General features: G+C 51.2%; 6 protein-coding genes, 1 long non-coding RNA gene and 1 pseudogene across 9 annotated transcripts in view; 6 read left to right on the forward strand and 2 right to left on the reverse strand.

The window, feature by feature from the left end:
* Positions 1-2,636, reverse strand: part of Spaca6 (sperm acrosome associated 6) — an 8,632-nt gene extending 5,996 nt beyond the window's left edge. The window contains exons 1-2 of the mRNA XM_076838656.2: positions 2,268-2,636; positions 1,903-1,980 (exon numbers count right to left, since the gene is read on the reverse strand). Of these exons, the coding sequence (XP_076694771.2) occupies positions 1,903-1,980; positions 2,268-2,475 (286 nt within the window). The 5' untranslated portion in view covers positions 2,476-2,636. The remainder of the gene's footprint in view (positions 1-1,902; positions 1,981-2,267) is intronic.
* A 3,848-nt stretch (positions 2,637-6,484) lies between these two features.
* On the forward strand, positions 6,485-16,507 carry LOC143383758 (uncharacterized). 2 transcript variants are annotated; one of them, XR_013089187.2, is made up of 3 exons: positions 6,485-6,690; positions 10,387-10,571; positions 16,244-16,507. It is a non-coding gene; the product is annotated as an uncharacterized LOC143383758 (long non-coding RNA). The 2 variants fall into 2 exon arrangements; XR_013089188.2 differs by lacking the exon at positions 16,244-16,507 and adding an exon at positions 11,694-11,748.
* A 20,337-nt stretch (positions 16,508-36,844) lies between these two features.
* On the forward strand, positions 36,845-40,532 carry LOC143383741 (sialic acid-binding Ig-like lectin 14). The gene is made up of 8 exons (XM_076838639.2): positions 36,845-36,881; positions 36,950-37,333; positions 37,552-37,830; positions 38,140-38,190; positions 39,499-39,759; positions 39,860-39,995; positions 40,127-40,193; positions 40,389-40,532. The coding sequence occupies exons 1-7, from the start codon at positions 36,845-36,847 to the stop codon at positions 40,155-40,157; spliced, it is 1,179 nt and encodes a 392-aa protein (XP_076694754.2). The 3' UTR covers positions 40,158-40,193; positions 40,389-40,532.
* An 11,868-nt stretch (positions 40,533-52,400) lies between these two features.
* LOC143384271 (sialic acid-binding Ig-like lectin 5) lies at positions 52,401-78,773 on the forward strand. Its single transcript, XM_076839315.2, has 11 exons — positions 52,401-52,437; positions 52,506-52,886; positions 53,093-53,371; positions 53,670-53,717; positions 54,309-54,542; positions 54,625-54,909; positions 55,087-55,180; positions 56,524-56,605; positions 64,120-64,304; positions 74,164-74,307; positions 78,365-78,773. Exons 1-11 carry the CDS (start codon positions 52,401-52,403, stop codon positions 78,771-78,773), a joined length of 2,178 nt encoding a protein of 725 aa, XP_076695430.2.
* On the forward strand, positions 78,571-88,079 carry LOC143383740 (beta-1,4-galactosyltransferase 3-like). 2 transcript variants are annotated; one of them, XM_076838637.2, is made up of 9 exons: positions 78,571-78,860; positions 79,607-79,666; positions 83,358-83,490; positions 83,565-83,679; positions 85,147-85,382; positions 86,612-86,799; positions 87,376-87,495; positions 87,643-87,747; positions 87,830-88,079. In XM_076838637.2, the coding sequence occupies exons 2-9, from the start codon at positions 79,662-79,664 to the stop codon at positions 88,011-88,013; spliced, it is 1,086 nt and encodes a 361-aa protein (XP_076694752.2). In that variant the 5' UTR covers positions 78,571-78,860; positions 79,607-79,661; the 3' UTR covers positions 88,014-88,079. The 2 variants fall into 2 exon arrangements, with proteins under 2 accessions (XP_076694752.2, XP_076694753.2); XM_076838638.2 differs by lacking the exon at positions 78,571-78,860 and having other exon boundaries at positions 79,397-79,666.
* A 3,781-nt stretch (positions 88,080-91,860) lies between these two features.
* Positions 91,861-102,828, reverse strand: Znf175 (zinc finger protein 175). The gene is given in 4 exon segments (XM_076838602.2): positions 91,861-94,245; positions 96,894-96,992; positions 97,455-97,581; positions 101,637-102,828. Coding segments are annotated over 4 exon segments (2,163 nt in total). The 5' UTR covers positions 101,709-102,828; the 3' UTR covers positions 91,861-92,380.
* Positions 102,829-110,103: 7,275 nt separating this feature from the next.
* Positions 110,104-115,236, forward strand: LOC143384273 (sialic acid-binding Ig-like lectin 12; annotated as a pseudogene).
* A 20,423-nt stretch (positions 115,237-135,659) lies between these two features.
* On the forward strand, positions 135,660-139,393 carry LOC143384274 (sialic acid-binding Ig-like lectin 9). Its single transcript, XM_077105769.1, has 7 exons — positions 135,660-136,077; positions 136,270-136,542; positions 136,763-136,810; positions 137,698-137,955; positions 138,547-138,643; positions 139,004-139,085; positions 139,249-139,393. Exons 1-7 carry the CDS (start codon positions 135,660-135,662, stop codon positions 139,291-139,293), a joined length of 1,221 nt encoding a protein of 406 aa, XP_076961884.1. The 3' UTR covers positions 139,294-139,393.
* The last annotated feature ends 808 nt before the right edge of the window (positions 139,394-140,201 follow it).

Here is a 140,201-nt window from a genome sequence, read left to right on the forward strand (position 1 = left end):
GCCATTCCACGGCCCACAGCAGGCCTCCTGGGTGAGCCCAAGCCAGAATCCAGAGCACTTGTGAACTTGGTAAAAATGTCTATTCTTGGGTCCTACCTCAGACCTGCTGGTCAGAAACAGAGGGCAGGCCCAGCAACCTGCCTTGTCACAACTCCGAGAGGTTCTGACACCACCTAGTCTCCTGCCACCTCTCCAGGCTCATCTGTACTCCTGACCCACTGGCCCTGTTTTCTCCTCCTGAGACTATTTCTCCAGGTCGTCTGGCTCGCACTCAACCTCATCCTGTCTTTGCTCCACTGGATCCTCTCATCTGCACCCACTCTGACCAACCCATCTTACACAGTCTCTGCATTCCCTTCTCCGATCGCCTCCACAGCACAGATCACCTACTGACATTACTTCATTGACTGTCTGTGCTCTGACCCTCAACAGTAAGCAACCGAGGGCAGGTGGTGTGCAGTTTGGGGTTTGGCTGTGTCCCCAGTGGTATTCCCGGCACATTCAGTAACCACCAGTTGACGTACTGCACCGCCTGCCCCAGCCTCCAGCCTCTCCCCCAGTCTGTCCTCCACAGGGCCCCGGAGGTCCTTGCTACATCAGAGTCGACCCTCTTCACCCGACGTGGCCCTCCCAGGTCCCCAGCTCCCCCAGGGCAGTCTCTGTCTCCTGAGTCCTCTCCTGAACCTGGCATCTGGGTATCTTGCTGCCTCTTGGATGTCCCCCTAAGTCATATGTCCTTCCTAACGGCCCATCACTGTCCCCACCCCAGCTCGTGTTCCCACGCCCCTCATCTCAGGAGTGACCCCAGCCCACCCAGCCATGGAGCGGAACCCCAGGCACTGTCCTCAACTCGGCCTCCTCCTCCCCACACAGCCAGTCCCTTTGGCCCCCTCGGAGTCCCCTTCTGCTCAGGCCTCCTCCCCGCTGGCCTGGCCCTCACCCCAGAGCCACGCACTCCACTCCAGGTGAGTCCCACAAGAGGCCTAGAGAGGTCTCCCGTGTGCCTGGTCTTCATAAAACCTTGGCCGCCCCGTGGAAAGGGCGTTTCTGGGAATCCCGCTCCCGCTCCTTCTGACTCCTGGGCTCCCTTGGTGGGTGGGGAATCCACAGCAGACCCTCTCCAGGCTGCCCCCGGACGCCCCTGGATGGACGGGAACCTCTTTTCGGGCTTCTCTGACATAAAGCTTGGTGTGAACAGAGGTACCCTGGGGACGAGGGTCAAGCCCTGGGCTCCCAGGCCCCAGAGGAGGCAGTTTATCCTGGCAACAGGGCTCTGTGGCCTCCCCAGCACGCCCTCCCTACCAGGCACCACTGTCTGGCACGTTTGGGGAACACGGGCCGTGTGGGCAAGGTGACCAGGTGTGACTGCTGCTAAACTGCCTCTTGGCCACCCTGTTTCCTCAGCAGGCTGTCTCTGCCCAGGACTCTGTGCATTCCTGGGGAGCCGCACGCGTTGCTCCCACCCCAACGCTGGCAGGAGCCATTCTGCATGACCGTCACCTGAATGATCGGCACCGCTGTCCCCACCTGTCTTCCTGCCCCCAATAAGCCTCATACGTCACCGCTGCAGACTTGCTGGATGGGCTGTCAGGACTATATGTCTGTGTGTCCTGTCTCCATGACTACCCTGGGAGGCAGGAGACTGTCCCACTTTACAGATGGGTAAGCGGAGGCCAGGCGAGTGACACAGCAGACCTCGCTGCCCGGGTGATTTCTACACCACTCTTGGGCTCCTTGTCGCCATCTGTGGCCTGGTTTGCACTTGCACTTTTCCCTTTCCCCAAAGAATAACCTAAGCCACTCAAGTTCAGGGCTCACCCCGCCCAGACCACTGCCCAACTCCTGGGGTCCCTCCTGCCCTCTCAGTCTGGGGGCTTCGGGCCAATCCCACAAGACACTCACCCTGGGCGGCCGCCGCTTCCTGGAGGGAATGGGCCATCTGGGTGAAGGCGTCCTGCAGGTGGCTTCTCTCCCAGTAGTCTGAGGGTGGGGGACCCGCGGGGCTGGGAGGCAGCTCCACCAGCACCAGGCCCAGCCTCTGCCTTCTCTGCCCCTCCCCATCACTGCCTCGGTGGCCGTCCTCCTGCCTGCCTCTCCAGGTCTGTGGCCTCCCCTCTCTGAGCAATCCACTCCCTTCTCCTGTGCGGTGGCGGCCCAGGGCGGGCACTTCTCCCTCTGCCTGTGTCTGTCTCTCCCTCTCCCTGCCCTTCTCCCGGCCTCACCAGCCCCTGCTCAGGGCCCTGGTCCAGGCAGGGTGGAGTCCTTACTGATCTCCACGTTGGAGAGGCCCTTAAAGGCAGCCGTGAAGGCCTCCTGGCACTGCTCGACCCGGGGGCCCCGGGCCCACATCTTGCAGAGGCGGAAGCGCTCAGCATAGGATGTGAAGCAGAGGAGACAGGCCCAGGTGGATGCCCGGAGGACCAGCAGGGCCAGCAGGACAGACGGGACAGCGCTCACCAGGGACAGCGGGGCCATCTAGGAGGGTCTCAAGGCCTAGGAGAAGCTGGTGACCTTTGTGAGGTCACTGCAGTGGGGGAGGGGCAGTGGCCTGGGGACAGAGGTTGGGTTTCAGTTGGTGGTCAAATGTCAGGCTCCCAGGAAGGGTTCCGGGGGTCAGCCTGCAGTCCCGAGGTTTGTAGTTGGTCCAGACGCCAGGCTCCCAAGAACCTCACCTGTGACCCTGGACGTCCTCACAGGTTAAAGGGTCTCAGGGACCCAGAGGCTGGCAATGCAGTGTGTGGCGGCCCCCAATAGACCCTAGGATGGGGGTGGGGGAAAGACGAAGACACAGGGACACTGAGTGCCAGAAAGAAGACCTAACAGAGACAGGGACAGATACCAGAGTGTGTGAGAGCCAGAGAGCCAGAGACAACCTGCAGAGAGATGGGGGCACCTCCAGGAACCACACAGGAGTGCAGGACAGGGGGAAGCAAGCCCACCTCCTGGTGGGAGAGACTGGAAGGGCCAGGACAAGGTGTAGGGACATGGACGGAGCAGACAGCCCAGATCCTTCCAAGGTCCCCAGGGCAGTGGTACAGGCCTGGGGTCCCTGCTGCCCCGTCCTGTGCAGGGCGCAGCCTGGGGAAAGCTAGGAGGCCGTATAGTGATCTCCGTGGGTGTCCTCCTCAACTATACAACCTCCTACCTCAGCCCGGGGGGCGCGGTAGGTGGACAGACTGGACAGATGGGCAAGGAGGGACAGGGAGGGTGGGGAGGGCCGGGGAGGTCCCAGCCGCGATGGTGAGCCCCCGACACAGACCCACAGACACGAGCTTGTGTGCGGCGAAGGCCCCGCAAGGTCGGTTCTACGGGTGGGTGCCAGGACCCAGGAGTCCGGGCCCCCGGCCCCCTCCTCCCCAAGAAACCTAGGAGTCTAGGGCCCAACCACCTCCTCCCTCAGACCCAGGGTCCAGGCCCAGCCTCCTCCCTCAGACCCAGGGTCCAGGCCCAGCCTCCTCCCTCAGACCCAGGGTCCAGGTCCAGCCTCCTCCCTCAGACCCAGGGGTCCAGGTCCAGCCTCCTCCCTCAGACCCAGGGGCCTAGGCCCAGCCTCCTCCCTCAGACCCAGGGTCCAGGTCCAGTCTCCTCCCTCAGACCCAGGGGTCCAGACCCAGGCCTCCTCCTTCAGACCCTGGGACCTGGCCACTTCTCTCCAGGGGAGGTTCAACCTGAGAGAAGTGGCCAGGTACCAGTCCCTGGCTTCCCAGGTACCAGTGGGACAGAACTTCACCAGTCTGGGGATTTGGCTGTTGGCCATCTCTGCTCTCTCCCTCCCAGACAGGCTGCCTGGACTCCAGGGCTGGGGAGAGGAAACCTTCAACCTGGGCATTGCATCCCTGACCTCCTCCTCCCCCTGACCTCTTGGCATCCACAGCGATGACAGCATGACCCCAACCCCTGACTCTGCACAGCCCAGTCTTCTCGGCCACCTCCCAGCCCAGGGAAGGAGGTGCTAGCTCTCTCCCATTTTTGCAGGTGAGCGGGAGGAGGCTGAGCCGGAGGGAGGAAGAGACCCCGCCAAGGTCTGCCTGCTGCAGGTGGGAGGGGCCCTGGCAGCCCCCACCCACCCTCCCCACTGGACCTCAGCCCTGGGCCTCGCATCTCCCGGCCCCAGCGGGCCTCGCGGCTCACTCTCCTCAGCCCTGTCCCTCGTCCCGTTCCTCTCCTACCTGCCCCTTCCATCCCCGCCGGCTCAGCTGTGCCTTACCTGGCTCGGGGCTCACCCCTCCGCTGCGGGGCTCCGGGGTCCCGGTCTGCCTCGCCCCTCCGGCCTTCTCCCCTCCCCTCCCCTCCATTCCTTCCCTGCCCCTTCTGCTGTCCTTCATCCTCCCTCCCTCCCCGGCTTTGTCTCCTTCTCCGCGACCCTCGGCGCCTTCCCCACCATTTCGGCCTCCCTCGCGCCCTCTCGCCGGCCTCCTCCCCGGCCCGGCCCTCTCCCCCGTTCTCCTCCCCTCCCCCTCCCCCTCCCCCGTCTCCCCTCTCTTTCTCCTTCCCTCCCTCCCTCCCTCCCTCCCCCTCGCGCTCGGAGCCAGGTCTGGAGCTGGGGGTGGGGTGGGGGTGGGAAGGGGCCCGGGCTGGGGAGCGACCTGCCGAGGAGGGCGGAGGGCGGGAAGGGGCGGAGGAGGAAGGGAGGCGGGGGCGGCCTGCGGTCCGGCTCCTTCCCCCTTCCCTCCTTCCCGGCCTCCCCGACCCTCCGCGGGGGCGAGAGTCAGGCCAAGGTGGGGAGGAAGGGGAAGGGAGGCGCCCCCCCAGCCAACCTGGCCCGCCGCCCGGCCGGCTCCCGGCATGCCCCGGGGCTGCCTGGGGCCTGGGGCGGGGGTGCGGGGAGCCGGGAAGCGCGTCCCAGAGATTCCTGGGACCCGGGCATCGCCCCCACTCCCCGCCGGGCTCCCCCGGGAAACTGAGGCCCGGGGACAAGGGCCAGGGCTCGTTCAAGGTCACCGGGAGAGGCGTAGAGGAGCTCCCTAGGTCCGCAGGCCCGCTCGGGGAAGGGGTCGGCACCGTACCTCCCCCAGGCCTGGGTCCCCCTCCCCCTCTTCGCGGACCCTGGGGAGCCCCCAAGGGTCAGAGAGCAGACCCAAACAGTCTGGCACCATAGCAACCGGATGGCCCCGCCCCCTTAACCCCTGGAGGGCTGGACTCCAGCTGGGGCGAGGGAGGAGGTGGGGACCCCTGGGTTCCGGGGCAGGACCCCCACACCCTGTACCCCAATCCAGGCTGCTAGGACCTGGGGATCTGGACTCCGGGTTCTCGAGGAGGAGGGGCTTGGGGTCCGTTCCTAGGGAGGAGGGGCTGGGGTTCTGAACTAGGGTTTCCAAAGTGGGTGGGGGTGACGGTGTGGACTCCTAGGTCTGGGCGCAGAAGGCGGAGTGGGGGTGGACTCCTGGGTCCTGGGAAGCGTTGGCTAGGGGTTCGGATTCTGGAATTCGGGAAGGGGCAGGGAGGTGGACTCCCAGGTCTGAGGGAGGAGGGGGCTGAGGCCTGGAATCCCGGGTCCCCAAGGGAGCCTGGACGCTGGGCCTCTCCTCCGCCAGACATCCCCTGCCCCCGGCGCTGACCCGGGCCTGTCTGGCAGCCCAGACAACCTCCCCCTCCTCCTCAGCCCCCTCCCACTTGCACGGCTCACCCTTGACCCCTCAAAGCCCCGCAGCCCCATCCCTCCCCCTCCCCCTCCCCTCCAGCCAGACGTTAACCGTTCCGCTGCCGGAGGCACCTCCAACGCCAGACTGTCTTCCTCCACCTCCCCAGAGGTCTCGGCATCGGTCCCTCTGTCCCTTCCATCCTCCGATCCTACCTATCCCAGCCCACCTCTCTCCTCCCTCTTGAATCTAGGAGAGGTTCCCAGCTTTTGCAGCCTCTGGACCCCGGAATTCAGATCCCTAGTCCCCTCTTTCAGTGATTCCCAGCCCCCCAGCCCCAAGAACCCAGAAATCCAGGCCCCGCAGCCTCCTCCCTTGGGGACCCTGGAGTCCGGCCCAAGCCCCATCCCCCTCTGGTTCCGCAGACTCACGGCTCCCGCGGCTCCCGCGTCGGGGGAAGGGGTCTCCTCCACTAGCCCCGGGCCCGGCGGGAGGCCGGCCGCCGCCGAGTCCTCTCCATCCTCTCCCGCCTCCGCCGCCCGCGGCCTCTCCCCTTCCTCCCGCCGCCCCGCCATCCTCCTCCCGGTCCCCGCTCCCTCCGGCCGGCGCCTCCCGGCTCTGCGGTCCGGGGCTCCCCTCCCAGGACCCCGCTGGGCAGCGCGGTTCGGACCAGCCCCCTCCCCGGGGGGCCCCCGCCCGGCCCCTCCCCGCTGCCCAGCCCAGTCCGGCCTGGCTTCCCCCCTGCCCCGGAGCTGGCCCCGGTCCAGGGGAAAAAATTCCATCCAGCCCCGGGGAGGAGGAGCGGGGCGGAGGAGGGAGCGGGGAGGGGAGGCCGGGCCAGGGGAGCATGACGCAGGGAGGAGGGAAGGGACAAAAGAGAGGCCGGGAGGCGGCGGGCGGCCGGCGCGCCCACTGCTCCCTCCCTCCTCCCTGGCCAGTCCCCGTCCTCTCGCGGCGGCTTTCCCTCGGTCCCCTCCGCCTCTCCTCCTTCCCTTCTCCGGCCTCCTCCCTCTTCTGGCCAGCCTCGCTCCTGGCCCTGCGCGGTCTCCCGTGCCTCTCTCTCCGCTCGTGTCATTGTGTCATTCTTTCTCTCCTCCTCGCTCCGGTCTCGGTACGTCTGTCCTTCCACTGCCGGCGTGTCTCCGTCCTCGGCGCTGGGGCTCCGGGTCTTCGCGTCTGACTCTCCCTCTCTGCCGGTCCCCCTCCCGGTGTGTCCCCTGCCCGCTCCCGGGGCTCCCTCCTCCCCTTCTCCGGCCTTCTCCTTCCCCCTCTCCTCTCTCCGACACCTTCCCGGGCAGGGTCTGCAGCTCCCGCTCCCTCTCGGCTCTCCCAGCCTCCCTCCCCTCGCGGAGGTTCGGTACCCCCGCCCCCCACCGGGGACTCTTAGGTGAATCAGACCCAAACGCGCCCTTGCAGCGGGAGCTCACGGTGTGACGGGGGAGACAGACCCAGCCGCAGACAGTCCCATTCCGGGGTGCTGGGGTGTGACCGAGGGCGAGACCCGAGGCTGAGAGAGCCGGGGCGGAAGGAATCCTCGCGGCAGGTCCACCTGGGGGGACCTCCAGAGAAGGCGTGGTTGTGGCGTGACCTCCAAGAACCAGAAGTTAGACCTGAATTGTTGAGAGGGGCAGCCGTAAGGGCGTCCCAGGCCCAGGGCACAGCTTAAGCAAAGGCCCAGAGGCAGGAAACCAAGGTGATTCCGGAGGACAACAAAGCAGTCAAGTCTGACTAGAGCGGTAGGGGCCGGGAGCCAAGGAGCGTAGAAGAAGCTGGGGTGAGTGGGCGGGGCCGTGCTCGGCGCGTCCAAGGCCAGGCTGGGAACTTAGTCTTCCCAGAGTGACAGGAGCCACGGAGGCTTGTGAGCCAGGGGAGGGACGGGGAGAGACGGATGGGGTAGGGCCGGCGGGCAGAGAGGACCCCAGGGACTGGGCACTGCTGGGTGGTGGGTGAGGGTGAGGAGCCAGGGGATGGGAGTTGTTCCCAGCGGGGAACCAGGACCAAGAAGAGGGTGGAGGAGAGAGAAGACGCTGTGGGCAGCTTAGAACCTAGGGGAACGTTCGGGGCTGGGCACATTTAGGGAGGACATTCAAGCAGTGGTAGATTTATGGTTCTAGGGCTTCCTCCCACCGAGCCCCCAGACATCCAGTTCCCTGGAGACAACTTATGCTTACAAATTTCCTGCGCATTTTTTCCAGAGGAATTCTTACACCTTTGCAATTTGTTACACCATCCTCCTCTTTCTTGTCCCCAGATGGAATCACGTTATTCTGCACCTTGCTTTAAAAAATAAAAAAATAAAAAAAACACTATGCCCCAAAGATTCACCCACATCCATGCCATTAGAGCTCCCTCGTTTGTTTAAATGGCTCTATATTCCATTTATTTATCCATAATTCATGCAATCAGTTGAGAGACTGGGAGTTGAAACTAATGAATATTGCCTATTCAAATCTTCTGGTTTGTGTATTTTTTTTTAAATTGATTTCATTCAGTGTTTTTAAGCCTCTGAAACCAGCTATTTGATAAATACCTCCAGGTGTTTTAATTTTTTTTTTATAATTACTACAGTGGTGCCCCCTTATTTAGTTCCATTTTCCAAAGTATCAGGTATCCACAATGAACCATAATTTGAAACATTACACAGAAAATTCCAGAAATAGTTGACAAGTTCTAAATTGTGCGTTAATCCAGGCAGTGTAACAAAATCTTGCACCATCGTTTCCGGAACCTCTGTCATCCTGTGGACAGGTGTATCCCCCTGTGTATGCCACATGCCCATTCAGACTTTCAGTAGCTGTCTCAGATTGAGTTAGAAGATTGCCTTTTGTGATACTTCGGGGTTGTGTTTTACACAAACCTTATTATACTTAATAGTGGTCCCCAAGTACAAGGATAGTGATGCTGGTAATTGTATTACAAATATTGTTATAATTGTTCTATCCTATGATTGTTGTTAAGCTCTTACTGTACCTAATTTGTGAATTAAACTTTATCGTATGTATGCATGTATAGAAAAAAAGAAAACATAGAGCATTTGGTACTATCCAAGGTTTTAGATGTTTACTGGGGGTCTTGGAACATATCATGTTCCCCCCGTGGTAAGGGGGGAATACTTGGATGACAGAAATAATAATGTGAGAAACATACCCTTTATTGAATGACTGCTAGGGGCAGTCCCTACACTAAGTATTTGCTATGCATTACATAATTTTTCACATGGCCACCATGTTATTAGAAACAGTTATTATTTACATATGAGAACAAGGGACTTGAGGTTCTGAATAGTGAGTTGCCCAAACTTACAAAGTCAGTAACAGAGCTGGAGACTTGAACCCAGGCCTCTCTGACTGTAAGCACCATGACATGGGGCGGGAGTTCTTCCTCTGTGAAAATGTGCTACTTCTAGGGGTTGATGCTGTGCACATGTGGACTTGTCATGCCCACAAATTCAAAGGACCCTTTCTCAGACCCTGTACTTTAGTATCTGGAATTCTGTCCCTCTGCACTCACCTTAGATGCCCTGTGGTCAGGTCAGAACAGCAGCTGCACAACCATGCTGACCTTGTCCTGCCCTGATCCTGGTGTGTTGTGATTTCGGTGTCTGGGTCTGTCTCTGGGAATACACTGAGGGCACAGTCTAGATCTGAGTCACCTCTGCGTCTTCAAAATCACCCCACATAGGTGTGGCTCAGAGCAGGGTCTCAGGAAAATGTTAAGTGAATGAATCAGGGGATGGGTTGTGCGGGGATTTGGCTGAAGTCCCTGGGATAAGAGAACATCATTCCCATTATCTCCTGAAACATGAGGCCTCCATTCCTATCAGTTGGTAAGTCATGGAGACTACTTTTGCCACCATTCTCTCATGTACACAGTTCCAAATCCTTCAGCCTCTGAGCCTCAGCTATAACAATTCCCACAAAGACTGAGACACTCCCATGAGCCCTGGGGACTCAGGGACCCCTCATTCCCATCCCTCTGAGACTCGAGGCTGGCACTCCTCGCAGACATTGGCTCACAGGCATACTAGACCTTCTCTGCCTCCCTGCAGCCCTTACACATAGAGACTGCTATTCTCTTGACACCCGAGTGTCACCATTCTTGTTCCTGATTGGAACCATACTCCAGTGGAAATTAGAAAATTTCTGCCCTTCACAAGGCCATCCCCAAATTTCTGAAATGGGAACAGCTAAACAGGAAGACAACCTGAACCTGTTCCAAACTAGGTCTGAGTTTAGGACTCCAACATTGATACCATGAAACAGGAGGCAGTGGGTCATAAAGAACATCAAAGTAACACAGAATCCTCCTCGTAGGAGAGATCAAGTCCAAACCCAGGGTGATCCTCGAGCAGCACATAATCCTTACAGGTGGGGTAATCCTCAGACGGGCAGAACATAAAAACGCAGATGATCCAAAGGCAACAGATGCTTCCATGGCACTACTAAATAATCCGAAATGGTCACTTGCTCCTGTGGACTTGTAGGAATTGGAGATGGAGGCATCATTTTTGTTTTGGTGAATGACAAATCCCATTCCCGTTATCTCTTCTGGTCAAGGAGCCTGGGAGATGGGTATGGTTATTTGGGGAGGGTCTCCCCACAGCCTTCATCTTTGCAATGGGCCATACCAACTAATTTTGAAAGACAGCCCACATTCACATGACTTTTAATCTAGTATATTGTTGTAATTATTCTGTTTTTATTATCGTTGATCTCTTGCGGCGTTCAATTTACAAGTTAAACTTTATAATAACTATGTATAGAGAAAAAAGAGTCTACCTAGGATTCAGGACTATCTGTGGTTTCAGGCATCCACCGTGAGTCTTGCAATGTATTCCCAGTGATGAGGGCGTCGACTGTGTTTGAAGGCACAGAAGAGGCATTGGAAAGAAGACCACGTGAAGATGCAGACTGGAGTGAGGCGTCTACATGCCATGGAGCAGAAAGGATTCCTGCCAGCCTCCTTGATTTCCAAATCCCATCCTCCACAACTGTAAGAGAATAAATTTCCATTGAACAATAACATTAGAAATGAGAACAAGTCATGTTGTTCCTATCTACTGTCAATATATTAATGGTCACTTTCAAATGTAAGCATTCTAATGTAACTTGGAGAAGAAATCATTGTCTGTTCAAGGTCAAATTTTATCATTCAGTTGAAGTGTGTGTGTGTGTGTGTGTGTGTGTGTGTGTGTGTGTAATTACATAATTACAGGAGTAAGAGGCTGAAATAATTAATGATTGTGAAAGCCAGCAGGCTGCAGGTGGTTCTTCAGGAGAATGACTCTGAAGTAGATTAGAGTTCAGCAAATTAATTGGGGGAGCCCTCAGAATTCACTTGTGTAGGGGAGCAAACAGGTGAGCCAAGGAGAGGTTGAACGGTGTGCACTTATAGTAAAGGCCTCAACCAATCCCATAGGGAGCTGGGGAGCTGGATGGCTCCACAGACGCATCCTGAATTGGAACAATATAGCTAGGTAGGCCTTATACTGCTCATTGACCTGTTAAACAAAACTCTTTAGGCCAATTAAACTTAGCAGAGTTAATATGAGCAAAGAATGATTCATGAGTTGGGCAGCTCTCAGAACCAGAAGAGGTTCAAAGAGCTCTGTCCAGCAGTGTTAGCAGAGAAATTTCAAAGCCTGAACACAGAAGCAAAACAGAAATCACTTGATTGGCTACAGCCTAGTTTCTGCCTTGCTTGGGCGTGGTGTGGTTAAACATTTGCATTGATTCAGCAGGTCTGATCAATTATCTGCCCGTGATCCCCTGAAGCCTGGCTGTTTGTTACAGTATTACTACCAAGTTAGTGTTATGGTGAGCGTATCCCCCCAAAACACATGTTTTGCCAGGTTAATCCCCAATGCAACAGAGTTGATAGGTGGGCCTGATGGGAGGTGTTTAGGTCATGAGAGATTCATCCTCATGGATAAATTTATACTGATTATAAAAGGGCTTGGGGTTGTGGCTCAGTGGTAGAGTGCTTGCCTAGCAAGCCTGAGGCTCTGGGTTTGATCCCCAATGCTGCAAACAAAAACTAAATAAACAAAATAAAAGAGCTTGAGGTCACAGGTTCAATTTCCCTTGTCTTTCTTACCCTCTTACCTTCCTCCAGTGATGATGAAGCAAGAAGGCCCTGGCCAGATGTTGGCACCTTGCTATTGGGCTTCCCAGACTCCAGAACTGTGAGAAACAAATTTTTTTTTTTTTAACAAAATAAATGCCCCAGTCAGTGATATTCTGTTTAGGAGCACAAAATGGACTAAGACTGTTAGCTTTTCTCTTGTTTGCATACTAAGTTAGGTGGTTTGTTAGGGAACTCAAAGTGCGCCAGCCTTAGGCTCATGGCCTCCTGCTTGTTTTGACTCAGTAGCCCCATCACTGGATGTGTGCGGACCTGGAAGGGGCTGTGACCTCCGTCAGGCAGCTCCCTTGCTCCGAAGGGGGGTCTTTGTGAGGGAGGACTCAACTGCAGGCTCCCAGTCACCAATACTCCCAGCAACTGCATGGACAGTACTCATGTCCAGAGGGGGCAGTCTACCCTCTATGCCATGTCTTTGACACCCAGGAACAATGAACAACTTCCACATAATGAAACAATTCATGCAATAAAACAGTGGTGTGTGTGTGTGTGTGTGTGTGTAGGTATACACTGATATATCAATATCGATATCGATAATAGTAAGGGTGACTCAATTAGATGCTATAATTCGGAAGAATATTTTCTCTTCTTGGAACCAACATGTGGTTATAAAAACTGTAAATGATAACACAAGGCAGAACAGTAAAGACTAGAGAAGATGGAAACCCAGACCTCGTGTTTGTGCTAGGCAGCCTTTGTACAATGGTTTGGCATTCCGGCTTTCATATTACTAAAGGAAATAATCTTTAATAACTGTATTTAATTATTTAGTCATTTAATTCCTTTTGGGATGTACATCTTTTAAGAAAAGGTGTTATTTGAAAGTTCTTTATGTATCTGAAGATGAATTTTAAAAAGATGGATGACTTTGTTGGCTAAAATTTCTTGAAGTGGAAGTAAAACCCTCTAATATCATGTACAGCAACTTCTATGAAAAAATCATCTTTGATCCAGACATTGTAACGAATACAGAGAGCATAAAAGAAACAGGAAAGTTTGGGGAATGAGGTGCCTCAAACGCATTTTGTTCTCACTAATCAAACTTCAAAACAACAGATTTTTAAAAGAATACTTTTAAAACTACATTCTTTATAGTTTTGAGTCCATTGAAGCTAAAACCTTAAATCAAACTGTCAAGTTTGCTACATACTACTGACCACCATTTTCAGAAGTAGAAGATGAGGAATTTTCAAAATTTGCATGAGCTATGATTCTTAAACATTCTTTCTGGAAAACATGTTTTAAAAAATTATTCTTTCTGGAAAACGTGTTTTGAAAAAGTGTTATTTAAATTATACATAGAATTACTGTATGAACTGCCTCAGGATCTTATATGTGAAACATTTGCGCATTAAACAATGAGGCGCCTTGTTAGTTGATTTACGACTACCTTAACTGTAACTCTGCTTGTTGCTGCGATATTTCTGGGTCTTGCCCATAGTGGACAACACAGCACGTATGAATCATGGATGTACATGGAAAGGAAAATCATCATTGATGATGGAATAAGAAAGAGGCTGAGTGAATTAGAAATTACAAGCATCTTATGATTTGTTCTCTCTTCAGTTGTGTCCAGAAATAGAGGGCAGCATCAGGCAGAAGAATTGCTGGTCATTATCAGAAAGATGGTCACATCACATCTGATTATTCTTCAACCAAAATTGACTTATGACCTACGGGAGACTTGGGCATGGCCTTCCCACAGCATCCGAGCACCATGGCGAAGCAGGTCTTCTATGTTTAAAGAGCTACCCGCACAAAAAGGAGGCAGTATACTCTGCAGAAGAGAATCCCCACGTAGCAGGACTTACCCATGGCCAGAGGTACTTGTGGAAAACATGGTTTCTTTGGCGAACTTCCTGAAGAAGCCTCAGACCGACGTGCTCGGAGAGCGGAAGTACATGATGCATGCTGTAGAAGCTTTGCTATTCTGCTTCCACTAAGGTGCTGAAATAGGCGCGCAGCTCTTGAAAGTTGAGAGAGGGATGGAAACCGAGGCATCATATTCACAATGTTGTCAGCCTTCCAGAACGTTCCCAGTGATCTCCACTTCCTGGTGGTCATTCATTCCTTTAGGCAATCTCCCCAAGTATACACTGGCCCTGCTGACTTGAGTATAACCTGGAACATGGCGAGGGATGGGACGTCATTGCCGAGATTTGTCTTGTTGGCAAACTCTTTGGGCTCCCTGGTTTTTCACATATGAATGATTAATGAAGTACGTGGTTATATTGTGAGCTGCCATTTTGGAAAGGCCTATGTGGCAAGACACCGAGGGAAGCCCTTGGCCAACAGCCAGAAAGCAGCCGAGGTTCTCATTCCAATACCTCATGAGGAAACAAATGGTGCCGCAAACCAGTGTGTGAGCTTGGAAATGGGCCATTCCCCAGTGGCATCTTCAGGGGAGATGGGGACCCCGAGTCAGCACCTTGATGCCTGCCTGGTGAGAAACTGTGAGCAGAGGATCAACCTAAGCTGTGCCCAGATTCCCGACCCACGGAAACTATAGGATGATGAATGTGTGCCGTTGTAAGCTGCTTAATTCTGGGGTGATTTGTTACGTAACAGTGGATAGCTTGTATGATTTTGAGATCTTGAAGGTCAGTTGGATTGTTCTATTGTCCTATTTCTCATCCAAGATTTAAGGACGGATTCTACCCAAGTGATCATGTGATGTGTCAAGTGTGTGCAAAAATCTTAGGGAAAAAAACGAGAGGGCAGGACTTTCTCATTTTTGACAGTGTTGCACCAGGTGAATCAACCCTTCTGCTGAAGACAGAAGGACTAAAAGGGTCTTCACAAAAACCCAAAGAACATTTACATGTTAAGGGAGCCTTTAAGATCATGACAGAGACGCTCCTCTGGGGAGGAATTTCCCAGCTGAGATTTAGAAAGGGAGAACTTGGAGAAGCACACAGGGCACTGGAAGCTGTTCAGACCCAGGAGCATTTGCTTATTCTAACGACAGAAAACGAACTGCAGTCTTCAGCAGTCTCCTGGAAGGTAACAAACTGGCAACATGGCACACGGGAGCCTCCGGAAGAAGGTTCTTCAGTGGCAGAAGGGAAAGGATCCCAGACAGATGGGCTCAGGCAAAGCACCAAGGAAGTGCTAACGCAGCAGTCTGGACCTCCGCAGAAACCAAGGGCACTCCAGGGACTTAAGGGAACATAGATCAAAGAAGGGACTAGAAACCACGTGCAGATGGCATGAAGGGGCCTCTGTGGACAGGCAGTGGTGGGCAGCCATGACCACCTGGACCTGATGGGCAGGGAAGAAGGACGGGACCTGAGGCAGGGAGGAGGGTGGGCACCAGTCCCGCTTGTGGACACAGGACAGCGCAGCTGCGGCCAGGACTGTGGGGAGGGACCCAGGGGGCTAAACACCCTGCCTTTCCAAAAGCCCAGCGCTGCCTCCTGCTAATCCCAGAGGGCAAGGGGAGGCCAAGGACACAGTCCTGAGAGGCCAGCCTTCCTGGGGACACCGAGCAGAGGAGAGTGACTAGCAGACATTGCCATTTAGCACCATCCTTGTCGTTTGTTCAGACAGAGAAGCCCACCTGTCTAGCACACAGGGGCACCGTCCCAGGAGCTCAGCTGTCGAGTGGAGTGAGGCCCCCCCCAGTTACGCTCCTAACTAAGCCACCACTGAGCTTGTCACAGGAGACACTGAGATGAAAATGTCAGGGTGACTCCAAGGACCCAAGTCATCGGTGCTTCCTCTTATCATCCTGCCACAGGGTCCCGTGGGCGTTATCTGGAGATGGAGGTGTGAAGAGATTGCCCAGGGAACACTCTGGGTCCACTTCTAATTCTCCTTCATCCCATGGTGTAGCAGCAACCCAATTTCCTCTTAGTAACCGGACCAGTCACCCTAGCCCAGTAGCGAGGGCCCTCTCTCTGCCTTTGGTCCAGCATCACGACTCGCCCCCATGGCCCAGAGGCTCTCTCTGCTCCCTCTTCAAGGAACCAAGACTGTGTCCTCTGGGACAAGTGTTTCTCCTGCAGGCACTAGGAGCCCAAACCCACCCGCTCCAAGGTTGCAATTCAGGAAGTGTAAACGACTAAGCATGAAATTAGGTGTCTCAAAACACAGGCTGAAAGAAACGTAAAGATCTTAACAAAGTTAAAGCTCTCAATTGGCTCCATTTGCACTTCTAGAATCGGACAACACTTTATTCTTCAAAATAGAACGAGCGATCCAATGAGAGCACAGGAGGCTGGTTTTATAGACGGGAGGGCTGAGGAAAGCAGAGACAGACAAAAAGTGGTTTTGCTGCTTCAAAGTTACTTTCCTCGTAAAGGTTAAAGGAGGGGGCTTCCTGGTGGTGCCAGATAGCGCTGGCTGTTAGGGATTTGGCTATTATCCGTCCCTCCTAATTATTCAGAAGATCAGATCAACAGTTTGGTTTTGGCTTGGCGAAGTGGAACTTTAGCGTGAGTGATGCCATTTTGGTCTGGTCTGCTGGGTCAAGTATGGGGACTGAGCCAGACCAATGGCCTCCTGTACATTTTACTTTGCAGGTGGAATAAGCAAGAAGGGCCAGTCCTGCTTCCACTTCTCAGTCTGGACACTGTGTATTCGGGCTCTGGAAATGCTACAGTGCATTGGAGGTGGTTTAGGGAAAATGCTGTTCTGTGGACCCCACCCTGCCCCTCCCTGGGTCCCCCAGATGGCACCACAGCTGAGCCTCCAGTAAGTCCTTCCCCCATGACATTGACTCATCAGCTTCTGGGTGATGGGACATAATTTCACTTCTCTGTCCTCCACGTTCATTTCTGATTCAGTGTGGGGGACCCGCGGGGCTCCTCCTTCAGCTGCCATCATGGTAAAGATAAGGGACTCTTCCAAGATAGCCATAGAGGCTTTCTGACGACTACCATCTGTGTCTTGAGATGGGAATGCAAGGTCTGAGCTTATCTTTCTTTCTTTCTGTACCAGGGATTGAACTCAGAGGCACTCAACCACTGAGCCACATCCCCAGCCCCTTTATTTTATTTAGACACGGGGGTCTCACTGAGTTGCTTAGTACCTCACTTTTCCTGAGGCTGGCTTTGAACTCACGATCCTCCTGCTTCAGCCTCCAGAGCTGCTGGGATTACAGGTGAGTGCCACCGTGCCAGGCCTTATCTTTCTTTTTATTGGTCTCCAAGTCGGTCAGAGGCATACTGTAGGCCATATGGTCTTCATGGTGGCCTTTGTCACCAAGGTGACTGAGTGTCACTTAATCTCCCACTACCTTGCCCTCTGTCTCATTCCACCACTGGTAACAATCTGAGCACTCCCAACACACTAACAATGACTAGGGGACTAAACCGCAGGGTGGGTATAAAGTAAGAGAAACAGTAATATATCGGAGATGCACAAAAAAATTAAAGTGTTCTAATGTCCTATCTTGGAGAAGTTTAAATAAATTAGCTGCAGATTGTTAAGCGTGTGCATTATAATTTTAGGATAACAAACAAATTTAGAGTACAAAAGTTCTGAACTCTAATAGAAGAGAAATTAAATAGGAAGGAAAAAATTTTAGCCCAGCCACCCAATCCTAGGCTAGAAGAGAGGAGGAAATAAAAAGGGAATCACTGAAAATGGAGTATTTAACCCCAAATATGTTAGTACTTGCATTAAATGTAGCATAAGGGTTCTGTTAAAATCACTTTGCCAGGTTGAACCCCCCTCAAAATCCAAATGTATGCTTTTTACAGGACGCATCTAAAATGTAAAGGTACAGGAATGTTGGACTGAAAAGATAACAGAGTGGCAAGTGGCCACCAGAGGAGCTGAGGGATGTGGTAAGGTCAGCTAAATAGACCCTAAAGAGGGCCGTGTCAGGGCTGGGGGTGTAGGTTGGGGTAGAGGGCTTGCCTGGCATGCAAGCACGAGGCCCTGGGTTCAATTCCCAGCACTTCACAAACAACAAAAAAAAAGTAGTACCACAATGATAAAAATCTCAGCTCAACAGAATATTAAAATACTCAATTGGTACACACTGAATCGCAGCTCCCCACATATATAAAACAAAAGTTGACAGAACTACAAAAAGAAATACAAATCACAGTGGTGAGTTTTTAACATATTTCTCTTTAATGAGTAAATTGAACACAAAAAAAATCAGTGAATATATAGAAAATCTAAACAATATCATTAATAAATTGATGTAAGCAAAAGACAGACATTGTACTCATAACTGTCAGATACATACATTATTTTTAGTCTGTAAATATCCATCATCTTTCATGTGTTATTAAAGTTCATGAGGACTATCATAAACATTGACCAGAGACTGAGCCACAGAGAAAAAAATCTCAACTTCATTCACAAGGTTCCCATCATAGAAAGTGTATTTTATGAACACTTTCCAGTTAGGGTAGAAATTTTAAAAGATGATTGGATCTTGAAGGTTTGGAAACTAACAAATCACTTTAGAAATTATTGGGTCAACTATACAGTCATATTAGAGACTAGAAAATAGGGTATTAATAGCTTAAAATGCTTATTATTGGAAGAGAAACAAGCCAGAATAAATTAGGTATTCTCAAGGGATAAATAAAAATAAAGTAGAAAGAAATAATAAGTAAATAATAAAAATTTTAAAACCCATAAACCAGAATCAACAGAGCTCTTTTCTTTGAAAGAGTAATAAATTGATAAACCTCTAGTGAGTCTAATCTCAATGAAAAGATAGAAGGCACATTTGACTAATGTCACCAACATAAAAGGACATAGCCACGGATATTGCATGCATTGAAAAATAAGAAAATAATGTTTTAAACAATTTTATATAAATGCCTTTGAAATTTAGATTAAATGTATAATTTTTCTAAAATAGATAGACATGAATTTCTAAAGTATTTACGACAACAACCTCAGAAAAATACAGAAAACATGAATAGTTTTATAACTGTGGAGAAGAATCAGGTAAAAAACATCTCACAAGGAAAACTTTAGGTCCCAAGGGTTTAACCAGCAAATGTATCAAAACTCAAGGGAGAAACAAAGAATCCCTTCTTCTCCAAATGCTTTGCTTATTTTTGGAGGCTAATGTAAAATTTATACCAAAATTCAACAAAAGTTAATCAGGCAGATAGTGGTGTGAATAGTAAACCAAAATTAGCAAGTTAAATTGATTTAAGTATCAATAGGTGAATACATCATAGCAGAAAGGTATTTGCTCAGGTGGGTGTGGTGGTAATTTTCATTGGCCTGTAATCCCAGTGGCTCCGGAGGCTGAGGCAGGAGGATTGCAAGTTCAAAGCCAGCCCCAGCAACTTAGTGAGGCCCTAAAGAACTTAGCAAGACTCTATGTCTAAATGTAATATAAAAAAAGGGCTGGAGGAGCGGCTCAGTGGTTAAGGACCCCCGGGTTCAATCCCCAGGTACCAAAAGAAAAATTTTTTTCCTCAGTCTTATCAGGCACACTTCAGGTGCTCAAAAGCAACATGCAGCCAGTGGCCACTGCACTGGACAGCAGAGAGAACATGGCCATCATTGTGAAAAGCACTTACTAGACACACTATACATAAGAATCATGGAGGCATGGATCAAAACAGTAAAACTCACACACAGCCAAAATGGGGAAAAGGCATTCTCTGACAATAGACCAAAGAGAAAATCAAAATCAGTATTGCAGAATACCTAGAAGAAAATGTATCGAGCAACAATAGAATACAGCAATCTCCACTGCTAAAGAAACGTCAGTCATTGGCAGTAGTAGTGAGACCCGGAAGTCTACGGGTGAATCCTCAGAGCCAGGCAGAGTCCCACAGGGGCCATACAGGAAATTAAGGTGCAGTGTAAATAAGAGCCACGAAAAGACGGGCCTGTCAACTTTCACAGACAATATGGTCATCTACCTAAAAAACCCAAGAATTTACAGAAAAATCTTAGAATTCATAACCAAGTTGTTCGAATTAGCAGATACAAGCTCTGCGTACTAATCAGGATCTTCTAATGAATCAACAAGTAGAATTTGATCCCTGTCTCACACCATACACAAAGCCATTCCAGATGGATTCACATGATTTTGAGATGATTTAAATATAAATTGTTTTGCATTGAAATTTTCCATGGTTCATTTTTTAGGTCATTGATTTTCATAAATTAATTTTACATCAACTTGGGGTGATTTGCAAGTCTGGACCTTTGTGTTTGTCACAACTGGGTGAGGGCAAGGGTGCTCCTGGTGTCTATTGCGTGAAGCCAGGGGTGTGCTAGGCATCCTACCATGTACAGGGCATCCCCCTCTCCCCCACAACCAAGTACTGTCCAGTTCCAATGGCAACAATGCTGAATTAAAAACTCTGCTGTAACCTGACACTTGAATGGGTTATTGTGTTGCTTCCAGTCATTTTCCCAGTTAACTTTGAATTTTCTAGGTATATAATCATACCAATTGCACATAATATAAAATTATATACATACTAATTGCATAGAATAATCCTTCCCAGTACTTAGAGTTTTCATTTGGTTGTGTGAGAATGACGTTCACGGTGCACCACTAGACTGTGCTTCCCTGAGGACTCCATCATGGTGAGATTCCTATGTCTCCCCACTGAGGACCCCAGAGCTAGATCTTGCTTTTGCAGGCACCTTGCAGGTGGCATGCAGGTGGTGTGCAGGTGTGTGCCTGAGCTCACCCTGAGGCTTTGCTGTGCTCACTTTGGTGGCCTTGACCCTGAATGAGGCTGTCCCTGGGTCAACTGGGCCGTGGTTCTCCCGTCATTGTTTCCTTAGATTCTGACCCACTTTCTGCACTTGGAACTTCAGCACTTGCCATCTGTCAGATGCCAATGTCCTATGAATGGCTTCTTTTTTTTTGCTTAAGTTAACCCAAATTGGCTTCCTCTGCAACCCAGTAACCCCACTCCCCGCCCTTGGAATGTGAAGTAACGGTTGTGGTATTGGGTGCCCTTCTGCTGTTCCTGACTGTGAGAAGCCATCTCTGCTTCCCATTCATTCCTGAAACAAATGTTGAAATCCACAAGTTCATTCCAGTCCACCAACACAGGGGTCATTCTGGTTTTCTGTCTCTCCATGTGTGTCAATACCTTCTTCAAGAAACTAGTTTCCATTATTGACATATGTTTGCTCATTTCTTTTTCCCCATGGCTGTCACTAGCTGCTGCTCCTCCCTGTGTGGCTGCTGACCTGGTCCTGCGAGGCTCTGCTTCCCCTTGCCTGGACGCCCTTCACCATCCCCAGGAGGCTCCCACACCCCCGCAGGGTCATGCCTGGGTGCACCACACCCAATGCCCTCCCTGCTTGAGTTCTGACGCTCCTCTCTGGCGTTCTTGGATAGAAACCATCACACTCTTTTGGGGACCCCCAACTGCATAGAGCCCACCTTGATCTATAATACCTAGGGCTGTACTGGTTAGGAAAGGTAGAAAAGGGGGGAGAAGGGGCAGGGTGGGGAGGGGAGGGGCGAGGAGGAGCAGGGACAGGAACAGTGTGGCGGTCCTGGATCTACTTTGATGTCAAGCTGAGAGGGTTTCTGAGTGGAAGTGGGGTAAAGAGGAGGAGAAGTGAGCGTGACTTCAAAAGCTTTGGCCTGAGCTTCTGGAAAATGCAGCTAACATTTACTGAGATAGGGGACAGGCTTGGAGTGGAAATCTAGAGCAAGGCTTCCATGTGACGAATTTAAGACACCTATAGGTATTTGGGCAGGCAGTTAAATGGGTGGGTCTGGAACTCTAGAGAAGGAAGCAGGATGAAGAGCCATACTTGGGGATGAGCAAGAGTTGGATAGTGTTACAGTCTTGGGCTGGATGAGATTGCTCTGGGGCTGGGTGGAGATGGCAGAAGCAAGTGGCTCAATCCTAGGGTGGAACAGAGCCAGGTTTACTCAGAAGCATTTAACTTGCTTTCGGTTTTTTGAAACTAGATAGGTAGGTAGGTGCCATCCTAAATTAAGGAGATGATTTTATTTCAGGAGGCTTCTGTTGGGAAAGGTGCCTGAATTTTAGGAGATGCCCCTTCAGCCTCTAGCAAACTCCTGCACAGAGTTTCCTCTGGTCTATGTTTGAAGATCTATTTTAATGGATTTTCTAACATTGAACTATATGAGTAATTCTTGGCATTTGGCCATGGTATGTCAAAAACTTGCTGGAGGTTTTCAGTTGCCACCTGTCAGCTTGGAATTCTCCAGGTGATATTCACAGGGAGAATCATCTGCAATTTTCCCTTCTTCTGTTACCATGTTACATTTTATGTTCTGTGATGCGGGCTCTGTACACATAATTGCAAAGATCTGTAAAACATTTTTTCTCTTTATGTTGAATCACAATGACCTGTTGATATTTTGAAACACTTTAATAAGATTCTGTAAGCATGTATCATTTGCCAGTCTCTTTAACAGGTCCATCTTTTCTTGAGAATATTTTTATAATTTACATGTTCCTGAGGAGTCATGTGTTTATTCCAAGTTTTCCAGTTATAAGCAAAGAAGCGAACGCAAAACTCTCTAATGAACTGGAATCCTTCACAGAGACCACCTTCCTGCTCATCATTTCCATCCTTTGGTGCTCATCCTGTGTGAATCTGGACTCTGAGCTACTGATTTTGGTTTTTGTGCTAAGCATTTCAACTTAGGTCTCTGATTTGATTTGGCTTTTTCACTATGATCGTTTTTCTCCTTTATTGTTGTCTATGGATAGTTTTCTTTTTTATTCTGTCTTATTTTTGTTTTGTTGATCATTTAAAAGTCTCCTTTTTTTTTTTTTTTTTTTTCAAGAGACTGAGTTGCTTAGGACCTTGCTAATTTGCTGAGCCTCCTGCCTCAGCCTCCAGAGCCGCCGGGATTATAGGCGTGGGCCACTGCACCCGGCCTCCTTTTAATTTTTAATGCTCTATTGTTTTTATACTTTATGGTTTGTGGAAAACAGTGCTGGAGCTGGGCGTCTGCAGTGGAGCGCTTGTCTTTTCAAGACTTGCCCAGGAGCTCTGATTCTTGTCCAGCAGGGGGCACACCTGGACTTGGATGGGCTCCCTGCCTCCGCGTGAGCGGCATCCCCTGCTGGGAAATGGAGCTAGACCGTGAATCTCCGACAAGGAGAATTTTTGTTTGATGAGTCAGTGCATCTATTTGCCCAGGTGTAGCAAGATCAAGTGGCTACAGGACAAAGGCAGGCGTAAGTGTGTGCAGTAGCCCTGGGGTAAGCAAAGCAGTAGGGCAGAGGACACCTGAGCTTTCGCTCAGACAGGGGAGGGTGGGCAGGGGGCGGGGCTCAGTCCGGGGACCGGGCACCGGGCGGGGAGTCCCGACTAGAGAGAGCCGGGCCGCTCCTTCAGCTGCAGCGGAACGTCGTCGGGCGGGATCCCAGATCTTCAGATATTTCAAGGGAAGCAAAGCTTTCGGATTATTGGACAAGATCTCCAAATTTTAAACCACAATCAATGAATTTAAAATATCTGGAGAAGCCGCAAGCAAACTGAATGCAACCGTGAACTGGGAGATTTTTGGCGCGTGGCGCGTGGCGCAGGACTCGCTGTACTCACTCAGCCCGGGATTCCAGTTATTCAACACTTGCCCCTAGGGTCAGGAAAAACACAAGGACGTCTGCTGTCCACACTCTGGTCAGTACCGTACAGAAATGGCTAGAGGGCGCAGTGAAGCAGGAAGAGAGTAAAAGGAATGGGGACGGGAAGGGAAGAGACAAAGCGTCATTGTGTTCCCCAAGACCCTGTGTGCGGAGAACCCCAGATACCCTACCGCGCAGGTTATCGGCCTTAGCAAGTGCCTTTAGCAGAGTAGCTGCGTTCAAAGACCAGCGAGAGAAATGATAATAGACAACACAATATACACCATGCTCATAAATCCGAACTTGTGCTGTTTTAATTCTCCAAGACCCTGGCTGTGGAGGTGGGCAGCGCTCAGAGCTTTGTCCTCCCAGACCCAGCCCAGCCGGGCAGGGGGAGGCGGCAGGTGGCGGCCTAGGAGCCCAGGTGTTCTCCATCTCTGTTAGTTCCTGACGTCCGTCCTGTTTTTTCGAGACCATCCCATGCTACTTTTCTGCTCTGGAATGCTACCTACCTCTTTCTTCAGGCCCTTTGACTCCCTGTGAAATCCCACCAGTAGGTACAACTATAATGCATCAGTTGTAAAATGTGTGTGTGTGTGGCAGGGGTGGGGGGGGGTGTGGGGGTGGGGGTGTCCCTGTGAGATTAGGACACCTCTGCATTGTATCCGAATCTGCTTCTGTTGCTTGGTTTGTGTCTTCAGATTACAGAGACGTTTTAAAAGTGGTCCGAATATGGTGGTCCTTTGATTTTCTGGGGGACTGGTTCTGATACCATCGTGGGTACCCAGATCCACAGAGGTTCAAGTCCCTTCTGTGGAGTGGTGTAATATTTGCATATTTGTATAACCTGTGGGCTTCCTCCTGCACGTTCAACTCTCTCTACGTTACTGAGAATACCTAATGCAGTGTCATGCTGTGTATTTGTTATGCTGTGCCATTTAGGTAATAATGATCATAAAACAGAACCTGTCCGTGTTCAGTACAGATGCAATTAAAAAAAATCTGTGTTAGCCATCGGTTGATCTGAGGGTGCAGAACCAGCAGATAAGAAGGACTGTGTACCTAAGAGCAATGACCATTCTGCAGCAGCAGGAAGCCAACCCTCATCTCCAGTAACCAGCGCAGCTGCCAGTCCACTGCCAGAAGTCAGGCTCCGCAGCTGCCAGTCCACTGCCAGCTCCGAGGAGATCAGACCCCTGTCTCCAGCAGCCAGCCCAGGAAGCTCAGCAGGACTTCTGCAATGATTGACCCCAAATGGCCGGGCGTGAATAACTGACAGCTATCAATAATTGACATTATTAATATTAGTAACTGGTAACTTCCTGGATTTTCATCCCTGCTTCCCTCATGGGACCAATCAGAGAAAGTCAAATATGCCCCCTCCCCGGTCCCAGAGGATTCCTTGCTCTGGTTGGCCTGCAGACTGCTGCTACACCAAGGCCTCCGACAGGCGTGCCCGAAGCCCGCCCCTTAGCCACCACAGAGCTCACCCGCTCTTCTGCCTGTGTGGGGCCTCTGCCAAACACAAGTGGTGGTGGCAGCTCCCTCCAGGTAGCCAGCTCGGGTGCCTGTCCTTTGCCTGTCCTCATTGGCCGTTATTTCTACAGTGGGGTATTGGTTTTGGTTTTGTATCCATGGGCTCTGGAGAGGTTCTTGTTAGAAAGCACGAGTGTATGTCAGCATCGTTCCCAGAAGCCCAGGGAGGGCTTGTAAACGCTGAGACTGAAATCAAGCTTGTTGGGGAGGCTTCTGCCCCTTGGGGTGCTGGGCAGAGCAGGTAAAGGGTGTGGGCATGGAGGTTAGGGAAGAGGCTGTCGGGCAGAGGGCTTCGGGGTGCAATCAGGATGGGCACCGCTCCAGCTGTCCTACTGGGGGAGAGAAGCACCAGTGCCCGGATCTGGCTGAAAGTTCTGACGTCCCCAGCTTTGGGAGCAGAGATCCCCAGGCTGGCTGGTCTACCCCCAATCCTTTGCCTGGCCTGTGGGCCCCACGCTCTGCCTTCTTCCATGGGCTTCTTCCTCGGGGGGCCGTGGCCACGTGTTTGGTCTGTGGAGGCTCCGGCTTGCATCTTCCCAGTTCAGGGGTCCTGGGAGGAGGACAGCGGCTGTTTGCTGCAAAAGTCCTGGGACTCGACCCACTGGAGGAAATCGGACTTGGCCCCATCTACGAGCTGGTAAAACCGCCTGCCTGGTTGTGGGGGATGCGTCCTGCCAATTGGCCAGTCACAGACTCCCCAGGAGCAAGGGCGGGACCCACCATGGAACAGTGGTCCTCACCAAAAAGTAAAAATGGGGTCAGAAGGGAACCAGCCCTGAGCAGTCAAAACCAGCAAGTAAGCCATGGAGCCCAGGAGGACAGCCCTGCGGAGTCACTGGGACACTGGGTTTCTCCCAAGCCTGAGAAGCCCAGAAAAGGCAGAAAGGGAGTGAGGATGAGGGGACAAGACTCAGGGAGGCCACTGCAGACCGAGCTGCAGAACTTGCTGTTGTGTCACCACCCAGATGCCCTGGAGGGGGCTGGGCGCCCAGGCTGGCTGCACCCTTCCTCCTCAGTCCTTGACCCTGCTGGCCCAAGGCCTCCAGTCCAGCCTGTGCCCTGCCATGGTCCCATCCTTCCTTGGACACGTGGCAGGGAAGCTCCTCGTGCGGCCGGCAGGTTCCTCTGTCTGCGGCTTCAGTATGCAACTTCCTTCCTGCTCTCGCCATTTCTAAGTTCCCGCTCCTGATGTGCATCAGAGCCTACGTTAGAGAATGAGGTCATCCTGGGGCCAGTGTCAACTCTCTGACCCTGCGGTGCACTGACCTCCCTGTGACTAATGAGGGCAATGGCCAGAGGGAGGGTGGGCAGGATCAGGGAGGGTGGGGTTGGTCCCACAGAGCCCCATTGCCCTACAGTCTGGGGTGTGCAGGAAGGCCTGCGCCACCACAACCCCTGCTCCCCGCCCCTGATCCTCAGGACCACGAGCCCCCAAACTCAGTCTGCCACATCCGAAATCTCCCCAGTTTGCACATGACTTTGGGGCTCCATTCCTGGTATGGTTTGGATGTGAGGTGTCCCTCCAAAAAGCTCCTGTGTTAATGCAGGAATATTCAGGGGTGAGTGGTTGGCCTGAGAGGGCCGCACCCTAATTAGTCCTTCCTAGTTTGGGTGGACTGCCTGTGTGGGGGGTGTGACTGCAGGCTGGCGGGGGTGACTGGGGGAGGAGGTCCCTGGGGGTTGCCCTAGTGTACGGTTGCTCTTCTCACGACCCCTTCCTCTCTCTTTCTCTCTGCTTCCTTGACGCCAGGAGCTGAGCAGCTTCGATCCAACCCCCCTCCCCAAGGATGTTCTGCCTCACCTTGGGCCCAGAGAGAAGGAGTCGGCCTGCTGTGTCTCCCCCGAGCCCTGAAGGTCCCAAGTGGACCCACATCACTGCCCATCCTGGAGGGTGAGTCCCTGCACCTGGTCTGCATAGCGGACAGCAACCCGCCTGCCTTGCTGAGCTGGTCCTGGAAGACCAGAGCCCTGAGTCCCTCCCAGGTCTCAGTGTCTGGGGTCCTGTAGCTACCCCTCCCGGGGGCTGAGGACGAAGGGGAATTTACCTGCCAGGTTCGACACCCGCTGGGCTCCCAGCACCTTTCCCTGAGCCTCTCTGCAGGTCTCAGTGTCTGGGGTCCTGTAGCTACCCCTCCCGGGGGCTGAGGACGAAGGGGAATTTACCTGCCAGGTTCGACACCCGCTGGGCTCCCAGCACCTTTCCCTGAGCCTCTCTGTGCAGAGCAAGTAGCAGGACAGGTGCTGGGGTGGCAGCCTGGCCAGGTGTTTGGGTGGGCGAGGGCTGAGGCCTGGGAACAGAACATTACCCCTCCCCTCTCCCAGGAAACTCCTCTTCCTGCCTGTGTGTTCCTGAGAAGATGGAGGGCTCCTGGCCCCTGGTCCTCACCCTGGTCAGGGGGGCGGTCATGGGGGCTGGCTTCCTCCTCACCTATGGCCTCACCTGGATCTACTACACCAGGTGAGCTGGCCTAGCCCTCTCCAGGGAGCCGGGGAGGGGTCCCAGAGTTCTAGGAGGGCTGAGCTGTCCTGCCACCTGGAGCTAGAATTAAAGTGGCAGGCTCTGATCTGAGGCTCATGTTGGCTCTGCAGGTGTGCAGGTGCCCAGGGGAGCAGAGCCTAGAGGCCTGGCTGAGCCCCCTACCCAAGACAGAGTGAGGTATGGACACCCAGCCCAGATGGACCTCCCTGCCAGCTTCTCTCTGAAGACCCTGGGCTCAACCCTACTGACCACCTCTTTGCCTCCTGCCTGCCCATCTGCCTACCCCACCCATCCCTGCTGGTCTCACTCCACTGCCTGATTGTACCATCCTACCCCTTCTTTCCTGCCTTTCTCTTCCCTCTCCATCCCCAGCCCTGCAGAGGGAGTGAACTTGGCTCCCTGCCCCAAGACCAAGAACCTGCCATCTCAACACTTGAGTCTCTGGCCTCCCAACTTCCCGGTCAGCAGAGACAGGAATACACGTGGCGTCCTGAACCCAGCATTTCTTTTCCAGTTGAAGACCCTACCTCATTATAATTATTGTAAAATATTGTAGCATTTAACTATGAGTACACACTTATTAAACAATGCAACATAAAATTGATTTCACTATTTACAATCTCTGCAGCAGATTCTGAACACAATTATGTCTGAACGTTTCATTCCATTTTATTGGAAGTATTTTAACTAAGGCTTGCCGTGCATTTTCTTCCTTCCTTCCTCTCTTTATTTGTGCTGGGAATGGAACCAGGCGCCCCTACATGCTAAGCCTTGCTTCCCGGAGCTGACCCCGCCCTGTGTGTTCATTTTTTGATGCGTAAGGTCAGTTCAGTAAGACGAAGATCTGAAGAGCACAGTAGGCAGAAGTTCCCATGTGGGCACACCCTTGACTCCACCACCCAGCGCAGCCTGCCCATGTCCAGCCCCCACCCTTCCATGGCTCTCTGGGCCCTTCCAGTGCACCCACTTCCACAGGGGCCACTAATCCCTCTTCCAATCATATACTTCTGTATTGCCAGAGTCTGGGCTTCCTACCCCTGGTGAGATAGCGTGGGGCCTCCCTCCCACCAGTACTAGGACTGAATGAGCGACTCTGCCCAGCCCCAAAACCCCAGGCGATTTTAATACTTTTATTTTGAGACAGGGTCTTGCTAAGTTGCCCTGTCTAGCCTTGAACTTGCGATCCTCCGCCATCCTCGTGGGCCTCCCGAGTCACTGGGATTACAGGCGTGTCCACCCAGTGGGCTCATGTTGACTCTTTTGTCTCAATATGGTTTCTCTGTCTTATCCATGATATGACATATATGGATAGTTCATTTTTGGGTTTTATATTGTTTTTGTATTTAATAGCATATTCCATGTGTGAATGTATCCCTGGTAATTTACTCATTCTAAAGGCTTTTGACATTATTCAGTCATAAAATAAAAAGAAGGGTCAGGAGTGGGATGAGGCAGCCACAGGGGAGGGTGAGGCGGGAGGATGGCAAGTCTGAGGCCAGCCTGGGCAGTTCAGCAAGACGCTGTGTTCAAAATAAAATAAGCAGGGCTGGGGTTGGGGCTCAGTGGCAGTGCACTTGCCTGGCATATGGGATCCACTGGGCTCGATTCTCAGCACCACATATAAATAAATAAAATAAAGGCCCATCGACAACTAAAAATTTTTTAAAAATCATAAAAACAATATAAATAAATAAAATAAGCAAAAAAGCTTGGGATGAGGCTCAGTGATAGAGCACCACAGGGTTCAATCCCCAATATAGGGAGGGAGGGAGGGAGGAGGAAGGAGGAAGGAAGGAGGAAGAAAGAGAAGGAGGGAGGGAGGGAGTGAAGGAGGAAGGGAGGAAGGAGGGAGGGAGGAAGGAGGGAGGGAGGAAGGAGGGAGGGAGAGAGGAAGGAAGGAAGAGAAGGAAGGAAGGAGGAAGAGAAGGAAGGAAGGAGGAAGAGAAGGAGGGAGGGGGGAAGGGAGGAAAGAAGGAAGGGAGGGAGGGAGGAAGGAAGGAGGAAGGAAGGAGGACGAGAAGGAAGGAGGAAGGAAGAAAGGAAGGAAGGAGGGAGGGAGGGAGAGAGGGAGGGAGGAAGGCAGGAAGGAAGGAAGGAGGGAGGGAGGGAGGAAGGAAGGAGGAATGAAGGAGGAAGGAAGGAGGGAGGGAGGGAGGAAGAAAGGAGGGAGGGAGGAAGGAAGGAGGGAGGGAGGGAGGAAGGAAGGAGGGAAGGAAGGGAGGAAAGAGGGAGGGAGGGAGGAAGGAAGGAGGGAGGGAGGAAGGAAGGAGGGAGGGAGGGAGGAAGGAAGGAGGGAAGGAAGGGAGGAAAGAGGGAGGGAGGGAGGAAGGAAGGAGGGAGGGAGGAAGGAAGGAGGGAGGGAGGAAGGAAGGAAGGAGGGAGGGAGGGAGGAAGGAAGGAGGAAGGAGGAAGGAAGAAAGGAAGGAGGAGGGAAGGAAGGAAGGAAGGAGGGAGGGAGGAGGGAGGAGGAAGAGGAGGAAGGCCACCCTGGTGGCCTGGGATAACCTGGGCGGCCCTGGAGGCTCTGTGGGACAAGGCAGACAAAGGAAGGATCCTGCAGGGTCTGTGGAGAGAGGATCTAAAGGAATCAAACTCAGAGGAGGGGAGGGCAGGACAGCGGCCAGGTGGGGCTGGGGAGGGGCAGGGTCAGAGCAGCTGCCCCAAGATCTCCTGGGCGTGTCCCTCACCTTCCAGGTGTCTTCAGCCATGGGCCTGTCCACAGTGTGGGCGTGTCCCTCACGGGGGCGTGTCCCTCACGGGGGCGTGTCCCTCACGGGGGCGTGTCCCTCACGGGGGCGTGTCCCTCACGGGGGCGTGTCCACCGCCTCAGTGCACACTCCTGCTCCTTCCAGGCTCTTCAGAACGCGTCCTGTCCTCCTGCTTTGATTTAAATGTGTTTAGTGATTTCGGACTGGACTTTAAAGGTCAGTACATCGTGTTGCTGCGCTCCAGAGTCAGCCCTGCTCCTCCCCAGTGTCCTTTAGCAATAATTCGGTTCGGGATAAACTGCAGCTGTCCCTTGGCCCCGCTCCCCGCTGGGATCCCGCTGGCTGCCCAGGGTGAGCTCTGCTGCAGGGCCTGGTGCTGGGCCTGGCAGGCATTGTCCCCAGAGGCTGGACTTTCTCCTGTGGCTTCACCTTAGCCTGGCGTCCTCAGTTGCCCTCGGCTCTGCCCCAGCCTCAGGTGAGGAGAAGGCAGGGTTTCTGTGGAGTTTGACCACCCTGCTTTGCACCACAGCTCTGGCCCGCCTCCTGCAGTTTCCTGCTCATTCTTTGGTTGGTCCCTCCGCCCCAACACCAACACTTTGTTTTGTTTTGGTTTTTTGGACTGGGACTGGAACCCAGGGACCTTTAACCACTGAGTCACGTCCCTAAGCCTTTCTATATTTCATTTAGACACAGGGTCTAACTAAGTTGCTTAGGGCCTTGCTAAGTTGCTGAGGCTGCCTTTGAACTTGTGATTCTCCTGCCTCAGCCTCCTGAGCAGCTGAGATTACAGGCCTATGTGTCCTCTAAAATTTATAGGTTAAAACATTTTTAAAAATATTTTTAAAGTTGTCGAGGGACATTTGTTAAATTAATTTATTTATTTATAATCAGTACTGCGACTCAAACCCAGGGCCTCCCACGTGCTGGGCCAGGCCTCTACCACTGAGCTACAACCCCAGCCCCATGTGGGTTGAAATCTGAACCTCCCGGATGAGGTCACTAAAAGGTGGGCCTAAGTCCTGATGCATCTGCCCTCACTAATGGGGTTAATGGCCTTGAGAGAGCCAGGAGGGTGTGTGCCACCCCTTCTTCCTGTGAGGACACAGTGAGGAGATGCCATCTACACAGCAGGCACTGAACCGCCTGGTGCCAGGATCTTGAAGCACACTTCCTGGACACAGAAATGTGAATAATGAATTCCTGGTGTTTATAAATTACCCAGTCTCGAGTATTTTGCTACAGGAGCCCAGTTGGATCAAGACAGTTGTTCTTCTCTTTTATTACTGTTTGTACTATTTTTGTTGGAGGAGGTAGACTGGACCTCAGTGGTGGAAGGAGAGTCCAAGCAAGAGAGAAGCTGTGCTCAGCTCCAGCAGATTCTGGGGGAATAGCTCATCTTCCCATACCATTCCTACAGACTTCACAATATTTACATATTGGAAACCAATTGATAGTTAATAAGTTTAAAACCATGGCATGTGTGATTTTTTAATGGACAGCAATCACTATGAAAATGCTAATCCAAACTACAATGAGCCTGTAATCCCAGAGACTCAGGGAGGCTGACGCAGGAGGATTGCAAGTTTGAGGAGAGCCTCAGCAACTTAGCAAGACCTGCCTCAAAGTTGAAAATAAAAATGACTGGGGTTGTGGTTCAGTGGTAAAGCACCCCTGGGTTCAATCTCCAGGACCAGAAGCAAAAGCAAAAGACAAGAAACAAAACGACAGTGACGTGACACTTCACACCCATTGAAATGGCTACTAGAAAACCAAACCAGAAAATAACAGGTGTTGGTGAGGATGTGGAGAAATTGGAACACTTGTTTGGGAATGTGAAGTGGTCCAGCCACTGTGGAAAATGATACAGCAGCTCCCTGCCCCGCCCCAAATAAATACAGAACTACATGATTCAGCAACTCCACTTCTATTAGATACCCGCCTCTACGTTGAAAGCAGAGGCTCTAACGGGTATTTGTGCACCAATGTTCATAGCAGCATTCTCTATGATGGCCAAAGCATGGAAGCTATCTGAGTGGCCACTAGTGCTTCAAAGAATAAGCTGAAGGTGCACACACAACAGGACCTACTACCAAGCCCTAAAAGCCCCAGTGCAGGCTCCAACATAGATGATTCTGAAGACACCTTGGGAAAGGACCAGTGTCTCCTTCTACTCATAAGGGCTGTGCAGCCAGACCCACAGAGACAGCAGGAAGAAGAGTGGCTGCCAGAGGCCCAGGGGAAGGGAACTGGGTGTTGGTTGATCACAGGTGCAAAGTCACAGTTTGAAAATGAGAAAATTCTAGTTGCCCAGGAAGTGAATGTATTGAATGCCACTGAATAATATACACACAAAAATTGTGAAAAGGGTAAATCTTAGGTTATGTGTATTTCCCCAAGTAAAATATTTTTATAGATACTGTAATTCAAACAAAATAAAAATAGAAGCTAGGTATCCTACCTGATGGAAGCCAGCTTGCAGGAGGGACGTCATAACACCTAGGTTGTCCCTCAGCTCAGCCTGTTCCCTCAACCTCCCCCCCTGCCACTGCTGACCTCCAAGCCTTCATAATTGTCCCCTGATGCATGGACTCCACTGTTATTCTGGAATGCTCCTAGAGGCACCTCCTCACCTGGTTGCCAGGAGTCTAGGACTTTGGGCTGCACTGCCTCTGTCCTCCACAGGGGGGAGCCCTGCAGTTGGCAACACTGCCTTATCCAGCATCCTATCAGTTTCCTCTTCAGCTCATCCTCCCAAATCCTTCACATCCAAAATTACCATTGATGATTGCATCTCATACAAATCTCACGTCAATAAAAATATCATATACCTATGTATGGACTCTCTCAGAGATCAACTCCATCACCATTCTTGCATGTGAAAATGGCTGCTGCTTTGGCCCCAGTTCAGTGATTTGGGTTCCTTTACATTTGATGGGCACTGTCCCCTGAAGCAGGCTAGTCTGGCCTCCTCCCTACCCGGGGCCCAGCTCTCCTGACAGAGGATATGGGGTAATTTCCTTCTCTGCCTCTTTATCTGTGCCTTGTGGTGTCTGGTTGCAACTTCCTCTCCCTCCACCCACTCCATTTTTTTCTCACTCCTAGTGCACAGGACAGGTATGGGCTATGGGCATAAGACTCTTTGAAAGACCTAGACACTCCTGCATGAGGTGTGCCTCTAGTTTTGGGCGGGACTGGGGCTGCAGAAGCTGGGGGTGGGGGTTTGAGGCTGACCCTGCAGGTATCTCTGTCTCTCATCCCCAAGGACAAGCGACCTTATTCTCTATACCTTCTACTCCTGGGGTCCTGGAATCCTGAGATCCCAGACACATGGTTACTGTGTTCCAAGGACCACATACAAACAGGGTGAAACTATAAAATATAAATGTCAAGGTCAATGTCACCTCTTGAGTTTCCTCCAGGACAATAGCTGCTCTCTGAGCACCAGGGAACCCCAATGGGAATCTGTGGAGCTTTATATGAAGAGGGTGTGGTATGCTATACACCGTCAACCTAAGGAATCACTCTGATAGTGAGGGGAGCATCAACTCTCCAAGACGGATAACAGAGGAGGGGACTGGGGTCATGGATGGGGTTAAGATGGGATCCCTGCTCATCATGGCCCTGGAGCTAAATGGAGAGGACCCACCCTGTGTCTAGTCCCAGAGAGATGCTTCTCCTTCCTGTGGAGAACCCGAGACCCACTGCTACTTTATCCAAGTCTCAGCGGTCACCTAGTCTGAAGGTTCCCATCGGGGCCTCCTTTGTAAGCTGGAGTGGCCATGGCGAGAACCATCCTCTGTAGCAAGGCCTGTGGACCTGAATTAGGATGTCCAGCTCCAGGCAGGCAAGATCTCTGAGGTTCTGGGCCAAGGGCAGGTGCAATGTGGGGGTCATAGGATCCCTGTTGACCTCCTGGGCCGGGCCAGTCTGGACCTCAGAGCCTCTGGTGTCCTGCCACATCTCTCTGACCCCCAGTGCAGTTCAACACCAGCCTCTTCAATTTAGCAGACACTGTCTCAAAATAAAAGATAAAGAAGGCAAGGATGTAGCTTAGTTGTAGAGGTGATGTTTCTGCACTGTTGTTTCCAAACCCATTAACATGGCATATTTTCAGTTTCTTTGCACCTTGAATGTCCTTAATACAGGTGATTTATTTCCTCTATAGAGGTGGTGACACCATGGTTTTGTTAGGTAAGCCTCTAAGTGCTTAGATATGTTCTACTTTTATCATAATTTTTGATATGTTAAGTAAATTGAGGCCCAAAATAATCATTTTTTTGCATTTTATTTATTTATTTTACAGTAGAATGCATTTTGACACATTGCACACAAATGCAGCACACCTTCTCATTCCTCTGGATGTCCATGGTGCAGAGCCACCCCAGTAGTGTGATCATACATGTATAGGGGTAGTAATGTCTGTCGCATTCTACTGTCCCTCCCACCCCCACAGTCTAACCCCTCCTCTCATTCCCCTCTGCACAAACCCAAGTTCCTTCCTTCTTCCCTAACCCTCTCCCCACTATGGATCAGCATCCACTCATCAGAGAGAACATTCGCCTTTTGGGTTTGGGGGATTGACTTAGCATGATATTCTCTAATTCCATCCATTTACCTGCAAAGAGGCACAATATAATCTTTTTAAAAAAAATTTGTTTGTAGTTGAGTATCAATGGAGTGCCTTCATTTTTGTTATTGTTGTTGTTGTTTATTGTATGTGCTGCTAAGGATCAAACCAAGGGCCTCACACACACTAGCCAAGCGCTTTGCCACTGAGCTACAGCCCCAGCCCCACAATATAATCTTAAAGATCTCTTTTCTGTTTTTTTGAGAGCCAACAGCAGTTCCTGAGCTGGGCAGCTCCAAAGCAAATGCTTTGGGGACTCCACGGAGGGAATGCAAGGGGCTGGCATCTGGGGGACAGACACAGAAGACAGCAAACGTCCCTGAGGCCACCGTTGTCCAGCTGATTTGTGGATCTATCAAAGGTCCCTTAATGAGTGTTGGCCAGCTCTGACCTTCTTCACAGCAAATAGCTCGGACTCTGCTTTGCAACCCCACATCAAGGGGGGCTCAGGTCAGTGACAGCCAGAGCTGGTTTCACTGGCTCGGGATCCCTCAGACCTGGTCCCCGTTTGTGGTTTCCTCCCACAGACACAACTGCCAACAGCAGCCTTCACAAGATCCCATCTCTGTTATTCCCGTGATACGGAAATACACTTCATTTCTGTAGTTGGACTGATCTCTGGCAGCTTTGCTGACTCCCCTCTTAAGCCCCAAGTTCATCTGTGTGCACTCTGGGGCTTTTCTGTCTGTGCAATCACATCCTTCATGAAGAAGGTCGTCTCCTGTCTTTCTGCATCTTCATGGGTGCCCTATGGTTGTACATAGTGATGGGATTCCTTGTTGTATATCCACTCATGCACACAAAACAACAATAAAATGAGGCCAACAGCACCCCAGCACTTCCCCGTCCCTCCTAACCTCCCCCGCCCCTTGGTCCCTTTCCTCTGCTCATCTCCCTATGGTTTTCATGAGATACACCCCAACTTTCTTTTCCTTTTTCCTCTCTAACTTTCACATATAAGGAAAAACATGTGACCTTGACCTCCTGGGTTTGGCTTACTTTGCTTAACATTAACACCGTCTCTAGTTCCATCCATTTTCCTGCAAATGACATAATTTCACTCTTCTTTATGGCTGACTAGCACTCCACTGTGTGTATATAGCCATATTTTCTTACCATTCACCCATTAATGGACACCTAGGCTGCCTGGCTGGTTCCATAGTGTGGCTTTTGTGACTTGTGCTGCTATAAACATGGGAGTGCATGTATTGCTGTAGTTAAGATGACAAATTCCTCAGGATAAAAACCAAGGAGTGGCCTAGCTGGGTCATATGGTGGGTCCATGCCTAGTCTTTGGAGGAAACTCCATACTGATTTCCACTGAGACAGCAAAAGTCTTCCTTTCATCCACATCCTCTCCAGCATTTATTATTGTTAGAATTCCTGATGACTGCCACTCTGACTGGTGTGTATGAAGTCTCAGTGTGGTTTTCATTTTTTTCTATTCTCAATTCTTATATCTTTTACTTATTTTCATGCCTTATGACCTGATGCTGCTGTTCCATTTGGCGTGATGTTTGCTGAAGACACCTTTTAACTTGTCGGAGGAAATTGCTCTTGTTCCCAGCTGGCTCTAAGTTATCATGAAGGCCTTTGAAATTTCCAGTGTTGATCTTTTTATCTCTTCAGATTTAATGAGCTAAGGGTCATATGAAAACAGAAGCCACACTATGAGAGAGATTGTGTGTCTAGGTGTGTCTGTGTGTGTGTGTGTGTGTGTGTGTGTAAAACTGAAGATTGCCTCCAGGGGCACTTAACCACTGAGACGCAGCCCCAGCCCTTTCTATTTTTTTATTTTGAGGCAGGGAGTCACTAAATTGCTGAGAGTTATATTAAGTTGGTGAAGCTGGCCTTGAACTTGTGACTTGTGATCCTCCTGCCTCAGCCTCCCTCTTCACTGGGATTACAGGAGTGTGCCACTGTGTTCAGCTGTCCTTCCTCTTTCCCATTTGCATCCACCCCTTGATGATCTACTGCTGATTTACACCATTTTGTAAGAGAAGCACTTTCAGCTTCCTGTCTGGACAAGACCTCACCCTCTGGGGACCTCAGCTCATCCCTGAGGCAACTGTCGGCTTGGGGAGGCAGCTGGTTCCCAGCCCCACCTCAGCACCAGCAGCGCAAGGCACTGAGTTCCCCTTTGGAGGGTGACCACAGCTGTCACTCACCACTGGCTTCCTGCCAGGGCTTCCTCTGTCCTGCCCCACCCCAGCTTCAGAGGACCCTGGACTGGCTCCGGCCCTGGCACATGCAGGATGCTGCCCCTGCTGCTGCTGCCCCTGCTCTGGGCAGGTGAGTGGGCTGAGGGAGGGGCGGCCAGGACGGGGGCAGGGCTGAGCTGAGCCTCTGTGTCCCCCCAGGGTCCCTGCAGGAAGATGCGGGGTACAAGCTCCAGCTGCAGGAGGCGGTGACAGTGCAGGCTGGCCTGTGTGCCCTGGTGCCCTGCTCCTTCTCCTACCCCTGGAGTGGGTGGAGCCCCCCCAGCAAGCTCTACATCTACTGGATCCGGGAAGGGGACAGGACATACTATGATGGTCCTGTGGCCACAAACAACCCATACATGGACGTCAGAACAGAATACAGGAATCGATTCCATCTCCCTGGGGACGTCAGGGACAACAACTGCTCTCTGCTCATCAGAGACGCCAAGAAGAAGGACACAGGAAGCTACTTCCTGATGGCAGATACAGGACGGAGTACAAGATATATTTACAGAAATAAGAAACTGACTCTGCAGGTGACAGGTAGGCGGGGCCCAGGATGGTACCCAGGTAGTGAAGACCCCTGGATTAGAACAGGGTCAGGACTTTAGAGCTGTCCCTGCTCTGGTCTTGGGGCCAGGGTGCTCAGAGGTGGTACGGGACCCAGGGCCAGCTGGGACCCTGAGGCTCCAGTCACTCTCAGCGTCCCCCTGGGTGTCCCCTCTCTCTGGGGCCCAGGCATCTCGCTCTCTGCTCCTCAGCCCTCACAGAGAAGCCCGTCATCCACTCTCTGGAGCCTCTGGAGTCCGGCCGCCCCACAAACCTGAGCTGCCACCTGCCAGGGTCCTGTGAAGGGGGAAGGCCTCTCCAATTCTCCTGGACAGGGGCGGTCACTAGCTCCATGGCCCCCGGGGCCCTCCAGGCCTCAGTGCTCAGCCTCACCCCACGGCCCCAGGACCACGACACCAACCTCACCTGTCAGGTGAAACTGCAAGGATCTGCGGTGACCACGGAGAGAACCGTCCAGCTCAATGTGTCCTGTGAGTGCAGGAGGCCAGCGGGGTCCCCAGGGCATTGTGAGCAGGGTGTGCGTGTGAGTGTGTGTGTGTGTGAGTGTGTGTGTGTGTGTGTGTGTGTGAGTGTGTGTGTGTGTGTGTGTGTGTGTGTGTAGGAATGTAGAAGGATAAAGTCAGACAACTTTTTTGTGGAACTGAGCACTTGGAGTCCAGGTGGGGGGGTCAGAGGGACAGCACCCCCCTATCCCAGTGTCCATGGCCCCCTTGGGCACCTCCGTGGCCCACGCCCTTCCCGCTGCTCACTCTGAAGCAGGACCATGTCTTTCCTCCCAGATGCCCCTCAGAACCTCAGTGTCCGCATCCTCTTTGGAAACGGCACAGGTAGGAAAGCGCTGCCCCTCCTGGGCGGGGCTGGGAGGTCTCTGCAAGCCCAGGGCTCAAATCCCAGGGACGGGAACCTCCCTCCTGGGCCCTAGCGGGGGCCACCCCACACCCTCAGCAAGGTCTCCCATGGACACGCCCAGCAACGCATTTGGGAGTCCCTTTTCTCTTCTTTTCCATTTTATTCCTGATTGTGATAAAAAAAATGTACAAATCACCCTCCTGGCCACTTCTGTGAGTTGGCCTGGGCAGTGCAGCGGTCCATTCACAGGGTCATGCAATGAGTCTGCAGAGCCTTCCCCTTGCAGAACTGAGCCCTGAACAGACCCCTTCCCGCCACTGTGGCCTCTGCTCTCTGCCCCAGGCTGGTGCTGCGCCCTGCTCCGGCAGTCCTGTCCACCCCCTCTGATGCGCGGCACCTTTCCTCTTATTGGCTCCTCCGTCCCCAGGGCCTCAGTGCCCCTCTCCCCACTGCTCTGCCGGGACCTCTGTTTCTCTCTTTCTCTTTCTGGGTGATCTCATCTCTCCTCCCACCCTGCCCTGATGCCCCCCCCCCCCGCTCTCTGGCCAGCTCCTTCCCTGGTCCACGAGCTGCACACTTAGCTGACTCCAGTGGGTGCCTCCCCAGCACCCCTTCCCTTATCCAAGGGGTTATCTGCACATGCACCAAGTAAGTGCCTTTCCCCCAGCTGTGACCCTGCATCAGTGAGTTCAAGACCTTTCCTTCTGAAGTCACTCTCCTCCTCTCCTTCCCCTTGGCCAGATGCAGCCCAAGTCTTGTCCTCAAACCTAGACTCTACCTTCAGCCTCTTCCCAGCCTCCCTACCTCCTGTCCAACCTCTCCCATCCAGGCCCTGCCTGGTCCCTGCAGGATCTTCTGGTCCCAGTGCTGCTCCTGTCCTTTGCCTGTTCACAGCTCCCTTCAGCTCTGCAGAACCTCAGCACAAAGCCCGCGGCCTGCAGCCTGGCACAGAAGGCTCCAAAGTCCTGACCCTGCTGTGTCCCAGCCTTAGTGCTGCTTTGGGCAGCTGGTTCTCACCGCTTGGTTGCAGATGTGTACAGCTTCCTGGACCTCAGAGCTGGGTCAATTGCTGGCCCATGGCTCTCTGAGTCACCTCTCCCTGTTACTATGAGAGCCATCCTCCTCCATCCCGGCTCCGCCCACCTGTCCTTCTGACCACCTGGCCTGACCCCAGGCACCTCTATGAGGGATCCCTTCCTTGCCACATGGTCTTGTCTTTCTGCCTCTGCTCAGTGGGAGGAAGGAGGGAGCAATGGATCCGTCAGCTCCCTGCCTGCTGTGTCTCCCCCCAGCCCTGAAGGTCCCAAGTGGACCCACATCACTGCCCATCCTGGAGGGTGAGTCCCTGCACCTGGTCTGCATAGCGGACAGCAACCCGCCTGCCTTGCTGAGCTGGTCCTGCAAGACCAGAGCCCTAAGTCCCTCCCAGGTCTCAGTGTCTGGGGTCCTGGAGCTGCCCCTCCCGGGGGCTGAGGACGAAGGGGAATTTACCTGCCAGGTTCGACACCCGCTGGGCTCCCAGCACCTTTCCCTGAGCCTCTCTGTGCAGAGTGAGTAGCAGGGCAGGTGCTGGGGTGGCAGCCTGGCCAGGTGTTTGGGTGGGCGAGGGCTGAGGCCTGGGGACAGAATATTACCCCTCCCCTCTCCCAGGAAACTCCTCTTCCTGCCTGTGTGTTCCTGAGAAGCTGGAGTGCTCCTGGCCCCTGGTCCTCACCCTGGTCAGGGGGGCGGTCATGGGGGCTGGCTTCCTCCTCACCTATGGCCTCACCTGGATCTACTACACCAGGTGAGCTGGCCTAGCCCTCTCCAGGGAGCCGGGGAGGGGTCCCAGAGTTCTAGGAGGGCTGAGCTGTCCTGCCACCTGGAGCTAGAATTAAAGTGGCAGGCTCTGATCTGAGGCTCATGTTGGCTCTGCAGGTGTGCAGGTGCCCAGGGGAGCAGAGCCTAGAGGCCTGGCTGAGCCCCCTACCCAAGACAGAGTGAGGTATGGACACCCAGCCCAGATGGACCTCCCTGCCAGCTTCTCTCTGAAGACCCTGGGCTCAACCCTACTGACCACCTCTTTGCCTCCTGCCTGCCCATCTGCCTACCCCACCCATCCCTGCTGGTCTCACTCCACTGCCTGATTGTACCATCCTACCCCTTCTTTCCTGCCTTTCTCTTCCCTCTCCATCCCCAGCCCTGCAGAGGGAGTGAACTTGGCTCCCTGCCCCAAGACCAAGAACCTGCCATCTCAACACTTGAGTCTCTGGCCTCCCAACTTCCCGGTCAGCAGAGACAGGAATACACGTGGCGTCCTGAACCCAGCATTTCTTTTCCAGTTGAAGACCCTACCTCATTATAATTATTGTAAAATATTGTAGCATTTAACTATGAGTACACACTTATTAAACAATGCAACATAAAATCGATTTCCCTATTTACAATCTCTGCAGCAGTTTCTGGAACACAATTATGTCTGAACGTTTCATTCCATTTTGTGGGACGTATTTTAACTAAGGCTTGCTGTGCCTTTTCTTCCTTCCTTCCTCTCTTTATTTGTGCTGGGAATGGAACCAGGCGCCCCTACATGCTAAGCCTTGCTTCCCGGAGCTGACCCCGCCCTGCGTGTTCATTTTTTGATACATAAGGTCAGTTGAGTAAGACAAAGATCTGAAGAGCACCGTAGGCAGAAGTTCCCATGTGGGCACACCCTGACTCCACCACCCGGCGCAGCCTGCCCATGTCCAGCCCCCACCCTTCCATGGCTCTCTGGGCCCCTCCAGTGCACCCACTTCCACAGGGGCCACCAATTCCTCTTCCAACCATATACTTCTGTATTGCCAGAGTCTGGGCTTCCTACCCTTGGTGTCAAACTCCAAGTGTGCTTTAGCGTGGGACCTCCCTCCCACCAGTACTAGGACTGAATGAGCGACTCTGCCCAGCCCCAAAGCCCCAGGTGATTTTAATACTTTTATTTTGAGACGGGGTCTTGCTAAGTTGTCCTGTCTAGCCTTGAATTTGCGATCCTCCTGTCCCGGGCCTCCTGAGTCACTGGGATTACAGGCGTGTCCACCCAGCGGGCTCATGTTGACTCTTTTGTCTCAATATGCTTTCTCTGTCTTATCCATGATATGACGTATATGGATAGTTCATTTTGGGGTTTTATATTGTTTTTGTATTTAATAGCGTATTCCATGTGTGAATGTATCCCTGGTAATTTACTCATTCTAAAGGCTTTTGACATTATTCAGTCATAAAATAAAAAGGGTCAGGAGTGGGATGAGGCAGCCACAGGGGAGGGTGAGGCGGGAGGATGGCAAGTCGGAGGCCAGCCTGGGCAGTTCAGCAAGACGCTGTGTTCAAAATAAAATAAGCAGGGCTGGGGCTGGGGCTCAGTGGCAGCGCACTTGCCTGGCATATGGGAGCCACTGGGTTTGATTCTCAGCACCACATATAAATAAATAAAATAAAGGCCCATCGACAACTAAAAATATTTTTAAAAATCATTAAAACAATATAAATAAATAAAATAAGCAAAAAGGTTTGGGATGTGGCTCAGTGATAGAGCACCACAGGGTTCAATCCCCAATATAGGGAGGGAGGGAGGGAGGAGGAAGGAGGAAGGAGGGAAGGAAGGAGGAAGGAGGAAGGATAGAAGGAGAAAGAGAGGAAGGAAGGAAGGAAGGAGGAAGGAAGGAAGGAGGAAGGAAGGAAGGAAAGAGGAAGAGAAGGGAGGAAGGAAAGAGGAAGGAAGGAAAAAAGAAGGAAGGAAGAAGGAAGGAAGGAAAGAGGAAGAGAAGAAAGGAAGGAGGGAGGAAGGAGGAAGAGCAGGAAGAAAGGAGGGAAGGAAGGAAGGAAGAGAAGAAAGGAAGGAAGGAGGAAGGGAGGAAGGAGGAAAGAAGGAAGGAAGGAGGAAGAGAAGGAAGGAAGGAGGAAGAGAAGGAAGGAAGGAAAGAGGAAGGAGGAGGAAGAGAAGGAAGGAAAAAGGAAAGGAAAAAAGGAGGAAAGAAGGAGGAAAGAAGGAATGAAGGAGGAAGAGAAGGAAGGAAGGAGGAAGAGAAGGAAGGAGGAAAGAAGGAAGGAAGGAGGAAAGTAGGAAGGAAGGAGGAAGAGAAGGAAGGAAGCAAAGAGGAAGGAAGGAGGAAGAGAAAGAAGGAAAGAGGAAGGAAGGGGGGAAGAGAAGGAAGAAGGAAGGAAGGAGGAAGGAGAAAGAGAAGGAAGGAAGGAAGGAGGAAAAGAAGGGAGGAAGGGAGAAGGAAGGAGGGAGGGAGGGAGGGAGGAGGAATGAAGGAAGGAGGGAGGGTGCAAAAAAGGGAGGGAGAAAGAGAGGGAGGGAGGAAGGGAGGGAGGAAGGGAGGAGGAAGGAGGGGAGGAAGGAGGGAAGGAGGGAGGGAGGGAGGACGGAGGAGGAAGAGGAGGAAGGCCACCCTGGTGGCCCTGGGTAACCTGGGCGGCCCTGGAGGTGCTGTGCCACAAGGCAGACAAAGGAAGGATCCTGTGGAGAGAGGATCTAAAGGAATCAAAGTCAGAGGAGGGGAGGGCGGGACAGCGGCCAGGTGGGGCTCAGGGGCAGGGTCAGAGCAGCTGCCCCAAGTCCTCCTGGGAGTGTCCCTCACCTTCCAGGGGTCTTTGACGGTGGGCGTGTCCCTCACGGGGGCGTGTCCACCGCCACAGTGCAGGGTCCTGCTCCTTCCCTGCTCCTCAGAACGCATCCTGTCCTCCTGCTTTGATTTAAATGTGTTTAGTGATTTCGGACTGGACTTTAAAGGTCAGTACATCGTGTTGCCGCGCTCCAGAGTCAGCCCTGCTCCTCCCCAGTGTCCTTTAGCAATAATTCGGTTCGGGATAAACTGCAGCTGTCCCTTGGCCCCGCTCCCCGCTGGGATCCCGCTGGCTGCCCAGGGTGAGCTCTGCTGCAGGGCCTGGTGCTGGGCCTGGCAGGCATTGTCCCCAGAGGCTGGACTTTCTCCTGTGGCTTCACCTTAGCCTGGCGTCCTCAGTTGCCCTCGGCTCTGCCCCAGCCTCAGGTGAGGAGAAGGCAGGGTTTCTGTGGAGTTTGACCACCCTGCTTTGCACCACAGCTCTGGCCCGCCTCCTGCAGTTTCCTGCTCATTCTTTGGTTGGTCCCTCCGCCCCAACACCAACACTTTGTTTTGTTTTGGTTTTTTGGACTGGGACTGGAACCCAGGGACCTTTAACCACTGAGTCACGTCCCTAAGCCTTTCTATATTTCATTTAGACACAGGGTCTAACTAAGTTGCTTAGGGCCTTGCTAAGTTGCTGAGGCTGCCTTTGAACTTGTGATTCTCCTGCCTCAGCCTCCTGAGCAGCTGAGATTACAGGCCTATGTGTCCTCTAAAATTTATAGGTTAAAACATTTTTAAAAATATTTTTAAAGTTGTCGAGGGACATTTGTTAAATTAATTTATTTATTTATAATCAGTACTGCGACTCAAACCCAGGGCCTCCCACGTGCTGGGCCAGGCCTCTACCACTGAGCTACAACCCCAGCCCCATGTGGGTTGAAATCTGAACCTCCCGGATGAGGTCACTAAAAGGTGGGCCTAAGTCCTGATGCATCTGCCCTCACTAATGGGGTTAATGGCCTTGAGAGAGCCAGGAGGGTGTGTGCCACCCCTTCTTCCTGTGAGGACACAGTGAGGAGATGCCATCTACACAGCAGGCACTGAACCGCCTGGTGCCAGGATCTTGAAGCACACTTCCTGGACACAGAAATGTGAATAATGAATTCCTGGTGTTTATAAATTACCCAGTCTCGAGTATTTTGCTACAGGAGCCCAGTTGGATCAAGACAGTTGTTCTTCTCTTTTATTACTGTTTGTACTATTTTTGTTGGAGGAGGTAGACTGGACCTCAGTGGTGGAAGGAGAGTCCAAGCAAGAGAGAAGCTGTGCTCAGCTCCAGCAGATTCTGGGGGAATAGCTCATCTTCCCATACCATTCCTACAGACTTCACAATATTTACATATTGGAAACCAATTGATAGTTAATAAGTTTAAAACCATGGCATGTGTGATTTTTTAATGGACAGCAATCACTATGAAAATGCTAATCCAAACTACAATGAGCCTGTAATCCCAGAGACTCAGGGAGGCTGACGCAGGAGGATTGCAAGTTTGAGGAGAGCCTCAGCAACTTAGCAAGACCTGTCTCAAAGTTGAAAATAAAAATGACTGGGGTTGTGGTTCAGTGGTAAAGCACCCCTGGGTTCAATCACCAGGACCAGAAGCAAAAGCAAAAGACAAGAAACAAAACGACAGTGACGTGACACTTCACACCCATTGAAATGGCTACTAGAAAACCAAACCAGAAAATAACAGGTGTTGGTGAGGATGTGGAGAAATTGGAACACTTGTTTGGGAATGTGAAGTGGTCCAGCCACTGTGGAAAATGATACAGCAGCTCCCTGCCCCGCCCCAAATAAATACAGAACTACATGATTCAGCAACTCCACTTCCAGTAGATACCCGCCTCCACGTTGAAAGCAGAGGCTCTAACGGGTATTTGTGCACCAATGTTCTTAGCAGCATTCTCTATGATGGCCAAAGCATGGAAGCTATCTGAGTGGCCACTAGTGCTTCAAAGAATAAGCTGAAGGTGCACACACAACAGGACCTACTACCAAGCCCTAAAAGTCCCAGTGCAGGCTCCAACATAGATGATTCTGAAGACACCTTGGGAAAGGACCAGTGTCTCCTTCTACTCATAAGGGCTGTGCAGCCAGACCCACAGAGACAGCAGGAAGAAGAGTGGCTGCCAGAGGCCCAGGGGAAGGGAACTGGGTGTTGGTTGATCACAGGTGCAAAGTCACAGTTTGAAAATGAGAAAATTCTAGTTGCCCAGGAAGTGAATGTATTGAATGCCACTGAATAATATACACACAAAAATTGTGAAAAGGGTAAATCTTAGGTTATGTGTATTTCCCCAAGTAAAATATTTTTATAGATACTGTAATTCAAACAAAATAAAAATAGAAGCTAGGTATCCTACCTGATGGAAGCCAGCTTGCAGGAGGGACGTCATAACACCTAGGTTGTCCCTCAGCTCAGCCTGTTCCCTCAACCTCCCCCCCTGCCACTGCTGACCTCCAAGCCTTCATAATTGTCCCCTGCTGCATGGACTCCACTGTTATTCTGGAATGCTCCTAGAGGCACCTCCTCATCTGGTTGCCAGGAGTCTAGGACTTTGGGCTGCACTGCCTCTGTCCTCCACAGGGGGGAGCCCTGCAGTTGGCAACACTGCCTTATCCAGCATCCTATCAGTTTCCTCTTCAGCTCATCCTCCCAAATCCTTCACATCCAAAATTACCATTGATGATTGCATCTCATACGAATCTCACGTCAATAAAAATATCAAACACCTATGTATGGACTCTCTCAGAGATCAACTCCATCACCATTCTTGCATGTGAAAATGGCTGCTGCTTTGGCCCCAGTTCAGTGATTTGGGTTCCTTTACATTTGATGGGCACTGTCCCCTGAAGCAGGCTAGTCTGGCCTCCTCCCCACCGGGGCCCAGCTCTCCTGACAGAGGATATGGGGTAATTTCCTTCTCTGCCTCTTTATCTGTGCCTTGTGGTGTCTGGTTGCAACTTCCTCTCCCTTCACCCACTCCATTTTTTTCTCACTCCTAGTGCACAGGACAGGTATGGACCTATGGGCATAAGACTCTTTGAAAGACCTAGACACTCCTGCATGAGGTGTGCCTCTAGTTTTGGGTGGGACTGAGGCTGCAGAAGCTGGGGGTGGGGGTTTGAGGCTGACCCTGCAGGTATCTCTGTCTCTCATCCCCAAGGACAAGCGACCTTATTCTCTATACCTTCTACTCCTGGGGTCCTGGAATCCTGAGATCCCAGACACATGGTTACTGTGTTCCAAGGACCACATACAAACAGGGTGAAACTATAAAATATAAATGTCAAGGTCAATGTCACCTCTTGAGTTTCCTCCAGGACAATAGCTGCTCTCTGAGCACCAGGGAACCCCAATGGGAATCTGTGGAGCTCTATATGAAGAGGGTGTGGTATGCTATACACCGTCAACCTAAGGAATCACTCTGATAGTGAGGGGAGCATCAACTCTCCAAGACGGATAACAGAGGAGGGGACTGGGGTCATGGATGGGGTTAAGATGGGATCCCTGCTCATCATGGCCCTGGAGCTAAATGGAGAGGACCCACCCTGTGTCTAGTCCCAGAGAGATGCTTCTCCTTCCTGTGGAGAACCCGAGACCCACTGCTACTTTATCCAAGTCTCAGCGGTCACCTAGTCTGAAGGTTCCCATCGGGGCCTCCTTTGTAAGCTGGAGTGGCCATGGCGAGAACCATCTTCTGTAGCACGGCCTGTGGACCTGAATTAGGATGTCCAGCTCCAGGCAGGCAAGATCTCTGAGGTTCTGGGCCAAGGGCAGGTGCAATGTGGGGGTCATAGGATCCCTGTTGACCTCCTGGGCCGGGCCAGTCTGGACCTCAGGCCTCTGGTGTCCTGCCACATCTCTCTGACCCCCAGTGCAGTTCAACACCAGCCTCTGCAACTTAGCAGACACTGTCTCAAAATAAAAGATAAAGAAGGCAAGGATGTAGCTTAGTTGTAGAGCACCCCTGGATTCTGGCCCCAGCATGCATGTATGTATGTATGTATGAATGAACCAACAAATACCTCGTAGGTCAGGAAGCCACTCAAGGACTTGACTATTTATGTCCTGTCATGAACAGAATGTATTTTTTTGAACCCATGCAAATACTCACGTTGCCATAAAAATAAGAATATTTCATACGAGTTTCCAAATTCTGGAAAGGAGAATAAAATAAATATACCATTTTTGTTTATAAAAGCACATTTTATCAAATTGTCAAAATTATAGACAGCTTAGGAGAAGAGAGGAAAGGTCTCCTTAAGACTGAAAAATGAGACAGAAAACAATCAACCGCATTTCAAACAAAATGTCCTAAAAGTTATAGTTTTCCTCATCTTCAAGTCCCATGTCACCACCTTTTGCTTCCCCTGATCTTGGGTTGGCTATTTCAGAATCCGTCAGTTTCCCATGGGAGTTCTGGAAATTTTTACCCAGTCAGAAATCTGTATTTATCAGAGCATTTTCATCAATATTTTGCAAATAGTCATTATGTGTTGAATATCCAAACATTGAATTGTATCACATAAGTGTCTTGTAGATTGTAGCAGCTTTCAGAAACTTGCAGGAAGGAAAGGGCATACAGCAATTGAGGTAACAGTTAGATTGATGGCTGATGACATTGCAACAGGAGATTTCAGATTTCTAGGAATTTCAAACAATTGCCGGAAGCATCTGCAGGTAGAATGACATCCCATATAAGTAACACTCGGGTAGAAATGTACCTCGTGGTGCAGGGCTTAGTGCGAGACCCACCATCAGTAGCAGAGGACTCAGGAGGGCTAGCACCAGGATATGCCAGCGCCTCTCATTCACATCAAACAAACTAATGAGGTTAACATGCCTCTTCATTAAGAGAAAAAAATAATCTTTTGAGATAAGCCAAGGACCTTGCTGAAAATTCACCAAGTTAACTTGAGACCCAAAAGACCAAATTTAGAATAAATTAGCATCTCAGGCTGCTACAAAACCATAGTAGTCACAGTGTGTAAAGGCAGATGCAGAACACCACATAGCTGTAATTTTAAAAAGAAAGAAGGAAAACAAAACAAAACAAATTATTTTCCCAGGCATGGTAGCACATGCCTGTAATCCCAGCAACTCACCAGGCTGAGGCGGGAGGATAAGTTTGAGGCCAGCCTCAGCAACTTAGTGAGACCTTGTCTGAAAATAAAAAATATAAAGGGCTGTGGATGAGACTCAGGGGTCGCGTGTCCTTGGGTTCAATCTCCAATATAAAAAAAAAAAAAAAAATTAAAAAGAAAGAAAGAAAACAAACCCCAGAACAACAACCAGAGAGAGGCCAATACTACAAACAAACAAACAAACAAGTGAACAAAAACAAACAAGCACAAATCCCAACTATGAAAGAAAAGAACCAACAGAGGGAAAAAAATTCTAAACTCGCCTCAGTGCATTGTTAAGTTTATCTTTGAAAACAAAAATGACTTGTGAGTATGGTTGATCTGATCTTCGCCTTGACACATGGATTCCTCTCTCCCAGGCTGCCCACGGCTCTCTGATCCGTTCCCTTTTTCCCCTCATCCTTTTCTTCTTTCCATGTGGAATGGTCCTCTTATGTTAACATGAAACTGTTCTTTTTCTAAGTGCAGATCCACAACCTCAGTGGTTTCTCTTGTTAAAACCATATTCCAACTTCTTGAGTTTTTCAGATCTTGTAATTAATTTATAAAGATCCGTGCATTTCGACCCCCAGAGTGCTCGGGCTCATGTTGGGGACACAGTACAAGCAGGGGAGGTGGGGAGCTCCCTCCGCCCTGCTGTCTGTGGCTGTTCCGCTGCACAGCTGTTTCCTGCCCTCTGTTTCTAGCAGTTTGGGTTGCATGTGTCGATCAGAACTTGTAACTAGTGGGAGTCGATGCTGGTGTGCTATGGCTGTCCCCCCTGGAACTCCTGTGGAAGTGGAACCCCACTGTGGGATAGGAAGAGGTGGGGCGGGCCCTTGAAGGGTGCTGCGGGCTCTGTCCTCCCTGTGGATTCCCGAGCTGGTGGATGGACAGGTTATCTGGAGATGGGTCTGCTGTAACAGCCAGCTTGGGTCCTGTCTCTCGCCTGATGCCACTGCCACTTCAAGACTCTGGCAACAAGAAGGCCACCACACAGACGCGGCCCCTTCCCCATGAAGCAGAACCATGAGCCCAGCCAACCTCTCTTCTTCATAGCTCGCCCAGTCCCCGGCACTGTGCTGTTAGCACCAGAAAACGGACTACGACAGTTAGGACGTACATGCTGCTGGGGAAACAGAATGACTTCACCTAGCCATGCATTTTGGATACACTGTGACACATCTGTCAGTGAATGTCCTGAATCCTACATTGTCACTTTCATACTTAACACTGACTTTGAGCTGGTTGTCTCTGGTCCTCCCAATTTCCCTTTTCTGCATCCAGATCTCTACTCTATTTTCTGTCCTTCTCTATCATCTCTGCTGAGGTGTGTGATGGTTCCTGTGGCTAAGGTATCTATCCAAGTTCTCTGTTCTGTGTCCTATTGGTCAATTCCTGTGTCAATACAACACCGTCACAGCTTTTATAATGTAAGATATAGTGATATCTTGTGCAGCTACTCACTGTTCTTCATAATTCCTTGGCATATTGGGAAATTTCTACTTCAACATAAAGTTTACAATACAGTCATGAGTTCCCCCCAAGTCCTCGAAGGGCGTCATGACATAATGTGGTGATTCTCGTGATTGATCTGGGTGAGGTGATGTTTCTGCAATGTTGTTTCCAAACCCATTAATGTGGCATATTTTCAGTTTCTTTGCACCTTGAATGTCCTTAATACAGGTGCTCTATTTCCTCTATAGAGGTGGTGACACCATGGTTTTGTTAGGTAAGCCTCTAAGTGCTTAGATATGTTCTAGTTTTATCATAATTTTTGATATGTTAAGTAAATTGAAGCCCAAAATAATCATTTTTTTGCATTTTATTTATTTATTTTACAATAGAATGCATTTTGACACATTGCACACAAATGCAGCACACCTTCTCATTCCTCTGGCTGTCCATGGTGCGGAGCCACCCCAGTAGTGTGATCATAATGTATGGGGTAATAATGTCTGTCTCATTCTACTGTCCTTCCCATCCCCACAGCCCCTCCCCTCCCCTCACTCCCCTCTGCACAAACCCAAGCTACTTCCTTCTTCCCTAACCCTCTCCCCACTATGGATCAGCATCCACTTATCAGAGAGAACAATAGGCCTTTGGTTTGGGGGACTGGCTTATTTCACTTAGCATGATATTCTCTAATTCCATCCATTTACCTGCAAAGAGGCACAATATAATCTTTTTAAAAAAATTTGTAGTTGAGTATCAGTGGAGTGCCTTTATTTTTGTGGTTGTTGTTGTTGTTGTTTATTGTATGTGCTGCTGAGGATCAAACCAAGGGCCTCACACATGCTAGGCAAGCGCTTTGCCACTGAGCTACAGCCCCAGCCCCACAATATAATCTTAAAGATTTCTTTTCTGTTTTTTTGAGAGCCAACAGCAGTTCCTGAGCTGGGCAGCTCCAAAGCAAATGCTTTGGGGACTCCATGGAGGGAATGCAAGGGGCTGGCATCTGGGGGACAGACACAGAAGACAGCAAACGTCCCTGAGGCCACCGTTGTCCAGCTGATTTGTGGATCTATCAAAGGTCCCTTAATGAGTGTTGGCCAGCTCTGACCTTCTTCACAGCAAATAGCTCGGACTCTGCTTTGCAACCCCACATCAAGGGGGGCTCAGGTCAGTGACAGCCAGAGCTGGTTTCACTGGCTCGGGATCCTTCAGACCTGGTCCCCGTTTGTGGTTTCCTCCCACAGACACGACTGCCAACAGCAGCCTTCACAAGATCCCATCTCTGTTATTCCCGTGATACGGAAATACACTTCATTTCTGTAGTTGGACTGATCTCTGGCAGCTTTGCTGACTCCCCTCTTAAGCCCCAAGTTCATCTGTGTGCACTCTGGGGCTTTTCTGTCTGTGCAATCACATCCTTCATGAAGAAGGTCGTCTCCTGTCTTTCTGCATCTTCATGGGTGCCCTATGGTTGTACATAGTGATGGGATTCCTTGTTGTATATCCACTCATGCACACAAAACAACAATAAAATGAGGCCAACAGCACCCCAGCACTTCCCCGTCCCTCCTAACCTCCCCCGCCCCTTGGTCCCTTTCCTCTGCTCATCTCCCTATGGTTTTCATGAGATACACCCCAACTTTCTTTTCCTTTTTCCTCTCTAACTTTCACATATAAGGAAAAACATGTGACCTTGACCTCCTGGGTTTGGCTTACTTTGCTTAACATTAACACCGTCTCTAGTTCCATCCATTTTCCTGCAAATGACATAATTTCACTCTTCTTTATGGCTGACTAGCACTCCACTGTGTGTATATAGCCATATTTTCTTACCATTCACCCATTAATAGACACCTAGGCTACCTGGCTGGTTCCATAGTGTGGCTATTGTGACTTGTGCTGCTATAAACATGGGAGTGCATGTATTGCTCTAGTTAAGATGACAAATTCCTCACGATAAAAACCAAGGAGTGGCCTAGCTGGATCATATGGTGGGTCCATGCCTAGTCTTTGGAGGAAACTCCATACTGATTTCCACTGAGACAGCAAAAGTCTTCCTTTCATCCACATCCTCTCCAGCATTTATTATTGTTAGAATTCCTGATGACTGCCACTCTGACTGGTGTGTATGAAGTCTCAGTGTGGTTTTCATTTTTTTCTATTCTCAATTCTTATATCTTTTACTTATTTTCATGCCTTAGGACCTGATGCTGCTGTTCCATTTGGCGTGATGTTTGCTGAAGACACCTTTTAACTTGTCGGGGGAAATTGCTCTTGTTCCCAGCTGGCTCTAAGTTATCATGAAGGCCTTTGAAATTTCCAGTGTTGATCTTTTTATCTCTTCAGATTTAATGAGCTAAGGGTCATATGAAAACAGAAGCCACACTATGAATTTAGCAGAGGTGTGTGTGTGTGTGTGTGTGTGTGTGTGTGTGTGTGTGTAGTGTGTGTAAAACTGAAGATTGCCTCCAGGGGCACTTAACCACTGAGACGCAGCCCCAGACCTTTCTATTTTTTTTATTTTGAGTCAGAGAGTCACTAAATTGCTGAGAGTTATATTAAGTTGGTGAAGCTGGCCTTGAACTTGTGACTTGTGATCCTCCTGCCTCAGCCTCCCTTTTCACTGGGATTACAGGAGTGTGCCACTGTGTCCAGCTGTCCTTCCTCCTTCCCGTCTGCATCCACCCCTTGATGATCTACTGCTGATTTACACCATTTTGCAGGGAGGCACTTCCAGCCTCCTGTCTGGACAAGACCTCACCCTCTGGGGACCTCAGCTCATCCCTGAGGCAACTGTCGGCTTGGGGAGGCAGCTGGTTCCCAGCACCACCTCAGCACCAGCAGCCCGAGGCACCGAGTTCCCCTTTGGAGGGTGACCACAGCTGTCACTCACCACTGGCTTCCTGCCAGGGCTTCCTCTGTCCTGCCCCACCCCAGCTTCAGAGGACCCTGGACTGGCTCCGGCCCTGGCACATGCAGGATGCTGCCCCTGCTGCTGCTGCCCCTGCTCTGGGCAGGTGAGTGGGCTGAGGGAGGGGCGGCCAGGACGGGGGCAGGGCTGAGCTGAGCCTCTGTGTCCCCCCAGGGTCCCTGCAGGAAGATGCGGGGTACAAGCTCCAGCTGCAGGAGGCGGTGACAGTGCAGGCTGGCCTGTGTGCCCTGGTGCCCTGCTCCTTCTCCTACCCCTGGAGTGGGTGGAGTCCCCCCAGCAAGCTCTACATCTACTGGATCCGGGAAGGGGACAGGACATACTATGATGGTCCTGTGGCCACAAACAACCCAGTCGTGGACGTCAGAACAGAATACAGGAATCGATTCCATCTCCCTGGGGACATCAGGGACAACAACTGCTCTCTGCTCATCAGCGACGCCAAGAAGAAGGACACAGGAAGCTACTTCCTGATGGCAGATATAGGACAGAATATAAGATATATTTACAGAGATAAGCTGACTCTGCAGGTGACAGGTAGGCGGGGCCCAGGTAGTGAAGACCCCTGGATTAGAACAGGGTCAGGACTTTAGAGCTGTCCCTGCTCTGGTCTTGGGGCCAGGGTGCTCAGAGGTGGTACGGGACCCAGGGCCAGCTGGGACTCTGAGGCTCCAGTCACTCTCAGCGTCCCCCTGGGTGTCCCCTCTCTCTGGGGCCCAGGCATCTTGCTCTCTGCTCCTCAGCCCTCACAGAGAAGCCTGTCATCCACTCTCTGGAGCCTCTGGAGTCCGGCCGCCCCACAAACCTGAGCTGCCACCTGCCAGGGTCCTGTGAAGGGGGAAGGCCTCTCCAATTCTCCTGGACAGGGGCGGTCACTAGCTCCATGGCCCCCGGGGCCCTCCAGGCCTCAGTGCTCAGCCTCACCCCATGGCCCCAGGACCACGACACCAACCTCACCTGTCAGGTGAAACTGCAAGGATCTGCGGTGACCACGAAGAGAACCGTCCAGCTCAATGTGTCCTGTGAGTGCAGGAGGCCAGCGGGGTCCCCAGGGCATTGTGAGCAGGGTGTGCGTGTGAGTGTGTGCGTGTGTGTGTGTGAGTGTGTGTGGTGAGTGTGTGTGTGTGTGTGAGTGTGTGTAGGAATGTAGAAGGATAAAGTCAGACAACTTGTTTGTGGAACTGAGCACTTGGAGTCCAGGTGGGGGGGTCAGAGGGACAGCACCCCCCTATCCCAGTGTCCATGGCCCCCTTGGGCACCTCCATGGCCCACGCCCTTCCCGCTGCTCACTCTGAAGCAGGACCATGTCTTTCCTCCCAGATGCCCCTCAGAACCTCAGCGTCCGCATCCTCTTCGGAAGCAGCACAGGTAGGAAAGCGCTCTTCCTGTCCACAGCTGAGACCACCTCCAAGTACAGGGGACTCAAGCTTAATGGAATTGGATTTAGGAGCAGGAAGGAAGAACTGTCTCCTTCCATCCCCTACCCTCTGTGCACCCCACGTTCACACACTAGGTTCTTCTCAAAGTCACAAGCAGTCTCTGGACCCTGCCCGTCCCCTGTCCCTGCCAGGTCCACTTCTTACTAGGATCTCCAGGACTCACAGATCCTTGCCACCCCACCTCACCATGGCTGGGCTCTGGGGGCTCCTGCCCCTGCGCTGGCCTCCTGAGTCCTGGTCCTGCTGCACTGACCTACCCTCTTTCCCAAGGCCACAGGGCTATCTGATTTCTCTGCCACACAGTCCACACATGTCCCCGTGAGATGCTGCGCCTCCTCTCAAGACACGCAGCCAAAATCTCCAGGGTGTAAGGGCCAAGCCTTTGAGAACCGACGAGGAATCCAGTCGGGATGGGCCAAGGGAGTGGGGAGGTCCAGTCAGACCTGGGAGTGGGAGTGGGGGCTGTGGCCACCCCCATGAGTCCCCCACTGGCGGTCTCTTAGCACCTCTTTCCCCCCAGCTTTCCGGGAAGGCCAGGCTCTGGTGCTGTGCTGTGCTGCAGACAGCAACCCTGCGGCCCAGCTGAGCTGGTTCCAGAGGTCCTCCACCCAGAACGTCTCCCACGTCTCTGACACTGGGCTCCTGGACCTGTCCCAAGTAGGGGCTGTGGAAGGAGAGGCCTTTACCTGCCGAGCTCAGAATGCACTGGGCTCCCAAAATGTCTCTGTGAGGCTCCACAGAGACACTTTTTCCTGTGAGTTCGGGAACCCTGAGGTCTGGACATCTGGATTTTGGAGGAGGGGCACCTGCTGACCCCCCTTCTCCTCCCTCCTCAGACCCCCCAAGGCTGCTGGGACCCTCCTGCTCCTGGGAGGCCCAGGCTCTGCTCTGCAGCTGCTCCTCCCGTGCCTGGCCGGCCCCCTCCCTGCACTGGCGGCTGGGGGAGGGGCTGCTGGAGGGGAACAGCAGCAATGCCTCCCTCGGGGTCACCTCCAGCTCCAAGGGGTCCTGGACCAACAGCTCCCTGAGCCTCCTCGGGGTGCTCAGCTCTGACCTCAGGCTGAGCTGCGAGGCCCAGAACGCCCAGGGCACCCAGAGCGCCACCGTCCTGCTGCTGCCAGGTCAGGGGCCTGTCGTGGAGGGAGACAGGGTGTCTGAGGGGAGCCTCCTGGATCTGGGGGGGGGCTGGGGCTGGAATAAGCGGCTGGGAGTGGGGCCCTTGGCTTCCCGACTGAGCCAGCCCTGAGTGGCTCCACCAGGAGCTGGGAGAGTGAGTCCTCTGCCCTTCTTCTCTGCAGGAAGGTCCAGGCCAGGGGTGTTGCTCACAGCCCTTGGAGGTGCTGGTGCAGGGGCCCTGCTCTCTCTCTGTCTCTGCCTCGTCTTCTTTTGCATGTAAGTCTTGGTCCCCGGAGTTGTGATTCAGGATCTTTAAGATGCGGAGAAGGCCTCCAATGATCGGGATGGAAATAAAGATTTTACTACTCACAGACCCTGGGTTGGGGGGGGGGGGGTGGGTGGGTGTGCCTGAGGTCATGCGCATGGCCGTCAAGGAGCACCCCGGCTCCTTGGGGGGGGTAAGGCATTATCCAGACAGGTGGATTCAGGGGGGTTTAATGGAGCAGGTGAATGTGAGCCCCAGGGTGTCACATTCACATGGTGACATCTGTGCGTCCATGCAGGGTGAGGGGGCAGGGGCCACTCAGGTGTGCTGTCTGCAGCTGTGATCTCCAGGAGGGAGGGGCTGAGGCAGATGTCTGGTGGAGCACACTGAGGGACAGAGGAGGTGGAGAGCTAGAAACTGTGGCTGAGCCCGGCTTCCAGCATAAGGAGCTCAGGCCAATGCAGAATGGCTGCTGAGGCCCCACCAGGTCACGAGAATCCACTAGGAAAGGACAGGGAGGTACGCGGCAGTGAGCAGGCGAGGGGCCCCTGGATCCCAGAAATGCCACACTCAGTAGGTGCAGAGGGGCCTCTGTTCTCATTCCTGCCGGCCGTATTGGTCCATACTGCGCGTACTTGCCATCAGGGGCTGAAGGTGAATAGCTCAAGGGCTTTCAGCGTGTTCACAGAGGAACGCACCCATCACCACCATCAATTTAGAAGGTTTTCATGAGGCCAAAGTGAAAAAGGGTTCCGCTCCCTCTCGTCATCACCCCCCGATTTTCCTCCCACCCTAACCTCTTCTGGCCCTGGCTTGGCGTAGGTGAAACCCTACGGTACTAGTCCTTTGCGTCTGGATCCTCTCACTTCGCACAGTGTCTTCAGGGTTCTCCCATGTTGCAGAGCTTCAACCCTCTTGGTTCCTAAAGGGCACTGCTTGGGGGCTGGAGCTGGAGCCCAGTGGAGGAGCACGTGCCCACCATGCTCAGGGCTCTGGTTAGACGCCAGCATTGGAAAAAGAAAACAAGGCTCCAGTAATATTCCACCGTACGGATGACACAGATTTCTTTCACCCATTCACTATGTGATGGGCACTTGGGTTGCGTCCACCTCTTGGCCATTATGAATAACGCTCCTATGATCACTCATAAGCAAGTTCTTACGTAGAAGGGGGTCCTGTAGGAGTGGAAATGCAGGCTTAGGCCACTCAGCCTCGTCCCTGGGTGGGCACGGGATGGAGTCCTCTCACACGTCCAGGCCTCTGGGTCGGCTGGGTTCTCCATCTTCGCGGGGCAGAGGCAGGCTGCCCACTTGTGCTGGAGCTGGTTCGACTGCCTGTGTGTTCCTTCCCTCAGAGTGAAGTCCTGCAGAAAGCACGGGCCTGGGAAACCAGAGGTCATGGATGACAGGGACCCTGTCATGGACACCGTCCCCTGGGTGAGTGATGTGCGCTGGGTCATGTGGGGGGGCGGGGAGGTCTGTGCACGTCCACACTGAGGCCTTCAGCATTTCCCACACCTGCTCCTCCCTGGTCACCTGGCAGAGACCCAGGAGGTGCCCTCTCTCCTGTTCTCGCCCTTCACCTCCCGGAGCCAGGAAAGGGCTACGTCTGCCCAGCCTTCCTTCTAGGAAAGCGAACTGGCCCTCTACTCATCCTCCTGCCTGAACTCTGCTGGACACTCAGTCTACCTCCCTCCTCGCCTCCGCCTTTCACCCTGGACACAGGCCAGAGCCTTCTCCCCAAGCCTCTTACCTTCCAGCCTACCCAGAGCCCCGAGTTGTTGCCCCGTGGCTGGGAGAATCAGGTCTGCACTCCCGGGCCCATCCTCTGATGGCCAGCCCCCACTGTGTCCTGACCTCTGGTCCAGCCACAGTGGCCTTCTCACCATTTGCACACAGAGACACACACCTGCAGCTCTGGCCTCAGCATGCACAGCTCCTCCTACCTGGAACACCCTTTCCTCCCGCTTTCCACCAGGCCCCCTGGTCTAAGCCTCAGCTCTAACCTCCCACTCCAGGAAAACCCTGTCTCCCTCCCTGCCGGCATCCCCCCACATGTCCCCAGGGTCCTGCAGGCCTCCCTGTGCTGAGGGGCTCAGGATGCCCTCTTCACCTGTCTCCACCCTCTCACTGTATTGTGACATTCTTCAGGACCAGGGCTGGGTGTCCCTCAGCCTGCCCCTGTCTAGCACGTTCCCCTTTATAGAACCAGGTCCACGTGACCCTGGATGGAATTACCCACGGTGCTTGGTTCCTGATAAGCACTTAGCCCAGGAACAAGCATTGTTCACTCTTACTCCCTCATTTTTATTCTTAATATGTGAAACACCGTGAGCCTTCCTTCCAGCCCGAGGCCGAAGGCGTGGGCGATGGCTGACACCTCATGGCTGCTTGGTCCCCGCCCAGGGCTGCTGTTCTGGGTCTCCTCTTCCTAGTGCTGACATGTACATGTAAGAAGCACACTCCACTTAGTTTTGCTTCCCAACCCACAAAGGGCACCATGTTCTGCTCACTCTTCTTGGACTTGCTTTGTGGACTCCGGATCACACTGATGATTCAGACACAGTATTGTGTAGAACTGCAGCTTATTTTTCCCTCATGTACAATAGTTTATCTTGTGATCATGTCAATTATCTAGGCTCAGACAGATGGACAGTTGAGTTGTTTCCAGATTCAGGGAGTTTTTCTTTAGCATCATGTGGGAATTGAATGGCTGGGTCACGGGTATGTGAAGGTCCATCTTCACAAGATTGTGACACGCACTTTCCCAAAGCCCTGGTATCCACGTACACTCCTACCTGTGCCTGTGAGACCCAGTAGGTATACCCACAGTCTTCGCAGTTGGTTTTACCGCTTGTCTCAATGTGTTGTCGTCTCACTCTCTCACTATGGTGTCGATTTGCATTTCCTTGGTGTCCAGGAAGATGAAAATCTCTACATTTTCTCTGGCATGTCAACACCTCTCTATGCAATGCCTGCCACATCCGGAGCCCGTTCCTCTACTGAGTGTTCAATCTTGTCATATTGAACTTGAATTTGTTGGGGGGCTTTATGTATTGATACACTAATTTTTTTTTTCTGGTAATACGTACCTCCCAGTGAGTAGCTGGCCTTCACTTTTCCCAAGGTGACCTTGGTGAACGTAAGTTCTTAATTGTAATGTGATCATATTCATGATCATCTTTATTCTACTGAGTGTCTTTTAAGAAAATCTTTCCCATTCTAAGATTGAGATATTTGGGTAAAGTTTCTACTAAAATTTTCATATTTTGCTTTTCACATTTAAGTGCTGAACCTACCTGGGGTTGGTGTCTGTGTGTGGTGTACAGTGTGTACCCACAGGTACTTCCTGTGTTGACACACATGCCACTCTGTCATGCATCCTCATACCATGTGGGAGCGGGCCCCTTCTGTGGCCCCTGCTATGAAGCAATGACCAAGTTTATTGTCTCTGAGCCAGAACGGTCTAGGAGTAAACAGAAAGGCCCCATGTCTAGTGGAGCAAGACCCCTCCTCCTCTCCTTCCACAAATAGCCTTGGCGATTCTTGGCCCTTTGTTTTTCATGTGACTGTAGAATGAGTCAGTCAGTTCTAAATCAGACTTCTGTTGGTGTTTTAATTGGAGTTACATTGAGCCTGTTTGTCAGTTTGGGAAGAATTTGCTTATTTATGAATCCTTCTTATCAACACCAGTATATTCGTCTTAAATCTCTTTTAGTGTTTTCAAGGAAGATGTAGGATTTCTCGACACAGGGCTTGTTCCTCTTTTGATGTTTCTTCCTAAGTATGGTTAGGGTTGCTATTACAATATCTATCTTTTAAAAAGTGTATTTTTAAAAATTTCATATTGCCTAAATGATGAGTGAGAGCCTTTTTTTTAAAAATGTGAGGGTTGTTTTTGGCAATAAAAAAATGTCACAGGCAGGACTTTGGTGTCATTTAGGGTCTCATTCCTTTGGTAGCTGAAGAATTCTTAGGTCTTTTCATGAGCCTGCTGATCTGTTAATGATTGATTGATTGACTGGTTGCAGTGCTGGGGGTTGAACCCAGGACCTCGCTCCTGCTTCACTAATGCTCTGCCCCTGAACTACACCGCCAGCCCTTTTTATTTTTTATTTTGAGACATGGTCTCGCTAAGTTGCTGAGCCTGGCTTTGAACTTGCCGTCCTCCCACCTCGGTGTTTCAGTCAGCGATTTGGCTGCTGTGACCGAAAGACCTGACAAGAACAATTTTAGGAGGAAAGGGTTATCTGGGGCTCATAGCTTCAGAGGTCTCAGTCCATAGAGAGCCAGCTCCATTCATTCCTGGGGGCTCCAAGTGAGGCAGAACCTCATGGCAGAAGAGTGTGGCGGGGAGAAGCCACTGGAGACATCACACCAGGAAGCAGAGACAGACAGACAGACAGAGACAGAGGGGGAGATCCCTTCATGGACAAAATATAAACCCGAAGGGCAGGCTCCACGGTCACCCCACCTCCTGCAGCCACACCCTATCCAGTTGTCACTGGCTATCCCACCAGGGGATTAGTGCACTGATTGGGTGAAGCTCCTCATAACCCAATCATTTCTCCTCTGAGCTTCTTGCACTGTCTCGCTCAGGAGCTTTTGGAGGACACCTTATATCTAGACCGTAACACTCGCCTCCCAGGTCACTGGGATTACAGGCGTGCACCACTGCACCCGCTGACCTGTTCTTTTCTCAGAGAGAGATGGCATCTCAGAGACTAGTGTCATCCCTGACTGTCATGATTTGCCGAGTCAGAGCAGCTGAATTCAAGGCAGGTGTGATTCTATTTTCTTCAACAATCAGCTCATCCTTTTGGACTTCCTCTCATGTGCCCCGTAGGTGTATTTTCTTCTATGAGATTTCAACAATTTACCCACTTTCCCGAATACTCACTTTGAGGGGAAGTGAAAGCACACAGACCTGGCTTCCTGCAGCCACTGGAGCTGCACCACCTCTCAGACCACAGGCTGAGATCCGTTGAACTGCAGACAAATGCGTTTCACTTCCTCACTGCCCGTCCACACAGAGCTTCTGCTTTTTCTCTCCAACACAGATGGAGCTCAGCTCCTCTGGTGGGCTCCCCAGGGCTTCTCTGTGACCGCATCACTTTATGGTGACACCCACCTCCACAGGTGACACAGCACCTCCACAGATGGCTGGGTGCCGAGAACCAGCTCCATTGTCTAAGTAGCTTCATCGAGTGAAACTCAAATTACTAATTTTTTACTGTTGTTTTGGTGCCAAGGATTGAACCTGAGGCCTTGCAGATGCTAGGCAAGTGCTGTACAAGTAAGCCACATCCCCAGCTCAAATTACATTTTTAATTTATCTTGTATCCTTTTGATTTGGTAAGCTATCCTATTAACTGAAATGATCTGTATATATAAATTTAATTATTTTGAATAATTTTAAAATTTAAAAACATCATATATTGGTTGGGATTTCGAATTAGATGATTTTGTCAGCTACAAAATCATACCAGCTTATTTCTTCTCTTTATATCCTTTGTTCCTTTTGCTTATTCTAATGCACTGGCTGAGACTGCAGTCAAACTCAAGGAGAAGTGTGTGACCTTTTTTTGTTACTCCTGACTTTGAGGGAAATGAACTCTCTAACTCACTATCCTGCCATTTAGGTTGGTTTCTGTCAACCTTATTCAGGTTAAGGAAATTCCTTTCTATCACTAAATCACTACACATTTTTTATTATAAATTTTTATTGAACATTTCAAATAAAATCCAACTGATAGGATTTTTGCCCTCCTAAATCTATTACCATTGTTAGTGACGATTAATTTTTTGTTGATGTCGTTGTACTGGGGATTGAAGCCTGGTTCTTGCTCATACTACACGCTTCTGTCAAAGATTTTTCTCAGGTGAAACTACTCCGTCTTTCCTGGGAGAACCACAGTGTTCCGGGCGTATGTTTTTGGTACCCTGTAGATTCAGTTGGTTAGTGTCTTTGCCTCTCTGTACATCAACAGACCTGTCACTTCCTTTCTTCTCCTGTCGACTTTGTTTGGACGTTGATCTGCCGTGCGACCAGCGCGCTACCTTCACACTAGAGGTCCTAAGCATAGAAGTTAACTAGTGAGGTCAAAATAAACACACATAAACTCAACTTACCTTTTCTTGACCAGGTCTGAGAGGCTCCTGCCTCCAGCCACCCGGTGGGGTAGCCAGGTTTCCACAAGAGACCAGCAGGAGAGAGGAAGGGGCACGCCAGGGAGTGGCCTCTTATTGGGGAACAAGAAATTCAGGGGAACATTCCATCCAATGAAGGTGGAGGGGGACAGCATTCCAAGGTCAGGGTCAGTGATTGGTCTCAGGGTCAATGGTTGGTCACACCCCCACACGGATGGGCTCTCCCACCTAAAAAGGGTGGGGATGAGTTCTGACACAGCTTGGCCGGAAAGCCTCACACCCGGTCAGGGAGGTGCCCAATCACGTGCAAGAAACGGCTTCCCACACATTGAGATAACATTGAGGTGGTGAACACAGTGGCTCCTTTCTATCCTCTGGAAGAGAGTGCATGAATCTAGTTTAGAGAGTTTACTTCCCCTTTTACACTCCTGGTAGAGTGCCCAGTGACTTCTCTCTTTTTCTCTAGGTAGATCTCACTGTCTTCTTATTTATTATCAGTTTCAGAGAACCAGCTTCTCAGATGCTTGACTCTCACTGCACCTTTGTTTTCTACCTGGTTTGGTTTTGTTCTCATTTTCTCAGCCCCTGCCTTCTGCTTGCTTCCGTTCATTCTGATGCGCGTCACTAATTTTTAAGCGTGATACTTAGCTTATTAACTTATGCTCTTTCTTCTTTATGAAAGTAGTTATGGATGCATTTCTTTAAAACACCACAAGTTTTGATATGTTATTTTTACATCAATCAATTCCAGATATGTTAGAGCTCGTCAAAATTTCTTCTTGGAATCTTATATTATTTGGTGTTTTAAAAAATTATACAGATATTTTTAGACGACTTTCCATAAAAGATCCTAACTAGATGCCTTTTGGTGAAAATGCATGGTCTTTATTATACCGAATTTTACATTGTATTGAGGCTTGATCTGTGACCTGTACCTAATGAGGTTTTATAATGTTTCCTGTGTGCTTAAGAATATGCATATTTTTATCTCTTAAATTCTAGACAAAAGTTCCCAGACCAGTGCATTGATTGTAATATTTAAATCCAGATCTTTAATGATAGATTCCCTGATCTGTCAATACTCGGGAAACGTGTTTTAAAATCTTAGATGATGATAATATATTTGTCAATTCCTCCCTGCAGATCTACCACATGTTTCTTATATCTGTGTGCTTTTAATTAAAACCATTTATTTTAGAAGCATCAATTCTCAGTGTATTGAACATCTGATCACACATGATGTTCCTTTCCATCTACACCATTATGTTTTGCTTTAAAGTTTATTTGGTTGGATCTTAACACAGCTACCCAACTTTGCGGTGGGTTAGATAGGGCCTTATGCTTTTCAAGCCTCATTTTCCCCAACATTTTAAATATTTATGCTTTAGCGGTGGTTTTTGTACATGGTGTGCAAGCAGCTGTTCGAGAGTGCCCTGTGACACCCTCTTGCGTTTACCCTGTCGGTGTTGATTGTGGTCATTGATGTCGAGATTTCGCATTTTATTTTTACTTGGCTCTACTTCTCTAATGTTTTGTTTTCCTTCTTTCTTACTTAAAAATCAATGCCTCTGTCTCACACAGAACACTTTCTTATCTCTTGGTCACTCTTCCTTCTACTCTGTAAAATGTTGGTATTTTCTATAGATCTATATTTTCATTCTGGGTAATTAAGAACATATTTGTGATTTTTCCATTCTTTTTTTGAAAATATGCAGCTACACGCTTCACCAAGCTATTTTGCACCTTCATATCCTGTACTTATCACAGGATATCCTGGGGTTGTTCTCTCTCTCTCTCTCTCTGTTTTTTCTTTTTTTTAATTTGTCTTCCCAGTGGGGCTTCAGTCTGGGTTTCCCTGTGCTGAAGCTTCTGGGGGGGGGGTTGTGAAAAATTGAAAACAATTTTTTTTTTGCCCCTATTTTTACCCGGAGAGAAGAGGAATTCCAGGATCTGATGTCCCTCAGCCCTTGTCCCTTCAGCCCGACTTCCCCTTGAGCCCTGAGATGTTTTCCCCCGATTGGACCTGGGGTCTCTTGGGGAGTGGTCCCCTACCCCAGCTCCCAAGGGCACCTGAGGGGTCTGGTTGGGGCTGTTCACAGGTGCCTTTCCGCAGGACACCTCTTTGCGGATGGACTGCTGAATGCCCCAGGACCCCCTGTGACCTGGCGGCCCTTGTTTATAGGGCAGGTGCCTTGTGGCTCCCATCTGGCCAGCATCCGGTTCATTCCCACCAAGATGGCCACTCTGGGGGGAGCGCTGGCCAGGAGAGCCCGGTTTGGGCGTGGGGTCAAGTCACAGCGCAGGCCGGCGGCCCAGCACCTGCAGTGCAGCCTCAGAGCGGTGCTGGGGGCCCAGAGGGAAGAGGGCAGGTCCCGGGCGGGGGCAGTGAGAGGGGCGACGCAGGACGCCTCCACCAGGCTCGGGCGGGACCTGCAGGCTGCCGCTCTCACTGTCCAGGCTGTTGGAGAGGGGGGCTGCCCCTGGGCTCTAGAGCAAGCCTAGGTGGGCTCCCTGGGGTCACGCAGTGACGACAGGCACCTGCTTGGGGGCGGGCGCCAGGTCAAGTCAGGAAAGCTGCCCAGCTGCCTGGCTGCCCCGTCGGGAAGTGGTTACAAGGGGTCCAAGGAGGCCAACTCTGCATCGACCACCTTGAGGAAGGAGCAGGGCGAGACCCCGGAGCCGCCGAGGGGGGCTGCGCCTGCTGCCGGAGGGGGAGCAGATGCCCAGGGTTAAGAATTCGCAGGTGAGGATTCCCACCTTGCCCGCCTCCTGATTCCGCCTTTCTCCCTCCTCCCCTCCAGGGTCCCAGGCAGAAGTCCTGTCCCGACAGCTCTGGGGACCAAGCCTGCCCGGCTGGGGGCGCTGTCCCCCCGGGGAAGCAGGAGATGCACTACGCCACGCTCAGCTTCCACGGGACCCCGTCGGCAGCGCCCCGAGGGCGCGAGGCCACCAGCCGCACAGACTACTCAGAGATCAGGAGGAGCAAGTGAGGAACCCCAGAGCCCGGCCTGGCGGGAGGAGAGAAGTCAGGACTGACTGCGGAAGCAGGAAGCAGCGCCACCCAAACCTGAAAGCGCCGCCCCCGTGGAGCAGAGAGGGCCACTGCGGGACGGAGAGACTTGGGCTCAAACCGGCCCCAGCGCCTTCTGGGGCATTGTTATCAAGAGAGCCGCCTCACCTCTGTCCTCATTTCCCATCCTGTAAGTCAGAGAAACCGAGACAAGGAAGCCACAGCAGAGGTGTGCTGCAGGGCAGCGCTTCCTGCTTCTCCCAACAGAAAGCCTCTGCCGGCAAGTTCCCCTGAGGCTGGGGGACCCGGGCAGGAGCCGGCCAGCAGCTTGTGGAAGCCCCTCCAGGAGAGGCCAGCTCCTCTGCCCAGCATCGGGCTCATGCTGTGACGACCACTGTGCTCTCCAGGTCATCTCCTCACCCTACCACGTCCACCAAGGGCTCCAGCATCTCTCTTCCTCCCCAATCCCTTCCTCAGCCCCTTTGGGGGGCCCAGAGGGCCTGTGCACAGCCTAAGAGCTGAGAATGACTTTCTTCCTGGCCTCAGACAACCTGTCACAGGCCTCTCCTTCCTCTGGTTCTCCTGGCCCTTGATGGTCTCCCTGCAGCCCCCACCATTCCCTGGACCCTCCACGCGGGTTCACACCACCCCAGCTTTGCAGCTGCGACCCTCCTCCTGGAGGCCATGCCCCTGGCTTCCTCTGGCTCATGCCTTCCCGCTGTCCATCCTGCTCTCCAGACGCTGGTCCTTGGTGGATGGTTGAGAGGGTGGAACGAAGACAGACCACATACACGCCCTTCTCGAGACCCAAACTCGTTGGGTTTTTTAAGTGCTAAGACAAAATCAGTGATGGGTTTTCAAGTAGCACCCAAACGTAAATAAACAGCAATGTTGTCTCCTAAACGTTAAAGTGGCCGTGAGGAAAGGAGTGGGCAAGTCTAGTGTGGCACAGAGTATTGGATAAAGGCTTCAGTTAGAGACAGAGTCAGCTTGGGTTACTATCCCACCACAGGAGCTCCTTGGGTCACGGGGGGTGCACATAAGAGCCTTAACCCCAGGACGGCTCAGCTCGGGAGCTCAGCACACTACCATGGATCCCTCATTTACCCTGATAATGGTGGGACTCGCTGGGAGCTGAACCCAGGGCCTCGTGCAGGCTGAGCAAACACTATTCTACTGAGCAGTATCCCCAGCCCTGCTTTGTGCCACTGTCAAGTTGAAACATCCTAAGTCAAGTCGTGCAAAGTCAGGGTCAGTCTGTTGAAGGTCTTCACCATACACACCCCTAACGTAAAACACCAGGGAATGTCAAGGAGCAGGAGACACATTGTGCATTATGCCAAGTCTGAGAAAAAGAAAACTTGTGTAGTCCTTTTTGGTGATACCAAATACACAGGGCCACACTGCTATGTTCTTACAGGATTCTAAAGCACCCACTCTTATTTCAGAATATGTACACAAGGATGGTGCTTATAGTCAAAGGCAGAAAATGAGACGCTCTCAAGTGTCAGTACAGGGGTCACTCATGAAGAGGACCTTCTTGTCCTTCCTCTGGGACTGAGAGATGACCACACAATGTGAATCTTTGTAGCAAAAACGTGAAAATATAGCAAGATAGGACAAGTCTGGTGTTTTGAGAGTCATCTTTTGTTGGAGATTTTGAATAAAAGTTCCTTAACAGAGATTATGGCCCAATGTCAAGGACAACTCATCCTGCCTATCCAGAGGCTTGATAGATTTGACAACACTAAAATTGGAACAGTTTTCTCAAAGGACTCTGGAGATAAAGTTAGGTCTGCAAAGCATAAAGCTTACCAGACATTATTGGTTGTGGAGATACCGGGAGAGGTCCTGACAGTAAGCAAGACCCATCTGATTGAAGGCCAGGGGCCTGGCAGGGCCTGGCATATCCTGAAATGGTGAATGGGGGTAAAGCCAGGGCTGAGTGAATGCTGAAAGGAAGTCGGTCCTGGTGGAAGTGGGTCCAGGTCCCCACAACCCCTCCCCAAATCACAGCAGCCCCAGGGCTGCTCAGGGCAAGAGGGAGAGATGGAGGCTGCAGGCCAGGCTGGGTTCCCTCTGCAGTAGGGCCAAGTCCACCTGACTGTCTTTGCGGCTCCAGTGCCTGCACGGTGTGTAGCCAAGGCAGAGCTCAACACTGATTTATGGGTGTTTCGAGTATCTCAGCCTCTCCCCAACAAAGTCTATACCATGAGGCAAATACCTGCACTGCTGGTTGCAGTGAGGAAACAGCCACAGGCCCACAGCTCACACCGCTGCCGGCCCAGAACAGGCAGCAGGTGCCCTTTACCAACTCCAGCCTCGGCCGGTTCTTCCTGCTTCAGCGCAGCTCATCCCCAGCCTCCTGCTTCCCCTCGCCTCCCCCGACCCTCTCTGCAGGCCACATTGAAATCCCGATTCTCCGAGGTGCTCTGGCTGGCTTGGTCGCTCCCCTAAGACCCTCGGAAGTTCACCGGGGACCTTCCTCCTCTGGGAACCTTCCGGTGGATCACTCCTTGCCTGTGGTAAGCAGGTTGAGAATCCGCTGGAAGCAGAGGAAGGTGGTGCTGGGAGCTGGGCCTTGGAGAAATGACCTCAAACCCCTTGGGCTCCCCTCCGGTGGCAGCTCCTGGGCTATGGTCTGATGGCCCATCCCTCTTGAATGCAAACCCTCGGATCCAGTGTTTGATACAGGGTTCAGGAGCACGCTCTGTGGTACCAGGTGGGTGTCGGTTGCCATCCCAACCCCAGAATGTAGGCGATGATGTGAGACCCTGTATGGCCACTCCACGAGGAGCCTCAGTTTCCCACTCTGTCAGATGAGAGTTACCAACCGACCCCTCTCAGCTGGTGGCGAGGGTGAAATGCAGCAGTGTGGGGAGACAGCCGGGGCCTGGCACCCGGGGCCTGGCACCAGAGAGCGCCAGTCGACACCCAGCTCCCTCCTGGTCTCCTGAGCGAGGGGACAGCCAGCAACACTCAACATGTGGTCTTCAGAAGAATTCCTCCTCTCCCTGTCTCCCACCAGAGCGGACGAATAAGCGCAGGGCAAACAGAGGGCCTAGGGAAAGCACCGAGAGGCGCCCACCTGCCCCGTTTCTTCCCCCGAATCCTGCTTTCCTGGAGCCCCTCTGACCTGGGCGTCCTGCGGGCCTGGGGCTCGGACCTTGTGCCTGGGGATTTGGGCGAATGGCACTGGATTCAGACACCTGTGGTGCTCCAGGACCACGGACAGCGCCAACCCCGTGGCCGGGGCGCCCAGCAGGCCCTGGCGGGTGGAGCGCCCCCTGCAGACAAGCTCGGGTCTGTCTCAGGGGCAGAAGGAAGCAAGTCGGGGAACCGGGTTGGTGACATTCTGTCCTGCAGGACAGAGGGGCTGTTAAGGGGTCCAAGCTTCTCCTCAGCCTCCCCTTTGAAAGCACCCTAGGGAAGAGAGTTCTTAGCTTCAGAGAGACAACACGTTTCTCACAAGGCACTGGGTTCCTCACCTCTCAGGGCCGACTACCTGTCCATACCACACGGTGTCAGACTCCTTCCCCTCCTCCCCTCACTGTCCAGTGGGCTGGGATTCATCTCTTGATTTAACTCCCTTCCTTCTACTGTTATGGAGCTCTGGACAACACTATTTTTGAACAACAACAACAACAACAACAGAACATTTTTGTGGCCCTATTCTGTGCCTGGCTCTATGTCAAGTCCTGCTTGGTCTCACGTGAAAGAATGAAGTATCAGGAGACTCATTAGAAATATGTATTTTAGCTCATGGGTTACAGAGATAATCTCTAATCTCTTTATTCGGTGTGAACAGTAATTTACTCAGATTGGAAAAATGATCCTGTGGCCTTAGGGGACCCCGGGATGGAAAAATGTGTCATGAGGGGCAGAGAAGACCCAGAAAGGGCAAAATGGTGATATGGTCAGGAGAGGAGGATTGATAGATACCATGAGGGGGGAGGCCTGTGGGGATGAAGGAACTATTTAGAAGTCAAAGCTCATCCCGAAGGTGTGAGAGCAGGGCTCATGGGAAACGTGAGAACTGGCTGAAAGATGCCAGCAAGTCCAGCTGTTTTCTGGACTCAAACTGACACAGGAAGAGCACAGTGTCACACCCGCGTCTGCGGCTTGAGCCAGGGGCCCAGCTCTCAGTTACAGCCCTGACCATGGAGGAAACCATCTCAGAGGAGTTTGAATTCAGTCATCCTTTCTGGAAGCTTCTTGGGTGGCCAGACATGGGCTGATGGCCAGGGAGGTCTTGGCCCCAGACCCTTCTGCTCCTAGAGAGAAGCTTCAAGAATTCCAAGTGGGGAGCGGGAGGGAAGGAGGGAGGAAGCCAGGCCCCACATCTGAGGGGAGTGGAGATGGACACCTGGGGAGGCAACACCTGAACTGGCCTTGGGGGGGAGGAGCGGTCACTGGACCTGGAGTGAGAGGAGCTCAGTTTCATTTCCTGGGTGGTCCTGGGGCTACCCTGGCGGAGGAGCTTGGGGAGCCCAATCTAGAAAGTGTCTCCAGCTGCCTGCTCCTCCTATGTCTGTCCTGGGCCCCAGACAGAAAGGGCAGGTCAGGTGACCTCGGGGTCCCAGACCTGCCCACTCCAAGTCAGGTTGCTGCTGCTTCCCGCTCTGTGAGCATGCAGAGGAGAGAGGGCTGCTGCAGGTGGACTGACCCCACGGAGGGTCTCTGGGCTCCGTGTTGGGGTTCAACGTGGAGAAACGCGCAGGTAGGAGCTGCAGTGTGGGAAGGTCCATCCAGCGCAGGACCTAGAGCCTTTGCCTCCTCAGGCTCTGACCTTCCTCACCCTGAAAGCTCTGTTTTTATTCTAGAAGCATCTCTATCTTTTGAACTGTGGAAGGGGCCAGAACATACCACCGACTTCTTATACCCACAAACAGGTGCAGCCAGCCAACCAAACGCCCTGGGCCAATGCCACCGCCTTAGGGACCTCCAGGTCAAGCTCCCCGGGCCACAGGGATGGCAGGGTGAGGGAGAGGAGGACATTTTTCATGAGACACTCTCCCAAATAGAAAACACCATCTTTGCATGTGCCAGAGAGGGGCAGAGCCTCCTCCAGGGGCCTGGGCTGAGGAAGGCAGGAAGGCCTGAGGCTGCAAGGGAAGGGTCAGCGGGGGCTGTGCAGAGGCCACTCCTGTGCCACCCTTCTGTGTGCTCTAGGTCCCCCAGTGCTGACCCAGGTACCTGACATTCACGTCCTGGAGTCTGGGCACAAAGGGACCCTGCCTTCCCCCATGCAAAAGTTTGTGGGGACAGGACACCAACAACTCTCCCGGCAGTGGGCCGCCCTGAGACACTGCACCCCAAACCACACTTCTTCTAATCCAAAGATCCTCTGCACAGGATCCCCAGGTGGACTCAGATCCGGTCACATGTGCTGGTTCCGTGAAGGGGCCATCCTCACCCAGATGCTCCAGGGCCACACAGCAGAGTCCTCAGCACCAAAGGCCAGGGCAAGCCGCCCCCCCAAGACCTCCAGACCAGCACCGTCCTGCCCCCGAGTACAAGATGCTCCACATGTGGAACACAGGGACACCGGGGCTCTTTGAGGATGACAGGCAAGTCCTAGAAGAGGGCAAGGTCATGGAGTGTGGGGACAGGGGAGGAGGAGGGTGGGCAGGGGACTGCTGACTCCCCTGCTGGGCGACCTTCACAGCTGGTGACGCCACAGAGTGGACGTTGTGTGGTGCAGCTCTTGTGTCAGGTCAGCTGGCCATGAGACAAACAGGCCTCCGGGGGTCCATTCGTGGGTGGCATCCTAGAACTGCAGGGACAGAGGCACTAGAGCGGGAAGGTGCAGCAAATTCTCTAGTTCAGGTGACCAGATTCTGACCACGGCTTTCCAGGTCATTTTAAACCAAATGCCTTTGTGGAAAAGAATCAAACAACCAACCCAAAAGTAGAAAAGCTGGACACAATGTTTCAAATATTTGGAGTCCATGGAGAGAGAAAGTTCACAGTAAAGATCTGAAAGAAGTGGGAATTCAAGAGAGAAAAGCCAAGTATCTGGACATGGTTTTTATCCTCAAAATCGTTGCTGAATCCAAGCAGATGTTGAAAAGCTGAGTAGACTATTCTCAGTTACAAGGAGCTACGGGGGTAAAAGTTGTGGTTGAGGCTAGTCAAAGACGAGCATCAACACTGACGTGTTTCTATAAGTTTACAGAAACTTATAGAGTGGGGGACCTTATAGAGTGGGATTGGGCCAAATAGATGAGACCTGGTGAGGACTGAAACCAGACTTAGCTCTCAGGAGGCTGAGGCAGGAGGATTGCCAGTTCAAAGCCAGCCTCAGCCACTTATCCGGGCCCTAAGCAACTTGGCAAGACCCTGCCACAAAACAAAAGATAAAAAGGGCTGGGGATGTGGCTCAGTGGTTGAGCACCCCTGGATTCAATCCCCTGCACTAAAAAACAAGAACAAACAAAATGGAAAAAAAAATGTGAAAACAAACAAAATTAAAACAAAAACAGACTTGAAATTTCCTCCATCTCTGATCAGTCGAAGGTGATCCCCCTGCTAGAAGCAAGAGTGGATACGCTCTGCAGAAAGATAACTTGACCCGGAGTCTAAAATTGTTTCTTTGCTTTTTCAAACTGTAACTGAGCACAGCTGGGGAAACACGGCCACCGAGGGAATGATGAGAACAGGGACTCACCAGAGGACCTGGCCCTTAACCCAGCTGGGGCGAGAAAGCCGGGGGCGGTGTTCCCAAGGCTCCCCGAGGCGCAGGTGCAGTGGACAATACGGAGCATGCAGAGAGACCTGCAGAGCCAAGCGTGCCCACTGCCCCTGGGGGAGCCCACGGGGTGCTCACAGGAGGCCTGTGAGCTGCTGTGCACAGTGTGGCGTGAAGCTGGTGCTGTCATGGGCTGGCAGTGGGGAGAGCCCTCTGTGGAGGAGGGCGGAGCCAAGTGGAGCCAGGTGCCCCTGTAGCATGTCATTCCCTAGTGTCCAGGGCAGGAGCCCACTCTGGTTCTCTGCCTGGTTCCTTTTAAAATGTATTCCAACTCAGCAGTGAGCTCTTCCAGTGCGTCTCTGTTTTCCTGGGCCCGTGGGGACAGTCGAAGCCCAGGCCTGCTCTCCTCTAAGTGGGTGACCTGTGAAATCCTGCTGGTGCTCAGTTGTTCTGTCATGTCTCCCAGAAGGCTCGTAATTTTTTTTAATAGAATGTCTAGTATTTTGTATAAAAAGGTGTGGAAATGAGTGCTGTCTGAAGTGTCCTTCCTCTGGAATCAAGGACAGTCTCGGACAGCGCTGCACAGTGATGGCGGAATGGTCCTGTGGTCTGTGCTGTTCAACGTGGCAGCCGTGGCCACGTGTGGCTGTGCAGCCCTTGAAAGGCATCTACAGTGACTGAGGAACGAGTTTCAAAGTTAACTTTAGTTAAACCTAAATGGGCTCATGGGGCTGGGAAGAGCCTATTTTTGCCTCTGGCAAGCAGATAGCATAGGGATAGATCCCCGCATCCAGCCCAGGGTGGAGTTTGAGGCATGGCTGGGCCTTTTGTGGGTGACCCTTACTTCTCATCTGTGTCCCTTCTTAAGTCCTAACTGAAGGTGTGGGTGTTCACTGGGTCCCTTCTTGTGGGATCCTGAACATCAAGTTCTATTCACCCCGTCCCGCGGTTGCCCAGGGAAAGTCTAAGCACTGTGCTGGGCTCGGCCCGCTGCGCTGTGGTCCCTGAGTTCTTCCTGCGGCAGTAGCTCCAGACCGCACCACGCTGTCTCCAGCCCACCCTTGACGCAGCTCAAAGCTAGGCTTGATCCCCCTCTGAGCCGGTGCTCTCTGCTTGCTTCCTTAGGCTTCCGGCCCGTTCAGCAGAAGGAGCTTCCGGTTTTCTAGGTTACTGGCCACCTGGTAGCTCTCTGACGTCTTTGGACTGGTGTGTGTGTTGCTTGGTTTTCCAGCTGGTCTCACGATCTCGGTTGACACAGGCCACTCCATCGTGGCTAGGAACCTGCCTTTACCTCAAAGAGGCCCTGACCTCCCAAACTAAAATAGCAACCCTTTATTCCTTTTCCCTTTATGTTGCTTTATTTTAAGTTCACAGCACTCATCGTCACCTGACCCGGCGATATATATTGATTTATCCATTATCTCTCTCCTGTGAGACTGAAAGCTGCACGCGCGCGCGCGCGCGCACACACACACACACACACACACACACACACACACACCATGACCCATGCCTAGAACAGCCCCTACTGGAGCTATTATGTATGTTATTATTTGATCAATAAATGTTTCTAGATGAATGACGCTATGTGATCCGATGGGGAGAAAGATGTGGGTTTTGCCCTCCGAGATCAGTCCAGCTGGGTAGAACAACCCTGTGCCCAGGGTTGGGTGAGGTGGGTGGAGAGAATCAGGAAAGATTCCAGGAGGACCCTGGAGGATTTAAGAGGAAGGTGGGAAAGGAAGGGCATATTGATAAGGGACCCAGCCCAGCAAAGCTCCTGAGGTGGCTCTGAGAACCTCATCTCTTCTGGGACCACAAAGCAGCAACTCTGAAGCCAAGAGCCCCCTGGTGGCCAGACCTCAAAAGTAATAAGCACCTTCCTTTCTGCACTTGGAACCCCACCCCCGCAAGTCCTTTGGAGGGTTTTGAAAGTTTAAGTCACTAATACAGGCTCGCCCAGCTCTGCCCCCAAAGCCTGAGGTCTGGGAGCCCACGAGGCCCTCATCACCCATGCCAGAGACACCAGGATAGATTCAGGTGGGGACGCATAAAAGAATAGGACAGAGTGGGGGAGGGGAAGTCCCACAGCATCTAGGAGCTCTGGAGCCAAGCAGGCGGTGGGAGCCCCAGCTCAGTTACCGAGGCTTGGCTACAGGCAAGGCGGTGGACACGGGGATGGAAGGAGAGGGCGCAGCACCTGGTGGACTTGAGCCCTGGAAGGGAGGCATTCTCATGGTGACTGGGACCTGTATCTGTCACTTCAACTGACTCTGTTCATCTCACTGCACGGAGCTCTCAGCGGCTCGCCAAAGCCCCACAGAAGCGCTCAGCACACGGCCCCCGAACTCCACTGGCTCTGAAAGCAGGTGGCTGGGCCCCAGGCTACTGGGGCGCAGTTCCCACAGAGTTCCTGGACCCGTCCCCTGCGAGTCCCACGCGGAGGGCCAGACACGAGCTGCAGGAGTTTAATCACAGTGCTGTTTACAGGCATCCCCGCCCGGCTGGCCCGGACCCTGAGCCGCTATAAAGCAGCGACCCCGCGGTGCCTCCTCGTGGCAAACACTGTGATCCCAGGCACGTGGGAGTTTGAGACAGGAAGCTCTTAGGTTTTGAGCGCTCTGCAACTTAAGGCCAGACCCTGTCAAAAAATTTAAAGGTGGGGGTGTGCATGCTGGGGTTGCAGCTCAGGGGTAGAATGCTCCGGGTTGGATCCCCAGTACTGCAAAAACAAAAAGAAAGCAACAAACAACACACACAAAGCAGTGTTTTGGTTTAAAAAAAAACACCCCCCCATACAAAACAACAAAAGCCTTTTTAAAAATGACAAAATGTCTTTTTTAAGTAGAGAACTCCATCGCTAGCCCCTAGAAGGCTCCTTTACCCCTCTATTTGCGTGGACCAAGAAAGAGGGCAAGATTAGATGCTTTAAAGTCTGTCCTACTCCATCTCGCGGAGGCGCGCAGCCTTCCGAGAACCTTTAGTGGGCACCAGCCGCAAACTGGAGCATGCGCATATCCCATCGCTTTATTGGGCTCCTCCTCTTAGGTTACGCACAGGGTCTCCTTTTTACTCCTTGGGCATGCACCCAGTTTCCTCTCGGCGCCTTTTCTTCCTCGCAAACTCCTAACCACACCCTTCCAGTTACGCCGCGCTCACAATGTGCGTGGCTCCCACGAGACGTGCCACACCACCTTGCAGTGTGCAGCAGGAGCTCCGTGGTGCTACCGGCAACTGCTACTGCGTTCCTAGTCCAAGCCCCAGAACACGTCTCCATAGATGGCGAAGGTGAGTGGCAGCTCCTAGCGCGCCGCCGCCTGGCGGCCAGCACCACGTCTGGGTAGTGGCGGATGCCCTTGTCCACCTCAACGAGGCACATCAAGAGGTTCCAGTGCGGTGTGCGTCACGTGCCCAGTCCGGTGGAGTCCTTGCTGCCCGAGGCACCCACATCACCATGGCGCCACACAGTAGCAGGGGGTGTACCTGGGCCTCAAGGCAGAGCAGCGCGCCCTCATTGTGGTCGGAGGAGGCTCACCTAAGGGCGGGCATCGTGGGGTTGGCTTCCCTTGGATCAGAGGGAGAAGTGGGGAGGCTGCCTGGACAGCGCCCCTGCCTGTAATGGACCAGGCACAGGTGTGCACAAGAGGAAGCTTTCTCCGGCCAGGGGCTGGAGGGTTATATTTGGCTAAAGAGAACGCCGTGCCTGAAAAGCTGCTCAGGTTGCATTCATGCACCACAAAGAGGTGAGGCCCAGGGATTTCCAGGGGCAGAGAGAAATGAACAAGTATACTCAGAATCAGGTTGTGTCCTTTCTGGAGGGATGGGGTGCCTTTCAGGACCAATTGCAAAGCCTCCCCTGTTACAGCCCTGATCAGAGGGACAGGTGGAGATCATCGACCTGGCTGGCCCTCCAGGGCTGCTCAGAGTGTCTGGGAGGAGGTGCAGGACTCACAAGGACAGAGGAAGGTCAGGGCCTGCAGCTGTGTTGGAGGGAAGGTAGATAAACCTGAAAGACCAATTGGATTTCACTACTGGGGACCGGATACCGCCTCCAGGAATGGGTCCTGATCACTTCCTCTAGAGACAGGGGCAGCATGGATGGCACCTCTGTGGGGACCAGCTGGGGTTGCACCTATTTTAAGTGCACAAGCTTCTGTGGCCTCACGGAGACATGGATCAGCCCCCACTAGGACCCTCTCTGTTCTCCCCTTTCCTGCATCATCCATCCCCACCCAGCCAAGACCCCAGGCCTCCAGGCACACCCTCCTTGACCTCTCTGCCTGATGAACCCATAGAAATGCAACAAGATTAGGGCCCTCCTCAAACCACCATAGCACCCTGGTCCCCAGCTTGGACTACTACAGGAGCCTCCTCACCATTTAGAGCAAGTCAGGTGGCTTCTAGGATTTAGGATGTTCAGAATTATGTCCTAACTGTATACTTACTGTCACACCATGAGGACAGGGACCAGTGCCGCTCAGATATCTACCAGGCATCTAAAACCCCAACTTCCTGATTCCTTTAACCTAACATGCTTCTCCTTCTCTGCCCTTCCAGCTGCTCAGACCAGAGGCCTTGGGGCCCAGGACCACTTTTGTCACTCTTCTTGTGGGTAGCTTCAAATTGCTTCACCCTTGACCTTTCCTTCAGTTGTCAAAACAAACCTAGAAGCCAAACACTTCTCAGCATCTCCACAGCCAGCCCCCTAGGCCAGACCCCCTTGCTGCTGGGCTGTTGCAGAAGACCCTCGCTGGCCTCCTGCCTCCCCTCCTTTACAGGTCAGCATCCAGTGGGCCCCGCCCAGTGTCTTACCATCCACCCAGGAGTCTCATCTGCTTTAGTGAATGTTCCCTGCCTGAGGTCCTGAGCCTACAGGGCTCCTTTTTTCTCTGAACCTCATCCCCTCGCTCTGCCTTTCAGCCACGCTGGCCTCTGCTCTCAGGCACACCAGGACACACCAGCCTTCAGGTGCTTCCACTGACTCCTCCCTCTCCTCCCTGCCAGTGAGCTCAGCAAGTAGCCCCCAGGACTCACCTGTCACAACCACCGGGCACATCTGTCACAGCTGAGCACTGCATTCTGTCAAACCTTCTCTCCCCCAGCACTTGATCAAGTCTTCCCTCTGCCGCCCTTGGATTTCTCTCCCTACTCAGTCTCTTGGGGAGACCCCTTTACGGTTCTCAGATTGTCCCCAGCACCCATCTTTTCATTCTCCTTATGGGTGACTCTGAATCTTAACGTTTCCAGCCTGGACCTCCAAATGCCTGAATGAAGATCATTGGCTCTTTCACATCTTCTTGGTGCCCAAACTGACCAGGTGCAGCTCCCAAGGCCGAAGGTGACTCTCAGTGATCAGTTCCCTGTCTCCCCAGAGTAGCACCACCTTCCACCTAGCATCTCTGCAGGACAGCATTGTGCCTGAGGGAGTGGGTTTCCCTTTGGTGGCATGGGCTGGCTGAGAAAAGCTAAGAAAAATAGTAAGGAGAAATGACCACAGAGCAGTTTCAAAGAGTGGGCAGTGATGGGCAAAGCTGACCAGACAGGTCCAGCTTCTACCAAAGAAAGGAGCCTGTGTTTGTTTTATTTATATCAGAAGACAGCAAAGGCTGTCTTCACCAAAACAGGATAGAGGTGGGGGCAGGTAGGCTGCTCGGTTCCTAGGGGCTACGCCCATCCCCAGAGCTTCTCGGGAACTTCTGGCAGAGCAGAGGGGGAGTTCACTTGCTTTGGGCAGTCTGTCCTGGTGGGACTGCCACAGGAAGTTCCCAGTGCCAGATCTACTCTCTCACTGGCTATGATGCTGAAAAGGTCCGCACACGTTTCATGGATGGCTTCCCGCAGGACAGGACTCGTCTTCCACACTAACTCTACAGTCAACCTAGTCCAGGAATCCACCTCCTGAGGTCCTCATCAGAGTCTGTCCCACCCCTGATAGACACCCTGATTTGACTCCCCACCCTGAGCCAGTGGATATTTGAGGTCCTTTATGTCCCTTTGTGGTCTGGCTCCCCAACCTCAGCCAGATAAATGCCTGGTGGCTTCTCCACCCCCTGCACTTCTGGCCAGGCTGATCCCATTGAATGCAGGATGCTGTGGTGACTGGACCTTACCTTCCAGTCTCAGCTTTCATCCACTCAGTCTACAAATGTCCACTGAGTGAGTGCCTCCTAGCATGCCCTAGGCACTGGGAACCCAGCAGTGCACAAGGTAGGAAAGGTTGCCGTTCTCTGGGCCCCAATTCTAAGGAAGAGCCAAGCCATGGATACACAAGTAAATGGCCAGGGTGCTTTCCAAATATGAAAGGCAATCTGAGAAAACTATTTTGATGGTGTGACTGAGGAATCAGGAGGGAGTTTCTCAGCTGGAGCAATCAGAGAAGGCCTTGAGCTGAGGCGAGCAGGATAAGGAGCCAGGCATTAGAAAAGCTAACTACAAAGGTAATAGCAAATGCTAAGTCACAAGAGCAGGATCTGGCCAGGTCCAGTTGGCTGGGGAGTGAGTTGTGGCTGAAGACCACAGAGGGATGGCATCTTGGAGGCATGCGAAGTGAAGAGCTTGAATTTTGTTTTGAAGGAGGTGGAGCCTTGGATGATTTTAGGCTACGCGTTGGCAGGATTTGATTTATATTTTAACAGAAGCCCGTGGGCTGCTCCTGAGATGAGAGGGAGGGTGGCAAGGACAGGAGCAGGCAGAACAGTCAGGGGGCTCCTACAGTTATCCAGGGGATCCTTGGACAGTTAAGGTAGTAGAGAGGAGGAGAAGTAGATTGTGGCTCTCTAAAGATAGAGCCAGTCGATGGGACTCCAGGGACTTGGTTGAGGGAGGCAAGTGGATGAGAAAAAAGAACTCCAGACGAGTCAGAGGTACTGTCTTAAACTCGTGGGAGGAAAGCCGGAGCATTTAGTGGAAGAGAAGATAGATAGGCCTGAACGGAGACAGGGGTGGGTTTAGGGCGAAGAAAATGGAGTTTCGCTTGGACAAGGGCGGGTCTTTGTGAATTTTCCTGAGCCCTGAGCTGGGTCGGGTGGAGCCTCTGGGCTTCCGCAGCTGCCTGTGCACCCCGTGACTTAATCTGACCACTCCGGGTTTATCCAGGGCAGAGGAAGGTGCGCTCGCGCTGCACCAGGGTTGGAGGGCGAGGCTTCATATAGGGCCGCAGAATCCAAAGCTGTTCAGCAGGTGCAACAGCTGCCCAGGACTTCGGGACAAGGGCACTGAGAGGTCACAAAGAGCCCACTCTCTCCAGGGGAGCCTATGGGAATGCGTGGATGGAAACCCAGAGGCATTTAATTCCGGCACGACAGTGCGACGGAGGCGCTCACCTGGGCTGAACCGGCACTTGCAGGTTGCAAGGCCAAGGAAAGGACTCCCGGCGCCAGCGGAGCGCTCCCCTCCACCCCCAGCGGAGGAGCTGCGCCTACAACTCCCGGCGGCCCCGGCACCGCCGCGCGCTCCGCCCGCCGCTCCTGGAGCGCACCGGGTCTCCGTCTGCGCCTGCGCACGCGCTGTGTGGATCCCGTGTTCTGCTCGTAGCCGCGCAGTTTATGCCGAAGCAGAACGGATATTTTTCAGACTTTCTGCTCTTATTGGGGTGTAAGCGTTTGTGGCGGGTGGGGCGGGGTGTGGAAAGCAGAGGTAGCGCCTGCGCTGAACGCGAGCCCGGGGTGAGGAGTGGGCTTCTGCGCGCACCTGGGGCAGCCGCGGTACCCCGGCCGGCCGGGGGTCTGCACGCGGAGCTCACAGGGAGCGGTTGACGCGAGGAACAGTTATGCGCTGGCGTCGGTGGGTCGCGCAGCCACCCCAGCAGGTGGAGTAGGCAGCTTGGCTCAGGCTTGAAGCAGGTGAGTCCTCTAAGACCAGCACCCAGAGACGACGAAGCACGCTCCCTAGAGTCCACTGGAGCCCTGCTCCCCAGGCCCAAGCCCTCGACCTCCTTCCTGCCCCCTCTTCTGTATATTCTGAGATCTTGTCCCCCATGAGGCCCGTGATGAAGATTGACGGTGGGGGCTGATAGGGACCCCTCCGTGTCTGAGCCTGTCACCTCTGAGGGTTGAACTCTGGTCTGGGGGTGAGAGGGTCATTGCCCCACGCCCTGACTTGTGGGACACGGGTGTATGGGGCTTGGTCAGGAGGTAGGAGGGTAAATGTGAGGTAGCCATGCTGCAAGCCAGGACGTGGTGGGAACGACAGCACGTAACCCACCACGCCCTAAACCTCAGTCCTGCAAATCTCTCAATGAAATGGACTCAGGTGCATTAAAATAAGTTTAAAACCATAATGTAGAGCTTATGTAATTAAGTAATGTTAGATTTGTTGTAGTCATTACTCTATAATTATACACTGAAGTTTTATTTAATTGCAGACTACATTAGTTCTTATTAAGTTCTTATTAAGCCATGTGGGGTGACGGACAGAATGGGTTAGTGAACGGTTAGCTTCTGCTGGACTGAGCGCTGCACTTCCCACTCACAGGAAAATGAGGATAAGAATTGCACCTGCCTCCTAAAGTGTTTGTGAAGATAAATTTAGTCACATTGCTCTACCAAACAATAACATTTATTTCTTTCATCTCACTCCTTATAATCAGGAATGCCTGCCTTTTCTGGACCAGGCCTGATTTTAAAGTCCTTTTAGAAGAAGCCATGAAGTAAGTTCCAAAACCCAGACATCCTAAACATACATAGTCTGTCATTGGCTCCAGCTGGGGAGGGCAGGGGCGATTTGGAACCCACAGAACATTTGGCCTCCTCTGTGGACATTTGTGGTTGTCATGTGGAGAGGAGACCAGGGGCAGGCCTGAGAGTTAGTGGGTGGCAGGCAGGCTGCTAACGCTGTACAGGGGAGCTTCCGCAGTAGTTACTTGGCCCCCAAAGTGAAGAGCACCAGAGTGAGAAACCCCGACCTGAGCTGTATTCTCTCCTGTGGGTTTTTACCCTAAAGCCACAGTCTACAACATTCAAGGGTTTCTATGCTGGTTTAAGTTTTCTGCTCCAGTTGATTTAATTAAATAAGTGGCCCTCAACACCACATACTGAAGCCAGCCTGCCTGTGAGACTCCTCACTCTACTGCTTAGTTGTTGACCCGAGTGTGACTTACCATGTCCTCATGTGTTAAATCGGGTGGTTATATTGGTGGAAGGATTAAATGAGTTAATATATATAATGCATCAGATCAGTGCTTGGCATATAGTAAGTGCTGTTAAAAGGGGCAGGGGTTGGTTCTTTCTGTCATTTCCTTTGGGGTAACAATGATAAGCATTTTTTTCTTTTTTTTGATACTGGAGATTGAACCAGGAGTACTTAACCACTGAGCCATGTCCCCAGCCCTCTTCCTCTTCCTCTTCCAATTTTACTTTTTTTATTTTGAGACAAGGTCTTGCTTAGTTGCTAAGACTGGCTTTGAACTCATGATCCTCCTGCCTCAGCCTCCCGAGCCGCTGGGATTGCAAGCAGGTGCCACTGCAGCCAGTCTGATGAGCCATCTTGAGATCCATTCGTGGCTTGAGGCAGGTCCACTGGACAGGCCCATTGAATCCTGAGTGGCCGTGCTCATCAGCGTGCACAGTTTGGGCAGAGGCTTTGCATGAATACTTCTCAGACATCTTAGGTCTTACCTGTGGCAGCACATTAACCATGACCAGGCTGGTGTGGGGGCTGGAGAGGGCGTGCAACCCACCTCTCATCACTCGTGGTGAAGGTCCAGCTCCTCAGCCTGGCTGCTTCCAGCTGGCCTCTGGTGACTCCGCAGTCGTAGTCTACCCTGGGCCTCTGGCAGTTCCCCACGTCTGCCATCTGCTTTATCAAGTAAACGGGGTTCTCTATCCTGAACGGCAGTTCTTACCTCTTGAAGGTCAAGAAGTTGAGAGAGTGACAAATATCACCTTCGAGCAGAAGCACCCTATGGTTCTGACATGTATTTCTAAGCCTGACAGATCTAGCCAGGCTTAAATTCCATTCTTTAAATCAAACATTTCTCATGAGACATGTCTTTGGAAAGAGAGTGTGTCAGTCAGCTTTTCCTCGCTGTGACCAAAATACACAACAAGAAAGCAGAGGAGAAAGTGTATTTTGGCTCATGGCTCCAGAGGCTCAGTCCCTGGTAGGTTGGGCCACTGTCCTGGGCTCAGTGAGGAAGAGCATCATGGCAGAGGGGTGAGGTGGGGAGCACTGCCCCATTCTTGGCCCAGGAAGCAGAGAGGAGGGAAGGTGACCCTTGTAGGGCTGCCCTAGGGCCCTCCTCTGCCAGCCACGCCCCCACAGTCTTTCTAACTAGGATGGGCTGAGGAGTTACAGCTCTCAGTCTGATCATTTCATTAACTCGGGAGCTTTTGGGGGACACTTCATATCCAAACCATAACAGAGGCCTCTGGATGGTTGGTTTCCCACATTCCCTCTGCTTCCTGGTGCGGAGGTGTTTCCTGTGAAGCTGGAGGGCTCGTCTTTACTTGGCTCTTAAGGAGACAACCACACGGTCTACAGCAGGGACAGATGCGGTATTTCTCTGGTGTCATTATCAAAGATGGAGTTTCCATAGGAAATACTGCGACTGTCAGTTCAAAGAAGGCATCAGCTAGGAAACTGAAGCACAGGAGAGTGCCCCAGGATTCATCCTCATCCTACAGTTAGAGGGAGACCCTCAGGACCTGTGAATGTCCTCGTCCTCCATGGGTCTCTGGTCCTTAAGGAGCATCACTGACACTCCAGGAAGAGGGGGAGAGAGAAGGTGGAAAGGAGAAGACAAGGAAGCGGGGCGGCAGAGGCACCCTCCAGAACCGTTTCCCTGCCGGGCACTCCTGACGTCCTTTGGTAGGTCAGAAGAAAGGCGGCCATCTTCTGCACTGTGGGGCATTTAGCAGCACCCCTAGCTTCTGACAATGGCAGTCTCCCCCTGCAAGTTGGGACAAAGAATGTCTTTAGACGCTGCCAGATGCACCCCAGGGGATAAAAGCTCCCCTGGTGGAGAACCACTGCTCAGAGCCAGTGTGAGAGTCAGAGCACATCCCTCCCTGCGCCCTCACCCTGACCCGGAAGAACCTGCGTGACCCACCCTGGCTGCTACTCTGGCCTCTGCCTACTGCCCTTTCCAGCATTCCCCGCTTCTCACTCTGGGGCCTTTGCCAGAAGCGCTTCCCATGGCTGCCTCCTGGTCGTCTTCCAGGTCTCAGGTTAAATGTCACCTCTCCAACCCTCCTAGCAGAAATAGCCACACACTGCTCCTTTACGTCACTGCCCTTTTCTTTTGTAGACTGTTATTATCTGAAACCTGCTTTTCACGTCTGCTTCACCATGTCAGTGTCATGGAAGCAGAGTTCTGACAATTTTGTTTGTGGTCTTTGTCTCTATTATAAAACCTGGCACAAAGTGGGTCCTTAGGAAATACAGTGAGTGGATAAATAACTGAAGGCTTGAGCCTTGTGCTGGGTGGGGCTGGGGACCTAGAGAAGAGCCATACAGAAGGCCTGCCCTCACAGGGTTCCAGGCTGGTGAGGGAGAGAGACCTGGACACAGATCATTCTAGTTCTGGTGACCAGAGATGTGACAGCAGTGCCAGGGACCATGAAAGCCCAGGGTGCAGGAGGGTGCAGGACTTGGAGGACACTCCCCAGACAAGGAGCACTCATGATGGCTCGTGGCTGAAGAGCAACAGTTCACAGGGCAGAGAAGAGCATTCATACTTATTCTCCCATTTCCTGGGGCTTTACCTGCTCAAAAATGTGGGGTAGAAGAGGCCATCCTGAACCCCGGCCTTGGTAAGCTCCTCGTCTGGTGGGAGGGGCTGTGCAGTCCCGATCCAGGATAGATTGCAGCAGAGGGAAACACAGGCGTGGAAACCATGAGGGGCTACTTGGTTCTTGTTGGGGTGTGGGAGGGGAGAGCGTCCAGTATGAGCGGTTGTCTAGCACCCTTCTGTGCAGGATGCTGGACATTCGAGAGAACTCGGCCCAGTCCTGGAATAATGCTGAGCCTATGTCACACTGACCTATGCACAACCTATGCTAACCCGGCCATAGGCCCCACTACAGACAAGGACGTGGAGGCTTAAGAGATGTTGAGGTGCTCACAGGGAGAGCAGCCCAGTTGGTATCAAGTATGACCAGAGGGTTTGGAGGGGCAGAACTGGAAGAGTGGACACATGCACAAGACAGCCATCTCTTTGCACAGGTAACATGACACTGAGTGGCCTTGGGCCAGTCTCACACTGGCTTCTCTTCCATGGAGTCTGCAGAACCAGTCAGGGAAGGCTGTGTGCAGGAGGCCAGGACAGAGCCCCAATGGAGAACAGGGAAAAGTGGGAGGTTTGCTGTGTGGGAGGAATGATGACCTGTTTCCCTTCCCAGGATGGAACAGCAGAGGGGGCTCCTGTTATCGTTCGTGGGTGTACAGCTGCTGCTCATGGGGGCGTTCCACCAAAACCACCACCTCCGTGACTTCCCCTCCTTTCTGCGCCTCCTAATACAAGACAGGTCAGAGGTGAGAGAAGGGTTGCCCCTTGTTGACCCATGGTTCTGAATGTGCCTCCTGAGCTCCAGCTCCTTTTGGTCCAGGTCTCCCCTCCAGGAGCCTCTCACCAGGATGTCTACTCCAACCTCAGCCAGATCCACCCTGTGGATGTCAGTGAGGATGATCTGCCAAACTGCCCCATCATCTCACCCTACATCAGTAAGCGTTTGGCGGGCCTTGCAGACCCCCAGCCCCATCCCACACCATGGGGAGATAGTGGCAATCCCTGGGAGTCAGGCAGAGCCTGGAGGCAGAAAGCAGTGGATCGGGTGACTGTTGTGGTTATCTGGCTGTGTCTCAACAAATCACCCCAAAGCAGTGTCCTTGAGCAACCATTACTTCTCAAAGTTTATGTAGGTAATTTGGGGAAAGGCTCAGTTGGGTGGTTGTGGTACAGGTTTTCCATTCAGTTGACGAGATGGAACTGCGGCTGAACGGCAATGCACTGGAGCCCTGGGAGCTGGCTGAGTATCTCCCTCTTCACGCCCATTCTGCTCAACTCCGGGCCTCTGTGTGTCAACTCATCATATGGGCTAGTCTGGGCTTCCTGGAAGCATGGTGGCCTTAGAATGATTACTTCTTACGTGGCAGCCATAAGCTCCAAGAGCATGTATTTGCACAAACATGGTAGAAGATACATAGCTTCTTGTGATCTAGCCTCAAAAGTGACATGGTGTCACTTCTGTCATACTACAGTGATTAAAGCCCATCTACCTTCAAGGTGTCAAGGACAGAGGCTACCCACCCCTTCAGGAGGAGGAATGTCAAATTCACACTGTAAGGAAGGCGTGATGGGTGAGAGATACTGTTATGGACATCGGGAAAAGTCTGGAACAGGAAGGGAATGGGAGTCTAGGGTCCTCAATGAGAGAGAAGTGAGAAAGTAAGAATTGGGGGAATCTGGGAACCATCTGGAAGGAAACATCTGGGAGCTCAGGAAGCAGATTTTGAACTATAAGTCAACAGGGGGAAAAGCAACAGGCGATGAGCTTACTAGAGAATAGTGAAGAACAGTGAGGTGTGGGAGCCACGTGTGAGGCCTAAAGGAGCAAATATAATCAGGAGGGGGGTGAAATAGGATGACGGAGACATTGAGAGGCGTCAAGAAAAGCAAGACAGGCATTCTGAAGTCCACATGCCTGACTCAGAGCCCCCTGTACTGACATAGTAGTTTCCCAGGACTCCTCAACAAAATATCACAAACTGGGTGACGAGAGGAATTTATTCTTTAGCTATTCTGGAGAACAGAATTCTAAAATCAAGGTTTTAGCAAGGGTTGGTTCCTTCGGGAAGCTCTTGGGGAGGAACCATCCTACACCTCTCTCCTACTTTAGAGTTGCTGGCAATCCTTGATTTGTGGCATGTCACTCTATAATCTGACCATGGTTGTCTTCTCTCTGGGTCTTCACATGGCTTATATGAATACCAATCACTGGGTTTAGGGCCCACTCTGATCCAATGCAAATGCATCTTAACAAATTAAAGCTGCAAACACGCTCTTCAGTAAAGCCACATTGAAGTTACAGATTGACATGAATTAAGGGGAGCTCTATTCAACCTGGAGCAACTGGGTTGTGGGGCTGCTGGGATAGGTCCCTAAACATCCTGAGCTTCTGCATCTCTCAGGTGGTCCTTTGAAAGTGATGTTCCCAGAGAACCTGACAATGGAGAAGGCAGTGGAAAAGAACCCATTGGTGAGGCTGGGAGGTCAATACAAACCACCAGACTGCTGGACCTGGCACCACACAGCAGTGGTGGTACCCTACTATGGGCAAGCCCAGCACCTGCAGCAGTTTCTCTTCCACCTGCACCCCTTCCTGCAGCGCCAGCAACTGCATTATGCCATTTATGTAGTGAACCAGGTGAGACAGGGATGAGGAAGGACATGGGCAAAAGGGTAGAGGGTCTGGGCATGGGCTTGGAGAGTTGGGCTGAAGATGGCGCTCCCTGAGGTGAGAATGTCTGAGTACCTAGGAGGCTGAATCTGGGTCAAGAAGATCTTGAATTGGGTGAATCTGGAGCCAGGACTGTGGGTTGGGACTGGACTTGCCAAGTCTGGGATCAGCTTGAATGGCTGTCTATCTGAGTCAAAGATTCAGTCCTGCTGAGCCTGGGGCTCTCTGAGACCAGAGCTGGCCAGGTTAGACAGTAAACCTAGGGGGTAAATTAAAGCACTGGGATTGGGGGCAGTTGGATAGTAGTTTGACTCCCAGTTTTGTCTGTTACTAGCTGTGTGGTCTGAGTGTGGGAATCATTAATTTATTCAACACACTGGTATTCAGTAGAGCTGTGTATGAACCAGTTTCCCCTTCATGATAGGGATGATAATGACACTTCTGTCACTAGATTGTGGGAGGGATTAACCAGGTTAACGAATGTAAAGCACTTAGGTCAAGGCCTAGCACACAGCAGGCACTCCACAAGTGATAACAATGATGGTGGTGATGATGATGACGACGACTGTGATACTGTTGCTGCTGCCAACAAGTGCTGATGGTGGCCATGCCGATGGCCGTATGGAAGATGGTGATGTGATGCTGGTAGTGTTGACAGGAGTGATTGTGTTGATAGTGTTAAAGATGATGACATGACAGTGACAATACTGATGGTGGAAACAGTGAACATGATAAAGTGACAGTGATGGTGGTGCTGAAGATGGTCATGATTAAGGAGGTGAAGAGGATGAAGGAAATGGTGGAGGAGAGTCGAACCCTGTGGTGGTTCTTGGGCCTCAGACCCAGTCTCCATTTGGCAAGAACAGAAACCAAGACACAATCCCTCATCACCCCTCACCTCTGCCTCCTTCAGATGGCCCCTTGAAAATTATGGAACCTTGAAGATGGCCGAAGGAAAGCCGAGGCTGAAGTGACCGGTTGACTGGGGTAGGGGTGGGATACAAGAAAAGCTTCCCAGGAGAGTAACTTGAACGGCATGGGCAAGTATGGGGTTTCCAGATCTATAGTAGAAATGAGAAGGTATTGCAGGCGAGGAAATAGCCCTTGAGAATGCTGGAGAGGACCAGTGTGGCAGGTGGAGGAACAGACCACTGCCTGACTGGGAAGGCAGCACCGAGCATCTGTGTCCACCCCAGGTAAACAACACCGCCTTCAACCGGGGCAAGCTACGCAATGTGGGGTTCCGGGAGGCCATGCAGGAGGAGAACTGGGACTGTGTCTTCTTCCATGATGTGAACCTACTCCCAGAGGATGACCGCAACATCTATACCTGTGACATCTTCCCTGCTCATGTGTCTGTGGCTATCAACAAGTTCAACTACAAGTAGGTAGACAAAGGGAGCTACTACTGTGAAGGACTGCTGTCCCCTGTCTTGTAGCTCACCCTGCCAGTCGGTACAGTGTGGTAGATGATCTATGCCCTGTTCCCTGAAACTAAGGGTGGGAGGGACGATGGACCTGGGGAAACTCTTTGCAGATAGTGAAGAACCTTCCTCTTAGACATGGGTGTAAACTGCGGTGGAGTGATAACTGAAGAGGGGTCAGAAGATCTGCTTAATATAGTGACGGGCAGAGAGGGTTGTTACAGAATCAGGAGGACATGAGAGGAAGGTCTGCCTAAGGGTGAGGAAGGTTATTTTAAGGGTCTGAGGAAAAAAGATCATCAAGAAGGTCACAAGAGGTGCCAGATGACTCAGGGAATGAAGATATTCTGAGACTTAAAGGGAAGCTAACCCCAGGCTTGAAAAGGAGATGAACAGAGACAAACACAGGGATCAGGAGATGTTATTGTGGAGGAGTGAAGAAGGGCTGACCCAGACAGAAATGGACCTTGGAGACTCTTGCCAGCAGGGCCTCTGTGACCTGAAATTCCTGTGCTTCCAACTCTCTGCCTCTGAAGGCTGCCCTACCAAGGCTACCTTGGAGGGGTATTTGCCCTGCGCCCCATTCACTACCTGAGGATAAACGGCTTCTCCAATGTGTACTGGAACTGGGATGATGAGGACAACATTGCTACCAGGTGAGGAGCCTGAGGGTCCCACTGTGTGGGGACAGGATTCCCTAGACTGAGGCTGGCTTGGGTTTCCCAGACTGGGGAGACGTGGCATGGGGATGGTCAGAGGAGACAAATGGATGATGTCCCTGCTCTTCCTCCTGTCCCCGAAAGGGTAAAACTAAGTGGGATGCTCCTGTCACGGCCCCACCTACTCTTTGGCCGCTACCACATGCTAGAGGAGGGGCAGGATCATAGCCAAAAGCAGAGCGTCTGGAGGTGAGTCAGTGTTGGAGGCATGGTGGTCAGCCTCGGGCTCCCTGAAGCCGGGGCTCCCATGGCTGCCCCTTGCCACCCTCAGACTTGGTCTTCGGGCCTGGATCCACCAAAGGTGGAGACACGATGGCATCAACTCACTGGGCTACAGGCTACTGTCCAAGGAGCGGCATCCCCTCTATACCAACCTCACTGTGGACATCAACTTCCAAAACCCAGAAGCCCCAGTGCCAAACAGAGGTATCTGGAGGCTGAAAGAGAGCTTCTGAGGCCAGGGTTTCGTGGCATCCTTCCCACCCACCCCACCTGATTTTTTAATAAAGGAATTCATTTTATTGGTGTCTCCTGTCTGCCATCCCTAATTCCCATCCATCCCTCCTCTCTTTTATCCAATCATGCCCAGGAGGTACCTCTACCAGACATTAATGAACAAGGAAGGCTTCCCTTGGAGTGAATGTACTGAAAATGGGAATCAGAATTTTTTGTTAATTCTACTTCGGAAAATATCTGCATTTCAGATTTAATGAAATTCCACGCTTAGTGAATTATAAGAACAAACATCTGTGGAACACTTACAGTGGGCAGCCACCACTTTAATGCTTGGCTTCACATAATTAATGCAAGTACTTCACAAAGGAAGCCATGAGTTAAGGACTACTAATGGGAGTACCCATCGAATGGTATGAAGAGGCTGAGTCACTTGTCACCAAGCTGGTGAGACACTGAGTGGGGATATACAGTGCCAGGCAGGCTGGCTCCAGAACCCATAAGCCTAACTCTGCCATGCCCAAGCCTTGTGCTAATTCTTGGAATGATTTGGGCTGGGGGCAGGCAGTATTTTTTTGTTAAATCACATAATAAGAAATTCTCTATTTCACCATGCCCATCACTGCCCAATATTAGAGGTGGTCATGGAGAGAAGAATAGTTTAATAGTGAGTCAAGATACTGGCATCAGGCAGCCTGGGTCAAATCTGAGCTTTTCTCATGAATAGATTTGTGGTCTTGGTAAGATTTGTATCAAGTTCTCTAGGCCTAGGTATCTTCAGCTATGAAATGGAATCTGTCAGGGTAGATTACCTCCTAATGGCCAAGAAGAATGAATGAGTTAATTAACACAAGCTGCTTATAATAGTAGCTTCTTCTTCTGAAAACTCAACTCTGGACTCCTCAATCTTACTTTAAGACCCTTTCACGAAGAGTTATTCATCTCTCAGTTCTTGAAGCCCACAGATCTTTTCACAAAGCTTTGGACATGGCTCACATGACAGGAAACTTCGTATTTCTCCCTGGGACCCAGCAACTCCAAAGCCATCACCCAGCCACCCTCCAGATTCTTCAGTCTCTGATCCAACAGGCACTAAGTGCCAAAGGCTTGTCCCAAGAATTGTCATGAAGAGGCAATAGAGAATAATAGAAGTCAGATTGAGAGGGAGATGAGCAGAACGGACAGAGAGGCCTGGGGAGGAAAGGGACAGAGAAAGGAACAAAGGGGCCATGAACCATGGGCCCTACAGGAGTGAGGTGTAAGGTCAGAGGTGTGGGCAACATTCTGGAAGAGGAAGGAGGAGTCCGCCCTAGGGTGTGTTTGTGTGTATGTGGGGGGCGGGGGTAGAGAGGACCATGTGAGGAGTGAATACCTGCTGGAGCTAGGGATCCAGGCAGGCTCAGGGACTCAGCCCCATCATCATCCACCAAGCACTTGATCGCTCCAGGAAATTCCAAGGGCTTAATATACTTACAGTTTGCTTCTCACTCATGGAATAAGGTACAATTGTATTCTCCTGTTGAGATAAATAACTTGCTTAGTGCATGCACAGACCTGGACCTGCTATTTCCCTCTTCAGAAGGGAATACAAGAGTTTTTGTTTCGTTTTAAATATTTGTTTTGGGTGGACACAATATATATTTTTTTTACGTGTGCTAGGCGAGCACGCTACCACTTGAACCACACCGCCAGCCCATTTAAATACTCTCCAGGTTCAGTGGTTTGGAAGGCAGGAGGATTGCAAGTTCAAAGCTGGCCTCAGCAACTTAGTGGGACCCTGTCTCAAAATGGTCTGGGGATGTGGCTCAGTGGTTGAGTGCCCCTGGGTTCAATCCTGATACCAAAATAAACAAATAAATGAAACTATAATATGGGTATGATTTCAAGCCTAGTAATGTGGGGTACCATCTGCTGCAAACATCTTCCGTGAAGAGCCAGAAAAACGAACATGTTCAGCATAGGGCCACAGGGTCTCTGCCACATCTGCTGAGTTCTGCCCGTGGACTCAGCAGCCCTAGGCAGGACATAAGCAGATGAGCACACTATGCTCCAATAAGACTTTTAAAAAAGCAGAACTGTTGGTTAGTCAGTAGGCCAGATTTGGCCAGTGGCCACAATCTACTGACTCCTGGTGTATACGACTAGGTGCCTTAATAAATAATGCCAGCAAATCCAGAGAAAAAGGCTGGTTCTGGTTATCTGTGGAGACACACACCACAGATGGTAGAGACGGAAGGAAGAGGGAGTAGAGAGCTGAGCTAATATGAAAGAAAAGTCATAATATGAAGCTCACTGCACAGTATAATATCCGGGTTGAGCTGAGGCAGCCACCATAGTCCTTGAGTCACGTTCCTGGCAACAAAAACACTCAGGGTCACTCCCAGGGGAACTGGGCAGCACGAAATTACCACACAAAAGACAGAGATACCTTTTTCTTTGGGGGGGTCCTGTGACGGCTCCTCTGACCTTAAGGGTCCACAGAAAGAGAGAACGAGCCATGCTGACCCCTTTTATTGAAGAGAAGCCATTCAAATGAGGAAAGGGGTCAGGTTTCAGGGGACTGAGTCTAGCTTTGTGATGTCCACTGTCAGCAGGTTGACTGACCTCTAGGAAGGCCACACCCAAGGGCAGAGCAAGAGAAGGGGACACACAAAGGGAGTTTCCATGGAACATTCTATCCCAAACAGGGAAAGGGGGTAATACCACAAAGGAACAGGTGAGCGTAGCTCGACCCATGGGGCTGCAGGAAGGCACGCCTACGCATGAAGACACATTTGGCGACATTTTTAAGACCCTCAAGATTGGGGGCACAGTCTACAGCCACTTTGATGTGGCCAGATCACGCGAAGTGACTGACAGGGCCTCACCAATCAGGAAAATGGTGGCCACAAGGAGTGGCAGCCTCCCACATTCTTGGGTGCAAATTCTGTGACTCTGCAGCAAGAATGTGAGCAAAACACAGAGTAGTGAGAAACAACTGACAGAGTGACAGGACAGGGCTGCCTTCAGCAGGGGCTGCAGGACCCCTCCGAGACAGGACGGTGTGCAGTTTTTAAGGGAATGAAGTCCTCTGTTCTCTCTTTTAAGGGAATGAAGTCTCTGTTCTCTGAATTTCCCTGTCTCCCCCAAGCTGGTTTACTGCCCTCTGGATAGCCCCCGCAACATCCCTCGTGAGGGAAGGATATCCTGGTTGACAGGGTGGCTGGACAGTTTCACTGATGACGCTGGCACTTACCTGAAAGCCACAGTGCCCTTTGAGGGGTCGTAACTAGCTGTAGCTGGGGGTCTTGATGTGCCAGACTCCACTTTTCTGATACTTATCTGTTTTAGTTAGGTCCCCAGGATTTTAAGTGATAATTCCCAAGGGATTAAGTTCTTGCAGCCTGGGGAAGGTCAGGCATTCCAGATCTCATTTCTCAGCTCTTGCCTGTTAAGATAAGTTCTCGAAGTTTCACTTTTATGGCATCTGGATTTTTCTTGGTGCACAGGCCTAAATTCTGTTCTTCATTGTCCTTTCTCTCTACCCACCTGTTCACGACTAACCTGCTAACAATATAATAAATTAATAATCATTGATGGTACAATTCCATGATATAGATTTTCAAAAGGGAATAAATTCAATTAACACAAATTAGACTCTTTTTAAAAAAATAATTATGATCTACTCCTGTTTTGCAGTAAATTTTACAGCAAACCCCACTGAACTATGAGAATACATACACATAAACATATACAAACATATATAAACATAAATATGTAGGCTAATATATATAGCATACACGTATACATACATATATAATATACATGCACACATTACTGACCCATGTACATACCTGTCCTATCAGTCACTTTGCTGGCACTCTATTTTTATTTATTATTGTTTGTTTATTTTTTTGGTCCTGGGGATTACAGAGAAGCTTTTTACCACTGAGCTACATCCCCAACCCATTTTATCTTTTATTTTGAGACAGAGTCTCACTAAGTTGTTTAGGGCCTCGCTAAGTTTCTGAGGCTGGTCTCAAATTTGTGGTCTTCTGCCTCAGCCTCCTGAGTAGCTGGGATGATAGGAATGGGCCATTGCACCTGGCTACTGGCACTTTAGAAAAACTGATATCCCACAATAAATGCAATTATAAATGAAATAATTTTTTAAAACTTTTCCACCAAATAATCTGGTAACAAGGTGTCTTGTACCATTTTCTATAGAAAGTCTGTTCTCAACATATTAGTCTTATTTCTTCCTGAGAGAAAATTCATAATCCTTAACAAGACCACACATTTCTAATTTTTTTCTAAAGCAGTAATACTATTAATGTATAATTGGATCTCTAAGTCTGCTTAGTCACATAACTCAGGGAGTACATTTCGGCTAGAGATACGCTGATGGATTAGGAATTGATTTCTTGGTAAAGCCTTTCACAGAGTAACTGCATCTGTAAGCACTGTCTCTGATATGGGTTGCCTGGTGTTTATTGAAATTTGACCTGTTGTTGAAGGCCTTCCCACATTCAGAACACACATAAGGCCTTTCCCCTGTGTGAATTCGCTGATGTACCTTGAGCTGTGGTTTCTTACTGAACAATTTTCCACAGTCACAGCATTCATAAGGCTTCTCTCCAATATGAGTTCCTTGATGGGTAGTCAACTCCAATTTACGGAAGAAGGCCTTTCCACATTTGGGACAGACAAAAGGTCTCTCTCTAGTGTGAGTTATCTGATGTTTGTGGAAATTTGACCTGCCGTTGAAGGCCTTACCACATTCAGTGCACACATAGGGTTTCTCCCCTGTGTGAATTCGCTGGTGCTCTCTGAATTGGGACTTGGATGCGAAAGCTTTCCCACAGTTGCTGCATTTGTAAGGCTTCTCTCCTGTGTGAGTTCTCTGGTGCATGCTGAGTATTGACTTCTGGTTGAAGGCCTTCCCACATTCACTGCAAACATGGTGTCTTTCTCCAGTGTGAATTTTCTGGTGTATGTTAAGGTGTGACTTTTGGGTGAAGGTTTTTCCACAGTCACTACATTCATACGGTTTCTCCCCAGTGTGAATTCGATGATGTATATCAAGCTGTGACTTAGAAATGAAGGATTTCCCACAGTTACAGCACTGATAAGGCTTTTCTCCAGTGTGGCTTCTCTGATGCACAGTCAAGTGTGCCTTCTGGATGAAGGCCTGCCCGCAGTCAACACACACATAGGACTTCTGCCCTGAATGGATTCTCTGGTGCAGGTTGAAAGTCGACTTCTGGGTGAAGGCTTTCCCACACTCGCTGCATGCATACTGCCTCTCGCCAGTATGAATTTTCTGATGTACGCTGAGGGTGGAGTTCTAGGAGAAACCTTTGCCACATTCGCTGCATTCATAGAGTTTTTCTCTACTATGAGTTCTCTGATGCCTGAAGAGAGATAATGTCTGGGAAAAGGCTTTTCCACATTCATGGCATTTATATGGCTTCTTTCCACTGTGAGTCCTCTGGTGGGTAACCAATTCTGATTTCTGAATGAAGACCTTCCCACATTCCTTACAGATATAGGGTGAGCTGCCTGTGTGGCCTGTCACATATACACTGAGTTTTGGATGTGGGGTAAACGCATTCCCAAATTTGCTGCATTTATGAAGCTTTTCCACACTACAAGTTCTCTGCTGGGTAAAGATGTGTGGCTTCTGGGTGAATTCCTCCCCACTCTCAGTACATTCACCTGGTTTCCCCCGAAGATGAATCTGATGTTGCATAAGTGGTTGTTTATGGCTGAGAACTTTTCCACACTGATTACCTGTGCATAAGTTCTCTTCTGTAGGAACCGTCTTGCAGCTGGCATTAGAAGAGCTGTGAATGAGTAGCTGACCAGAGCCAACGATGTCTTCAGGCTGTTTTGTGACACTGCTTTGATTTTGAACATTTGCTTCTAGGTTAGGTTTCAAATGTTTTACAAACGAGCACCACTTCAGAGGTCTCTTTTGTGAAGGAACAAGGAGAAGCCTCAAGAGAATGATGTTCCCGGGGTCTTTATGTACACAATTGCTCTCGATGCTCAATGTTTTCTTGCTGATGAAGGCCCCATGACTCAGGTGGTGTATTTGATTTTGCTGATCTCTCTTTGTAAGGTCAGCATCCTGCCACAATTCTTCTAAAATGGAACACCATGAACCACCTCTTGTGATTTCACTCACCGTATCATTTTGAAATGAAGCTTTCTCAGAAACTTCCTGTTGTAGGATATCAAGCCCAAATTCTTCTGGGAGGAGAAACAGAAGATGAAACAGGCATGACAACAGGATAGAGGAGGGATCAAATGGAGTTGATTGTAACGGAACATGAGGAAATCTGAGTCACGTAAACATAATGCTGATGATGGTGACAGGGAGTAGAACACTCACTCAGCCCTAAGTACACACCAAACTCTGATCTACACAGCATTCACCATGTGCCAAGCAGCATCTGATACATGATGAAGAAATGGAAGTATAGATGCTTACATAACTGGCAACAGCACTTTGCTATCTGTGGGACCACTGGATTTAGACAAAGGCAACCTGACTGACCTTACGTAGGCTACCTAGACACCCAAACCTCGGAGAGTGAGTATGGGGTGACAGCCAGGGCTGAAGGAGGGAGCTCAGAGTGCAGGACTTCCATGGTTGTGGAGAAATGCCTATTCATAGCCTTTGTCCATTTTAAAAACAAGTTTCCTCTTTTTGTTTCATCTTGCATTCCTGATAGCAACTTTACCCATATGTTTGCTTCATTTATTTTGGTGATCTTACCACTCTTACATCCCCAGGCACAGATCTGGAACATTTTTAACTTTTCACTTCATGTAGATCATACAAATCTTGCCAAACCTGATAATATTTAAATTTCTACCAAAAACGTCCAACGTAAACTATCAGAACTGTGCGAAAAAGCTTTTCCATAACTTTTTAATGTATCTTAGCAATGTTGAAACAAAAGAAATCCAATTTACTCCCAAATCTAAGCATATACTCATATTCTCCACCTCCACCTCCACTAAGCTTTCATCCTCTGCTTCTTCAAAACTGCTGCACGGAACAGTAACTCATAATGTGCCTTGAAAATTAGCTCCCAATGTCACTTCACCTCTCTTTTCTCTGAACTAAAAAGAAAAAAAAAAACAGTTACTCTGTACCCCTCCACTTGGATACTTTTATTCCAAGTAGCCTTCTCCTAAACAGGCTGATACTTCTACAACTCACGCCATCGTCCTCTCATTACATCTCCTTTTCAATTTACCTCAGCAGATGTTTAAAATGTTCTTCTAAAATACAACAAAACACTCTTTTTTTGTCTTCAGAAATTCACGAATTCTTGTACCCTAAATGGTGTCCTCAGGCTTAGCATCAATGTAATGAAAGGTAGAGAGAACACAAAATACTCAGCGGACTGTATGCAAAGTAGGTCATCTACATGGCAGACATTAACGAAAGTATGGAAACAATGATCAGAGCATTAATAATGGAAATATTCAGGTGTATTTTTTAGACTAGAAATATGGGCCATGATGACAATGTCATGAAGAGTTTGTTAATCCTATAGAGAAAGAAATAACAACATGTTTGCATCAAAATCTATTGGAAAAAAAACAGCAATGTTTGATGTGATAAAATCTGTCAGAAACATCTTGACTGAACTCAAGAAAGGCAGAATGAGAAAATAGGGAGCTGATTTATACAGATACCACCAGGATTAAGAAAAAGAGCCATGTAGACAGCAGGGTGTGGTGAGGCACACCTGTAACCCCAGCCACTGGGAGGCGGAAGCGTGGGATTGCAAGTTGAAGGCCAGCCTCAGCATTACATGAGGTCCTGGGGATGTAGCTCAGTGGTAAATCGCCCTTGGGTTCAATTCCCAGAACCAAAAACAAAAAACCCAAACAAACTAACAAAGAAAAAAGAGCCATGTAAATTGTGTAGTCAACAAGAAAAAGAGATAAGAATTCCAAAGTAATAAATTAGAAGACTGAGAGAAGAGCCCAGAAATGGAAGAATCTTGACAAAATTTGTCAGATTATAAGAAGTTCTAGTTTGGATGAGGATAATTCAAATTTCTGATCTTCCAAAATTAAGGAAGTGAGTCATCTCAAGAGAACTATTCTCCAGGTAAGAACTATTCTCTCAGGCAGCAGAATACAGCTTACGCACAGGAACTAGATGTATACATGTAGGAGCTGTTGCAATACAAAAATGGAGAGTGGGGATGCAGAATGGATGGGTTCTTTCAGTCAATTCCTACATGAAGCAATGACCAGATGAACATAAAGATCACCAAACTAGGGGCAGCACAACTGGGAGCAGGGAGGACAGAGGGGATCCAACACAGAAAACAAAATCAATGAATTCAGGGACAAATAAACAGCAAATTTTTAAAAGGCAGAAAACTACATGGACACAAAGGAAAACAAGATGAAAAGGAAGGTACAGATGAAAACCCCAACTAGGATGATGATGATGAGTTGCTCTATTCAGTTACTAATGAAATAAACAGCAACGAAACAACCCTGTTACCCAACACAGGGGCCACATATAAGCCAGTTTGGTTAATGTCAGGGCTAACAAGTTGTTCCAACACCAACCCTTTTGCATTTGCACATGTGAGTGTGGACTGGTGCTGCCCACCAGAAGAGCAACGTGGTCAGTGAGTTAAGTATACCTACCTCCATGATGAGACAAGCCCACTCCCTTACTCGCCTGTAAGATAGTCTCACACTGTCTCCTGCTCTATATTTCTAACGTCATGTACTGAAGCATTAGTTGTAGTTGTAGGAAGAAGGAAGTACCAGTGTCCACCACCGGGGGAAAGAAAAAGTGAGGAAGACGGAGAATGCCCCCCAAAGATACTCATTTCCACGTGGGAAGAGTCACTCACCTTCGCACCTCTGAGGAGGGAGTTCCGTGTCCCCCTGCTGTGAATCCTTTCCTGCATGTACCCTGAAGATCACCTCTGAGCTGGGAGTGAGGTACCCCGCTTTGAGGACACAGGATTGGTGTGTGGCTTCTTGGGTATTATGTGGTGCACATCATTTCTTTATTTTTGAAGTACTGGGAACTGAACCCAGGGGTGCTATACCACCAAACTACATCCCCATTCCTTTTTATTTTTTGAGACAGGGCCTCACTAAGTAGCCAAGGCTGGCCTTGAACATGCAGTCATCCTGCCTCAGCCTCCCAAGCTGCTGGAATTACAGGTGTGTGTCACTACCCAGGGGCTCTTTGGTTTTAGAGAGCATCAATAAAACTTTGCAATCACTCATTAGCTAAGTCAGCATTTTCCACTGGGCATGAAGTAGTATTTGGAGGTACCCAAAAGGAATGAAAAATCACCAAGGAGAAAACCATGACATACTCTGATATCCCACCATGTTCTACAAGGAAGAGAAAGAAAATCTCACAGAAGCCCATCCAAGATTCCCAAGTCAGCGGTGCTCACCCACTGAGAAGAGGTGACTAAAGATCTCCAGCATCACATCCTTGTACAGGTGTCTCTGGGCAGGGTCTAGTTGCTGCCACTCCTCCCTGGTGAAGTCCATTGTCACATCCTCAAAGGACACCAATCTCTGTAACAACATATCCCAGCTCACTGTAAATTATTCATCATTAGTAATGTAGAAGTTACACATAAAGATGTGTTTCTGATGATTTTTCACAATGACACATCATTAGCCTTCCCACTAAATATCTATTTCATTTGACTCTTGGGAGATTAAAAAATTTATATAAATATCCTGCCATCCATTGTGCAGTCTTGAACGGAAATGGATTATCTGTAAAAATCTAACTAACGAGGATAACCAGCATGACGTTTATTATATGCCAGCTGTAGATGTGCTGGGTTCTGGGGGCTTGATAAAATTACCTAAGCTACTCTTTCAGCAGTTCAGTGATTTGCACAACAGGAAGTAAACAGGCTCAACTACGGGGTTAAAAGGGAACCTGGTAGAAATGTATGCAGAGCACTCTGTTGGGAGAGGCAGTGGGGACAAGCAAACATTCCTGGAAGTGGCAATCATGCTACTTAGGGTTGGTGAAGAGTGGACTGGAAATGAGGTCTGATGCAGGATGTGGAGAAAATCATTTTACAGGAAAAAAAAAAAAAAGTGTAAATACAGGTGGAGAGGGAATCATGGTTAATCCAGGGAGCAGCAGATATTCCAAGGACAGAAGCAACCTGGTGATGTTGGAAGGTGGTTGTCATCTAGGTTCCAAGGAGGTGGCCTGGGGCAGGTAGGATTGTAAAATGGGTAGGAATTTTTAACTGTGATTGATGAAGTGACAACTTCTTCAAGAAATGAACTGAGTGGAGCCAGGCATGGTGGTGCACACTTGTGATCCCAGCAACTCAGGAGGCTGAGGCAAGAGGATAACAAGTTCAAGGCCAGCCTCAGCAATTTAGCAAGGCCTAAGCAATTGTCTCAAAATTAAAAAAAAAAAAAAAAAAAAAAATGGCTGAGGATGTAGCTCAGTACTTAAGTGCCCCTGAGTTCAATCCCTGGTGCCAAATAAATAGTGAAAAAAACATAGATCAAAAAACATTTTTAGATTAAAAAGAGACTAAAGAAACCTAACAGTTAAGCAAAATGTATTCTCATCTGAAAATCTGCATGCAGAATTCAACATGTGGCCATTTCCTTCTGGAGTTGGAAATATTTTTTAAAGAATTATAAAAACATTCTTCTTGAAGAATCTTCTATTAATTTGACATTAGACATTTATAGAAATGTAAAAAGTGCCATTCTTGCCAATAAACATTATTTTACTTTAGAAGCAGATTACTTTGAACTAAAATTCTTCACATTAACACATTAGGCATATTATTTAGTTATAATGAATTAATGAATAATTTTAGAATTTCAGTTATAATGAATGTCTAATCTGCAAAATATGAATAGATATCTACCACACAGAATTTTCTTTGGTGCCTTCAATAATTTTTAAGAGTCGGTCCTGTTACAGACTAAATGTTTCAGTCCACCCCCAAAATGCTGAAATGCCAACCCCAATGTGACTGCATTAGAAAGGGGTCTTTGACAGATAATTAGTTCATGAGGGCAGACCCCTCATGAATGGCACTACCTCTCCTTTTTCTTCTTTGTTTTTTCTTTTTTTCGGTACAAGGAATTGAACCCAGATGCACTTTAACCCTGAGCCACATCCACAACACTTATTATATTTTGAGTCAGAGTCTCACTAAGTGCTAAGACTGGTCTTGAACTTGTAATCCTCCTGCCCCAGCCTCCCAGGCTGCTGGGATTTCAGGTGTGTGCCACAGTGCCCTGCAAGACTAGTCCCCTTATAAGAACAAACATGAGAGATGAAGATTATGAGGATACGATGAGAAGATGGCATCTACAATTGGGAAGTGGGCTATCCCCAGGCACGGAGTCTGCTGGTGCCTTGATCTTGGACTTCCCAGCCTCTAGAACCCACAGGATAAATGTTGTTCCAGCTGTTAGGGCGTCCTGTTGTAGCAACCTGAACTCCAGACAGTGCTGAGACCAAAGTGTTCCAGACCACTCCTCTCAGCTGTTGATGCTCTCACTCATGCACAGACATGCACACACCATCTGTCATCGAAGCGTATGAGCCGGTAGAATGGTTTTAAAAACAACAACAACAACAACAAAACCAAACAAGAAAATGTAATAGCTTTATAAGGATAATTTAATATTTACAAGACAATTGGTTCCATCAAAATATTAGGTCATACCATATAATGATTTAGTATTCTTTAATGTTACATAAATTAAATGTCATCAAAATGACAACACCAAGAGAATTTCTAAACTCAATTCCCAGTATCAAGAGAAAAAATTAAAAAATGATAAAAGAAAGCAAATGATGGAAGTGACGTGTATGAACCCTTTAAAATGGTGAACAAGCACCCGAATAACGTAACGGAAGTTCTAGAAGGAGACGCCAGGCACAATGGCCCACATATTACAATCCCAGTGACTGGGGAGGCTGAGGAAGGACGACTCCAAGTACTAGGCCAGCCTTGGCAACTTGGTGATACCCTTTCTCAAAAAATAAAAAGGGACTGGGGGTCGTAACTCAGTGGTAGAGTGCCCCTGAGTTCAATCACCGTACCTCAAAAAAAAAGAGACAGAAAAAGTATAGGAAGGGCAAGAGTATGGAAGGCTTTAGGAAAACAAAAATGATTTCCAATCTATAATGTGAACCCGGTTAAAGATAAATATAATGATAAAATAAATAATTTCTATGATATCTTTGAGTACATATACTCAAAGTATATAGTACACAACTTATAGTAATTATAATATAGTAATTTATATTATAGTTATTTAACAAAGTATGTGGGTATATAGTACACACCCTATAGTAATTTATATTATAATAAACTTTATTATAATATAGTAATTCACAATAATTTATATTATAATATATTAATTTATAAAAGTGTGTGAATATATATACACACACTTTGATAAATTACTATATACTTAATATATAAATATTGGGGTTTTTTGGCCTTTGGCATTCTCATAAGATTTACCTGCCATGCACATATTTCCAAGGAGTTCCTATAGGATGCACTCCACAAAAAGAGTAACTATAACCTGAAAGAGAAAGCCAAAGGATTCAGGACATAGGGAGCTACATGCATCAGAGAGAAGAGGATTCCCAGGTGATGGTGAAGGGAGCCACCATGACAAGCCTGAGTGTCCAGTGCTCAGAGAACTACAGGGCTCCATGCATAAGTTAGAAAAGTGCCAGAAGAGGCTTCATCAAGAAGATAAAATGGCTGGGCACCACGGCGCACGCCTAAAATCCCAGTGGCTCGGGAGGCTGAGGCAGGAGGATCACAAGTTCAAAGCCAGCCTCAACAGCTTAGTGAGTACCAAAGCAACTTGGCAAGACCCTGTCTCAAAAAGTTAAAAAAAGGATTGGGGATGTGGAAGCACTTTTGGGTTCAATCCCTGGTACCAAAAGAAGAAGATAGAATTGACAAACTGACTCTCCTGAACTCTGGTTGGCTTTACTCCCAGACTGGCTGCTTGCTGACCGTATAAACTTGAGCCAACTGTTTCATTCTGAGGCTCAGCCTTCTCTTCTATAAAATGGGAATGACAGCCACTCACAGGTCTACGGTGAAGATGAGAACAGTGGGACACAGGAAGTTCTAAATGTGCTGTTCTTGATGTTAGCTAATAACTCAATTTATGAGAAGGATATCCACATACTTGGAGGAAAATCTGTCGATATATTTACATAAAATTATTTGGTCAATACATAAAATCATTCAGTCCGGTTAAAAACAAAATGTTGTGCAGAACAAAAATCATCACATTATACACAGACAGCTGTCGAAGCAGGTAGACAGTCATAACCAGGGAAGATGGATCTGACCAGAAGTGATCCCACGTCTTAGAGGTGTGGGCATGGCAAGCATGCATTTGCATGCTGGGGACTGGAGCATGTGAGAGACATTAGTCCAAACCCAAGAACCTGCGAGGCGGCAAGGTGAGCATGTCACTAAGATTAGGAGGCATGGGCATTAGCCCCCTGTGGTCCACTCTCACAAATACTTAGTTCAGGATCCGCTGTTCCCTGCTGCAGATCTGGACAGCTGCTCCGGGGAAGCTCTGCTTACCTCACAAGATCTGTGCTGCTCCTCTGGGCCCAGGACCTGGGGCTTCTGGGATAAGTGCACACCAGCTGGCATCCCCCCTGGACTTCTACTCTTGGTTTCTCTTGCTAGCAGCTCCACTTTCCTCAGAAGCTGGAAGCTGGGTAGGCACCAGAGGCTCCAACCAGAGCCACTGGGGAGAGACAGGTGGACAGCAAAGAGAATTCCTGCAGTCTGGACGACTCAGCCTAACCCAGAGGCTCCACAGACACCAGGAAACCCTGGAAAGACAACGACTGTGTGGTCACTCATCCAACGGTTGCCCCGCAGAATTGGAGGGCCCTAACATGAAGGTTACTGTGTAGACACTGCAGAGAAAACAAAGCCCAACTGTAATTATTAGGGAAAAAAAGGCTATGAGTTGAGACTGAACTTGAAGGACTCTTGTAGCTGGGCCACCTTCACTGTGAGAAGAGGAAGATTACCAACCACCAATCACTGACCTTGCCATGTCCACAGGGTCTGGGGGATACACCAGCCCTGACCCACCCATCCATCTCCAAAGGACCCCAATGCGGGCTGCCCGGAAAGCAACGCAGTCGCCCTGGCAAACGCCCATCTGCAATCCTCCAGCCGGCTCCCAGGGGGCACCCTTGGCCCCCGACTCTACTGGCGCCCTGGGTGGGCTAGGAGGCACCTCGACCTCCGGCCCCTGGAGCACCCGGCCCCCAACCCAGCTCTGGCTACATGGGGGCCCAGCAGGACGGCACTGTCCTCCAGTGCCACCACTAGGCGCTCTGACGACGCACGCGCTCCGTCCTCCAAGGACATCAGAGTATTCCTGGAAATCAAGCTACGAAAAGTGTGTGAGAGAGTGTGTGTGTGTGTGTAAAACAGCGAGAAAAGCGAAAACTACAGTTTAACCGTCTGCCCCGCAGGGTGTGTGTGTTTGTGTGTGTGTGTAAAAAAAGCGAGAAAAGCGAAAACTACAGCTTAACTCGGCCCCGTAGGGCCGTCACTCAGCCCAGTCCTGGCCGGACACGCCCAGCCGCACGACGCCGGCCCGCTTCTCTCAGCCCACGGCCTCGTCTTCACCCAGCTCAGAACCCCCGCATCGCTGACCCCAAGCCGACTTCCCCTCACCGACTCCAAAGAATCCCCACTGCAGATACACCAAATCACCTCGGCGTCCCGCGACTAGTGTAGCCCTCTACGGTCTAAACGGAAGTGCGTTCTTCGAAACTTCCGGCTTGCCTGCCTTCGCGTCGGGATGGCCTTATACAAGTTGAGATAAGCGCATGCCCACTAGCACCCCCGAAGCTACGTCTGCCAATGGTTATCAGGGCTGACAGCGTGGGTGGGTGGGTCGTTAGCGGCTCTGAAGAAACTGTCATGGCCGCGCCCATAGGATTATGATACCGGAGGCCACCATCAAAGAACTCCCATTCCGTACAGCCAGGGAAGGCAAGTGGAATGTCAAAGAGTTAAACTCTTGGGCTGTCACAGGATGGCAGAAGACTTCTGTGATATATATAATCACACACACACTGTACATATATATGTGATAAATATGTATATATAATAAATTACGTGTCGTGTGTGTGTGTGTGTGTGTGTGTTGTGTGTGTGTATCAGTTCGTTGCAGGTCAAGAACCGGATTCATGTTCCCCAGTGTTGAAGATTCAACAGAGCAAAGCTGAGACAAGCGTAGAGAAAAAGTTTTATTTAAGAAAGTGATAGAGATAGACTTCTTCAAAGAAAAGTAGGGCTTCAGAGCCAAGAGCCCGTGAGAAGATGTGCAGCTAGCTTTTTTATATGTTATACCAAAAACGAATATTACACGGAGACCCTCGAATAACTCCCAGACCACACAGTTTTATGCCAATAGAGCTTTTATTGCTGGCCAGCGGCGGACACTCTACTCTCTATAAGCGAGATGGTCAGAGTGACATGCCTGCCTTCAGTTGGCCTCATATTTAAACCAAAAAAACACAAAAGGGACATTTGAGTTTTAGCCAATGTAAGCAAGCAAGTACAGAAACTGAATTGGGCAGTTAACGAGACAATGCAATGGGTACATTGGTGTTTCCCACAGGACTTTCCAGGTTGGCAAAGCAGCAAGCAAGCAGAAAGGAAGTGGGTCAAAATGACCCTAGTTGAGTACAAGTTAGAGAATGGTTACTAACGTCTAGACAATCTCTGACAAGGCTTCATTGCCCAAGAAATATGGAAAGCAAAGAGAACAATTTTACATTGTATAAGAATTTCTAGGTAACTATTAATTTGGATACAGAGATGGGGCTTTCGCACAAGAGAAGCATTTCTTACATGATACGGAGTCTCAGGGTAAATGGAATCTGTTTGGTCGTTGCCTAGCCTGGCCCATAATATATAGGCCCTAGAATCCCCTTTTTACTGTCTTCTCTTTCTTCCCTGCGTACATTTCCTAGAGCAGTGGTGCAGAGGATAGTTGTTAGCAATCCACTGTCTCTCTTTGCCTACCAGTCCTCATCCCCTGGGACCTCATCCTTCATTACCCACACTGACTGCCTGACCTTCACCCCTGCCTCCTTTTGCTGAGGAATGTAACATCACCTGTCCACTTAGGCCAGTCAGGGCTGCAGGAAGATTGCTTTTAGGCAAAAAAGAAAGCAGGTGGGGTGAGCACAGTGGGCCCATTTTGTAGAATTATCCTCTTAGTCTTGTGTTCCCACCATCTTCTCTGTCTCCTAACTTACACACACACACACACACACACACACACACACACGCATGTAATATATACATATGTATATTATATAATATATGTGCATATATTTCTTAGAGAAACTGGTGCGTATTCTGAAAAAAAATACCTTTTTCTATTTTTCTTCTTCTGAATTACTAAAAATTGAAAATCATGTGGGCTGTAGGAAAATGGGAAGTAGAGCCCAGGGAGGATCGAAAAGGTGAACAACTGAAGTGAACTTTCTTATACATAATGATTTGGAAGCAGTGAAGCCAGAATCAGACAGGCAGTCAGTTTATGCAGGTAAATCAAGTCAGGTCGGATCAAGGAGGCCAATTTTGAGTGAGTCCAAGAAGGTGGAGACTGTCCCCTGAGGATTGAAATGTTAATTCCTTCAGCCCTTCCTCCATCCTTATCAAGAACCTGCCCCTGCTCCAACCTGCTGCTAAGGTCACCTGTCCCAGGAGTGGCCCCTGTCTTCGGGGAGCTATAAGTTCTTAATCAATGTGTCCTGGGTGACACCATCCTGCCCTCCCCTTCAGCCCACCTGGGTCTCCCTTTTGGCCTCCCACCCGAGCATTCTTGGGCCTAGCCACGTTGACAGGAAGGAGAGCGATAAGGGAAAGAGAGCAGAAGAAAAAGGAAGCCCAGGACAAATAAAAAGGCAGAACAGCTCGCTGCTGGGGACACCAGGACACCAGCTGTGGCCCCCTCCTTCCTCCCGGGAGAAGTCTATGTTACCCCTTTTATAAATAAAGCCTGATTTATATGCTTGCCTCCAGGTGCTTCTCCAATGTTATACTTCATCACATGAGGAAGCAGGACTCATTACCAATAACCAGCAGTACCAGCAGTTCATGGTCACCAAAGGACTAAGGTCCAGTCTCACTTATATAGAGGAAAAAAAGGGAAGGAGGAGTGAAATATATAGAAACAGTAGAATAGGAATGTGAAGGGCAGAAAACGGGGAGAGTCAGGTTAAAAGGTAAAAGCAGGCACTTACATAGGAAGAGGAGTTATGAAGAATAAGTCCATAGCCCTAACAGTGGAGGACTAAAGTGGTTAATACTGAATCTATGAGGTTGCAGAAGCTGTTCATCTGGAGAGCAGGTGCAGGAAGGAGCAGATCCTGGACTTGCTGTCCCTGAAGCCAGTTTGATCCTCCCTCTGAGAGTGGACCCCAGGGGGCTAATGTCCCCACACCTCCTCATCTTTCAGTGACATGCTCATCTTGCTGCGTCTCAGGTTCTTGGGTTGAGACCGGTGCCTCACTCACTCCCATCCCCAGCACATGCCCATGCCTCCAAGAGCGAGTCCATTTCTGACCAGATCCATCTTTCCTATTACATGACTGACTGAACTACACAGGGCTGCCCATATACACTGCGATGAGTTTTCTTCTCTTGCACAACTTTTAACTTTTCTCCCGAGTGAATAATTACATGTGTCAGCTATTTGTTTACCTTTCTGTGTACAGGTTCATTTTACCTTACCAGAAATGCTTGGGACAAAAAGTGTTCTGGATTTCTGATTTTTTCAGACTTTGGAGTACTGGCATATACATAATGAGATATCTTTCTAAATATGAAATTCATTTATGTTTCCAATACACCTTAAATACATGGCCTGAAGATAATTTTATATAACAATTTGAGCATGCCTGTGTCACCAGCTGTTCATGGGTTGCATGTGGGTCACCATTCTTGGATGCCTCGTGGATAGAGATACCTGGTGTGTGGGAATAACCAGTGGACATTTCCTCTGGTCAATTGCCCAGGGACAATGTGAATCTCTTTCCCACTCTGCTTTGGCCCACACAGCACCTGAGATGGGTGTGCCAAGATGTCAATCAACCTGCTGACTGCAAGATATCATGAAGCAAGACTCCGCCCTTGAAACCTTATCCCTGCCTTTGATGGACCCCCTTAAATAAACCATGGGAGCCATTTTCCCTTTATTTAGTTCCAGAGCCCATGTGAACTTGATGTATCAGGGGCTTCACTTCCTGTAAATATATTTCTGAGTATTTGTGCTTTGTTATTCACTAATCATCTGAGATTATAAGTTTTAAGGTGACTTGGATTCCCCTGCGCAGAAAGAACCCCACAAAGAGATGCTGGCCATCATCCTTTCCCCCAGAAATTCCTGCATTTTTTTCATTTTTAAAAAATAATTTCATGATTTTTTTCTTTTGTTAGTGCTTTGCAGTTATACCTAGGAGTTGGGCTCATTCTGACAAAAACATCATGAATGGAATTTGATTTACTGCATTTCAGCACTGCCCCCTTCTTTCCTCCCCTCCTCCCCTCCTATTCTCCTTCCTCTCCTCCCTTGCATTTTGACTGCAACACGTCACACAGAGTAAGGGATAGAATTTTCCCCTTGTGGCATCGTATTGATACTCAACATATTTTGGATTTTGGAGCACTAAAGATTTCAGAGTTTCAGATGAGGGGAGCTGAACCTGTACTAATTAACATATTGCCAGATTTCCCTCCCATTGTGTGGCTATTCTTCTAAAACCTGGCTTCATTATTAACTAACATCAACAGTAGCAATGACGGCACTCATTTAGAGCTTCCTGTGTCCCAGGCACTGTTCTGGTCTTCACAACAGACCCCTGAGCTGCCATTATGACCCCTGTTTTACAGAAGAGAAGCCCGAGGCACAGAATGAAACAACTGACCCAAGTTCCTGCAGCCAGCAGGCAGCCAGCCTCAGGGCAAACCAGCCGGTCTCCTGGGGATGGTCCCACCACTCCATCTTCTTAAGGAGATGAGGTCAGAACCCTCACCATACAATCACTTCCCAAAGCCCACCACTGAATATTGCTGCACTGGGGACCTCATCTTCAACACGTGAGCCTTCAGGGGACATCCAGATCCAAACCCCAACACCAGCATTGAAAGGTGATGGTTGGATGTGTATCCATACGTGTGTGTACATGTAGACGTATATAGATATTTATGCATGATCTGGTCATATATTTCTTGATCAAGGAGAAAGAGAGACAAATTGCCAGTAAGAAGAATGCAAAAGAAGATTCCACTGTGACTCCTACAAATATTAAAGGGTAATAAGGGGAAAATATAAATAACCCCATGTGAATTCATTAGATAGGTAGATAAAACAAATATTTTTGAAGGAAAAATAAAATTTTAATGATCTAAGAAGAATTACTGAGAGAAATGAATATATTTGTATATAAACATATATATTTACCTAGGTATGCAGAACATATATATTTATTTAGATGGATATCTCCTATGATCAGGAATTGGAAGACTTAATATAGGTAAGGCACACGTTTTCCCCAAATTAGGTTACAAATTCACAGCAATCCCAAACAAATTCTCAGCAAGAGGTCTTACAGAAATTGAACAGCTAATTCTAAATTTTATGGACAAGCGAAAAAAAAAAAAAACGAGAAAATGTTAAACAGTATCCAATAATGTACCCATTAAAAGAGAATCCTTCAAGTCCCTGATTCCCATCACTTCCTCCTTAGCCCTCACCTACACAGATGGAAAATGTTTCTTTCAGAAGCAGGAGTTATTGCCTAACAGACCCTGTTGGCTCCCAGGGGTCCATTGCTCCCAGCCTGACAGGCAGTCTCCATTCCCGTCTCTAGAGACCAGCAGGCCCAGCCAAGAGTCCAAGGAGCAAATCCCCAGGGGCAGAAGGGGCTGGCAGTTCTGGGACGGTGACCAGGCAAGGCAGCGGATGTGAGAGTGAGTCCTGGCTCATCTCAGCCCAGAAAGTCTCCAAGCAGCGCCCAGTGTGTGTGGCGTCCACGCATTGTGCACCTCCTCACGCGCGGGGGTCCAGGTCACATCCCTTCTGCAGATTCCTTCCCAAGAGCTCAGGCTCCACCTGGGGAAGAGAAGCCCCAGCCTCTGCACATGTATCCCCCACAGCGGAGCCTTCTAACAACCCGCCCAGCTCAGCACTGGACACTGAGGACAGCGTCCAGTTCTGTCGAATTCACTTCTTCCCAGAGGAGAATAGGACTCACGTCCAAGCCTTTGCAAGAAAGAATGAAACACAAGAGCCAGAAATAAAATGTGAGGGCTCACAGGGTTGAACAGAAAGACTGCAAAACTCAAAAGCTTCTGCACACCAAGGAAATGATCAACGGGGCCAAGAGGCGCCCGCAGGAACCCAGAAAGTGCACGCCAGCCACTCTGACAAAAGACTGATGTCTGGAATCTATAAGCACTCACAAAGACTTTAAAAACCAAGTAATCTAATTGAAAAAAAATGCAAATGATCTGAATTGGCAGTTCTTTAAAAAGAAATACAAGTGGCCAACAAATATATGAAAAAATGCTCAATAACATTAGCCATGGTAATAGTTAAAATAGATGTTATTTAAAAACAACAACAAAAATAACAAATGGTGGTGAGAATGTGGATAAAAAGGAACTCTCATATGCTGTTGGTGAGAATCTAATGAAATCAGCATACCAAAAAGATGCCCACACACCCATTTTTTATTGCAACAGTATTTGCAATAGAGCTAAGATATGGAATTAACCAGGGTGATCATCCATGGATGAGTGAACTTAAACATGTGTGTATATTCACCAGCAATAGTATTTAGCCACAAAAAATAAAATCCTGTATTTGCAGACAATTGGAAGACATTACATTAAGTGAAATAACAGATGCAGAAAGACAAGTACCAGATATTCTCTCTCCTATGTGGGAGTTTAAAAACAGTAGTCAATCTAAATGTAGAGTAGTGGTAACTAGTGGTTGGCGCAGGAGGAGCAGTGTGGGGATGATAGAAGACTGGATTTGACTAGTGCACACTGTAGGCATGTATTAAATGTCGCAAAACCCCACTAACATACACAATATATGATCATCAAAAATTACAGATGGCAAATGATACAGGCAAGCACTAAACAGAGTGTAGGTGGTGCCCCTGTCCTACTATCAGATGAATGAGTTTTTAGTGCAAAGTGCATTTCTACTAGATAACAAAGTAAACTTCATAGAGATCAAAGATTTCACACAAAAGAAAAGTATAAAATTTCTTTTTTTAAAGTATTTTTTAGTTGTAGTTGACACAACACCTTTATTTTATTTATTTACTTTTATGTGATGCTGAGGATCGAACCCAGGGCCTCGCACATGCTAGGCAAGCACTCTACCACTGAGCCACAACCCCAGCCCCCAAAGTATAAAATTTCTAAACGTCTGCACGTGCCCAAATAGTCTTCAAGTGCACAAAACACAAATATTCAGTCTTAGCTCCTTTCCCCAGAAGCTTTGGGTGCCTGGGCACTTAGCATCAGGCCCTAGACTGTGACTCCTTGGGGACTGTCCAGGTCTGCTGTGTGTAGGGAGGACGTGTGCACTGCCCAGAGGCTGACACCACACTGGCTGTTCCTGACCCTGAGTCTCATGCCTCATTCCAAGAACAGCGAGGGCCTCAGGAGTCGTGCAAGAGTCTGGTTAGAGAGGAGCCATTTCACACTGCAGAAAATGTCACCCAAGGGGAAGGATGTCAACAGGGAGGGAGGAGATGGGGTGTTCTGGGTGGGTCCCTGCTATCTCTGTCCTCAGGGCTACAGGGTGGTGGTGGGGGCTGCTCTCCAAGGGCGGAGGCCACCTGGTACAGGCGGGCTGATGTTCCTCTTCTAGAAGGTCACCATCCCTCCTTGTCCCCTTCCTGTGGGGCTCCTCCCTGTCTTGTAGCTGCTAACTTTACAGAGAGGAGCTCTGGGGGCAGACTTCCCCTGTGGCCCCGGAGACATGCTGCTGCTGCTGTTGCTGCTGCCCCTGCTGCGGGGCTGTGGGCGGGTGGAGGGCCAGGGGGGTTACACCCTGGAGGTGCTCAGGGAGGTGACAGTGCAGGAGGGCCTGTGTGTCCATGTGCCCTGCCATTCTCCTACCCCAGGAGCAGCTGGACTAACAGAGACCCAGCTCATGGCTACTGGTTCCGGCGTCAGGACAAGAGCACGGATGCTCCAGTGGCCACCAACGTCCCTGACAGGAAGGTGCGGGAGGAGACCCAGGGCCGGTTCCAGCTCCTTGGGGACCCAAGAACCGACAACTGCTCCCTGAGCATCAGAGACGCCAGGAAGATGGACGCGGGGTCCTACTACTTTCGGGTGAAGAGAGGAGACTTGAGACACACTTACACACATTACAGTGTGTCAGTGCATGTGACAGGTAAGGCTCCAGGTCAAGGCAGCCTCAGGGAGGTCATGAGGCAGCAGGGCAGAGCTGGGTGGGACCCTGCCCTGAGGGGAGTTGGGGCTCAAGCATTAGGGGCTCACAGCAGCTGGGTCAGACACCCAGGCTAAACTCAGTGCAGGTGCGTTCCCTGCCAGGGGACCACAGGGTGGTGGTGGTCCTGTGGGTAACCACAGGACTGGGACGCTCCCATCACCTAGTGACCGCACGGCCATCCCCACCTCTACCACAGGGCATTATCCGCATTTGTGGTGGTCCAGTGTAAACCAACCCACGTCCCCAAAGTTACCCACAAGCTAAGAAGCATTTCAGAACAAATCTTACTTCTTGTTCCCAGCAACTTGACACTTTTTCTGAGAATTGTCTCTGAACAAAATTGAAATGCAAATCTTTGGATGTCTGTTTATGCCTAAAATAAATCAACTGCGTGTCTTCATGCCTTGGAGGGCTCAGGGTTGTGGAACTGGGTTCCCTTCCTTGGATATTGTCACTGGGCTTAGCATGTGTGTGACCAATGCGTGTGTCCCAGTGTGTGCATGTGCTTTTCATTCTAAATACTAGGTCAGTTTTCCTTGAACACAGATTTCCAATCCTCTTGGAAGATGTCTCCAAAATTAAACCCAGAGAATTTTAAAGTCACAAATGAAAAATATCGTCAGAATGGAATGCAAATATTTTTTTTTCATGATTAGACATCGCTATTAAATACAAATAGGTGATCAATATAACAGTCATACTTAGTGTGCTAGGGGCATATCTCTGTGATGAGAGTGAGTCTGCCTCTAACAGGTGGTGGAATTGAGAATTGCTCTTTATTCTCTGACTAATGATAAACTTGAACGTTCATCCAGGACCGTTGCTGAAAAGCCTTTAGCCTAGCTTCTCTCAGAGACCTGGCCCATACTCCAAATCAGTCCTTTAATTTACTTTTTTACTTGCTAAGATCCCAGATGCACGCTTGACTTCCATTTTTGAGAGGATAAAGTGAACAGCTCAATTCTTCTCCAAATGCTTGGCTCCAGTCTGAACAGGAGGAGAGCGCCAGGAAGCTCCAGTAGAGGGCGCCCTACAAATCACTGCCCCTGCAGCTCAGAGCCACCCAGGCCAGCCCAGCCCAGGGAAGCCAGGACACAAGGCTGAAGGGGATGTGGCGTCCTGGGGGGCCAGGGAGGAGGGCAGTGGGCAGCACAAATCAGCTATGGACTTGACTCATTGGTAAAGGACTGATAATGATGTCTTCACTGTAACCCATGTTCCATGCCAAAGTGAGATGTCCATCACAAGGGGAGGGGCGGGACCAGGGGAAGGTCTGGGGCTTCCAGTGTTCTGAGAGCCACACCAGCTCTGAAAACGGGTCTACTCTGTTTTAATTTAAATCAGATGTATTTTAAACTGCTACCTAAAACATAAATCTGTAGACCCTGATGGGAACCACGTGCTGTTCAGCACCTGCAAACGCTGCATCGTGTTGGAGTCGGGCCAAACTCAGCTCCTGGGACACTCAGCAGAGACCCCGTGTGGGAGGAGGGGCAGGGCACGTCCAGATACTGTTAGGCCACCACCTGGGCAGCCCTTGCTCAGGCAGGTGACGTATGAAATCAACCCACAGAGAGGACCTTCCTGGGCCGCCCTGTCCACCATCACACCCAGCTCGGGGCAGAGGTTTGCGCTGAGGATGGAGGAGGCAGGACCCTTCTCCAGCCTGGCAGTGGGCAGAGCAGTGCACCCGTGGGGTCTGTCTGGCGAGGGCCCTCTTGGTCCACGTGGCCTCTGCTCACAGTGGCCTCCCGTGGTGGGAGGCCAAGGTGCTTCTCTACTCCAAGGACAGTGACCCACTCAGGAGGGCTCCACTCTCAGCCCTGATGGCCTCCCGAGGCCCCACCCCTGAACTCCATCACCTCAGGGTTAGGACTTCAGCACAGGAACAGGTGGGGACGGGGACATTCCTCTCAGAGCATCAAGCAGCTGACAGCAGCCGCAGGTGTGGGCTCCATCGGGGACAGCGCGACCACGTGGGGCAGGCCAGGGTGCTGGGAGGTGAGAGATGAGAAAAGACCTGCAGGTGGGCTGAGCACCACCTGGTGAGAAGGGCAGGTGAGCAGGGAGAAGGCGGGCCCCGAGGAGGGCCCCACCCAGCTGTGCCCCTGGCCAGGTCACCCCCTGGCAGGGCCCTGTCTCTGGGAATATCCCTCCAGTCCTCAGAGAGGACAGACCACGTCCCGTCTCACATGAGGCCTCGATCCACAGCTAAGTGCTCATTGGCAACTTGTCTGAGTCCCTGGCCTGGGGAGGCCCTCAAGGACATGGACGGAGCTGGCTGCTGGGCTCTGAGGCCAGAGAGCAGAAGCCACTGTGTTCACTGGGAGTGAGGGAGCGATGGCTGCCTGCACCCGTCACCAGGACGCTGCCCGCCTTCTAGCCCCCGATGCCCACACCTGGCTGCACAGGCTGCCTCTAGGGCTCCTCAACCTGGTGCTCTTGACCCTGCTGACCTGATGCTGGGGGACTGCTCTCTGCAGGGTCAGATGGTAGCCGCATCTCTGGCCTCCACCCACTAGGGGGCAGGAGCTCCGCCATGTCCCAGTCAAATATTATGAAGTGCCTGCCCAGGTGGCCAGGGTCCTAGGGGTGGAATTGAGCAAGGCTGAGAGACAGCCTGGGACCACCCTGTGACTTCCTCATGCCAACCCAGGGAGGGACCATTCCTGGTGCAAAATAAGGGGCACAGCAGCACCTCAGCCTGGGCAGGAGCACTCCTAGACGTGGTGTTCCCATCTCTTGGGCCTCAGGGGACCTCAGAGGTCCCTGTCTGACCCCAGACAGGATGTGCATGGCTGATCCTAAAGGAACGGTGGGTGGTGCACACATTTCCCGCCCAGGCCCCTGGAATCCAGGAAGCCCAGAGAAAGGGGCAGATGGGGCCCTGGTTCCCCTCTGAGTGGGTCTCTGGGCCCTGGAGGTGGGTTTCCGTCCATTCTGTGCAGAAGGGCAAGTTCCCCTGGAGGGCGGGTCTGAGGTTCCTCTTCTGAGAACTTCCCAGACCTCGGCCCCTCCCCAGCTTCCGTGGGTCCTGCAGCTTTCCCTCAGCAGGCTCTGGCTGCTCTGCTCAGTCCCAGGAGCCCAGGACCCTCTGCCTCCCCGATGCTGCGGCTGCTGCTGTCCCTGCTGTGGGCAGTAGAGGGGGCCTGTGCAGAGGGACCAGGGAGGGGACACAATGATGGTCCTCGGCTTCCCCCGGGGTGTCTGGCTCAGGATCCGGGATCTGGTGTGGATGTGCCGAAGTCCGTGACGGTGCAGGAGGTTGTGTGTGTCCTGGTGCCCTGCAGCTTCTCTTGCCCTGGCTCAGGGAGTGACCTGGTCTCTGGCTACTGGTTCCGTGCAGGGGCCAATACAGACCATGACTCTCCAGTGGCCACCAACCACCCTACTTGGACAGTGCAGGAAGAGACCCAGGACAGGTTCCTCAGAGGTCCTCGGGACCCAGGAACCAACAACTGCTCCCTGAGCATCAGAGACACAGTATTCTGTGCATCTGATAGTTGCATGTGACAGTGACAGTGGCCTGTACTTCTTTCAGATGGAGAAAGGAAGGTTCAAGTGGAGTTATTGTGCAAACCAAGTCTCAGTGCATGTGACAGTACGGATCCAGCTCTGGGGCAGCCTAGGGAGGTCACAGGATAGGGCTGGGTAAACCCTGCCCTGGGGGAGTGGGGCTCAAGCATTAGGGTCTCAGGGAGCAGCTGGGTCAGAGCCTGAGCTTCTCTCGGGGCCCCACTTCCCACCCTCCCTACTCACCCTGCCTGTCTCCCTCTGCTCACCAGCCCTGACCCATACCCTTGACTCCGCTGCTGGGCCTGCAGCAGAGTAGGGCTGCATCTCCAAACCCTCCAGGCAGCTCGGCCCCTCTCCATGGCTGCCCAGGCTCCTGTGGGCACAGCTCCCCAAACCTGGTGGCCGCCGCAGTCCCCGTGTCTCCTCACCTGAGCTTTACAAGACAAGGACCTCTGTGGTCATCTGTTCCCTGTCCTCTGCAATAGCCATGGGCCATCACCTGCCTATTCAGCAATCCGCACTGGCCCCCTCTGACACCCACAGGGCTCCCTCTGTACTGCCCCCTCCTGTCACCCAGTGCTGGGCACAGAGGCCCAGGGCCCCAGTGGCATTTGGGATGGAGGGTGCGTGAGGGGAAGCCCCTCCTCTGAGTCAGTTCCCGGGTCTGTGAGACGGCAGAACAGGGGTCTGCACCCAGGTCTGTGAATGCAGAGCAGGACTGGGAGCAGAGGGGACTCCTGTGTTGTGAGGCATCAGGCCACCTGGGGAGGAGGAGGAGGGGCAGGAGGGTCCTGCCAGAGTGGACCCCGCCCAGCCCCTCCAGCTTCCCCACCCTGCCCTGTGTGACCCTCTCTGCTCTCCACACAGGGGTGTTGGCAGGAGCCCCCGCTGCCTGGCCCTGCTGACCCCTGCAGCTCCTCAGGAGATGGCCCTGACTTGGGGCAGGAGCAGGAGCTGCACTACGCCACCCTCAGCTTTCACCGGGCCTCCCGCAACGTCCACAGGGCAAGTCCTGCAGAGGACACCTCCACCCAGTACTCAGAGATCAGGGCACAGGGAGGGACCAGCAGGAGCCTGGACTCAGCAGAGGACGCCTGCTGTGGAGCCACACTGAGTGACCACGCCCTCCAGTCCTGATGCCCCAGGCTCTGGCCAACCCTGCATTCCTGTGGCCTGGTCAGAGACCCAAGGGGACAGCAAGGAGGGCTTCTGTGTGGCATGTCCCTAGGGTGGAGTTCCACTCACCTGTTCCCTTCTAGTCCTGCCCCTCTGCTAGAACTTTCTACAAACAGAGTACCCAAAATAAAATATGACTTCCAAATGTTCTCTCTCTCTCTCTCTCTCTCTCTCTCTCTCTCTCTCTCTCTCTCTCATATCAGCCTTTTGGGACTTTCTGTTGCTCTCCCCTTTGGGGAACCTGAGGCCAAGAGCCAGGGAATCTGTCCAGAAGCTTCTGTGAAGGTAAATTCTGTGTTTTATTTTGTGTCCCTGCAAATTCACAGGAGCCATCTTAGTTCAGCTGCCTGAGCTGCTAGGGGACAGCATCCAACCCTTCGTAGGAATGAGAGACTGACACCCCATAGAGAAGGGGTCTGTAACAGCCCTGTTTGCAGAGTAAAGAGAAAGTGGGGTCCCAGGTCTGGGCAGGAGCCTGGGGTGGACAGGAGGCACAGGGTGAGCTGTGCGATTCCTGGTGTAATTATATTTTCTGAGAATTTGCCACCAGAGACCTGGATCACACCTGTGCTCCCTCCTGATGAACCCTGGGACACAGGCCAGCCACTCTGCCCTCCATGTACCAGATTCCAGGTCTGCATTAGTGCAACAGTGACTGTGAGGTCAGCAGAGGTGCTCCCAGCATGCACCTGCAGGAGCCCATGACTGTGCATCCTGGTCCTTCCTGCTGACCTTAGTCCAGAGGCCCCTGAGCACAGACACTGAGTCAGCAGCTCAGGCTCCCTCTGCCCACACCCTGCAGGGGGCGCTCTCTCCTGACCTGCACCACCTCCCTCCACTCCCAGCCTCCTTCTCTCCATCCCTCCTCTCTCCTACTCAGCCTTCCCAGCTCCTTTATGTCCTGCCACAGGCAAACTGCAGGCTAGCACTGACAGAACTTTCTAGAACTCAGAGCTGCCCACAGGTAGGCTAAAACCTCCATGCCCTTCAGAATGAGCTCAAAGGCAGATGCTGGGTAGAGTGGTGAAGTAGAGCTCATGACTGTCCTTCTAGAAAGCCCCATTATAATAATGAAAGCTAGTTCAGGACGTAACTGCCCAACATGCACCAAGCAGCACAAAACCACGGCAGGGAGAGCATTATGCCAGAAATTCATGAGGACCAGTAAACAGTGGTGGACTCTGGCCGTGAGTGAAAAGCACCTGTGGCCTGGACGCCACTCCCAGGTCCTCAGCAGGGCGGCTGAGTCAGGCTCCTGTCCAGGCTGGTGGCAGGTGTGACCAGCTCGACTTCACTGCTGAGACACTGGGAGGTGGCTGTGAGGGTTCTGGTCCTAAGAAGTTGGCACTGTCCCATGTCCCCTGCTCCTCCCGCCTCAGCACAACTAGGAACCTGTAAATGGTGCAAGACACAGAGGGACTCTGAGAAGTGGACGAGGCCAGCTGGTCGGGACCCTGGACTGGAGGGACCCACGGAGACAGAGCCTCTTCTGTCCCTTCAGCAGCCACCACCCCACAGTGGCAGGTCCCTCAGGACCACGGCCCCCACCCATGGCCAGCAGCAGAAGGCAGCCACGTGGGCTCCTGGTAGAAGAGGATCCCTCTGGTGGCCTCAGGCAGGACCGACATTTCCTGGAAGGGGAGCCAATCAGAGCTGAATCCGTGGTCACAGGTGGTCCCCTCCCCATCAGGCCTGAGCCATGGCGACTGGTATTTCTGACCCTCAGTTTTCTTCTTGGTCAAAGTCATGAGGCTGGTGAGAAGCAAGATGGTAAAGGGGCAGCTCAGGGGCCAGCAGAGGGCCTCATCAAGCACAGCCCCTTCCCTGTGGCCCAGCCAGGGGGGCAGATGACCTTGCCCTCAGGAGGACATTGCCTGAGGGGGACAGGCAGCTGCAGGGGGTGCTCAGCACAACCCACCTCTGATGTCTGATCCCCCGTGACTTTACCTGTGCCTCTGAAGCAGGCCTGGCCGTCCCCTCCTGGGCCACACTGGGCTCCTCAGGCTCTGGGCTCAGCCCTCTGCAGAGCTGGGGCAGTTGAGCTGATCCTGATCCTGTTTCAGCACCACGGTCAGTGGCAGCCCCTCTGCAGGGATGTCCCTGGGCCAGAGACTCCTGGTGGATGGAGGTCCCTGAGCAGAGCCTTGGCCACAGTCCTGTGCAGAGGTGGGTTACAGAGGGTCCTGGTGACACGCTGTTGTGAGCTGGTCCAGGGTGTCCAGGACCCTGTGGGTGTGTGTCCAGTCTGGGGCTTCTTGGCCCCGGGGGTGTTAGCTAGGGATTCAGGCTGTCCTGAGGTGACGAGGGGTTAGCCAGGGACATCTTCAGTGACCAGGTGGGAGTGGCCGTGCTGTCTTGGGACAGCATTGGTAAGGAGCATGAGTCACAATGGCATTTAGAGCACGCCCAGACCCTGGGAGACTCACGTTGGCTCTGGTGAGCAGCCTGCTCCAGGCAGCCCACACCCGCAGGGCTTCCCCCTCTTGGTCTGAATTTATCCCCTCTTTCCCCTCAGAGGTTCCCCTCTGTCTTCCCCCATTTCTGTCTGGAGAGTCCATCTTGCCTGGTGGTCTCAGGCACCAGAGGCCCCAGCCCAATTTCTGCCCAGATGCATCCTGCAGTTTCTTCTCGGCCCAGGCTGACCTGAGCCCAGAGTCCTGGAGGGGCAGGGAGTCTGGGTGCCACTGAGACCTGGGCACGGGGACCTCATGCCTGCATCCCCCACCTCCCTGTGCCCCTCTCCTTCTGGTCCCTGCCTGCGTGGGGGCCACCTGGGCCAGCTTCCTCCTCACCTGTGGCCTCCCCAGGATCTGCTCCACCTGGAGGCCTGGGGCGCTGTCTCTAAGGCCAAGAGCATAGACCAAGCAGGGACCCCGTGCACAGAGGCACAGCTGGGTTCCTTCACTACTCCATCCAAGGACGATTTTCCCCAAAGAGGGACACCACCATGACTGTCACACAGGGAAAATTAACACATTGCTATTTTACTTCACTCATTACTAATGAGAGATCCAGAAAGGAGAGAAAGGAACACAAGTGTTTTGATAGGAATTTGTGGATGAACTAGGAAACCAGCTCACTGTGTGGGCACCAAGGGCCTCCAGGAGACAGAAGGCAGGTGCACGTGTGGGAGGAATGGTTTGCCCTTCTCCATCTCCCCTTAGGGCATGGTCATACAGCACACAGGCACAGCAGGCTGGGATCAGATCACTGCAGACAGGATGCTCTAAGAGCACAGAGTCATCCCTTGAAGAAGCAATCTCATTTTGCATTTCTGTATTTCCTTACCATTCGTAAAGTAACTAGTGAGCACCTCACATATGACACACATTTTTCTAAGGATTCAGCAGTAAGCAGAAGAGATACAAAATCATCATTGGGTACACAACTTAATATTGAGAAAGACAGGTAAATAATAACTAAATGTGTTGCATATTATTCTGGTTGGTGACAAGAAGTTTGGAGTGAAACAAAATAGGATTATTTTTATGGGGAATGAGGGATGGACTGGACTCTTCAATATGTCCCCCATGGACATCATCCCTGAGAAACTAATATTTGCAAATGCAACACATAACATATGCACACAAAATCCACACAAACACACACAGAGACCACAGATATACACACACAGACACAAAGAAATTCAATATGCACATACAGAGAGTGACCATATCACATGCACCCCCACGCACAAATTCAAACACACATTCACAAATATAAACAGGCACATCTCAAAATTCACAATATTCCTCATTCAGACACACACATGCACTAACAGATGAGATGCATACACACCTCAGACACATCACAGCTCAAACATGCAAAAATCCACATGCACACTTCAGACATGTGCACAACGACCATGGACACACATGCAGACACACATGCAGGACACATATACACTCTAGATGCTGATGTGCACACCACATATGCACACACACACCTACCTCAGACACAAACAGAGCCCACAGATACCAACACAAACACACCACAATACACAAACCCTGGCCATGGACACAGGCAGGACCCGCTCATGCTACAACACACACAGCAGGGCAGCAGCCACCCTGGGTCCTGAGGGCTCCTTCACTCTGCCCTGGGACACTGGAGCTCTGGCCCTCAGGCTAGCCAGACCCAATGTCCTGGTAGGAGAGAAATGACAGTGTCACTGTGCCTCTGGCCACTGTCTGCCATCTGGATGACTCAGCTCCCAGGGCCCAGCTGCCCTGCTCACTGACACCATTCTCCTCCTGCTGCTGAGATCCAGGGACCTCATGACCTCGCGACCCTGGTGCTGGCCCAACCTGGAGCACCAGGTGCATCCACGCTCAGAGTGACCAGTGCAGAATGGACAGGGCCAGGCAGCTTGCTCAGGAATGCAGGAAAGGACCAGCCAGGCCAGGTGAGAGGAGACTGGCCCCCTACAGGTTTGGGGAGTAGAGAGGCAGGAGGCTAAGGGGGGGTCCTAGGTCCCAGGCCAGCAGGGAGCCCAGGAGCACTGGGAAGTGGATCTGTCCCTGGAGCCCCTGTCCTAGCCCTGCTCTGAGGGTCCCATGAAGGTGTGGTGAACTCACAGGATGTTCTGAGAGCCCCTCAGGGAGTCTGGAAAGTTCTTCTCATCTCCTGGTCCACCCCAGCCCCAGAGGAACATCCCTTTGGAGAGTGTCCCTTCTCCTGCCAGGTCTCCAGGCTCCTGGAGGGGCCCAGTGTGCTGATGAAGGGGCTGAACAGGAGGGAACCAGAGTGTCACACGTGGGACAGCTGTGAGGGCTGTTGGCTGCAGAGCTCACCTGGTGGCTCAGTCACCACCCATGTCCCCAGAGAGCAGGAGGAGGATGAGGATGAGGAGGTGGTGATGAAGGAAGAGGTTGAGACTTGGGTTTCCCATGACCCCAGAGCAGACAGGATAAGAACATGACTGAGGCAGAAGGGACAAGGGGTGGAGTGGGACAGCAGACAACCCCTGACGCCCTGTGGGTGCCTGTCCCAAAGTGAGACCTTCTAGGGGAACAGATGGGCAGCAGTGAAACCCATTACCTGCCCTGCCCCTGGGTCAGGCACAGGGCTGGGGACTGGTGACCTAGAGCAGGACTATCTTAGGAAGACAAAAGTGGAACCTAATGGTGCCTGGGCCTGGCAGGCTGGGGGTGACCACATGAACCAATCCTCAAGGGGACGAGCTTTCCACCCTTCAGGACAGTGACTTGGTCACTAGCACACACTGGCTGCCTTGTGACTGGTGACCCACTGACTGTCTTCTGCAACTCCAGGTGACTGAGGGGGACATGCTGAAAAGGGACCATTGACCAGTAAATGGATGGGCTCTGAGCGAATTGACCAGGAGTCTGTGCTCTTGGGGTCCGACCATCAGGAGCTGGTCATGCACATCCGAGAGCCCCGCAGGGTGGTGGTGCGGGTCTTGGACGCGGGGCTTGGACGGCCGGTGGCTGCCTGGCTGCCTGGCTGGCTGCAGTGGCCCATCAGAGACCAACCCGGCATCCTGCAGCCCAGTTTGCGGGACCCCACGCAGATCCTACCGCCTCTCCAGGGGGCCAGTCACCATTCTTCTGCAGTGCAGGGCACGGGGTGGGGGGCTTCACTTCAGCCCTGGGCCACCCTGGACCTCACAGGGACCACCCACCCCGCAGCCAATCAGCCGCTCCAAACTCTTACTCCACTGACAACCAGTGGGACAGATGGCTCCAGTGCCGCGTGGAGCAGCCACCAGAGCCAATCAGGAGCTGAGCCTGCAAGCCCCTCCCCTCCGTGTGGCCAGTGGGTGGAGCCAACCTGTGGTGTGGGCGGAGTCATGGAGTTTGGAGTTCCCTTCTCAGCCAGGCCCTCCTTGACCACACTCAGGAAGCCACACCCCACCTCCAACAATCCCTCAGTTCCCTTGATTGACCCCATTTCACTGTAGGCTCAGCCCACACCCCTGAGGCAGGGGCATCCCGCTGCACAGAGAGGCCACGCGCCTTCCCGAGGCAGCACAAGCCTCTCCCCCAGGCCTGAGAAGGCCCCGCTCCCCAGTGTCCCTCACACCAGGGCCCCACGACCACGGCTCCCACCGCACCTTTCCTGTGACCTCCCTGGAGCGGAGGTGATGGTGGAGAGAGCTGTCAGGCTAAATGTGCCCTGTGAGTGCCAGGTCAGGGTGCCCAGGTCCTAAAAGCCAGGACTGAGGAGGAAGGGGGAGCATTGGACCCCATCGCCTTCCCCTTCCTAAATCTCTGGGACAGGTATCCACAGCCACCTTCCTGTTACTTGAGAGGAACAGTCCTGTCTCCACAGAACCCGGCCATGTGAGATGGCACAGGTGGGCACAGCCACCCTCCCCGGGGTGTGATGGAGGTGGGGACTGTTTCAGCTTCAGACAAGACCTGGGCTTCACAGCTCAGGAGGAGGTCAGACCAGGTGCAGGACCAGCAAAGGCAGGAAGCCATCCAGTGTCACCTTACAAACTCCATCCTCCTGCTGTCCCCAAGGATCCCAAGGACACTTCCCCTCTCACCTGTCCCAGGGCTGCATTCTCCTCCTCCTCCTCCTCCTCCTCCTCCTCCTCCTCCTCCTCCTCCTTCTCCTCCTCCTGGTGGTTACTTATTCATTCAATTAATATCCACTTCTACACATTTTTCTCATGACGATTCAAAGATGTTCCTTTGCCTTCAAACCATATATTTTTTAAAATATTGTTTAGTTGTCAATGGACCTTAATTTTAGTTATTTATTTTTTATGTGGTTCTGAGAATCAAACCCAGTGCCTCCCACATGCTAGGCAAGCTCTCTACCACTGAGCCACAGCCCCAGCCCCGAGAGCTACATTCTTGTCCCACACTCTGCCCTCATTCTCCTTAGGGTCCCAACCCAGCCTGCTCCCCTTCAATCTTGCAATGCTATTGTTTTATAGTAGTAAGCACACAGTTTGTCTTGGTCTGTTTGAGCTGCTGCAACAAAACACTGTGCACTGGGTGACTTAACAGAAATTTACTTCTCAAGTTCTGTGGGCTAAAAGTCCAGGTTCCAGGTGCTGGCCCATTTGTTTCCTGGTGAGGGTTTTCCCCCTGGATTTTAGATGAGCATCTTCTCCTCTTCCTGTCTCACACTGTGGAGAAAGAGGACCAAGCTCTTTGGTGTTTGGAGGATGGCCTGAGGCCTGAGCCTAAGCAACTCCATTTAAAACTCCAGTTTGAAACCTGCAGTGTCAGTGGCTCACCTAAGGGGGCCCTCCCTCCAGTGTGGCCTCAGACAAGTCACCTCCCCTCACCTGATAACAGAGTGCAGCCCTGGCAGGCTGTCCTGGGCTGATAAGAGGGAAGGGGAGAAGCTCAGGGTGGAGACCAGCAGACCAGATGTTTGGGACCCCAGGTAAATGACGTCATGGAGAAATCCAGGGGTAGATGATAAGGGTTGAAAGGGAGGTCAAAAGCTCTAAATTTAGTATAAGCAATAGAGCTAATGAACAGGGATTCAGTCAGTGGAAACAAGGATGCACTCAGCTGGAGGGCCTGACGAGGACCTGGACTGACGTCCCATCACTTGTCATCATTTCCTGATCCTCACCACCCTCTAACTCTTTATCTTGTCTGGACCCTGGTGAGAGCTGCAACTTCTCCCTGTATCTCTCCTTGACTGGTCGTCCACTCCACGCCAGGAGAAGCCTGCCTTGTGTCAGGAGCTGATCACTGTGGTCTGAGTGAGTGGGCATCTGCTGGACGTAAAGCCTAAGGCCTGAGACTTTAGAACTTAGCACCCCGAGGGGATGTCTGTCCTGACCCTGATGATTAAGTGTGTTTGCAGAGCCTAGAATTAATTAATCTAGAATTGTTTGCTGTGAATTGACTATGACCATTGCAGGGCCTGGCATTAAGGATTGTCTCTTTCTTCGTTAAGAACCTACAGAGTGAAATTGTATTGAGTGATTTGCGGGAATAAAGCTTTCAAAAGGGCAGAAGTGTGTGGACATTCTTTAATTCTCCCCTCAACTGCATACGTCGCTCCTCTGCCCCCTGGTGACAGTGCTTCCTCTTACTAGTCCTGTAAGAGTAAAAGAAATTGAAGTTAAAGTGTAAAAGAACTGGCATTGTAAAGTTTCTAAGCTGCAAGGCCTGAGTTAAAAAGTAAAGGACCAGGTATTGTTAAGTTCCTCTGCTACCCCCAAAACCTGAAATTCCTGTAGCTGTTAGGACAACACCCAGAACTGCCCAGTAAATATTCCCCCTGACTCTCTGGTTGTTTAATAACCTAGGACCCTGTGTAGCCTGGCACGTAGGCATTCAGGGCCCAAAACCAATCAGTTTGAATGTGTACCCTGCTTAGGAGTGACCAATCACCCCCGCCCAACCTGTTCCCGCCAATGAATGTACTAATCATGTCTAAGAATTGTTGTTTGATTTTCCTGCGGTGTATGATGATTTGTTAAAGGAGACTGTGATGTAAGCAAAGTCCCCGCCTTCCCCAAAAAGTGTACTTAAACACTGCTCAAGCCCTGCCCAGGGCTCTGGGCTGCTCTCCCTTCTTGAGTGAGCACGGAGCCCCAGTGTGCTGGATTGGATCCTCAATAAACTCCTTTTGCTATTGCATGAGTTGGTCACTTGGTGGTCTCGTCCTCCGACGTTCGCCGGACCCTTACAGTTCTATGTGAGGGCTCCACTCTCATGACCTCAGTGACACCAGTCACCTCCCAAAGGCCTGTCTCCAAATACCACTGTATTGGGGGTTAGGGATTCAACACATGGATTTTAGGAAAACAGAATTCAACATGCAGTAAAATTGAGTAAGAATAAGGTAATCCTCACATCTTGTGTCTGTCCTTGCTAGACTCTCCTTTCTGTGTGTACATTCAAGTAAACACACACACACACACACACACACACACACACACACACACTCTCTTTCTATGAATGCTACTTTGATGATGATGGTGATGATGATGGTGATGGTGATGGTGGTGATGGTGATGCTGCTGATGATGGTGATGGTGGTGATGGTAATGATGATGGTGATGGTGATGGTAATGGTGATGGTGATAGTTATGATGATGATGATGATGGTGATGATGATGATGGTGATGGTGATGATGATGGTGATGGTGATGGTGATGGTGATGGTAATGGTGATGGTGATAGTTATGATGATGATGATGATGGTGATGATGATGATGGTGATGGTGATGATGATGGTGATGGTGATGGTGATGGTGATGGTGATGATGGTGATGGGGATGGAAACTTGAAGTCAGAGCTCCAGGACTCTAATGCCTGCTTCACAGCTCCATCTCTTCCTTCTTCCCTTTGCACATCTGTAAATGGGGATAACAGGACCACTTAGCTCACGGGTTCATCTTGCGGATTCAGGGAAGTGGCACACCAGTCTAGTGCATGTCTGGGTGTGGTAAGGGTCCAGCAGCAGTCAGCTTTGGGGGACTGGTCAAAGTGCATTCAGTTGAGTGCCACGTGCTGCTGAGATCATTGTTCAATTTTCTAATTCACTGGGTCAGGTTTTCACTGATGTGGCCCAAACACCTGGTGAGAACAGCTCAGAGGAAGAGAAGTTTATCTGGGAATCAAGTCAGAGGTTCAGTCTGTGGTGGGCAGACTCCATTGCTCTGGGGCCAAGGTGAGGTGGGACATCGTGGCAGAAGGGCGTGGAGGAGGACAGCTGCTCATCCCAGGGCAGAGGAGAGCACATGAGAGGGCAGAGCCAGGGACAAGTAAAAGCCCCACAGGCACACCCCAGGGACCTGCTTCTTCCAGCCAGCCCCACATGCCTCCCATCACCACCCAGTAATCCCTCAAATTATTATCCCATCACATGGCCTAACCCACAGATCAGGTGACAGTGCCACAGTCTCCTCATTTCACCTGTGACATTCCTGCATTGGCACAGGAGATTTCCAGGGAACAACTCATACCCAAACCATAACAATCCCCTAAGGTACCAGCTGTATGCTGCTCTGCACCTGCCCCCTGATCCAGTGAGTGTCCTGTGGTCACAGGGGAAAACCCCGCTGAAGTCCCAGTTAGCAGATAGGAAGTATTAGATAATGTTTCTATAAGGAGAAGTCTCGCATGGGCCTGGCCAGGGTTTTGTTTCACTTGTCCCTCTTTCTCTCTTGTGGTCCCTTCCCACAGTCCCCAACTTCTGATCTGTACCCTCTTCCCCACCTCCAGGTCCAAGTTGTGACCTCTGTTCCCAAGACCATTCCTGCAGCCTTCTCCCCACCTCTGGGCTCCCCTCAACCTCCAGCCCATCACCCACAAAATCAGCAAAGGGAGCTTCCTAATGGTCCCCACACGCCTGGGTCTGTGCCCAAGGGCCAGGCAGCCAGGATGAGGGGGACGTCACCCTGCAGTCTCACGGAAAGGACAAACCTGGACTCAGAAGGAGATTTATCAACAGGATAATCTGCTGGGGCAGGAGGACCCCTGGGCCACACACAGGTCGTCATGGATTTTATAAGGTTGGAATCGCGCGGCATCTTTTCCTATCATGATGGAACGAGACCAGAACTCCATCCTAAGAGGAGAGCAGAGAGCCACACGGATGTGGAAATCCTACACCAACCGCGAACACCCCGTGGGTAAGAAGAACTCCCCAGGGAGACCCGACAATTCCTGGAGATGAGGAGCAGCGGGACACAGCGTGAGGATCCAGGGGTCCAGGGGGCAGAGCTGGAGAGAAACGTGAGCCTAAGAGCTGACCTGGGAGAAAAGGTCTCCAACCAGCCACCTGACGTCAGGCAAAGACCAAAGTACAAACCTAACAGAGGAGAACCACGGTCACCACAGACACCATGACACCAGGACAGAAAAGTAACAGAAAATCAAGCAAACAAGAAACTGCTTCTTAAAAAATCAGACAGAATTGACCAACGTGTAGCTAGACTGACCAAGTAGAGACTCTCACATCATGAAAGTCGTAAATGAAAATGAGGATATCCCAGTGACTTTAGAGAAATGAAGAGGATTAATTGAGCCCCTGGGACAGTCCTAGCTAATGAGTGGCCCCACCTGGTGAGGGGACAGATTCCTGGAACCTGCAACCTACACAGGCTGAGCCATGAGCAGGCAGAGCCTCTGAGCAGACCCCACACTGGCAAGAAGATGAGTCCCTAACCCCAGACCTCCACCAGGACAGTCCTGCCCAGATGGCCTCACTGGTCACCTCTACTGATCATGGGGGGCTAACGTGAACCTCAATCTCCCCATAAAGTGTGGAGAGAGGAGCAGCAGCTCATTCTGGAGGCCAGCATCGTGCTGAGGATGTGCCAGATACCAGGACCACAGGGAAGTGGAGCTGCCCACCAGCAGGAACGTCCATGCCAGGGTCCCCACCATGACACTCCAAACTGAAACCTCTGTCTTTAATGACACTGACAATTACACCTTAAAATGGTAAAACCATAATTATTATTTCATGTGAATTTTCTCAAAAACAATTAAAAGAATATTGTACCACATTTGTGGTCATTTCACCCCAAACCTTTCCTAAGTTCAATAAATTCCAATCAAAATTCTGGCAGGTGTGTGTGTGGAGGGGGGTTCACAAGCTGATTCCAAGTTATAAGAAAATGCAAAACAGCTGAAAATACAAGACATTATTGCAGTAATGGAAAGCTGGAATCCTGAAGATGCCTGACTTTCACTTGGATGAAGTTAGAGTAACTAAGACACTGGTTTTGGTGGAAGCAGAGATAAATAGGCCACTGGGACAGAACAGGGCACCTAAATAAAGACCTTGAACACAGAGAACTGGGGGGTGATTAAGGGCCATAGGGATTCAGGGGAGAAATGGTGTTTTTAATAATTGGTGCCAAAGTCATTAGAAATCTAAACAAAAGAGGATGTTTTATCCTGGATCCACATTTCATATCACACCCAAATATCAATTTGGTATATATAGACTTCAGTGTGACTGTAAAACATTGAAGCTCCTAGAAGCAAAAAGGAATAATTTACCACCTTGTGGGGCTCATATTTCTTAAGCTGTATCAAAAATCATTAGCCATATTTTAAAAAAACAATTTTTAGTTTTAGATTGACACAATACCTTAATTTTGTTTATTTTTATGTGGTGCTGAGGATCAAACCCAGTGCTTCATAGGTGGGAGGCAAGCACTCTACCGCTGAGCCACAAACCCAGCTCTTGATTTTTAAAAAATGTTAAATTGAATTTCACTTAAAATTCTAAGAACTTCTCTCAATATTAAAAGCATTATGTCAGGTGTGGTGGCACACATCTGTAATCCAAGTGACTCAGGAGGCTGAGGCAAGAGGATTGCAGGTGTGAGGCCAGCCTCAGCAACATTAGGAAAGCCCTAAAGCCCAAAGGCACATCTGCTATTAAACAAGAAAAATAAAAGGTAAAAAACAACTAAATTTTATTTTAATGAATATGGACTTTACACTGGTCCCCACAACACAGAAACATTTCCAAATGGTTTATACAAATAGAAAATAACATTACCCCTCTGGGAAATACAAATTAAAATCATGGTAAGGCCCTAACACACACACACACACACACACACACACACACCTTCATCACCCCTTGGCAGGGATGTGGAGCACATGGGACTCTCCTGCTCTGGGGGTGCCAGTGTCACCTGTTTATCCACATCAGCCACATCTTACAAAGTGATCTCTATGTCTAACCTGTGGAACTCCGAGGCCCCCCCACGTGCTTGTCCCTGATTAAATGACCGCTCACGGGTGAATATGATGCCCTCAATATTTCAAGCCTGGAGGACACAGCCAGGACATGTAGTGACAACAATTTCTGCCTACTCGAGCTTATGTCCTAGTGGGACAGTCAGGCGATAAAAGCAGAATTGATCAGCATAATGTTTTGAAGGGGGTCAGAAAGCATGCGGTGGGTGAAGCATGGGAGATTAGGAGGCTCAACCAAGAGGAAGGGAGTGTCTGGGTTGGAGGGTGGGTGGGCTTTCATGAGTGTGGTCAAGAGAAGCCTCCGCAAGTAAAAGCTGCCACCTGCCAACTCCCAAGACCCCGCCCCCCGCCTATTGAGTGGCGTTCACTGGTTACAAGGAGAGGCGGGACATGCAGGTGAGCTCCTGATTGGTCCTGGTGACTGTGCCTCAGCTCCTTGAGGCCCCTGCTCCATCTGCCTGACTGGCTGAGGGCGTGGAGTAGGCGTGTGCAGCTGCTGATTGGCTGCTGAAAAGTCCCGTGAAGCTGCTGATTGGTTGACGGGTGGGTTTGCCATGGGGATGTCTGGCCAGCTGTTGAGCCCTCCACTGCCTTCCCTGAACCTCAAAAGTATGGTGACTGGTCTCTGGGCGCACCTTGCTTCTGGCGTCCCTGGAGTGGCAGAAGGAATCTGCGTGGGCCTCCGCAGATTGAAGTTGGGCAGTCAGTTTGGACAGAGCAGGGCTGCTCTCCAGTGGGCCGTCGTAGTCAGTGATCCAGCCACAAGCCATCGAGGCCCTGCACTAAGGGCTTGCAGGCCTGTCGCGGGTGCACGGCGAGCCGACAGCTTGGAGCCCTGGTCACTTCACCTGGAGCCCATGTCTGTTCTCCCTAGGCATTGTGTCACCCCTGTCACCTGGTCAGCCTGCCTCCCCATCAGTTCCAGGGTCAGCTTGTTTCCAGATCAGTCACCCGGTCAGGCAAAAGCGCAGCAAGTGAGTGACCAGTCTGTTGATAAGGCAAACAAGCTGTGGTCAGTGAAGGATCAGATTAGTGCCTGTAGGAGTCAATGATTAGTGGAAGGAAGTGACCACAGCACTCGCAGTGACCAAGAGATCTTTATTGCAGCAGTGCAAAAGAGGAGAAAAAGAGTGAGGAAAGAGAGAAGAAAGGGAGGGGAAGAGCAAAGACAGAGAGAGAAAGAGAGAGAGAGAGAGAGAGAGATATGAGGAGGAGGAGAGAGGGAGAGCAAGAGCAAGAGAGAGAGGGCAAGAGAGAGAGGGGCCCTGCAGGAGGGAGTTTTTGTAGTCCAAATCTAATGGGGTCTCTGGGTCTGCAAGCTGCCTTGTTGGCACAAGGTGGGTTAAGTGTTCGGCCTAGAGCAGGGGGGCAAAATGTTCAGCCTTGAGCAGGGGCTTGGTCGTTTGGGCTTGAAACAAACAGGTGATAAAGAACCAGACAGAGGGTTTGAGTGGCCAGGTCATCCTGCAGCTAACTTTGTTTGGCATGTGCTGCAGACAACTTATTCAGCCTGTCCTGCACCTAACAATTACCCCTTTGAGAATCAGTTTGTCAATTACTGAGACAACTCACCCCTTCATGCCCTGCTTGTTAGTGGGTTAATTAGGCTCCTCTACATCAGTCTCTTAGGAGAAGGCAGGCAGTTATTAGTCTCACAGTCATCCCACCTATAAAGACAGGGTATCAGTCTCCCTGTTAGCCTTGGGCTCCTCTAGAAAACCAGTTTTCCCATTAATGTAAGTCAGTGCTTCCTTTATAAAGGCAGGAGAGCATTCCCACCTTCTCCCTCTGCTAAGGAAACACACAGAGGGAAGGGAGCCCCAGACAAAGAATTGGCTGCAGCCCTGGAACACAGACCAAGGTGAACTTGAGAAGAGGGGTGGTCAGGAGCCTGGCAGAGAGGAACAAGAAGAAGTCAGAGTTTTAAAACTAGATGGACCCTTACATCTTCAGGAATAAAGCCCACTCCTGTCATCGGTGAGAAAAAGGAAACCAAGAGGGGAAAAAATACTGGATCCAAGGTCCTCAGTGATTTACTGGCAAAGCCTGAGCCAAAACCCAGGTAAGGTTCATCCAACATCCCAAATGAGGTTTTCTTAATTTTTATGACTTGATTTTGTTTATTTTTTTCTTCTGCGGTGCTGAGGATCCAAACCAGGGTCTCACACCTATGAGGCAAGTGCTCTACCACTGAGCCCCAGCCCCAGCCCAAGGTTTTAAATTATAGAAACAGAAGGAAAAAAGCAAGGCAGCATGTGTTTGGTGTGAGAGGCTCCTGACTGGGGAACTTGGCAGAATCTTCTTTCTGTGAGCAGAAGTCGGGCAGTCAGTTTGGACAGTGAGGGTTAGCTCTGCAGGCGAACTCCACTCTGAGGGCCCTGTCAACGTGGAGAACTGTGGAATAGGGAAGAGGAGGGCAGAGTCTGCAGCACGGGCAGGAGTAAAGGGGACCCAGAGCGCATCCAAATCCAAGGCTGAAGGAGCCAGGCAGGCAGTTCACTAAGAAGTAATGAACATTATAGGGCGTCACTCTATGTGAGGTTGTTCTATTAGCTCATTTAACCCTGAGCCACAACCATATGAGTTGGGGGCTGTTATTACACGTTTTAAACACAAGGAAACAGGCCCAGGGAGGCCTGTGTCTAGCTTTGTGATGTCTGCTGTCAGCAGGTTGACTGACATCTAGGAAGGCCACACCCAAGGACAGAGCAAGAGAAAGGGACACACAAAGGACGTTTCCATGGAACTTTTTATCCCAAACATGTCGCGACCCCTTGCCCGCAAGGAAGACGCAACTCAGGAATCTTCTTTCAGCAGTTTATTCAGGCCCTTGATATTTCTTCTAATTCCTGGTCGGATGCCCCTCCTAGCCTTAATAAAGCATCCCAAGCCCCAATGCGAAGCTGCCACGTGGAACTTTCTCACAGGGTGCTGAAAAACCATGCACCAACTCTCCCAAACAAGGAGTTGTTTGTCACAGACCACAGTGGAGCCAGCGCCATCCTGCAATGGCGACCATAATCTGCAGAAGCGGCTCACCACACAAACAGGGCAAAGCGGTAATATCACAAAGGAACAGGTGAGCGTAGCTGTACACTAGCAGGCGGGCCTAGTTTTTCTGCCAGTACACAGCTAACTAGGATTCACAACTGTGGAGGCCGCCATGCCATGTGACCAGAATTTTCCTCTCCTGATTGCTTTGAGGTCCTGTTGGTCACTTCCAGTGATCTGGCCACTTTCAAGTGGCTGTAGACCCCTCTCTTGAGAGGAGTAAAAATGCTGCCAAATGTGTCTTCATGCATAGGCGTGCCTTCCTGCAGCCTCATGGGTCCAGCTACGCTCACCTGTTCCTTTGTGGTATTACCCCCTTTCCCTGTTTGGGATAGAATGTTCCATGGAAACGCCCTTTGTGTGTCCCCTTCTCTTGCTCTGCCCTTGAGTGTGGCCTTCCTAGATGTCAGTCAACCTGCTGACAGTGGACATCACAAAGCTAGACTCAGCCCCCTGAAACCTGACCCCTGGCCTCATTTGAATGGCTTCTCAATAAAAGGGGTCAGCACTCCCTGGCTCGCTCTCTCTCTCTCTCTCTCTCTCTCTCTCTCTCTCTCTCTTTCTTTCTGTGGACCTTTAAGATCAGAGGAGCCATCACAGCACCCCCAAAGAAAAAGATATCTCTGTCCCTTGTGTGGTTATTTCACGCTGCCCAGTTCACGTGAGTGACCCTGAGTGTTTTTTCGCCAGGAATGTGACCCACAATCAGGCAGTTCATTTCAATTTTTTTTTTTTTTTAACAAAAGAGAAGAAGTGAGTTCCCAGCGTGGGTACCACTGGTTGCCAATCTTGGGAGAGTCCAATAGTGAGGGAAGTGACTTTCCTGAGACTCACCCAGGAAGTAAGGACAAAGATCAGGCCATCTGACTTCCAGTTTGTGATGAGGAAGAATCTAGATGCCTTTGCTGGCACACTGTGTGGGTCATCTCAGGTCACAGCTGAAAATGTCTGTAGCTCTTCTTGCTGTGCATCTTACAGCTCTTTCCTGGAATGTCTTACCCACCTTATAAGGTGGTCAGGACCAGCTGATTTAGTCTCATATCTTGTTCACGAGGAGGTGGACGTGATAGAATGAACTTGATCATGCTTATATCGCAGGTTTTAAAGCTACATGAAATCCTGAGAAGGGCACTCCATTTGGAGTCGAGTTGAATCTGAAGCCTGTAAACCCAGTGGCTCCTCCCATGCTTTGGTCCAGACACAGGACTCTTCTGGGTCTATGACATTCTATGTGAAGGGATACTGAGATCTAAGTCCCAGGTTGCTGGAGGATTAAGTGAGACAGAGTTCCTCTAGAGTTGTAAATTGCAACAGTGACTTTTCATTAGATGTGAACTAAAAAGTAGTTCCCAGTCCAGCAGTGTGATTCATGGGTTTGTAATTTATTCCAAGGAGTGGAAATAACCAAAATGTCCATCAGTTAGTGAATGTGTAAAATAAAATGTTTTCTACATACAGTGGGAGATTCTTCAACCATAAAGACCAAAGGGGCACTGAGAAATGACACAAAGTACCTGAAAACATGCTCAGTGAGAGAGAGAAGGCCCCCAAACACCATGGATTATTTTATTTCATTTCTAAAAAATGCCCAGAGCAGATGAATCCATAGTTACAGAGAGTATATTAGTGGATTTCTGGTCCTGGGGCTGGGAGCTGGGAGAGGGCAGGCTAGTGCACACTGGGGTTCTGAGTGATGATGAAATGTTCTAGAATTAGACGATGGTGATGGCTGCACAACTGGGAATACACTGAAATCCCTACTGTGCACTTTAACACGGTCAATTTTTGGTGTGCACGAATTATATCTTAATCGAAAATTAATTTAAAAAGTATTTATCAGCAGAATCATACCTAAATTCAGTCTAAAAATTCTGGGAAAAATGATATCCACAGGCAGAAGAATGAAAGTGAACACTTATTTTGTACCACATAGAAAAACAACTCAAAATGGACTAAAGACTTAACACAAGACCTAAATCTGTAAAAGCACAAAAAGAAAACTCAAGGAAAGAGTTTCCTGACCTTAATCTGGGCAGATTTTTCCAAATTATTCCCCAAAGAATAGTCACTTCAACATGATCAATCTTACAAATAAAATGTCCTGTATTTATGCACAATGTGGCTCTTGTGAATATGCACCGCTGTGCTCTCTTGTTACCATCACTAATGTCACTCTCTTATGGACAGATAGAGGTGGCATCTGCTCACTGTGTGCAGCACTGAGCTGTGACACTCCCTGCAGCGTGGAGGGCTGAGCACAGGGACTCCCAGGTGAGCGCCCTCAACCCCACCAGCCCCTCTGCACTTCCACCTGGCACACTCTGTGCTGTGGGAAGATGCTCTGTGCCCAGCAGTGTCTGCCCTGTTGCTCTGTCATGGGAGATTGGAAGGTGCTCTCTTGGCTGAGCTGAAATACGCTGCACGTCATACTGTGTATGTGTGTCTGTCTGTGTGTGTGTGTGTGTGTGTGTGTGCATCACCTCTTCATATACAAATTTCCCTGGTGGACACATAGGCTGGCTCCCTGCCTTGGCTCTTGTGGACAGTGCAGCAATGGACGTGGGCTGCAGGTGTCTCTCTGACAAGCTCATTTCTTGCTGTGGCCATTGACCCCCACAGTGGGGCTGCTGGATCCTGGGCGGGTCCTTCTCTCAGGGTTGGGGCTGTGCTCTTCCACAGGGCGGCTCTGCTGATGGACACCCCCCAGACACCGGGCACGGGCTCCTTCCTGTGTGTCTTGCTGACACTTGTCTTTTCTCTTTCTGACACTGGGTGTCCTAGCAGGGGACTGGGGACATCCACTGTGGTTGTGCCTTGCATATTCCTGATGACTAGTGACGTGGAGTGTTTTAAGATACGCCTGCTGTCCACAGGAACCTTCTTCAATGAAATATCTTCTCAAATCCATGTTTAACAGGTGGTTTCTTGCTGTGAAATCTGTGTCCCTTGTGCACTTTGGATGACCAGCCCTGATCCACGTGTGTCTATATTTGTGAACACCTGACCCTGTCCCTTCTCTCCTTGTCACCTGCCTGGTCACTTCCTTGGTTGTGCAGAAACTCTTCATTTTGTCACAATCTCATCTCTCTTCTTGAGTTGTTGTCACATGTGCTTATGGAGTTACCCCCAAAATGACACCACTGTCAAAGCCCCAGTGAAGCAACTGTCTGTCTGGGCAGTGGGGGGCCTAGGAGGGCTGCAGGTGGTACTGCAGCTGGCAATGCAGGTGGTGGTGGGGGCCTGCGAGTGGAACCCCACACCTCCCCCGCCCCAGCTGTCACATTGGACGACCCCACCCCAGGTTTTGGGAGCTGATTCTGGGGGATACCATGGAATGAACAAATCCATGGGGGCTGAGTGGACGAACACAGCCCAACTTCCTGTGTTCGCAGAGTCTCAGAGGAAGCCATGGTGTTGGAGGGGGTGAGCTCAGATGGAGAGCTGCAGAGGAAGGCTAGGGCTGCCCGAGGGGAGCAGGGGTGGCCACGGGGACCAGGACAAGGGTGGCCCTGCGTGCTCTGGTGGCCTGTCCTGGAGGACACTCATTTGGCCCTCAATCACGGAGCTGTTGTTTGGGGGGCACATTTACCCACATGACACATCTTTCCCCTCCCCCAAAAAAGGTTTCAAGGAAAACCCACACGAGTCACAGGGCTCCCTTCCCAGGACCCCCACGACCTGCCCCAGCTGCAGATCACTGTACTCAGGTGCATGCTGCTGCTCACAGGAAATCCTGGCCACCCCAGGGTGGACGTCCACACTGGCATTTCGTGCTCTGTCCCTTCTGTTCCCTGGGTCTCCTGGGGGCAGAGCCAACCAGCTCTGGAGGCCCCAGGTCCACATGCTCTGGAGTGACCGGGCAGCAGAGAGCATGGTGGTGAGGGAGTCCATCCTGGTGGCTGGTGACTGAGGAGACGTTTTGCCCCTTTTAAAATCTGCCTCTTCCCTTCCCACTGTCTTCCTGGCCAGTCCGACCTCATGAGGCCTCAGCCTGGGTCTCTGTCCCTCAGGCCACCTGCCAGCCGGGTCCCTCTGTGTCCTTGGTGCTTTACCATAGAGAATCCAGCCCTGTGTCTCCTCTGCACATTCCCCGAGACCAACCTCCAGCCAGGGTGGGAACAGGCCTCTATGCTGCCTGGGTGACCTCAGTGTGGCCCAGGTGCCTGAGGACTTAGTGTCTCTCACCTAGGTGGGGAGTCCTTGGGGACAGTGTCCAGGTCTGCTGTGCAGAGAGGGTGTCACACTGTGTGGCTGCTGAGGGAGGGAGGAGAGGTGGCCTGCTCACCCCAGTGGCCTCCCTTGTCTCCTGACCTTACAATCCTCAAAGGCCCTGTGGTCACTCAGGGCTCTGGTTAGAGGAAACCCAAGAGTGACATTGGGGAATAGTCTCCCAAGGGGAAGAATGTCAACAGGGAGGGAGGAGACGGGTGACTCAGGGAGGTCCCTGTCCTCTCTGTCCTCAGGGCTGCAGGCTGGATGTGGTGGTGGGGGCTGGTCTCCAAGGGCAGAGGCCACCCTGGCAGAGGCTGGCTGAGGCTCCTCCTCTAGGAGGCCACCGTCCCCTCTGTCCCCTTCCCGTGGGCCTCCTCCTGTGGGCTCTTAGTTCCTCAGAGAGGAGCTCTGGGGGCAGACTTCCCCTGTGGCCCTGCAGCCCTGGCCGACATGCTGCTGCTGCTGCTGCTGCCCCTGCTGCGGGGCTGTGGGCGGGTGGAGGGCCAGGGGGGTTACACCCTGGAGGTGCCCAGGGAGGTGACAGTGCAGGAGGGCCTGTGTGTCCATGTGCCCTGCCAATTCTCCTACCCCAGGAGCAGCTGGACTACCTGGGACCCAGCTCATGGCTACTGGTTCCGTGAAGGGGACACAATGACAGATGCTCCAGTGGCCACCAACAAAGTTGGGCGGAAAGTAAGGGAGGAGACCCAGGGCCGGTTCCAGCTCCTTGGGGACCCAAGATCAGACAACTGCTCCCTGAGCATCAGAGATGCCAGGAAGACGGACGCGGGGTCCTACTACTTTCGGGTGGAGAGAGGAGACTTGAGACACAATTACCTATATGACATGGTCTCAGTGCATGTGACAGGTAAGGCACCAGGTCAAGGCAGCCTCAGGGAGGTTACGGGGCAGCAGGGCAGAGCTGGGTGGGACCCTGCCCTGGGGTAGTTGGGCTCCAGCATTAGGGGCTCAGGGAGCAGCTGGGTCAGAGCCTGAGCTTCTCTCAGAGCCCCACCTCCCCCCTCCCCCCTGACTCTGCCTGTCCCCCTCTGCTCACCAGCCCTGACTCCTGACATCCTCGTCCCTGGGACCCTGGAGACTGGCCGTCCCAGCAACCTGACCTGCTCTGTGCCCTGGGCCTGTGAGCAGGGGACGCCCCCCACCTTCTCCTGGGAAGGGCCCTCTGTGTCCTCCCTGGGCCCCAACATCATCCACTCCTCGGTGCTCACCCTCACCCCGCGGCCCCAGGACCATGGCACCAACCTCACCTGCCAGGTGACCCTGCCTGGAGTCAATGTGACCAGGACAAAGACCGTCCACCTGAACATCTCATGTGAGAGCTGGGCTGGGACACCTGGGTCTCTGATGGGGCTGGTCCCTGAGGGAGCAGGGAGAGGGGTCAGACCCTGGACACTGGGTGCTGGGTCCTGAAGTCATGTGGGGGCTGGGCCAGGAGGATGCAGCCTCCACCCCTCCCCACCATGAGGCTCCTGGGACAGAGGGCTGATGTCCCCAGCCTCCCACTGACAGGTCTGCGTGTCTCCCTGCCCCAGACTCTCCACAGAACCTGACTGTAACTGTGTCCCCAGGAGCTGGCCCAGGTAGGGAGGGGCCTTGCTGGGGCTGGGGGGCAGGGCCTCTTCAGCTCAGGGCAGGGCTGGTTCCCCTCACGCTGGTGACAGAGCCCCTTATTGGGGAACCCATCGACCTTTCCCCACCGAAGCCTCAAGTGTGCCTTGAGCTACTATCCCCAACATCCCGGGCTCCCTGGGGTTCCAGTGCCTGTTCTTCACCCCCACAGGGACAGGGTGACACTCTCACAGCAGAACTGGGCTTCCCAGGCCCCCTCCCAGCCTCCTCCTGGACCTGCCTCCAGCCTCCTCTTCTTATCCCTAACAGCTTTGCTCTAAGTGCTTGTGGGAGGAGGCACAGTCCAAGGCACATGTACAACATGCACAGCAGTCTGTCCCCAGAGCCTAGGTCCCTCCCAGAAGTGGCCAGTGTCCATGCAAGCTGAGCTGAGCCTTGGATTGTGCACAGGGACTGAGAGGCCACTGCATGTCAGTAGCACTCAGGGTCCTTGTTCTTGGTGGTGAGGGTGTCCCACTGCCCAGATGGACCCTGTTCTGTGGGTGTCCTCTGCCAACCAGCACTAGTCCATTCAGCCCACAGGATTGTGCAGTGGTTGGTCCTGAGCCTCTGTCCACAGCTGGGTGTGCACGTCAGTGAGCTCAGCTCCTGAGCATAAAATACAGCTGTGCCACATGTTCTGGTTCAAGAGCTTGAGTCAATATAGCTGAAGGAGGTACAGGAAAACACATCCATCTACAGGAACATCAACTTGGCCATATTCCTGGGCACAGGTCAAGGGTGTGTTTTCCTGTGCTTCATTCAGTCCATGAGTGGGGGTGGGTCCCCTCCCTGGACTCCAGGGTTCTCTTTCCTTTGGTCTCTTTGTCACTCTGACCCTCTGTCTGTTTCTCCACAGAATCCACAACCCTGGGGAATAGCTCATCTCTTTCCGTCCTGGAGGGTCAATCTCTGCGTCTGCTCTGTGTCGTCGACAGCCGTCCCCCTGCCAGGCTGAGCTGGTCCTGGGGGAACCTGACCCTGTGTCCCTCGCAGACCATGGACCCTGGGGTGCTGGAGCTGTCTGCAGAGCACCTCAGGGGTGGAGGGGAATTCACCTGCCATGCTCAGAACCCTCTAGGCTCCCAGCACATCTCCCTGAGCCTGTCACCGCAGAGTGAGTGTCACAGTGGGCTGGAGAGGGGCAGGAGGAGGGGGCAGCACCTGCCCCACACCAGTCCCTGCAGCCACCTCCTTGGCTTGAGAGGGAAGCTCATCTCTGTCCTGCCCTCAGCTGGGGGCCTGGGACCCAGAGCCTGGCTGCCCTCTCCCTGCTGGGCCAAGGTGGGTGGTGGATCTTGGAGGCCAGGTGGGCCTTAGACAGGTGGTCTGGGCAGCAGGGCCCTTGCTTTGTGGGCCAGGACTTGTGAGGCATTTGCCTTGGGCACAACATTTAAGATGAAGCCAGAAGCCAGAAGCCAAGAGTAAAAGCAAACAAAACCACCATGAGAACAGAACCAGCCCAGACACTGAGCGAAAATAGTATCACGGTGCAATAATTAAAAAGTAAAAATGGATGCAAACAAATTCTATGGTGAACGAAATACCAAATTTTAATAACCACACGGCGCCCCCCACATCCTAGTTCTCCTGGTCTGGGAGAGGGACCAGGAAGGCTCAGTCCAGGGTCCTGCAGGGAGCAGGGAGGGAGGGAGGAGGGATCCTGGGAGCTGAGTCAGCAAAGCCATTCCCTCTGGTGCGTCCACAGGCAAAGCGGGGCCTCTATCTGGAGTGACGCGGGGGGCCCTCTGGGGCGCTGGAGCTACCTCCCTGCTCTTCCTGTCCTGCACCCTCCTCCTCCTCGGGTGAGCATTGGCGGGCGTCGGGGAGGCCGGGCAGCACCCTGGACAGGAGGAGGGCGAGCGGGCATGGCCCTGAGCTGGAGGGACCTGGATGCCCGAGGGCTTGAAGCCAGGGCACCTGAGGTCTGGGCGGGCTCTGGGGGAGCCAGCCATGCAGGCCCGTGTCCAAGCAAGGGGCTCCCCGGCTGTCCCCACTCTCAGAGGCTGGAGCTGGGAGCCTGCCTTCCCAGTAGGAGCCTCCAGGACAGGACCGTCCTCTCCCACTTGGCCGCCCTCCTGGGCTCAGCAGGAAGCAGGGTGGGGTGGCCGTCTGCCCTCTGTGCCGCCTGGTCCCACTGAGGGCTCCTTGGTGTCCCCATTCAGAGCGCGCTCCTACAGGAAGACGTCCGCCAGGCCAGCGGAGGGCTCGGGGGATACCAACGCTGTCCAGGACCCGGCCTCTCAGGTGAGTGACATGGCGCATCCCCACACCTCCCGGAGATGTCCCCAGGACTGCTCTGCTGAGGGTGGCACAGCTGGTCTCCCCTCTTCCCCGGGACAGCAGGCTGTCCAGCTGGATCCCCACACCGTGGGCTGCTGACAGCGCCCTCCTCCCTGCTTTCTCCCAGGCCTTGCCGGAGGGACCCCCCTCTGCTCTGCTGTCCTCCTGTTAAGCCATTGTGTCACATCATGTCTCCTCAGAGCAGCGAGCACCAGCCCCCACACTCCCTGACCCCTCATGGTTAGGGACTCAGGATCTCTTCCCTGGACCTGTTCCCCTCCCGCCTCTGTCTCCCCTTCCACCTGGTGCCATCTTCCAGGCGCCCACTGTCCACTCCTCTGCACTTGAACACCTGTCTGCAGGGCCAGACGGTAGACCCCTTGGCTGCTGACCCCCTGTCCCTGTTGTGGCTACTCAGCTCTGCTACTGTGGCATGAGGATCTGCTGTGTCACAGTGTGCGGGAAGCCGTTCTCACACGTGATTGGGCACCTCCCTGACTGGGTGTGAGGTGCTCTGGCCAAACTGTGTCGGAGCTATCCCCACCCTCTCCAAGTGCAAGAGCCTGTCCTTGTGGGGGTGTGACTGACCATTGACCCTGAGACCAATCACTGACCCTGACCTTGGAATGCTGCCCCCTTCGACCTTCATTGGATGGAATTTTCCCCTGAATTTCTTGTTTCCCAATAAAAGGCCACTCCCTGGCGTGCTCTCTCTCTCTCTCTCTCCTGCTACTCCTGAGTAAGCCTTGCTGCCCTACTGGGTGGTTGGAAGTGAGAGCTAGAGGGAGGCCGTCTCGGACCTGGTCAAAGAAAAAGGTAATTGAGTCCTGTCTGTTTATTTTGATCTCACTAGTTAACCTCTATGCTACGAACCTCTTGTATGAAACCAGCGTGCCTGTCGCGTGGGGGAATTGGCACCCACGAGGAGGCATTTTAGCTTAACTAGATTGAGTGGGAGCACACTATAAAGATAAAGGAATTGGTGACAATTTTGGGTCACAAAAGTACCTGGAGGTACTCAAGGAAGGAGACGTTAAATTAATTAAAATGGGAAATTCAACTTCTACTGATAAGGAGATG

This window comes from Callospermophilus lateralis, chromosome 18 (genome assembly GCF_048772815.1).
Source record: "Callospermophilus lateralis isolate mCalLat2 chromosome 18, mCalLat2.hap1, whole genome shotgun sequence".
NCBI classification, from domain to species: domain Eukaryota; kingdom Metazoa; phylum Chordata; class Mammalia; order Rodentia; family Sciuridae; genus Callospermophilus; species Callospermophilus lateralis.

What these genes read in the sequence shown, in the direction of transcription:
- LOC143383741 (XM_076838639.2), top strand. Translation starts at nt 36,845, where the DNA reads ATGCTGCCCCTGCTGCTGCTGCCCCTGCTCTGGGCAG. An exon ending in CCTGAGCCTCTCTGTGCAGA is followed by an intron (nt 39,760 to 39,859) that starts GTGAGTAGCAGG and finishes CCCCTCTCCCAG; the next exon opens with GAAACTCCTCTTCCTGCCTG. An exon ending in ACCTGGATCTACTACACCAG is followed by an intron (nt 39,996 to 40,126) that starts GTGAGCTGGCCT and finishes TTGGCTCTGCAG; the next exon opens with GTGTGCAGGTGCCCAGGGGA.
- LOC143384271 (XM_076839315.2), top strand. Translation starts at nt 52,401, where the DNA reads ATGCTGCCCCTGCTGCTGCTGCCCCTGCTCTGGGCAG. An exon ending in CGTCCAGCTCAATGTGTCCT is followed by an intron (nt 53,372 to 53,669) that starts GTGAGTGCAGGA and finishes CTTTCCTCCCAG; the next exon opens with ATGCCCCTCAGAACCTCAGC. An exon ending in TGCCTCGTCTTCTTTTGCAT is followed by an intron (nt 55,181 to 56,523) that starts GTAAGTCTTGGT and finishes TCCTTCCCTCAG; the next exon opens with AGTGAAGTCCTGCAGAAAGC.
- LOC143383740 (XM_076838637.2), top strand. An exon ending in GAGGACAACATTGCTACCAG is followed by an intron (nt 87,496 to 87,642) that starts GTGAGGAGCCTG and finishes TGTCCCCGAAAG; the next exon opens with GGTAAAACTAAGTGGGATGC. An exon ending in CAAAAGCAGAGCGTCTGGAG is followed by an intron (nt 87,748 to 87,829) that starts GTGAGTCAGTGT and finishes TGCCACCCTCAG; the next exon opens with ACTTGGTCTTCGGGCCTGGA.
- LOC143384274 (XM_077105769.1), top strand. Translation starts at nt 135,660, where the DNA reads ATGCTGCTGCTGCTGCTGCTGCCCCTGCTGCGGGGCTGTGGGCGGGTG. An exon ending in GGTCTCAGTGCATGTGACAG is followed by an intron (nt 136,078 to 136,269) that starts GTAAGGCACCAG and finishes TCTGCTCACCAG; the next exon opens with CCCTGACTCCTGACATCCTC. An exon ending in GTCCCCAGGAGCTGGCCCAG is followed by an intron (nt 136,811 to 137,697) that starts GTAGGGAGGGGC and finishes GTTTCTCCACAG; the next exon opens with AATCCACAACCCTGGGGAAT.